This window comes from Pygocentrus nattereri, chromosome 6 (genome assembly GCF_015220715.1).
Source record: "Pygocentrus nattereri isolate fPygNat1 chromosome 6, fPygNat1.pri, whole genome shotgun sequence".
Taxonomy (NCBI): Eukaryota; Metazoa; Chordata; class Actinopteri; order Characiformes; family Serrasalmidae; genus Pygocentrus; species Pygocentrus nattereri.
In genome coordinates this window covers 36396306-36523805 of record NC_051216.1, presented here as the reverse complement: position 1 = coordinate 36523805, position 127500 = coordinate 36396306, and the positions used below count along the sequence as shown (strand labels likewise).

The following is a 127500-nucleotide window of genomic DNA, read 5'->3' as shown; positions in this document are numbered from 1 at the left end:
CCTAATGTAAATACTAAACAAGTCACTTATAAATAACACAAAAATGTTAGCACAATAAAATGATTTAGATGTAAACAAAATCATTCAGTGTAAGCGAAAGGCTCAAAGTCAAAATTGTTCACAGTGATGGTGATAGAAACCAGACATCCACCTCTAAAAGCTCCCGCACAAATTAATTTCACCAAATGGTTACGAATTCACTGCCTGACATCTGCCACTTTGGTGTACAATAGTTTTAAGAATATTCTGGCCTTAAAATCAATTCAAGATGGAGAGATACATGCACAGCGTTGGGAAGCAAAAAAGTGCCCAAAGAAAACGTTTCAGATTTTCAACTATTTTACAATCATCAACATCCCATACAAGAACTCCATAGACACATCTAGGTTCACTGATTGGTCTGAATATTAAAATAAACTGCTTTATTTGTGTTGTGGACATGGTGGCCCTTAGACCCTCTACAGCCACTGCACACCAAATCACTCTCAATAAATGCTTACATTTCAATATTTGAATTATGCACAGAAATCTGTTGAATTCATCTTTAATATCAGCCGATATGAACATAGAATGTGAAGTCTGATAAGATTGATAGGTATCACAATGACAATATGAGGACCATTAGCCCAAGCACAGACAGAGCTATATGGCTGCTGACTGTGCCCCCTTGTGGAGCATATGTATCCTATGAAACATGAGTTTCATGAGGTGCTTCAGGCAGTCAAGAAAGTAAACCTTAAAAGAAAATTCATTTGTTCAATCACACTTTAAATGTCTTACCTTCACTTAAGTCGCTGAATCTTCCATTTAAAACACAGACACACACACACACACAGAGAGACAGAGAGAGAGAGAGAGAGAGAGAGAGACCCATGTCAATGATAGGTAGCATATTTCCTTTTTCTGAAGTTAGATGAGATGTAACAGACCAAATTGCAATATTAATGATGTTTAAATAAATTACAGCATTTATTATTTTAATCTTTTACATATAGTTCACTATTATATCTAATTAAAAGGGACAAATTGTGCTGAGTCCACAGCTGGTCAGTATTCTAGAAACACTGATCACACACAATATGCTCAGAAAAGCACATTGTGACATCAACTAAAGTTAGCACTCACATTTTCACTAGCCTGTACATTTTGGCTCGATTGAGGTTTGGTGTATTCGTGTGACTGCCCAGCTCAAAAAGTCGATCGGCTAGAGCGCTGTAGTCAAACTGCAACAGGAGAATAAAACCATGCATTAATTTATGTTTACAGAAGCCTATCAAAACAGCCAAACAAACGTTAAACCGTCTTCATTTTCCCTTACATTTGCTCATTCAGCTCCACCCACCTGCAAAACAGGTCCAATGTCATCATCACTCAGCTTTTCCTTAGGATCTATATTATCCAAATCCAGAAGTTCATCTTCACTGCCCTCACTCTCCTCTGCATCTGAGACATCTGTAGAGCATTTGATATGCATAATTTCTCATTTGGAGCTCACTGAAACAAACAAAATTATGTCCAATTCCCAAGACTCAAATCACATGTGTACATGATGCAAAGTGTAAACTGAACATAAATGTAATTCATTATGTACTAAGGATGTTCCTACTTGTCACTTAATAGAACTGACATGCCACCCGAAGCATGAATGTAACTGAATTTAACACAGTGGGAAAACACCTGTGCGTTCTCCCCATCCCCCGTCCCCCAGAATATAGTACATATAAGTCCATGAGTAACAAGTGTGCACTAGAATATGGAAAAAAATGTCATTTAAGAGTGTTCACTGTAGAGGATAATCTTTTTTCACTTAGAAAATCAACTAAACTGGGATGTTTTATCCTAAAACTATCAAAAAAAAATAATAATCACTGAAGAATATTGACATAAGTGGTAGTTAAATCATCAGGGAAATAAATAAAATGTGATCACAATAAGATAAACATGCTATAAAATGGTATTAATATTAGTAAATTAGCACATCTTATCAAGTTGTGTGGTTTTATTTAAAAAAAAAAAAAAAAAAAAAAAAAAAGGATCAGTACTGTATCAATATCAGCTGATACTAAGCACTCAAGTACTCCGATTGGACTAGGTGAAAAACTGGATTGGGATGCATTTATATTATGTAATTTTGCTGATGTAATGTATATTTTTGGTCAATTTAAAACTAAATAAGCAAACTTCAGATACCAATCCCTTTCAGAATCAACTATATCTGGAACTAAAAAAAAAATTGTAATTATGATTTTTCATAAACCATCCCTTTATCAGGACTTTAGACTGTGTCAATGTCTCTTTTTGATTTGATCAGACACTGCTTTATGTGATTTTTAATTGAACACTCAAAGCTCAATAGTAACAGAAGAAATTAATTATCACCTGTCTAAAGAAGACTGAAAGGCCATCAATATGACCAACTCTACAAATAGTCCTTATTAATGTTGCTGTTATTACTATTACTAAATCAGTTTTCCATGACATTTTCCCTTTAAAGCCAACTTATCACGCCTTGACCTACCATCGACTTTTTTCCCTTTAGCTTTCTTGAACACACTGCTATTTGGTTCATCTTCTACACTTTCCTCTTCATCCTCAGAAGCCTGGCCAGAGTCTGTATCTTCTCCACAATTCAACTCCTTTATCAGGTCCTCCACAGCATAGGAAGCATGGTCCACAATGGTGGAGAAGATGTTTTTGGAGATGGAAGTCAAGACTGAGCGACTAAAAGTGGGAAAACAGACAGAAAGGTGAGCAGGTTTCATCTCAGAAACACAGTTAGCCTCTAAATTAACCTATCTGAGACACTTACTCTTTGGTTTTGGCCATGGTCTTGCAGAAAGGGCCAATGAAAGTCAAGTTCTGTTCTGCTGTTAGCTGAAGGAGAAAGAAAGCACATGCCCAGTAAATCTACTCACATCCACCAAAAAAAAAAAAAAAAAAAAAAAGTTCACCAAAACATCAAAATGTACACAATATTCTGCATTTAGCTTGAATGTCATCAATCAAGAAATGTCTGACGTCTGAAGTTTGCTGAACTGCTCCTGGACCTGCTGAAACAGTGCGTTCCCATCAATCAACTTAAAGAGAAATTTTTATTGCCTTTTTCTACCATACTATCTTTTACATGAGGGATGAAATTCTACTTTATATTGGTTTGCTGCTGTAAGTAGCACTTACCTGTTAGCACCCTGGCTGTGTTTTTGTAGAGCTGCAATTGTCCATTTTATCAGCTGCACTTAGTAGTTCTATAGTTACAGACTATAGTCCATCTGTTTCTCTGCATATTTTGTTAGCCCCCTTTTACCCTGTTCTTCAGTGGTCAAGACCCCCATGGACCCTCACAGAGCAGGCACTACTTGGGCGGTGGATCATTCTCAGCACTACAGAATATCATACATTATCGTTCTGATGGCTAATCAACTACATCTGGTGTAAGAGGACAACTACATGTTGGATATTTACAAAGGTCCGTCAGGTAAAGCAGTCTGACTGTTCTTGCTACAGATTGACGTTAAGACAAAAACAAACTGCATAACATCAGCTTACCTCTGCAGCACCAACCCAAGCTAATTCGGTCATGTACAGCTCGAGGACATGAAACATCAGGCCATCTGGAACATGTCCAGTGCTTTGTAAAAGCTGCACTGTAAACACCTCTAAAAACCGATTTACCAGACTGTACAGAAGACAGAATAAGTGAGAAAAACAAAACAATTAAAAACAAAAATCAATCCTGTTACAGCCTATTTGTAAGAGCCAAAGACATTAATTCTGGAGCTGCACAATATATCATTAGGCTTATTCAGATTGGATTACCTCAACCCAGGAAGGGCTTGTTAATTAGGGCATTAGCCAGATCAGGTGTGAGGGCAAACCCTAAAATGTGCAGGTGGTCCTTCAGGACCAGAGTTGGGAACCACTACCATTGACCAAGTAAATAAGTGAAAGACTCTTTTAACGCATCCATTGTTTCACAATTTATGATGTTTTTAAATACGTATGCACTCTAGGGGTATGCATAAAATAGTATGACTATTTTATTGTTATCATAAATTATTTTATAATAAGCTTTATCAAAGATTTTGGAAAAGGCTGTGGCAAAACAATTTGCATAGAAATCACATACATGAACAATTTCAGTCTGGATTTAAGTCTCATCATAGCATAGAACAATAAACAGTTACTCTTAAAAGAACTGTGTGCATTTCTTTGCTGAGCTGAACAACTGTGCGTCCTATGCGGTCTAAAGCTGTTCGTTCATCTGAGGAAGATGGGTTCCACCTTTGAGTCTTGGTTACTTTCAAGGTCTTAGAGCTTTTCTATGCCACTGTCACTACTAGCTTGCTCATGGGGGCAGATTTCTGTAAAGCTGCTTTGTATTGATGCCTGTTGTAAAAAGTGCTATATGAATAAACTGACATTAATTGAGTTAGGCCTGCTCAATTGGATTTAGTCCAGCACCATTTGTTAAACATTGTAAATAAGTCAATGTAAATATACACATATTTTTATTATTACTACAGTATTTTTATGTACAGGTTATTTTGTCTGTTTTATCTTATTAAATTTCAGAAAAACTAAACATATGAAATGTATAAACTACATATATGAAACACTACATACGATATGTGCATTTACAAAGCAAACCCCCCCCCCCTAACTGATCACACGGTGTATAGTGATGTCTTCAAGTATCATATTTTTTTGCCATATTTGCAAAAATATTTTTTGCCTAACAAACATGCCAAGAGACTAAATACTGACATGGCCAACCTGGATGTAAATACTATCAAATAGCTCATGTTAAATAAAAGATCAACCCAGGAGCCCACACCAATGCAGTCCTGTCTAAATCAGGCTCATGGTAATAGCCGTCATAATACTGACCTTTACTATCCCACTACTATTACTATTTACTGTCTATACAGACCAATTCACAAAAAGAAACTAAAACTAAATCCTTCCAGTCAAAACAACACAGGCTGATTTCTAACCATGTCACAATGTTTACTCACCAATATGATCTTAACTTATTGCAGTCAGAGCCCTAATTTATATTACTGTAAACATTACCTGGTGTCCCATGCTCTCCTCTTGAGAACTTCAAAGGCCTTTCTGAACACAAAACGGACCAGCTTTTTGGGAAATAGAAGAGGAAAATGTACAATTACACTAGGAAAATATACACTGCAAATCATTTTCAATACTGAAAGAAGCATTAGACTGAAAGAAGTTCACTCAATTGTCCATGTACCTTTTCGCAACACATTTGCACGTTGCTAGCTTTTTAAAACACTTAAAAAAAAAAAAAAAAAAAAAAAAAAAAAAAGTCAGCACATTCTGGAGTGAAAATCCAAAAAAAAAAAATCCCAGTAAAACTGACCCAGAAACTTACTTGCATGACAACTACTATAATTACTGTGAGGGTTCAAGTGAACAAAATCAAATACACTACCAGGAAATATGGTGACACCTAGATTAAAACAGTCAATCTTTTTTCCAGTTTAGCACACAGACTTTTGCAAGTAACCACAATGCAAATGTTATTTTGTATTATTCGAGAGAGAAACAGTAAAAACCAACTATGAATGTGCACATGAAAAAGTGACGTGAAATGGCCAGGAAAGTGAAACGTTGTGTAATACTCTTAATATGACCGTTAAATTCTCAATTTCTGAAAAAGCAAAAAGTTGTAGTGTAGTGTATTTTTATACATTTCAGAACTAAAGGAGTTGTTATTCATTCAATCTGAGGTTGTCACATCTTGATTACCAGGCTTTCATGGCCAGTATGAGGTTGTGCATCCTGATAAAACACTTTTGTTTCATGAGTGAAATATGAGCAGCGAAAGAACCGCATATGCCCCAGAATGAGTGAGAATTTTAGGACCGACCTGGTAGAACTTATCCATGCGAAGTCTATCAATGCCATTCCACTCCCTCTTCAGAGTCTGAAGAAAGGTTTCAAAGTACAGCAGCTCTGGAAAAAAGTTGATGGTTGATGAATCGTATCAGCTACCACAGGGGGAAAACTACAAAAATGACAGCAATACCACTATTTATTTGGAGTAGCTTCTAACATGAGAACAGAAATTGGATGTTAGTATCTGTGCCTTTCCTATACCATCAGTTCAGACAACGGCACACTACACGATTTTAATCTACATCTTTCAGTTGCAGATAACACACAGTTTAGCAACAAGCTCTGCAACAAACCATTGTGCACACCCATGACAGCTGCTCATATGGTGTGAAAGGCTTGAAGAGCTGCTGTCTGATATTATCAAGCATGTATGAAATTCTCTGCAAATCATGATTTAATCTTTTCTCACACTCTCATTGGCTACAGCTCCTATTGCTTATTGCATAGGTGCTCATGCTACAAGACTAATCAAACTAAAACAGACATGCTTTGTCTGATTTCATAAAGTTCAGAATGCAGCAGTCATCTACACAACGCAAGAAAGTTAGCCCATTCAATCTCACTAGTTACACTGTTAAAAATAAAGGTACTGTGCTGGTATGTTTTTCGTTCATCAAAGTACAAGGTATCAAGGTAAAAATAACCACTGCATCCCTCTCTACCTTCAGAGAAAGTCTGATATAAATTTCCATATGGATGTGTACCAAAGACAGAAAGAGATACCTACGGTGGTCAGCTGTGTGGAAGCAATGGATCAGGCCAGATATTCTTTGTGAAAGTTCCTCCTGAGATCAAACATACAAATTATTACCGTATTATTACCTCATTTATAATCAACCCAAAATCAAGATCGACTTTTTTAATAGAGGTGGGCAATACGGCAAAAAAATGTAATATGATGCTTCAGCAAGTTTTTGCGATACAAAATTTACAATGTTATTTTTTTCTGATATGATGAGAGAACAAAGTAGTACCACATTTTTTAAAAATGCAAATAAAACCTAAGAAAACAGTTATTTGTTTTCAAATTTTTATATACTGAGCTGCTTAAATCCAATTACACAGGACTAATTTGCTTTATTTTTTTGTGAAATATGCAGTTGGGAATATATATATATATATATATATATATATATACACACACACACACACACACACACACACACACATATATATATATATATATATATATATTTATTTATATATATATATATATATATATATATATATATATATATATATATATATATATATATATATATATTTTTTTTTTTTTTTTTTTTTTTTTTTTTTTTTTTTTATAAATACCATACCCAAAACATACTCATAAAAGCATATGCAGACAGATATTGTAGAGGAGGGTGTCACACAAGTACAGAAAGAAAGTTAGCTATGATTTACAATTCACAATTATTTTATTATTAATCAATATAAAGAGGTTGTAAAGCTGTTTAGTAAGGTGTACACTAAAAAGATGTGCCTAAATGTAGTTTGATGGTCATGAGGAAAAAAAACCAAAAAACAAAAACAAATTCTTGACCTTATTTTCCATGTGGTGGTAACAGGAACCAGCAGTTGCCATGTGTAGGTGTGCATGTATGTACAATCCCAATTCCAATGAAGTTGGGACGTTGTGTAAAACATTAACAAAAATGCTGCTGGCTTCTCTGGGCCCGAGCTTATCTGAGATGGACTGACGCAAAGTGGAAAAGTGTCCTGTGGTCTGACGAGTCCACATTTCAAATTGTTTTTGGAAATCATGGACGTCGTGTCCTCCGGGCCAAAGAGGAAAAGGACTGTCCAGATTGTTACCAGCGCCAAGTTCAAAAGCCAGCATCTCTGATGGTATGGGGGTGTGTTGGTGCCCATGGCAGGGATAATTTGCACATCTGTGAAGGCACCATTAATGCTGAAAGGTACATACAGGTTTTGGAGCAACATATGCTGCCATCCAAGCAATGTCTTTTTCAGGGACGTCCCTGCTTATTTCAGCAAGACAATGCCAAACCACATTCTGCACGTGTTACAATAGTGTGGCTTCATAGTAAAAGAGTGCAGGTACTAGACTGGCCTGCCTCCAGACACTAGAAAATCAGAAACGGTCAACTTTTTTTCAGGACTATTTTGCCTCACAATGCCCTGTATGTATTCCTCTACCATGAACGGATTTTGAGTCCAAAATCTTCTCAAAATGATCATATAAAACAACATCTCAGTCATAATTTTCACTCAGGCAGAATTTTAAAGGTGGACATTGATTCAGATCAGCACCACTGTAAACAAGCCTGACTCTAGAATGGAGCATTTCAAGCCAAACCAATCGAAATGAATTTTTATCTTAAGTGTTTAATTATGCGAAAAAAACGTAGCTATTAACTTACCTGCAGAAGTGGTTTGTCTTGCATCCACAAGCAGTAGAAAAGTCCTTTCCATATTTTCATTAAATCTTCACATGTGAAACCACCTTAGAGTGAAAAATAACCAAACAGAGTTATTAACTAAAAAGAGGCGCGGACAAGTTAAATTAACTTGGTTACTGCAGCTACACACTCAAAACGGTGGGTCTTCATGGGATCTTTAAGGGAGGAAATGAGTTCTATACAGAAACATTTCCACCCTTAAGTTGTTCTTTGCACGGTGAAATGGTTTTTCAGGATTGTTTGTAGAATGTAGCTTAGTGCATTATGTCCTGCATAGCACCTTCCTAAAATGGTTCTATAGAGCAATAAAACCATTCTTCTATTGCTTTAAGCTTGACATCGTAACAAAAGTAATGCGCTTTTAGGTGCCAAATGAAAACTAAAAGCTTTCTTAAAGGTTCTATATAGAACTTATGGTTCTTATCGAACTATTGCCTTTACTCTAGAACCCATGAAAAACATTTTTAAAGGCGTAGGTTAGCTTGCTGACTTTGCTTGTATTATCCACAAACATAGTAAATATTAGCTTAGAGTCTACAGACTAAAAACAAATGATGCATTACTGTTTTAAGGTGGATAGACTGTGTGCTATCGCGTTAGCACGAAACTAACCCCGCACGTGTCATGAGGCTGAAGTCAGCTTCTTATTAGAATTTTCCTGTTCTACTTTAAATGGCGAAGCTACTACACCCTGGCGCTTGTGTAACTTCTGTGACTAGCATTTAAGGTGGAACGGGAAAATTCTTATAAGAAGCTCGCAAATAGGAGACCAACTTCAGCCTCGTCCACGTTTCCCACTGTAGTTAACACTAGCACTGTTAGCACAGTCGGCTAATCTTACCTCCTTCTTTCTGAGAACGCAAATTAATGTACTTCCTTAGAGTCTTTAAGGCTTTAGTCCTAACAGACTTCTCGTTGGCGGCGAGTCGCTGAGCAAGCGCAGTTTCTGGCCCCTGAGTTACTGTTCTTGCTGCTGCCATGTTTCTATTTCTGCTCTTCTCCAGTGAATCTTCGTCCACAAACTCGCTCCTCGTGCTTCTTCCGCGCAGCTCGATGACGCATTGGTCTCTGGCTTTCACCATGTTTCATCGCTAGATGGCGAAATTACATCAGAGAAGCGATTTTTCTACTCTGGCCGCCTCCCCCGCGTGAGGGAGTCCTCAATGAAGGAAGTAAATAGCGCTCAATGGCTAAAAACGACACGTTAAAATAGTTTCTAATCACTCGCCTAGAACGTTTCTTTCATTTTAGAAACTCGAATGATGTATTTCACTGAAAAACAAACAAACAAACAAATCTCACCTAAAAGGAAATATTTCATTTTTTCTACAGCAAACAGGTTTTGGGCAGCAGGAGGGGGGCAATTACTGCTAGAGACTGCTGATTGATTGGCTCATTGGCTGTTCGCGCTCAATGACGTCATGGACCTACACGAGGTGCCGTTTTAAACTCCTATAACTCGAGTTTAAAAATCTTTTAAAATATAACAGCGGTGTTAAAATGTTTTATGCTGTTCAATGTTCAGGGAATTAATGTATTTCTACATTAAAATGTTTAAGCATTTATAAACTATGGTTTTGCTCAAATGCCCCATATCAAACCATTTATTTTGGACTCCCTCGCGTTTGAGAAAACCGGAAGACATTGCAGAGCCGGTGTTACGGTCAGTTCAGTTCCCCCTGTTCCCCTCTTACGGTCAGTTCAGTTCCCGCTGTACCCCTCATACGGTTAGTTCAGTTCCTCTTGTCCCCCTCTTACAGTCAGTTCAGATCCCCCTGTTCCCCTCTTACGATCATTTCAGTTTCTGCTGTTCCCCTCTTACGGTCAGTTCAGATCCCCCTGTTCCCCGCTTACGATCAGTTCAGTTCCCGCTGTACCCCTCTTACGGTCAGTTCAGTTCCTCTTGTTCCCCTCTTATGGTCAGTTCAGTTCCCCCTGTTCCCTGCTTACGGTCAGTTCAGCTCCCCCTGTTCCCCTCTTACGGTCAGTTCAGTTCCCGCTGTTCCCCTCTTAAGGTCAGTTCAGTTCCTCTTGTTCCCCTCTTACGGTCAGTTCAGTTCCCGCTGTACCCCTCTTATGGTCAGTTCAGTTCCTCTTGTTCCCCTTGTTTCCCCTCATTGCAGATGACGAAATCATAACGTCTTCAGCTGACGCTGCTATGCAGGGCTTAATTCACTCATGTTTGTACCGTTATTTTGTTCTATTCTTCATGTAAGCAAATTTTCAACTTTGTAAAATGGTTTGCAGGGAAACACATGTTTTAAAGTATAAAATGTGTTCTTAGCAGAGGCTTTAATGCTCAAACAGTAGGCAGGTAAACTTGCTAATGCTAGCTGTCACTCCGTTTTTGGCTACTCTACGTAACATAGATGTAATGCGCCGTTTCTAATTTAATTGCCGTAAACATAGAGTCATTCTGTTGTTCGGACTCCAGTGACTTTTTAAGATGTGTTGTGGCTGTCTCAGAGCCTCGTCAGTCTCACTAAGTTGAGTAAATAGATTTGAAACATTTTAAAGTTGTGTTGCTGATATAAATAAACTGCATTACATGGCACTGTTGTTAGTCTGTGTTACTACTTTAGTTTTCTTATAGAAGTGCACATAGAAGGTAGGTTTCTCTACAGTCTGTTGAAGCTGAAGTCCAGTTACATCTTACTGTTATGGTAGTAATGTGTCTTTTATTTGTAGTTTCCATTAATACAATTGTTTTGCACCGGAATACAGAGGGAACAGTTACTGATGAAAAAATGTTTCTCCCATGTATTGCAATATAGCACAAATGAAAGTGAATTAAAATGCAACAATAGTGGTAGTGAGCATCTGTTCCAAGTGGTCTGTTCAAGTGGTTTCACCTTGGAGATACAGCTGGAGTGGATTTAAAGTACAATAATGATGCTGAAAATGAATCTGTGTATGATCTTTTCACTCATTAATTTTTAGTCATATTATACAACCGTTACACTGAGAATGCAGGGGGGAATATCTTTAACTGGATCCTGAGGAAAGTGATTTCCCCTTATATATTACATCTGGAGTGTATATAAAGTGTAATAATGATGCTGAAAATCTATCTGTGCACAATCTTTTCACTCAATGACTATTTGTCAAACTGTATCACCTTTACACTAAGAAATAGAGGGAAACAGATTTAATCCAGAGCCTGAGAAAAGTGGTTTCCCCTTGTATATTACAACTGGAGTGGATTTAAAATACACTACTGATGCCTTATCTCTATCTGTGCATTCCAATTTAACACAGTAGCTTTTAGTCAAACTGTACCACCTTCTTCCTGAGAGCTACACTAATCAGGCATAACATTATGATCCCCCTTGGTGATAATGTGTCTGAACACAAGGGAAAAGCATCATTGAGGCAACTGAATGAGCCAATATGATAAGTTTCACATTGTGAAATAAAATAACTAATATCAGCATGTGACTGAACACACCTAACTGCAGAGAAATATGCAGAATTGGTTATAATGAATTGCTTAAAAATTTGGAATAGATTATATTTATATATATACACACACACACACACACACACACACACACACACAGTGGGGAAGAAAAGTATTTAGTCAGTCACCAATTGTGCAAGTTCTCCCACTTAAAAAGATGAGAGAGGCCTGTAATGAGAGACCAAATGAGGAAAAAAAAATCAGAAAATCACATTGTCTGATTTTTAAAGAATTTATTTGCAAATAATGGTGGAAAATAAATATTTGGTCAATAACAAAAGTTCATCTCAATACTTTGTTATATATCATTTGTTGGCAATGACAGAGGTCAAACGTTTTCTGTAAGTCTTTACAAGGTTGGCACACACCGTTGCTGGTATGTTGGCCCATTCCTCCATGCAGATCTCCTCTAGAGCAGTGATGTTTTGGGGCTGTTGGCAGGCAACACGGACTTTCAACTCCCTCCAAAGGTTTTCTATGGGGTTGAGATCTGGAGACTGGCTAGGCCACTCCAGGACCTTGAAGTGCTTCTTACAAAGCCACTCCTTTGTTGCCCTGGCAGTGTGCTTGGGATCATTGTCATGCTGAAAGACCCAGCCACGTTTCATCTTCAATGCCCTTGCTGATGGAAGGAGGTTTGCACTCAAAATCTCACAATACATGGCCCCATTCATTCTTTCATGTACACGGACCAGTCGTCCTGGTCCCTTTGCAGAGAAACAGCCCCAAAGCATGATGTTGCCACCCCCATGCTTCACAGTTGATATGGTGTTCTTTGGATGCAACTCAGCATTCACTCTCCTCCAAACACGACAAGTTGTGTTTGTACCAAACAGTTCTACTTTGGTTTCATCTGACCATATGACATTCTCCCAGTACACTTCTGGAACATGCAAATGCTCTCTAGCAAACTTCAGACGCGCCCGGATATGTACTGGCTTAAGCAGGGGGACACGTCTGCAAGATGTGAGTCCCTGGCGGCGTAGTGTGTTACTGACAGTAGCCTTTGTAACGTTGGTCCCAGCTTTCTGCAGGTCATTCACTAGGTCCCCCCGTGTGGTTCTGGGATTTCTGCCCACTGTTCTTGTGATCATTTTGACCCCCACGGGCTGAGATCTTGCGTGGAGCCCCTGATCGAGGGAGATTAGCAGTGGTTTTGTAGGTCTTCCATTTTCTGACTATTGCTCCCACAGTAGATTTCTTCACACCAAGCTGGCTGCTTGCATATTGCAGATTTAGTCTTCCAGGCCTGGTTCAGGTCTACAATCTTGTTTCTGGTGTCCTTCCACAGCTCTTTGGTCTTCACCATAGTGGAGTTTGGAGTGTGACTGAGGTTGTGGACAGGTGACACTTATACAATTAACGAGGTCAAACAGGTGCCATTAATACAGGTAATGAGTGGAGGACAGAGGAGCCTCTTACAGAAGAAGTTACAGGTCTGTGACAGCCAGAAATCTTGCTTGTTTGTAGGTGACCAAATACTTATTTTCCACCATTATTTGCAAATAAATTATTTAAAAATCAGACAACGTGATTTTCTGAAAATATTATCCCCATTTTGTCTCTCATAGTTGAGGTCTACCTATGATGTCAATTAAAGGCCTCTGTCATCTATTTAAGTGGGAGAACTTGCACAATTGTTGACTGACTAAATACTTTTTGTCCCCACTGTGTGTGTGTGTGTGTGTGTGTGTGTGTGTGTGTGTGTGTGTAATATATATATATATATATATATATATATATATATATATATATATATATATATATATATACACATATATACATACATACATACACATATACATATACATATATATATACACATACATACACATATATACATATACATATATATATATACATATATATATATATATATATATATATATACACATACACATATATACATATACATATATATACATACATACATACATACATACATATACACATACATATACAAACCGGATTCCAAAAAAGTTGGGACACTAAACAAATTGTGAATAAAAACTGAATGCAATGATGTGGAGATGGCAAATGTCAATATTTTATTCGTAATAGAACATAGATGAAAGATCAAATGTTTAATCTGAGTAAATGTAACATTTTAAAGGAAAAATATGTTGAATCAAAATTTCACAGTGTCAACAAATCCCAAAAAAGTTGGGACAAGTAGCAATAAGTGGCTGGAAAAAGGAAATTGAGCATATAACGAACAGCTGGAAGACCAATTAACACTAATTAGCTCAATTGACAAAATGATTGGGTACAAAAAGAGCTTCTCAGAGTGTCAGTGTCTCTCAGAAGCCAAGATGGTAAGAGGATCACCAATTCCACCATTGTTGCGCAGAAAGATAGTGCAGCAATACCAGAATGGTGTCACCCAGCGTAAAATAGCAAAGACTTTTAAGTTATCATTATCAACCGTGCATAACATCAAAAGATTCAGAGAATCTGGAACAATCGTTGTGCCTAAGGGTCAAGGCCGTTAAACTCTACTGGATGCTCGTGATCTCCGGGCCCTTAAACGTCACTGCACCTCAAACAGGAATGCCACTGTCAAGGAAATAACAGAATGGGCTCAGGAATACTTCCAGAAAGCATTGTCAGTGAACACAATCCACCGTGCCATCCGCCATTGCCAGCTGAAACTCTACAGTGCAAAGAGAAAGCCATTTCTAAGCAAGCTCCACAAGCTCAGACGTTTGCACTGGGCCAGGGGTCATTTAAAATGGAGTGTGGCAAAATGGAAGACTGTTCTGTGGTCAGATGAGTCACGATTTGAAGTTCTTTATGGAACACTGGGACGCCATGTCATCCGGACCAGAGAGGACAAGGATAACCCAAGTTGTTATCAACGCTCCGTACAGAATCCTGCATCACTGATGGTATGGGGTTGCATGAGTGCTTGTGACATGGGCAGCTTGCATGTCTGGAAAGGCACCATTAATGCAGAGAACTATGTTCAGGTTCTAGAACAACATATGCTCCCATCTAGACGTCATCTCTTTCAGGGAAGACCCTGCATTTTTCAACAAGATAATGCCAGACCACATTCTGCAGCAATCACAACATCATGGCTACGTAGGAGAAGGATCCGGGTACTGAAATGGCCAGCCTGCAGTCCAGATCTTTCACCTAAAGAGAACATTTGGCGCATCATAAAGAGGAAGGTGCGACAAAGAAGGCCCAAGACGATTGAACAGTTAGAGGCCTGTATTAGACTTGAATGGGAGAGCATTCCTATTTCTAAACTTGAGAAACTGGTCTCCTCTGTCCCCAGACGTCTGTTGAGTGTTGTAAGAAGAAGGGGGATGCCACACAGTGGTGAAAATGGCCTTGTCCCAACTTTTTTCTGATATGTCAATCAGTTTTGCTTCCTAAGTGGACAGTTTGATTTCACAGAAGTTTGATTTACTTGGAGTTATATTGTGTTGTTTAAGTGTTCTCTTTTTTTCCATTTTTTTGAGCAGTGTACATACATACATACATACATACATACATACATACATACACACACATTCAGTTGGTAGTTGGATGTAAAACTACGTCCCCCATGTGGATGTGACCATCTCTATAGTGAGTCATCATGTATTAGCCCTGCCCCTGTGTGCATATAAATGGTTGTCATAAGCAGGAGTCCAATCTAGTGAGAAAGTTGGGGAGCCTGTCATCTTTTAAGAATCAAACCCATGTTTCTTGAGGATAATGGCAAGATCATAACCTTCAGATACAACCTTGAAAAAAAAGGTCTTCTGTAATGCTGGCTATTCCTAGTGCTGTTTGCATTCTATTCATTAGTCATGGCACACATAGGAGCGCGAACATCACACACTAAAACATGGACCACCTGCTGAGAAATGCAAGTACTCTACTGTTTTACCTTTTCAGAAATTAGATTGTCATTTAAAAAAAAAAAGCACCCACATAAGAAGGATATTATGGGATTTCACTATGGGAGAGTTGCTCTATACAGTGCTACATTTCATCTTGTTTTGATTGTCTTAATACTTCTGTTTTATAAAATGACAACTTTTGCATCTCTCAAATAACTGCTTAAAGAATTGCCTTTGATAAAGCATGAACTCAATTAATTGTGCCTTTAATATGCTGCTCATTTCAATTCATCTACAACTCTTAATGCTCAAACACTAAATTCTCCAAAACCATCAGAACACCTTTATTTGGACATATTTCTAACTGCCATTTTGCTAAATAGTAGGTGGAATTTTCTCAGTTCACAAAGCTCAGCTATGGCAGTAAAGTCCTATACCATGCAGTTTTCTTTCATGCTACTGTTCAGTTTAGTCCAGCCTACACTGCTCAACAATGTACCACAGTGTTCAATGGAGATCAGAGGTATAGTACCAATGCCTAGATTTTACACACAATGTTAAAATTAATATGATTTAACAATTATTTTTCAGATCAGAACATTGATGCCTTGTGGTATAAAAGCAGAGGAATTCGGCCAGTTGGACGATTTGAACGACGGATGGTGAAAACTGGAGGTGGTGAATCAAATTATGGCAAAAAAAAAAAAAAAAGGTTATGCTCTCCTTGCTGTGTCCTAAGAAATTCACAGGTTGACAGCATTTGTTCAATAAAACACTTTATGCCTTGTGGATATTTTTATTTCTGCATTAAATGTATTGCAGTGCAATTTTCAAGGCCACATTTTACAAATGTATTATGGATTAATTGTCAACACGTAATCTTCAAATAAACTACTGTCTGCCAGCCGTAGCATTAAATCGTTTCTATTCTCCAAGCTTTGAACACACTAAATGTTAACTTCTTAATAAATTTCTGAAATAACTGTTCCCCCCGAAAAGTCATTCAAAGAAAACATATGCCAAGTTCATAGTATTTAAAAAAAAAAAAAAAAAAGCAAAATTAGAAGAAATGTCCAAGCTAATTAAAGATCTCAAACCTGTATGAAAAGTGTTTGAGGATACATAGTGTGTTTAGATTGAGGTACCTAAAATGAAAACAATGGCCCACTGTACTGGTATTCCAGAAAAGCAGTCACAATGAAGATAGGAATCACAGTCCTCTGTCAAAAGGCATGTTCTGCACTAGATACACAAGTCTGTCACCAAATATCACTAAGGATTCAATTATCTTAACCGTGTCTTCAAAAATATCATTCAAACACAGACAGAGGTATTATAGAATTTCAGTGGTGCTGGAAAACATTAAGAAAAAGAAAAACATCCAAATGAAAAAATAAAACAACAGTTAGCGGTCCAGAAATCGTTTCTGGATGGCCTCAATAACAACATCTTTGAGGAGAGCAATTACGGATCGAGGATCATCACTGCCCACTACAGCACTCCCTGATACAATCATGTTTGCCCCTACCTGAGAGACATAAAACAGAAAAGTCAGATCAAATTGCACTTGCAGGTTTATATAAAGTGGTACATACTTATTTTCTATGATATGAAATCAAAATCAAATGAAAAAAAATTCAGGATCAAATAACGAAAAATAAACAAACACAGTGGGGACAAAAAGTATTTAGTCAGTCAACAATTGTGCAAGTTCTCCCACTTAAAAAGATGACAGAGGCCTGTAATTGACATCATAGGTAGACCTCAACTATGAGAGACAAAATGAGGAAAAGAAATTCAGAAAATCACGTTGTCTGATTTTTAAATAATTTATTTGCAAATAATGGTGGAAAATAAGTATTTGGTCACCTACAAACAAGCAAGATTTCTGGCTGTCACAGACTTGTAACTTCTTCTGTAAGAGGCTCCTCTGTCCTCCACTCATTACCTGTATTAATGGCACCTGTTTGACCTCGTTAATTGTATAAAAGTCACCTGTCCACAACCTCAAACAGTCACACTCCAAACTCCACTATGGTGAAGACCAAAGAGCTGTGGAAGGACACCAGAAACAAGATTGTAGACCTGAACAGGGCTGGGAAGACTAAATCTGCCATAGGCAAGCAGCTTGGTGTGAAGAAATCTACTGTGGGAGCAATAGTCAGAAAATGGAAGACCTACAAGACCACTGCTAATCTCCCTCGATCAGGGGCTCCACGCAAGATCTCAGCCCGTGGGGGTCAAAATGATCACAAGAACGGTGAGCAGAAATCCCAGAACCACACGGGGGGACCTAGTGAATGACCTGCAGAAAGCTGGGACCAACATTACAAAGGCTACTGTCAGTAACACACTACGCCGCCAGGGACTCACATCTTGCAGACGTGTCCCCCTGCTTAAGCCAGTACATATCCGGGCGCGTCTGAAGTTTGCTAGAGAGCATTTGCATGTTCCGGAAGAGTATTGGGAGAATGTCATATGGTCAGATGAAACCAAAGTAGAACTGTTTGGTACAAACACAACTTGTCGTGTTTGGAGGAGAGTGAATGCTGAGTTGCATCCAAAGAACACCATATCAACTGTGAAGCATGGGGGTGGCAACATCATGCTTTGGGGCTGTTTCTCTGCAAAGGGACCAGGACGACTGGTCCGTGTACATGAAAGAATGAATGGGGCCATGTATTGTGAGGTTTTGAGTGCAAACCTCCTTCCATCAGCAAGGGCATTGAAGATGAAACGTGGCTGGGTCTTTCAGCATGACAATGATCATCTTTTTAAGTGGGAGAACTTGCACAATTGGTGACTGACTAAATAAATTTTTTTTCCCCCCACTGTAAGTTACTAAAACTTAACTCAGTTGCACACTGAAAATATGTAATCTTCAATTGAAGTAACTTTAGTTGAAGAAAATACAATCATGCGTCATAATTATCAGCACCCCTAGAAATTCTTACCAACTTCTTGAAGAAAAAAATTTAATTAATTTACTTTTTTTTAATTAATAAATTGGAGAAAAAAAAATGTAGTCATTCCTCAACATAAAGAAAATTATAGAATACAAAAATGTAATGAGATAAGTGTTGACCGTAACACCTGAAAATACCCATATAATTGTTAGAGCAATTATTAAGAAACGTAAAACAACTAGAATTGTAATGAACCTGTCTGGAAGAAAATGTACAATCATATGCAAAAGTTTGAATACCCCTGATTATACATGTTTGGTGACTTTACGTGAAAATAAGTGTATATATGACATATTTCTTTTGCCAAATTTTTGATTTGTTTAACATATTGTAAAAATAAAAGATATAGTATATTGTATGCCATAACCTTTTTTGTTATATTGTAATTTTTGTAATTGTTGATTTCTTAAACGAAAGACAAAAACAGGAGATCTCAGTTAATGTGCAGAAGACCACATTACCAAAATAAAAGACTATTTTCAGAAGAATCATTAAACCACTTTTTGCCGCCATTAAAGCTAGTGTCAGTGCCACTACAGCGAGTGAGATAGCAGCCAACCAACACTGCAATAGATAGCCAACATATTTTCACACAAAACAAACAGTAATGACACAGTTCAGCACATCAACCAACAAATGTGTGCCCTGTGAAACTTGTCGGGGATTTTTTTTTTTTCCTTCTCCCTGACTTCTGAGGCATCTTGGAATATGGTCTAGGAATAAAACTTAAATGGACATATGCAAAAAGGATCTTTAAATGTCAGCACAGAGAAACAGCACAGTACATGCACCTGATAAAATTATATACACACACACACACACACACACACACACACACACACACACACACACCTGACCACTGTACAAAAAAAAAAAAAAACACTAAGGTGCCCAAACATTTGCATATGACTGCTGTAATTCCACACCACCCCTCCAAATCTGGGGTGTAAAATAAAGACATTCACATAAAGAATCACATGAGACACTTACCATTTAATTCAGTACCATTTGTATTTTGTGCTATCATTTTACACCACATAACTTACCTGGTATGTGGGAGGTGTTTCTTTTTTTTAAATATACTTAAAAATTTAATTTACTGCTTACACATATGTTATTACATCAACATTAATGGTGTGTTTGTACCTACCACCTTGTTACTTCAAATATTTTTCACTGTTGCTGTTATGTTAGTAAAGGGAGGTTGCACAAAGCATCAAATGAAGGAGTGCCAATAACTGTCACGCATGGTTTTGTTTATTTTATTAAAAAAAAAAAAAAAAAAAGGTTGTTTGACAATTTACTAAAGGTATTTTACTAAAGATTCTCAGTCTCAGTTAGAGATCAAGATAAATAACCACAGACATTTTTATGGCCTTTCCCTCCTCTTCATCAAATGTGCTAATAATTATGGAGCTAACTGTAGGTGCTGTATATGGTGCAGTATTCATCACTTATACCTCTGCACATTTGTGAATTGTGTCTGGTCCAACTCCTCCATCTACCTCAATGTCTAGGGAAGGAAACTGACTCCTTAACCAGCTGACCTGTGAAGAATTAATAAAAGTATTCAGCACATTTGACAAAAATACATGAATCTACAGTTGTTTCAGCTAGGCAACGATGTTTAACCTCTTTTAATTATATATTTGCTGATCATTTATTCATGGACTACAGAAATAAATAACATCCCTGTTGATTCTAATTCTAATTGTTACATAGTAAAAAAGTACAGCCACTTCCGACAGATGAAAGTAATATATTGTGGCGTCAGTGTAGGAAAAGATGAAGCCGGAAACATGGTGCTTACAACAAGTGCCTTTTATTAACAGTGCGACAAGGTTTTTGCTTGAGAAACTGGAGTGAACAGATTTTTGTGAGTGAAGCTCAGGGGTTTGAGGCAACCGGACTAAGATAAAACAGCTCTGCGTAAATGTTTTATATAGCAAATATGAAGAAATACATTTTGAAATTTGTTCATTAGCTTTTTTTTTTTATAAAGGCATTTAGATTTAATTGTTTTTTTTTTATTTTAAAAGCATTTAGATTTACTTAAATATAAAAATTAACAATTTTAAATTTTACCACAGCCATCTTAAGTTCCTGCTTGTATGCATGTAAAATGTGTGTGTTTGTCAAGTAATTGTTGGGAATTGTTTTATTTAGTTTTTTTTTGTTTGTTTGTTTTATTTCTAGTTTTTTTTGTTTCATTTGTTTTAGTTTTTAGTTTGTTTTATTTATTGTTAAACAGAATACTGAAGTGTTCTTTTTTGGAATGGCCACTTATTTGATGACATGGGTATAAGAATTGTGTGTCTAAGTTTCTGTTTCAGAAACTTTAATTGTTTATTTTAATTGTATTTATTTATTTTAGCCTACTGGACTGTTTAAAGACATGGCCCCACTCAGCTCTCCAGCTGGTTGTAATAGCTGTCTGTGGCTGAGCCAGAAGGTCTTGGAACTCGAGGGAAGAATCTCTATGCTTCACCAGATTAAAGACGATGAGGATTTCCTTGACTGCATGATGGCAACATCTTAAGCGATCAGCGCGGTGTTAGACGGCAGTCTACCTCGAGCGGCTGCTTCGGCTGTGGGGGATGAGGAGCACTGGCCTCGGCTCGGAGCTAAGCCCAAGACCGCAAAGGTGTACTGCTCCACACCGCGCCAGGCTGAGCCATGGTCCGTTGCAGGTGGAGGTTCACGGGGTGTTAGACGCTCCACCCGCCACCCGATAACTCGGAAGACCTGTCTAAACAACAGGTTCTCCGTACTGGAAGAGCTGAATGATGCCACTCCAACAAAAACCATCAGAGTGAGCTCTCAAGCCATAAACTTCACCCCCGCTCCATCCACAAACCCCACTGGGCAGTCGGCCGCTCCTGGCCTGCAGAAGCATGGCTTAGCTCCGAGGGATGAGGAGCACTGGCCTCGGCTCGGAGCTAAGCCCAAGACCACAAAGGTGTACTGCTCCACACCGTGCCAGGCTGAGCCATGGTCCGTTGCAGGTGGAGGTTCACGGGGTGTTAGACGCTCCACCCGCCACCCGATAACTCGGAAGACCTGTCTAAACAACAGGTTGTCCGTACTGGAAGAGCTGAATGATGCCACTCCAACAAAAACCATCAGAGTGAGCTCTCAAGCCATAAACTTCACCCCCGCTCCATCCACAAACCCCACTGGGCAGTCGGCCGCTCCTGGCCTGCAGAAGCATGGCTTAGCTCCGAGGGACATCCCCGCCTCCAGAAGATCATCCGGCCAAGCTCGCTCACAGACTCACACCCTGAACGATCAGCCTGAACGTTATAAACGTTTATAAACTACTGTTTTATGTGCAGTATCTAAAGAAAAATGTTATGAGTTCTCAGCCCTTGAGGTTTCACTCAGAAAAAACAACTCTTGTTTTAATTGCAGGGGTGATAGTGGGAAAAATTCCTGAGCCTGAACTTTTTTTCTCTGCTCGGGAGGTGAGCAGGGTGGGGGTGCTATGTATGCGACACACTTAACACATAACTTGTTGGACCCTGGGCGCATATATATACACGTCTATGTATAACCCTGATCTTCATTACTGTCAAAGAATTTCTGCTTTTGAATTAGTCCCTTCAATGATAGATTGTGTTGAATTTTGTTGAAATACATGAACAACATTCAGACATGAGATAAACAAACCCAATATAAGCCTATATTTCAGAAGCTTGTGCAGATTACCAGAACTCTTGGGACTAGCAGGCCTGTTCAGGAATCCATACCTGTTTTTAACTAGTCACATACCTTATTGCTTCTATAGCATAGGAGACTACAGATACTACAGCCATGCCAAGAACGGTCAGCAGGAGGCAATAACAATACTCCAAAGTAAACTAGGAATTGATTAGTTGCCTAACCATTGACTAAATGACATGAACAAGGACACATTCATTTCTTTTAAAAATATAATAGCAAACTATGTACCATTTATTTAAAATATTTTGAAACAGTTACAGTGCAACAAACTCATAAATAATACTACAGCCCTAAAATTACTATTCAGTTCCATTTTCCCCTTAATATAGGCTTAATATAGTTGTGTTCCATGATCAGAACTTCAGCAGTTGCTTCTTGTTGGAGCCGAGCGTCTCACCAGCAGTGATTTCTGAGAATCTGGGGAAAAACAACACGCTCTACCTTTTTCCTCCTCTTTCCTGGCTGAGTTTATACGTTTCGCATTGACACTTGAAAAAAAATTTGCACGTGTATTTCCCGGGATTTCCTACTGAATCTATCAATTTGTTTGGTCAAAGCAAGTCCCGCCCGCCCTGTTTCTGACTGGCTTAATGGCTAGTAGGCTCGGCCTTGGTGTTGGTTACAGTGAAACCTGCGGATGTCAGATCAAGAGAAGTGTCAGATCCTATGGTCAGATCACGAGGCCAGGGGTCGGCAACCCGCGGCTTTGATCCCTCTGATGCGGCTCAGCTTTTGAAAATAATTAATTTAATTAACGTATATTATTTTTGAGACTTACAGTAGTGCTCAAAATAATAGCAGTGCCCCAACAGCAGCAAGATAAATCAATGTTTTTGTTAAAATTTCAACCTCTACACCACAAGTAAGTTTTTGGAGGGTATAATAAGGGTATAGAAAACCAACAAACCCAACAGGCCACCCATGCATACTGCAGATTCTGTGAAATTGAATGATTAACTGAAAAGGGTGTGTTCAAATAAATAGCAGTGGTGAGTTCAATTAGGGAGGCCGTCACTTAGGGAGGGCATTCTGGGAAAAAAGGGTGTAAACAGGTGATCCTTATTTAAGGAGCAAGGCAACTGACATGCTGGCTGTGCATTTGTCCTGAAAAAACAAGAAAAATGGGTCGTTCAAGACACTGTTCTAAAGATGAGCGTTTTTAATAAAGAAACTAATAAAAGAGGGGAAAACCTATAAAGAAGTACAGAAAGTGATTGGCTGTTCAGCTAAAATGATCTCCAATGCTTTGAAATGGGAAGAAAAACCAGAAAAACGTGGAAGAAAAAGAAAAACAACTCCTCGAATGGATAGGAGAATAGCCAAACTGGTAAAGGCTCAGCCAATGATCGGCTCCAAGAGGATCAAGGAAGACCTTCAGTTGACTGTGAGTACTGGTACAATCAGAAGACGTCTTGTTGAAATCAACCTACCAGCAAGAAGCCCCCGCAAAGTCCCACTGTTAAATAAAAGACATGTGCAGAAGCGGTTAGAATTTGCCAAAGAACACATTGAGTGGCCTGAGAAGAAATGGCGTAACATTTTGTGGACTGATGAAAGCAAGGTTCTTCTTTTTGGGTCCAAGGGTCACAGACAGTACGTCAGACGTCCTGCAAGCACAGAATACAAGCCACAGTACTCAGTGAAGACGGTTAAGCATGGTGGTGGAAGCATCATGATATGGGGATGTTTCTCCTACTACGGTGTTGGTCCTATTTATCGCATACCAGGGATCATGGATCAATTTGAGTACATCAGGATATTGGAAGAAGTCATGCTTCCATATGCTGAAGAGGAAATGCCTTTGAGGTGGACCTTTCAACAAGATAATGACCCAAAACATACCAGCAAGCGAGCAAAAGCATGGTTCCAAACGAACATGATTCAACTGATGGAGTGGCCAGCACAATCCCCGGACCTTAATCCCACAGAAAACTTGTGGGCTGACATAAAAAATGCAGTGCATGAGGCAAAACCAAGAAACGCAGGGGAATTGTGGAATATAGTACAATTGGCCTGGGCTGCAATACCTGTTGACCGTTGCCAGAAATTGGTTGACTCCATGCACCACAGATGTGAAGCAGTTATCAGAAACCGTGGTTTTGCAACAAAATATTAGTTTAGGATACTCAACCAAGTTGACTTATCAAGAATTTCTTAGTTTGTGCAGTACATTTTTGAGTTTCCAAGAAAAGATGTCAACGCTGCTATTTTTTTGAACATTACGTTTCTGACTTTCTGTGAAATATCATTATTATTATTTGAGTTTTAATTACTTTTCCCAATTGTCCTGCTTTGGAACAGAATGTGCTGTGTCCCCAATGCATTTGTGTTCATTAAAGTACAATTTGTTAGAAGAATTTTGACATATACTCATTTTTTAAAAGACACTGCTATTATTTTGAGCACAACTGTAAACAAATGTTTGGGCGGAATATCACAAACGTCCGCTATTTAGTTTCGGTTCGCTTGACTGACATGTCAGCGTCGTCACCCCCCCGTTCACTAGAGTGAGATGTCGTCGTCGTTTTAATATATTATGTGGCTCTCACTGAAATAAATTTCCAATTATTTTGCTTTTATGGCTCTGAGTCAAAAAGGTTGCCGACCCCTGCACTAGGCGAACCTTTTTTTCTCGCAGACACGTCAGTATGCCGCAATTCCGGCGTGGCACCTGAAAACTATCAGGCCTGTAATTGGGATATACAGGCCTCCTTCTGCCCCACACTCTGCAGTCAAGGAATTAGCTGATCTTTTATCCAAATTTAGTGCTTCTGAATTGCTGATCCTAGGTGATTTTAACCTCAACTGGCTTTCTAATGCATCCGATCACTTACGAGAAATATGTGGCAATCTTTCCCTAACACAGTTAATCAATGAACCAACTCACCCAAATCTGAAAGAACCCACCAAGTCAACCCTGACAGATCTAATACTGTCCAATAAAGCTGACAAAATTACTGCCTCAGGAGTTTTTGAACTTGGCATAAGTGATCATTGTCCCATCGGATGCATTAGAAACAGTTGTACAAACAAAACAGGCTCTCGGGTGGTCAGAAGAGAGACCATTGGCTTACCTTTAGACAGTTGAGAAATAAATGTAGCTCTGCTGTTAGAAAAGCTAAATCAGAATGCTACCTCAGCTTAATCACCAGCACTAGAAACCCTCAAAACTTCTGGAAAATAGTAAATTCCCTGAAAAAAGTAATTTCCCTCCTTTTCTAACCAGTGTTTTAGTTGATGATCACAGCTGATTTCTGCCCAGAAGGAAATATGTCAAGCTTTTAACTCACATTTTGCTGCGGCTGGCCACATCTTTGATAGAAATAGCACAAACCTTTTCAATAATCTCAATTATCTCAACTCTACTGTTTCTAAAACGCATGGTCTCTTCTCACTCTAGTCATTTTCTCCATACTTAGTTACAAATGAATCCACGAAAAGCCACTGGAGAAGATGGGCTGGACCCCTTTATATTGCGTCTTGCAGCCCCAATTATTTTAGAATACATTTTATCATTTTTAATTTTTCAGTTTTATCTTGCAGAATTCCCAGGGTCTAGAAAACAGCTCATGCAATTCCTCTGCGTAAAGGTGGTGAGACAACAGATCTGAATAATTATAGGCCAATATCAAAACGGTTGTGTTAGCAAAAATTTTAGAATCTCTAGTAAACCAGCAACTGAAATAATTTCTTCACGAAAATTCTGTTTTATCTAAATATCAGTCTGGTTTCAGAGAAGGTCACAGCACTATCTCTGCTATGACACTGGTTTTAAATTATCTTTATTCAGACATAGACAAGAAGAAACATTGTGCAGCTGTTTTTATTGACTTAACAAAAGCATTTGACAGTTGATCACACTTCTTTTACGGAATTTAGAAAAGATTGGCTTTGATGCAACTGCTCTGGAATGGACCCAAAACTACCTCACTGACAGAAATCAATGCATGGCATTGAATAATTATAAATCAGATTTGGTATTGTGACATTGAATGCATGTGTACTATATTTTACTGTACATGGGACTTTCATAACGGATTGCCAGTGGAAAAGAGGGCGATTCCAGTTCTCTCTTATGAAACCACGTACCCTGTGGGCGGAGGATGAGATGGGCCAGTCAACCAATCGGAGAGGACAGGAGAATCCAAAACAAGGGTGAGGAAGATGGCGGGAGAGAAAGAACTCGGGCATGGTGATTGAGCGTGGGCAGTTTCGCCTTGGATCTATTTTCTCTGTTTTTTGATGCTCATTCTTTGCAGTTGTGCGCACAACTTTTGCTGTTGGTGGCTTTATTTTTCATGGGAAGACAGAGTCGAAGGAAGGAGTAACCCAGGACTCAACCGCTGGTAAAACCAATGAGTGGCGAGCAACCTTAATTGGAACTTTGTGACCACACATTCTCTCTCTCTGCCATGCAACTTTCACTCATGGGGAACTGCATACGGGATGGCTGAATACCTCTATTGATTTCCGAGCAGCGAACACTTTGTACATATTGTATCTGTGTGTTTATGTATGTATGTATGTATGTATGTGTATATATATATATATATATATATATATATATATATATATATATATATATATATATATATATATATATATATGTGTGTGTGTGTGTGTGTGTGTGTGTGTGTGTGTGTGTGTGTGTGTGTGTGCGCGCGTATGTGTGCGTGCGTGCGTGCGTGCGTATTCATGTTATTGGGGGAAGGATTTGGGTTTGGGGAAAGTCTGCACTAGTAGATAGATCATTCAAAACCACGGCTGCTGTAGGAAAGAGTTGTTTGCGTGGAACCCTATAAAGTTAAAGTAAACCAAAGTACAGGGTAAGAACACAAGGTGTTTTTTACAGTATCTGTATCTAAAGGCGTACCACAAGGTTCCATTTTGGGTCCAGTTTTATTTAATATATACATAAATGATATTGCTGCCTCTGCTTCTACCTCAGACGGCAAAATTCACCTTTATGCAGATGACACAATTTTATATTGCTCAGCTGATTCAATTCATGCTGAACACAGAAAATTACAGAGCTATATTTTATTGTATTAATCTCTTATCTTCTTCTGATCTTAATCTCTTATCAATTAAACCTTGTTTTATTTTTAGTATTGATCTATTTTTCAGTTATTTTTTAATTTACTTTTAATTTAAAATGATTAAATATAGATATTACTTTCTTTGTCATGTCAATCCCTGTTTTTGTAAATGCTCGGCCACATTGAAAATGAGGGATGCCCTCAATGTACTTCCAAGTCAAAATAAAGCTTGATTGATTGATTGATTGATGTACAAGTACACAGTGGAGTGAAATTACGTTCCTCCAGGAACAACAGTGCAACAAGGAACAAAAAGAACAAAGTGCCAATGTGCAGACAGTGTGCAAACAAAAAATTAAACTAGAAACAATAAATACGATAAATTAAACAGACATTAGACACAGTAAACAGATAGGACAGTGCAGCACCGACACAGCACTGATTCTGGACATGAGGTAGTGAGAATAAGGTGCAGAGATATTCTATAACTCATTAATTCTGAGAATCCCAGTCTCGTTAATCTCCTCCATGGCAAGATCAAAGATTTAGTAGTTGATTCTTTTGAGGCTTCTTGTAGGATCTGTGCTGTTAAAAAAGGCTCTTAAAAATGCTCCTGTACTCTTCAGAATTTGTCCTGGGACTTCTTTCAACAATCAAATTAAGTGATTAAGTGATACTTTTTTATCCCACAAACGGGGAAATTCCATCTCCGCATTTAACCCATCCGTGAAGTGAAACACCACATACACACACTAGTGAACACACACACACACACTAGGAGGCAGTGAGCACACTTGCCCGGAGCGGTGGGCAGCCCTAACCACGGCGCCCGGGGAGCAGTTGGGGTTTAGGTGTCTTGCTCAAGGACACCTCAGTCAGGGACTGTCGGCACTGGGGATCGAACCGGCAACCTTCCAGGCACAGGGCCAGATCCCTAACCTCCAGCCCACGACTGCCCCCAAATCATCAATGAAGTATTTTCATTTTAGTATTAGTGCATTCCAAAGCAACGAAAGTGAAAGAAAGAGCATTGCACTGATATAAATGAAACTAAACTGATGATGCTGTGTATGTGGCACTGGAGAATGGGAGAATGATAACCTCCCAGGCTAGCTGGTTTTATCAGCTGGGTAACTTGAAGCAGCACTCTCACTCGCACAGCACTGCAAATTGATATTACTGTAGATCAAACAAGACAAAAAACAGTTTTCAGTTTAAATGTACCTAAAAAGGAGGACTCTGTCTGGTGCAAGAGGTTAACACTGCATGCTTTTACACAGCGAGTGTCAGATATATTGTGGTACTTCCATTCCTCTAGCTACTATGATAGAATAGAAAAACCTGAAACTGCATCTACAGACATGGACAAACAAATCACAGAACTCGAAACAGCTTGCAAATCACAGAGTTCTGATAAATGGCTCAGTGAGAAGATGGATGACTTAAGCTACATTCACGTTACAAGCCTCATTACTCAAATCCCATTTTTTGCTCAAATCCGATCTGTATGACATGACAGTCTGTCATTAATGTGAACATACTGGTGTCCTGAAATGACCCGTATGTGCACATCCTACTCAGTAACATCACGTGAATGAATCATGTGCATCACATGCATCATCAGCAAACAAACTAACGGTAAGAACGAGCCTTCACCACAAAGATAATTAGCTCTAATCTGCTCTCAGCTGTTCATTATTAGTGTGAGACGAAGGCAAAAAAGGTGAGATGTGTTGCTTTTTCACCATTTACAGGCTTTAACTTTTGTTCGGTGCTGCTGCCATGGTAACACAATGATGGTGCACGCGCAGTGGGAAAAAAGTACACAAACTGCGATACGAATGTTCACATTAAGGTCACATGGCCATGAATTGGATACATGTCCGATCTTTGGATTAAGCTTCTGTATACGTCCCCCTTAGCCTCGGTGTGAACCAATGGACTCTGTTCTAGTTTTTTCCCTCTTTTTCGTGGGACATGTCAGGGTGATACCCTTTCACCTTTGATCTTCACCATCACGATAGAACCTTTAGCAATCGCTGTTTGTATAGATCCTGGGATTCAGGGGATTAGGCATGGAGGACTTGAACATAAAATTTCCCTTTATGCAGACAATGCGGTTTTATTTATGACTGAACCTGAGGTCTCTTTGCCACATGTTCTTCAGGTCATTAATATCTACAGTTAATTCTCAGGTTATAAATTAACACTGCCTTGTTCTTTCATATGATATCGCACAGTTTCAAATATCTTGGTGTTATCCTGACCCGTAAATATTACAAACTTTTTAAATGTAACTTTCTATCACTATTGTGTCAGGTCAAGGAAGATCTATCCCGCTGGTCCCCCCTTCCCCAGTCTTTAATTGGCAGAGTAAATTCAGTTAAAATGAATATACTCCCCAAATTCTTCTCTTTTTCAACGAATTCCCTTTTTTATTTTGGTGTGAAGGCCACTATAGGTTGAGTGACTGCATTCCTGCATGGACAGTGATAAAGACACTGCAAGATCTTATTACGTGCTCCCCTGGCATCTAGCTTTAATTGATCTTTTGTTAACCCAATTTTAAATGCTTCAGTACGTATTTTGGTCTTCAATTCCCATCTATACACATGCCAGTTCCAGCCAATCCCTTATTTCTGCCTTCAATGATATATTCTGCGTTTCTTACCTGGCACAGAGCTGGTATTAAAAATATGAAAGATATATATGGTGATGACACATTCTGTACTTTCTCACAGCTTGGTAATCGATTTCCTCTTAAATCTAATTTTTGAGATTCTAGCAAATTCAGCATTATGTTAAACGCTTTAAAGAATTCCCTAGTGCTCCCTCAAAAATCACCTCTTAATGACAGATGCTTATGAAATGGATGCTAATGCCAGAAGCATATTCTCTTTAGCCCCTACCCCTGGTACTATTATTGAACAACAGTGGGAAAAAAAAGAACTACAGTTCACTTTTGAGGAAGATGATTGGGACAAGATAATTTGCCATATCCATAGCTATTAAATCTGTGCCAAACAGTCTTCTTCAGTTCAAGTTGGATTACTGAACTTACTAGATAAAGGTTAAACTCGCTAAACTTAACCTAGATCTAATCTTTGTGATCGATGTTCCCAAGCTCCAGCTACCTTGTTTCATGTTTTGGTTTTGTCCTGCTGTAAAATCCTTTTGGCAGTCTGTGTTTGGCTGTTTCTCTTTTATTCTTGATCAAAAAATTTAACCTTGTCCCCTAGTCACTCTGTTTTATTTATCGCGCAAAGATTCTACTATGGTTAAGTTTGGGAAATTTGTGATGAAATTAAATCTATGGATGTCTCCTATTTCAGATTTGTAGGTCTTTTCCTTCCTCCTTACCCAATATACAATGTCCAAAAAAAATTAAAAATTACATTTATGCCTATGAATCTTTTATAAATAAGACCCCAGGTATATTTGAGCAGTAAAATAGACCAAATGTGCTGGACTCTGGCCCTGCCAGACTGGAAATTGCCACACCTGCTCTAGAATATAACTGGATGCCAGAGCATTAAGAATTCCCTTCACTTGAAGGGGCACTGTTTAAACCATGCAAAAACAGCCCCAGACAAGAATTCCTCCCAACACAGGTAGCGTTTATTGTTCTTCTGGCCTCTGGAAAAATCCAGATTCAGAGAAATTAAAGTTTATGCTGGGTTTTTTCAAGTTTGTTTACAGAAAGACTTATTTTGAAGGGCAATAATATGGGTGGAGGGGTGGATGGAGGAAAGCTAGACATGATTTTTAGCTTCTAGATCAGGGAGGCTGTGTTTTTAGCTTAGCAAGCTAACCATTTGGTCATTGGGAGTCAACAGTGAGCATGTGCCTTTTCTTTTGGTTTTGCTGTGTTCTCTGGCGAATTCTTCAGTAAAGCCAAGTTATGAACCATAAACTAGTCATTTGAGTTTTTCCTGAGAACCCTCATTGTCACAATATTAATACATTCACTGAAAATTGCGGATCTTTCACTGAAAGCTCTCTCTCATGCCCTTTCCTCGTCATAGTCCAACTTAAGTTGTGTTTTTGTGGCTGGAGCAGAACACAGAAAAATAAAGCATCGTGTTGAATATGTTCACAACTGTAACAATAATGTGAGCTGCAGGTCTTGTTTTATTTGTTCAACATCAGTTTTTTTATGCCCCTTTTTATTTACCCCAAATAACTGCCTTCTTCATCTCTCACCCTCTGTTTAAAACACCTGAAACAGCCTCACAGCTGATTGGGGGTCAGGATTTACGAAGCCGCTACAGTTATGAATCATGATGGGCTGGATCATTTGGTAGAGGAAGGCTTCTACACAGACCACTGCTGCTGAGGACGCAAGAAACGTCATTTTAAATTAACCTACTTGGTATCTGACATCTTGCACTGTAAAACGTAACAGCATGTCTTAAGGAAAGAATAAAGTTAACAGAAATGTTACAGAAAGTCAGAGTAACAATCTGAATTGAATCTGAAAATTCAAATTAACTTAATTATTTGTTGAGATTGAAACTCAGCCATTTGGGTTAAGTTTTTCTTTAGCATTTGGAGTTAAGATAATGTCATTTAAATATACTATATTCGCTATTTTTATTCAAATTGTCATTACACATAAATACAAACAGGCCAATCATTTAAGACTGCTGAAAATTTAGGGTGACTGGATTATTTCCCCCTCTTCTAACTATATATGCACACTTACAATGAATGACAGACTGTTTACTCCTAGTTTTAGCACATGGAATAGTCTTGTCTGCCCATCAGTAGTAGCTGGTTCTCTCATGTGCAATATGTTCTGATGTTTTAGCTAAAACATCAGTTGATTCAGCGGTTGAGCTGCTGGAGTTTCTGTATCTGTGAATTTATGTGAATATAAACTTTTACATTTTAATGATTTGGAGTTGAATCAGCATATCAGCTTTACTTGATAAATGTTTGGTCAATGCAACCTTCTTGTGTAAATCCCGCATCATTCCTATTGGCTCTTCATACCATATGTTTGCATATTGGGCATGTCTTTCCACTTTCTGTACCCTACTGACTGTTGTCATTCTCCCCAGTGTACCTTCCTATGTTTTTTTTTTTTTTTTTTTTTTTTTAAATATTTGTAACTTAGTCCCCTCAACACCCATTGAGACTGTTACTAAGTTGATGCTTGCTGGATGCAGTGCGGTAGTGGCAAAACACTTCTGAAGCTACATCTACGCTATGAGCAGAACTGTTTGTTGGCAAGATGGTCAAAAGCAACTGGAGAATGGACAATTGAGTTGGAAAGAACATTAAACGATAGTCATTGTTAAAGATAAACAAAATGCAGGTTGTTCAGTTTACCTGGTTTACTTAACATGTTTTGTTCATACTCAGAGAATTATTTATAGTTAAATGGTTTAAGTTATTTAACTTAAACCATTTAAGGCAATCTGTTTCCTCATAACATTTGAGTTGGCTTAACTCATCAGGTTTTACAGTGTGGCACTCTTTTATCCAGATGTGCTAAGAGGGACAATTTTAAATAGTAATTTATCATTTCTTATATAACTGTGATATCCAACAGCTTTATCAAACATAGCACTTTCTGACCATGTTGTGCAGCTCTAATTGTTATCTTCGGTTGCTCTGTTGCCATGATCGTGATGGAAACCCAACCCATGAAGTTCCCACTGAAGAGTTATTTTATTGTTGCTTCCAGAGGTAATTTGGAACTAGGTATTGCTACCAATTCACGGCTGAGCTGTTGTTGCTCCTAGATATTATAATCTCAATAAGAGCAACAACAACTTACTGTTGACTGGACTGGGGCTGCTCTAGCAGGACAGAAAATTGAAGAACTGACTTGTTGGAAAGGCATCCTTGGACAGTGCCACTCTTCAGTGTGATCCATTATACTGCTAATGGTTTTCTTTGGAGACTGCATTACTATATTCTTGATTTTGTGCACCTATTAACAATGACTGTGGCTAAAATAACCAAATAGACCAATTACACAGGGCGCTCCCATAATCTTGGTTGCGTAGTCTCCAGCTTTTAATTCGACAAAATAGTGATTTCTTGGCATTTTAGGAGAAAATATTTTACATTTTGAAGAGAATAGCAAACGTTTGACACTGTGACCACAGAAACAATTTTATTCTCAAAGACACGTGTTACAGTTCTAATATACACTCATACAACAGATTCATTTTTAAAATGTTTATCTTTTTTATATTTTAGGGATCATAGCAGAGCTAGACCTAGTGTGGTTTGGGTCAGTCTCGTTGATTTACATGCTATGACCTAGATGGATGACGTTGCCATTTGGTGTTCCCCTTTTGCTGTAAAATGAAAGCTCTTTTTTTTTTTTTACAATACAATAATTGAGCAGACTATATGAGGGTTATGAAGCACCAGGATGGTAGTAGACTAACCACGGGGTTTTCAAAAAGAATGCTTTTGGACAAGCAAATTATTGACCTTCACAAAATTGAAAAGCTGAAACTGACATAATAAACATAGAAGAAAGCAAAAAAAAAAACATAAAAACACCCAAACCATTAAGCATCCTACGCCAAAGCATACTGCAACCGTGGATGCAGAAAATGATTTCTTGATCATTTATGTCCCTCCTTAACCACATCGCTACCAACAAGGATGATGCAACTTTGCTTCTAAAGATCTTTGAGACACACCTTTTCAATATTCCCCTAATGTCTCTGGCTCATAAAACCCATAAGATGATCCGGGCCTGGCTACAGGCTAAAAAAGGTTATGACAGCAATGCAAAGGGTACACATATGCAAGTACATCAATATTTACTTAGCAGAGAATATTTTTATTTATTTGCAATGTAAATCCCTATAGACAATTATACTACATGCTCAAGCTATTAAAAGTCTTGCTCCCCAACCCTACTGTTGTCAAGTGACATTTTGTGGTTACAGATGCCATTGTACATTTTTTCAAATTTTTTTGTGGACCTCCATAAAACGAGCAACATTTGCTTAAAAGTTTGGACTTTTAGTTAACTGAAAGGCAGAATGTAAAACTGTAACTTGGCTCAAAACTGAAGCGGAGGAAAACTGTAAAAGATTGTTGACTGTGTTGCCATAATCATTCAATGAAAAAAATGTTAATGTGTTGTAAAGTGGCATTTTACTGGTGCCTGTCATGACCAGTATGAATGGTTTAACTCTGACTGAACTTTTTCTAATGAGATAGATACTAAATATCCAATTAACTGCTAAAATAATTTCTAAGATTAAGATTTTAAATTTAGGAAGGTTTGAAGTAGGTCCAAAATTACAGTGGTACAAGTACACTGAGATGCATGTTACTCCTTTTTACCTTTTTTTTTTAGTATGGGCTTCACCAAGACAGTTGTAAAAATATCTAGGAAACTACCAGTGGACGGAATAGTTTACAATATTTAATACATTGTTTTGTATACAGTCAAGAATCATCTTACAAAAGTCATGTAGAAACAGGGTCCAAATCACATGAAATAGAGCATAGTCTGTTCATGAAAGTTCCTGACAGCGGATAACAGAAAAAATTGTCATAACTAATATAGGTGAACTGTTTTGTTTAAAATCATAGCTGTTTTATCTTAAAAGTGGATTCCTAATTATTGACATACATGTCCCTCTCTATTATCTAGAAAAAAAAAACACAGCCAAAGAAACAGGCTTCACAAAATCAGTGAAGAAGAAGAAAAAAAAAAAAAAAAAAAAAAAAAAAAAAAAAAAAAAAAAAAAAAAAAAACACCCTGTTGAGCACAAGTCTAGTCCGCCTAATTTTAAGTAACATTACTAATTAGCTTACTAATTTTACTGCAAAATTGATATTTTAGGTGTGATCTAGTAGTCAGAATAATGTTGGAAAATCAAAGCAGCTTAATGATGCAGTTTTATCACATTCGACTGCATGAATCTGCTTGGGATCCTATTTTGGCACTTCAGGTTTAGGGTTAAGGTTAGGGAGTTTATACTTAAAGAGTGGTTGGGAAATACAATATTCAACAAGCTCTTCATTACAATAAATGTTATTCAGGACACAATTCTTTAAGAAACGTCTCTATTTTCATTCAGAATGTTACCTTTGGACCACATATTTTGAATCAGAACTAAAAAATAGTATTTGAGAATTTGGCAATAATGCCTACATTCAAACAAGTACTGCTGAAAGATACCATTTAGAGCTGACACTATTATTATAGTCTTTAGGAAAATACAGGTCTTTGAAACAGTGGCACCAATTTTTTTAATGTAATTAAATCATTTAACTATTTATGTACACATTTCTTTTCAGCAAAAAAAAATACATGCTAAGACAAAGTATAGTTTCATGGTGATTTTATTTCTTTTACCTTGCTTTCTGTTGTGCTCTCTCTCTCTCTCTCTCTCTCTCCCTCTCTGGGCTTGTCTCTTTCTCTCTTGCTTTTCAAGATTTCACTGATTACTGAAAAAGGATACATTAAAAGATGCATTAAAAATGTGCATGTGTACTTCGTTGTAAGCATGCAGGTGCAAATCTGCATGCCACTTTACATTGGTTTGTTGCTCCTTTAGTATTCTTTGCATGTTTGTTTTGATGGCTCCCTGCTGACTGAGAAGTTTACCATTGTATCCACAGAGATAGCAGCCAAAACTGATTTTCGAACTGTGGCTCAGAGGACTCTTGGGGTAGCCATTATACAAGGTGAAAGCAGTGTTCCCAACTCCTCCATAAGAAAAGTAGCTATTGGCTATCCTAAAAGTCATCGCCTAATTTGCATAATTGCCCATTAGCGTGTATTTGAACCTGTAGAATAAGGAATAATGTTGTGGGAGAGAAAAAGTGAGTAAAAAAACTCTAAATATGTTGGAACTACAAATAAAGTCAGAATAAATGAACTACTTCTGTTGATTCTTTTTTTTTTAATTGCCTTTGAAATAGGCAGTCACTTCTCAAAATAACTTCAATGCTTTGTCTAGACCCACATTACATAAATCATTTTTACACAAATAAGTTTTGTCCTGTGTTGTTAAATGTTAGCATATCAAATTTAATCAAAAGACTTATGTGGGGTGGAACTGCTACTCTACGCTCAACCCTCCTCCTTTATCCGGGCTTGGGACCGGCAAAGTGACCTTAAAAGAGACACTTTGACAGAGTTTTTTTTTATTTTTTTGTTTTCTGTTTTCAATTTTTATATATATATATATATATATATATATATATATATATATATATATATATATATATATATATATATATATATATATATACACATACATACATACATACACACACACAAACCAATGGAGGCCTGGATTTGGAGTCACACAAAACTAAAGTGGAAAAACACTACAGGCTGCTCCAACTTTGATGTAATGTCCTTAAAACAAGTCAAAATGAGGCTCAGTATTGTGTGTGGCCTCCACGTGCCTGTATGACCTCCCTACAACACCTGGGCATGCTCCTGATGAGGTGACTCCTGGACAGTCTGTGGTGCAACGTGGCGTTGGTGGATGGAGCGAGACATGATGTCCCAGATGTGCTCAATCGGATTCAGGTCTGGGGAATGGGCGGGCCAATCCATAGCTTCAATGCCTTCATCTTGCAGGAACTGCTGACACACTCCAGCCACATGAGGTTTAGCATTGTCCTGCATTGGGAGGAACCCAGGGCCAAGTGCACCAGCATATGGTCTCACCAGGGGTCTGAGGATCTCATCTCGGTACCTAATGGCAGTCAGGCTACCTCTGGCTGTGCAGCCCTCCAAAGAAATGCCACCCCACACCATTACTGACCCACTGCCAAACCGGTCATGCTGAAGGATGTTGCAGGCAGCAGATCGCTCTCCATGCATCTCCAGACTCTGTCACGTCTGTCACGTGCTCAGTGTGAACCTGCTTTCATCTGAGAAGAGCACAGGGCGCCAGTGGCAAATTTGCCAATCCTGCTGTTCTCTGGCAAATGCCAAGCGTCCTGCACGGTGTTGGGCTGTGAGCACAACCCCATCTGTGGACGTCGGGCCCTCATACCATCCTCATGGAGTCGGTTTCTAACCGTTTGTGAAGACACATGCACATTTGTGGCCTGCTGGAGGTCATTTTGCAGGGCTCTGGCAGTGCTCCTGCTGTTCCTCCTTGCACAAAGGCAGAGGTAGCGGTCCTGCTGCTGGGTTGTTGCCCTCCTACGGCCTCCTCCACGTCTCCTGGTAGCGCCTCCAGCCTCTGGACACTATGCTGACAGACACAGCAAACCTTCTTGCCACAGCTCGCACTGATGTGCCATCCTGGATGAGCTGCACTACCTGAGCCACTTGTGTGGGTTGTAGAGTCCGTCTCATGCTACCACGACTGTGGAAGCACCACCAACATTCAAAAGTGACCAAAACATCAGCCAGAAAGCATAGGTCAGTGGTGGCTTTGAGCATGCGCAGTTCATTTGCGGTGTGGATATGGAGCGGTGTGGTCTGCTCTGACTGTGAGACCGAGCACTGCGAGTGCTGTGCACTCACTGAAGAACATGTGTGTTCACCTCAGAGTCTCCAAAAACACCAGAAAAACTCGCTAGATTTGTCGAGTATTTTTTTATTTTTTTTTCGGCAACACTGGGTGAAAGGGTGACGTTACTTCACAGCTACAAGGCTGCCTGGACCGGTGAACTAATTGGTGCTATATCATAACTACATGCCTGGGTTAACTGCTTGTTTTTTTTTTCTTTCAGGAAATGGTGCTAATGAGCATTAGACAGTATAGGCTGTAAAAAAAATAAATAAATAGTACCTTAAAACATTAAAAGCTCTCTTTGAACAGATAAAAATAAACAGATGTTTAATACTCAATGATGTAAGAAAAGAAGCTAAATGAAAAAAAATAACATAAATATACACTATATTATGACATCCCAGTTTAAACCCATAGACATTAATGTGGAGTTTTGCAGCCTTTGCTGCTATAACAGCTTCTGTCTCTTCTAGGAAGTTTTCTACAAGTTTTTGGAGTGTGTCTGTGAGAATTTTTGTCTATTTACCCAGAAAAGCATTCGTGAGATGAGATCAGACAGTGATGTTGGATGAGAGGGCCTGGCTTGCAATGTCTGGTCTCGTTCTTACCAAAGGCAATGGGGTTGAGGACCGGGCTCTGTGTGAGCCAATTATATTCTCCCACATAAAACTCACGCAAAAATGCCTTTATAGACCTTGCTTTGTGTACTGGGGCACAAAGTGCCTTCCCCAAACTGTTTCCACAAAGTTGGAAATATACAATTGTCCAAAATGTCCTAGTATGCTAAAGCATTAAGATTTCCCTTCACTGAAACTAAGTGGTCTAGGCCAACCCCTGAAAAACAACCCCATAACATTATCCCTCCTTCACCAAACTTTACACCAGGCACAATGCAGTCAGGCAGGTAATGTTCTCCTGGAGTTTGCCAAACCCAGACTCGTTCAGAGTCCAGTGGCAGCTTGCATTGTAATTGGTGATGTAAGCCTTGCATGCAGCTGCTCAGCCATGGATATCCATGCAACAAAGCTCCCGTTGTTTTTGTGCAGATGTTAATGCGAGGGGAGGTTTGGAACTCTGCAGTTATTGAGTCAGCAGAGCTTTGGTGACTTGTGCACTATACCTCTTTTATGCCTCTCCACTCGGTGACCTCACTATGTTACTTAACGTGAGCTCTCACTCTTGCATAATGGTTTGTACAGGCAGAATGCATGGCTAGGTGCTTGATTTTATACACCTGTGGCACTGGGACTAAATGAAATACCTGAATACATACAATACAAGATTAAGAGATGTGTCACAATACTTTTGCCCATATGGTTTATCAAATGTACATAATTCTTACATAAAAACAAATATGTAGTAAGAGTCACTGACAGTGTTGAAAGGGGTGAAGCCTGCCTTTTCACTACATGGGTGCAAAATAAAAAGCCTAGATACAGGCAAATAAAAAAAAGTGAGCAATCATACAAAAAATTGTCAATAATTTGTAAAAAGCAACAATGAGGGTATATGAATGTTGACAAGCTTATTTCATTTTGTTGTTCAACCAAAAATGTATTTTGCAGTGTCCCAACTTTTTTGAAAATGGAGTTGTATACCAAATTAAGTATTTCAGTGTAATTTAGTAAGTATACTTCCATACAGTGTTCCAAACCAGCCATTAGGGGTGTACTTTGTGTACTTCTGCTGCCGGTCCCAAGCCCGGATAAATGGTGAGGGTTGCGACCGCCTCCGGTGCTGTTGACCAGCAGGGTGCCAGTGGAAATTGGACTACTGTAGGTCGAAGACCATCAAAGAGGAGAGGAGGAAGACGGGTTAGAAGGCAGTGAGAGAGAAGGAAAGGCAGGAGTGTGGAGGTTAGGGTAGGGACTCTGAACATAGGGACAATGACTGGTAAAAGCAGAGATCGTGCAGACATGATGGAGAGAAGGAAGGTAGATATTCTGTGTGTCCAGGAGACCAGATGGAAAGGAAGCAAGGCCAGGAACATTGGAGGTGGATTCAAACTGTTCTATCATGGTGTAGAGAGCAAGAGAAATGGAGTAGGGAAAATCCTAAAGGAGCAGCTTGGGAAAAGTGTTCTGGATGTAAAGAGGGTGTCAGACAGGATCATGAGCTTGAAGTTGGAGGTTGATGGTGTGATTTTGAATGTGGTCAGTTCATATGCACCATAGGTTGGTTGTCAGTTAGAGGAGAAAGAGGAATTTTGGAGTAAGATGGATGAAGTGGTAGATGGTGTCCCTAGAGAGGAGAGATTGGTGATTGGTGCAGACTTCAGTGGACATGTTGGTGAAGGGAACAGAGGGGATGAAGAGGTGCTGGGTATGTATGGTGTGAAAGACAGAAATGCGGAAGGTCAGATGGTTGTAGATTTGCAAAGAGAATGGAAATGGCTGTGGTGAACACGTATTTTCAGAAGAGTGAAGAACACAGGGTGACATACAAGAGTGGAGGGAGGTGCACACAGGTGGATTATATCCTTAGCAGGAGATGCCACCTAAAGGAGAATGGAGATTGTAAAGTGGTACCAGGGGAAAGTGTAGCAAGGCAGCATAGGGTGGTTGTCTGTAGAATGAGATTAGAAACAAAGAAGAGGAAGAGAGTGAAGACAGAGCCAAAGATTAGATGGTGCAAGCTGAAGGAGGAGGATGGTTGCAGACAGTTCAGGGAAAAATTGCAACAGGCCCTTGGGGGCAATGAGGAGCTACCTGAGGACTGGGAAAATACAGCTAAGGTGGTGAGAGAAACTGGCAAGAATGTGTTGGGTGTTTCGTCTGGTCAGAGGAAAGAAGACAAGGAAAGTTGGTGGTGGAATGAGGAAGTTCAGGAGAGTATTCAGAAGAAGAAAGCAGCTAAGAAAAAGTGGGATAACCAGAAAGATGAAGGAAGTAGGCAGGAGTACTGTGAGGCTAGCCACATACCAAAAAGAATGGTGGCAAAGGCAAAGGCTCAGGCCTATGATGAGCTGTATGAAAGGCTGGACAGTAAAGAAGGAGTAAAGGACTTGTATCGTTTGGCTAAACAGAGATAGAGCTGGAAAGGATGTACAGCAGGTTAGGCAGATAAAGGACAGAGACAGAAATGTACTAGTGAGTGAACAGAGTGTTGAGTAGATGGAAGGAGTACTTTGAAGAACTAATGAATGAGGAAAATGAGAGAGAGGAGGACAACGTGGGGAGAGATAGTGGATCAGGAAGTGCAAAGAATTAGTAAGGTGGAAGTGAGGGCAGCTTTAAAAAGGATGAAGAATGGAAAGGCAGTTGGTCCAGATTACATACCTGTGGAGGTATGGAGATGTTTAGGAGAGAAGGCAGTGGACTTTTTAACCTGGTTGTTTAACAAAATCCTGGAGAGTGAGAGGATGCCTGATGAGTGGAGAAGCAATGTATTGGTCCCCATTTTTAAGAACAAGGGTGATGTGCAGAGCTGCAGTAACTACAGAGGTATAAAGTTGATGAGCCACACCATGAAGGTATGGGAAAGAGTTGTTGAAGCAAGGTTAAGGCGAGAGGTTCAGATCAGTGAGCAGCAGTTTGGTTTCATGCCCAGAAAGTGTACCACAGATGCAATTTTTGCATTGAGAGTGTTGGTAGAGAAGTACAGAGAAGGTCAGAAGGAGCTACATTGTGTCTTTGTGGATCTAGAGAAGGCATATGATAGGGTGCCAAGACAGGAACTGTAGTACTGTATGAGGAAGTCAGGTGTAGCTGAAAAGTATGTTAGGGTGGTGCAGGACATGTATGAGGATAGTGAGACAGTGGTGAGGTGTGCAGTTGGAGTGACAAATGGTTTCAAGGTGAAGGTAGGGTTACATCAGGGATCAGCTTTGAGCCCCGTCTTGTTTGCAATGGTGATGGACAGGTTGACAGATGAGGTCAGGCAGGAGGCTCCATGGACCATGATGTTTGCAGATGACATTATAATCTGTGGTGAGAGTAGAGCGCTGATGGAAGAGAATCTGGAGAGGTGGAGGTTTGCACTGGAGAGGAGAGGAATGAAGGTCAGTAGAGACAAGACGGAATACATGTGTGTGAATGAGAGGGAGGCAGGTGGAAAGGTGAAGATGCAAGGCGTAGAGGTCGTAAAGGTGGATGACTTCACATATCTTGGGTCAACCATCCAGAGCAATGGACAGTGCAAAAAAAGAGGTGAGGAAGAGGGTGCAGGCAAGATGGAGTGGGTGGAGACGGATGTCAGGGTAGAAGCCGGGTAGAAGGAGAAGAGGTAGACCTCAGAGAAGGTTTATGGATGTAGTGAAGGTGGACATGGAGATGGTTGGTGTGAAAGTAGAGGAGGCAATGGATAGGGCAAGATGGAGGCAGATGATCCGCTGTGGCGACCCCTAAATGGAGCAGCCAAAAGAAGAAGACTTCCATACAGTGTTCCAGACACAATTTGTAACATCAAGAAGTGGAAAGTGAGTTAGTCTCATATTGTATGTATGTATGTATGTATGTATGTATGTATGTATGTATGTATGTATGTATGTATGTATGTATGTATGTATGTATGTATGTATGTATGTATGTATGTATGTATGTATGTATGTATGTATGCAGAGGGTCCAGGGCGAAGGAGGCAGCTGGGTCTTGACGAGCCTCATTATGAGCCTCTCAAAGCACTTAATGATGGGTGTGAGTGCGACAGGATGATGATCACTGAGGTAAGACAATGGAGACAGCACGGGGGCAATGGTGGTGGCCTTGAAGAATGCTTGAACAGCAGTGCTGCTTAGTGAGATATTGAAGATGTCTGTAAGAACATCCGCTAGCTGGTGTGCACACTCCCTGAGCACTCGCCCAGGAACATTGTCTGGTTCAGCAGTGTTCTGTGGGTTTTGCAGTTTTCCCCTCACATCAGCAGTCAGGCACAGTACCTGGTCACTTGGTAGAGGGGTGATATTTCTTGCTGCCACGTTATTCTGCACTTCAAACCGTGCGTAGAATTTATTTAGTGCATATGGAAGGGAGGCATCACTGTCACAGTGTAGTCTGAATGCCCTGCCACATGCGACACATTCACATCTCTGATCGCTCTGCTACAGGCAAATATATTCTGGATGCATTCAAACCACTAAAATAAGCAGTGTGGGTCTGTACACTGTGTTCGTTTCCAAACACAGAAACCTCACTCTCACCAAACAAATGTTATGTTTCAGACAGGGCTTAAGCTGCACCCATGAGTGTCATTTGTTTGACTAGAGTGGCTGAAATTATATGAACGACTGCATTGTGCTTCTTGCCAGCAGCACTGTTCAATCTACTTCACACTGTGGGAACACTGCTAATGTATCTCAAACCAGTCTGACACAGATGTCATATCTTTCAACGTTACCCCTACCCATGTTTTGTGCTGGATTATGGCTGGGCATTCTTGTCTGTTGAAGCGCCGTTCCAAATAACAGAGCATTCGCCTATATGAGCGATGCATCATCTTCTATGCATCTTCTACACTGAAGCCAGTGGTGTCAGAAACCAGATGGCACCTCCATGTGAGAACTCATGAGGTGCTTCAACAAACTCAAATCCAGATGATGAAGACAACAGAACCCAAGGGAAGACTGAGAAGAAAACAGAATGGCGAGGCTTGGCAGTTGAGCTCAGCTGGAGACTTGTGAGAAGGAACAACTCTGGTGAACACTCTGAACAGCTGCAAGTGGCCACCCAGTATCATGCTTGGCCAGTGGCCGTCACAGTGATAAAGCTGTGCCTGGCCCTGGAGGGGAAAATGCTACAGGTGCTAGTGGACCTGCTGCCGGAGCAACCTAGCAGCATTGAACACAGACCCCCAAACAATGCTTCGGGCAGCGCCAAGCAGTGTGGTTGGCCAAGCGGTTGCCTCGGACAGGCGGAGTCTAAAGGAAGTGCACATAAACATGCTGGCGGCAAAGCTCACCACAATGATTTGACAGGTATACCCGACGTTTGACAAGTCAGGAGTTGGTGCCGCAGCACTTCTTGAACACGCTGAAGCAGCACTTGCAGCTTGATGGGACCAGCCAGCCTTTAAGCTGCTGTGAGGTGCTTAGGAGGTGTGGCAATGCACTGGTGTTTTGGGCGGAAAATGCTCCGCCATTTTAATGCAGGCTTAGATTGGAAGCTTTAATTGAGCAAATTTCAAAGCCAAAACCATCAACACAACTCAAAAATCTAAAACAGTGAGGCTAACCAAAGGCTCTAGAAAGGGAGGGGAGGAGGAACAATTTTTTTTTCCATTATTTATTTTTTTCTTCACTTTTTTATAGTTAATTTATATATTTTTAAAAAATACTTTTATACTGTGGTCAAATGTGACTCACATGCAAAGCTTAGAGTCACCAGGAGAAAACTCAGAGATTCAAGAGCAAGCACTCAAACAGCAGCTTATTGAAGAAGCACGTGCACGCAGCATGCAAACTCATGACAAACAAAAAACAAAACAAAGGATCTGACCACAGGATGGGTGACAGGGCTCCTGCCTGTAGAGGACAGAGACTGACCGGTCACAAAGAAAAAAGGGAAATGGTGCCTCTCTTCTTTGCAATTACATTTTCTCACACAATGTGCTCAACTCTGTGGTGAAACGATTTTGAAAATGCCTTTGACATTTTCAATCACCCCATCAGGGCAGGGCCAACAGTATACTCAACATCACATACCTAGAGTTTTATCGGAACTGGGAAAATCTGCTTTTAGCTACAGTGCAGCTGGAATTCAACACAGGAGTCTCTAGAACTCCGTTTGCATCACTTTGAGAGACCCTGTTTAAGATGAGTTCCTTTTTCCCTTTTTCTACTTTAATATTTTTATTTTTTCAGATCATTTTGTTTTACTTTATTTTATTTGGCTACTTAAAATCTTAATTTCTTTAAAGTGTGGCCAAACTGTAGGACAGATATGCTCACATTTGCCATAAAAAACAACTACACTCAAAGAATCACAAAAGTATTAATTCAGTGGCATGTATACCATCCTGTTCATCATCATCATCATCATCATCATCATCATCATCATCATCATCATCATCAGTGAATTACCTCAGCACAATATAAATAAATGAATTAATAATTCAAATGATCTTCCCCCAAAGACCAAAGTGCCCAATTATTATTTTTTCTGCAAATAATTACCACAAAAAGGAAATTATCACCCAAATAAATACATTGAAAACAATGTGCTGCTTTGTTTGGAACTTCACTCACGTTTTTATTGTGAAATTGCTAAATGCAGAGGAGAACGACTTGTGCTACAATGTGCTTCAAGTACTTTACACTAAAATGCTATGCACAAATACAGCCTCCAACACAAAAAGATACCTGTAAATATGGAAGGCCACAAAAATGTGCATTTTCATTGTCAGTGTATTAGTAATGTCTGCAGTGCTCTATGGCAGAGTGCAATCTTAACTGTAAATACTCCTGTATGATAATGATATACAACCACATTTAACTCGAATCCCAGCTACTGCACAAATCATGGTCTGCCAGTCAGGTTGTATATGATACAGGTGTTCATCTACCTACACCACTTGACACTTCCCCCACCAACCAGGTTATATGGTGCTAAATGCACTGGAGAAGTCAAAGAACACAATCCTCGCTCACCAATGTTCAGCAGGTTGATGACCACATCATTAAGTTCTACGTATAGCAGTTTAGTCATTTGGACTCACGAGTCAAATTCAACTTTTTTTTTTTTTTTTTTTTTTTAAAACAATCATTACCTATAAGCGATCCATAAAAACAAATACATGTTGGCATTCTTTGCAGATAATAAAGCTGAAATGAGTTACTGCAGCATTTTAGAGTACCTAAAATGATGCAGAGCTACAGAGAATGTGGGGACTTAAGCATCTGATATTGAGCCTCACACGGTCATTGATTTTAAATTCAGCAGACCGGCCAAATCTTAGTGGAGTAATCCATGTAAATATTCCAAAAATTATATTTTATAAACACTTAAATTGTACTGTATCACAAGTACTGTATACTTGTGAGCAGTGAAAGGTGACCGCTCCATAGAGAAAAACTGGAGTGATTTTAACAGAAAAATTTTACATTTTGGTACACTGATATTAAACAGTCTGAGACTAAGACTGCAGAATTATCTAGTTCACCGAGTTCTACACTATGCATCTGGCTAATTCTTTCCAAAAGGAAAAACCACACAACTCAAATCTACACAAGTCATTTGACATATGTATCTTTCAAATCAGTGAATTTAAGCTTAAGTAGATGGGTTTGCATGTATGTGGTTTGAGTGTAATCCTGCTGGTAATCACCCATATTTCTATAATGTTCATGTAATCTGATTAGTCCTTTTACTGTAACTGTAATGGAACAGTTACCTTTTTTGTATTCTGATTACACACTGCTGTTACATGTATGCCATTACAACCCAACCCTGCATTCAATACAATTATAAAAAACAAATTACCAATAATTAGTCAAAAAAAAAAAAAAGGAAGAAAAAAAAAGTAGCTCAAAGTAGAGGCCTGTGTGGGACTTCCACAGAAAATTAGAATAAATTGTCCCTCTCCCACCAGCAACTGAAATGTTTTTGCCCGTTCCCACCAGCAACTGAAGTGTTTTGGCCCGTTCCTGCCACGCAGTTCCAGCAAGGCAAACTGCCATCCAATATCTGACAGTCTATTCACAAATACACTATCCTCTGCTGAAATAACAGCAATCATGATCAGGCTTACTGTAAAGTAACTTCACCACACATACACCATAAACACAAAGCAGGAATTAAACCACAATGTTTTTTGGGGTATTTTGCTGGGCTCTGCTTTTAGTGCAGCATGCTACACTGCATTAATAAAGTACTACCTCGACATACTTACAAATTCAGCTTCAAACTCCTTCAAATTCTGGAAGGCACTTAATTTTCTTAAAAACAAAATCAATGCATATTCCAATCCATATTGTAATTCATAGGCAACAGCTTACTGATCAGAGAGAAACCTGCCATGCATTTAATACTCACTTTACAGGTGCTGGACATTTATTTCATAATTGTAATATGGAAGCGCCTCACAATGAAATAGATACACCCCCTGCTGTAAGCCATTGTGTCTTTACAATATATCCTCTCTCTCTCCCCTTGCTTTACTACTACTACTACTACTACTACTACTACTACTACTACTACTACTACTACTACTACTACTACTACTACTACTACTACTACTACTACTACTACTAGAAAACACCACATATAATTCCACTTCACAAAGGAGATGATGTCTCAGACCTCAATAACTAAAGACCCATCTCAAAATTGTCATGCTTAGCCAAAATCTTAAAGTGAATTCTCAACTCAAGACATTTTTCCATAGAAATTCAGTCTTGTCTACCTAGCAGTACTAGCATAGCTCTACTGCTAGTCTAATTTTAGACAATTTTTTCAGTGCTATCAACAGAAAGAAACAATGTGCTGTTATTTTTACTGAACGCTCTAAAGCCTTTGCTACATTTGATCATTCCCTACTTTTTAAAAGTCTACAGTTTGGTTTTGTTAAATATTATTTTACTTTATTTGCTTTTAGTAACTTAAAACTTCTGTTTTCACCTGCCATTTGGGTTAATCTTATTTGCATTTTGTATGTCTTTTCTTGGTTGATGTGTGGGGGCTGTGGAGAATGGTCCTTTGTCAGGCTAACCAATGCGGGTCGTTACATATCTTAACATCTGGTTATATATACCTGCAAATCTAGCAACTGGGGAGACTAAATTCCTGTGTGGAACTCAACACCTCTATTTTAATTACAAAGGTAGAGGCAGCCGGCCATCAAGTGGGGGGGCCTTTTGGGGTCGTTGAGACAAAGAGACAAGTAGTGGGCATGTTTCTGCCTGCCAGCAGAAGTCAACAGTTTTGACCACATAGCCACAAACTGGTTTTGAAATTATCTGTCCAACAGACAGCAATGTGTAAGTAAATCAGAGGTACTACCAATTAAACTAAGGGAGTCTCAAGGTTTAATCCTGAAACCAGTACTATTTAATATTTATATTAATGGCAATGCCACCTCAATTGTTGATTGCAAGGAACATTTATATGTTGATTACACCATCTTGTACTGCTCGGCTGACTATAGTGGCACTGCAGTGAATAAACTGTAGCTTTCTTTTAATGTCTTACGATCAGCTTTTTACAATCATGAACTAGTCTTAAATGGTGAGAAAACTAAGTTTATGCTGTTTTCCAGAGCTTCTAACATCAATCTTAATGTTTTTAAAATCACAACCCTGAAGGGATCGGACATTGAAAGAGTTAGCGAGTACAAATACCTTGGCATATGACTAGACGACAAAACGCACTTTTAAACACCATATTAACATGCTCTTGTGTAAACTGAGACTAAAACCTGGCTTCATGTAGCAAAACAAAGCATTTTCAAAGTGCACACAAGGAAAACACTGGATTACGGTGATGTGATACACAGAGGTGCCTCTGCAACTACTCTAAAATCTCTAAACTCTGTATACCACTCTGCTTTAAGATTCATTACTGGTGATCCATACAACACCCATCACTGTGTACTGTATGAATAGGTTGGCTTTGTAGATCACAGAAATGCTCCATGTAAATAATACATCTTACCAGACTCATTCTAGTGATTGTATTGCCCTTGTATTTCTCTTTCAGGTGCTGAGAGCTTTTACTGAACTGGGAAAATCTGCTATTAGCTTACAGCACCAGTGAGCTGGAATTCATTTCAAGAAAATTTAAAACCTCGCCCTCTGGCGTCACATGAACATTTTAAACTTTAAAAATTTTAAACACCTCCCATCAGCCTGCAACTTTTTAACTTGAAGTTTTAAAGTGATGTTTGGTATGTTTTTAGTTAATTTTTATTATTGTGTTCTTATTTATTTTAATCACACCGAGCTATCGTTTTACATCTTTTATTTTTTAAATTTATTTTCTTAATTGGGGCAGTCGTCGGCTGGAGATTAGGGAACCAGCCCTGTGACTGGAAGGTCCATGAGCGAAGTGCCCTTGAGCAAGGCACCTAACCCCCCCCATTGCTCCCCGGGCACCACTGCTCCGGGTAAGTGTGCTCACTGCCCCCTAGTGCGTGTGTTCACTAGTGTGCATGTATGTGGGTGTTTCACTGCACAGATGGGTTAAATGCAGAGGTCTAATTTCACAGCGTGCAAACACAGTGACAAATGGTTCTAAATTCTAATTCTATTCTAATTACATTTTTGTATTTATCATTTGTATCATTTATTAAGCTAGTATATTGTTGTAATTTTGTTGTCTTTTTTTATTTACTATCATTATTATTATTTTTTAGCATTTGTTGTTTTTACTGTTAAACTACTTAATCCCTGATTTCTTTGTTGCATTATAAATGCAGGTCTCCCTCGGTGCCCTCTGTGTTTAAATAAAGGGTGACTGACTGACTGATTGATTGATTAAAAGTAACTGTCCAAAACCCAAAATCATAATATTACTCAATCTAGACAAATCTTAACTTGGGCATGCTTACAAATCAATGTGTGGACCTTTGAATTGCTGCTTGCAGCTACATAGTGTTTGTATTTGTCATGAATGACTCATTTGGTCACTGCCTACTGTGGTCTTATTACTTAACAACTTGGTTTTTTTTTTCTTCAGGCTCACTATGGCCTGGTTTTGATCTTTTTTTTTTTAAAAATTTTGTTATGAGACATCAGCCAAAGACTACATATAAATGCCATATGTAGCTTTAACTCGCATCTAGAATTTTGTTAACTCTCACCTTTGGCAACATGCCCTCCATAAACTTCTGCCCTCCAAAGCCAGGCTCCACCGTCATAACAAGAGCCATATCAATCTGTCCAGCCCATGGGGCCAAGTCTTCAACTGTGGTTCCAGGCTTAATAGCCAGGCCAACCTACAAAACCAAGAATGAATCTGTTTTCACTTACTCATTCCAGGAACACAGGTAAATTCATGAACTGAGAAGATGCTTGAACAGACAAACCAGATATCGACAGGGGTGTAAAAATGACTGTTCAATTTTACCTTCAAACAATAAAACACGAACAAAATTTTTCATCATCCCCCAGGCCCTTACTCTGAGTTTATTAAAGAGTTTGCAGAGTTTCTTACAAGTATAGCTCTCTCTGTGGACAAAGTTTTGATAAGAGATTTTAAAATTTAGTTGGAGAATACTCAAGACCCTTTAAAGATAGCTTTTGAAACACTTCTTGATGCTACAGGCTATACTCAAAATGTGTTATCAAACATTCCTGTTTTGTTCTTTGATGATTTTGAAGAAAAAAAACAAAAAATACTGAACTTCTGCAATCCACACTTCAGTCATCACTTGATAATGTGGCACCGCTTTAGAGTTAGAAAGAAAAAAAAAAAACCCTTGCACCATGGTACAACAACCATACAGGTACACTGAAACAAAAAGCTCTTAGTGTGGAATGTAAATGGTGTATATCAAAACTATATTGTTTCCGAATTGAACAGAAATACAGCATCATAGAATATAAGCGTACCCTAAATGCAGCCAAAGAATCCTATTTTTCCATCATTAATTGAGAATAACAAAAATAATCCTAAGATCCTGTTAATGACTATATCCAAACTAACTGGTAACATGAAACAGTTTGAAGACAATATTCAAAAACATACAGCTACAATGATTTTAGCAGATTCTTCAAATGATAAAAATGAAAAATATTAGACTACAAATACAAATCTGCCTATAGATCTAATATCACAACATGATGAGTGTCCTGCCAGCCAAAAGTCCATTTGTTATCTTTTAGTCCTATCCAATCAAATGAATGTCACACTAATGTCACACATTAGCTCATCCAAATCAACATGCATTCTTGACTCAGTACCTACAAAACTGCTCAAACAGAATGTCCCGTGTTGTTAAACCTCTGCAGTCTATAATAAATTCATCTCTCAGGCATTAAAACTCAGTTGTTAAACCCCTACTTAAAAAGAAAGATCTTGATCCCAATGAACCTGCCAACTACAGACCAATTTCCAATCTCCCTTTCATTGCTAAGATGTTCGAAAAAGTGGTCTCATCAACTGTGCTCCTAGACTATACTGCCAAAAGTATCTGGTTGACTGCTGTCACACGCATATGAACCGGGGTGACATTCCATTCTTAATCCATAGGGTTTAATATGATGTCAGCACACTCTTTGTAGCTATAACAGCTTCAACTCTTCTGGGAAGGCTTTCCACACGGTTTAGAAGTGTGTTTGTGGGAATTTTTGACCATTCTTCCAGACACGCATTTGTGAGGTCAGAGTGATGTTCGATGAGAAGGCCTGGCTCGCAGTCTCTGCTGTAATTCATCCCAAAGGTTCTCTGTCAGGCTGTGGGCAGGACTCTGTGCAGGCCAGTCAAGTTCTTACACACCAAACTTGCTCATCCAGGTCTTTATGGACCTTGCTTTGTGCACTGGTGAGCAACCATATTAGAACAGGAAGGGGCCATCCCAAAACTTCCCACAAAGTTGGGAGCATTAAATTGTCAAAAATCTCATGATCTGCTGAAGCACTAAGAGTACTTTTTCACTGGAACTAAGTGGCCGAACCCAACTCCTGAAAAATAACTTCATACCATAATCCCCCTCCACCAAACTCTACACTTGGCACAATGCAGTCAGACAAGTACCATTCTCCTGGCAACCACCAAACCCAGACTCATCAGACTTTACATCACTGCATTTGACGCTTTGCATCGCACTTGATGATGTAAGGCCTGGATGCAGCTGCTCGGCCATGGAAACCCATTCCCATTCTTGAACTAATCTGAAGGCCACATGAAGTTTGGAGGTCTGTAGTGATTGACTGTGCTGAAAAGGTGACCTCTGTGCACCATGCGCCTCAACATTCGCTTAGCCCCTTATGTGATTTTACATGGTCGACCACTTTGTGGCTGAGTTTGTCGTTCCCAATCTTATAATACCACTGACAGTTGACTGAGGTTTGAGGTTGACTGATTTAGTAGTGAGGAAATTTCACGACTGGACTTTTTGCACAGGTGTCATCCTATCAAGGTACCACACTGGGATTCACTGAGCTCCTGAGAGCAACCTACTCTTTCACAAATGTTTGTAGAAGCAGTCTGCATACCTAGGTGCTTGGTTTTATACTCCTGTGGCCATGGAAGTGATTGGAACACCTGAATTCAATTTGGATGGGTGAGTGAATACTTTTGGCAACAGGGTTTATCTACAAGAAAACGGTCTCCATGAGATGTTTCAGTCTGGCTTTAGACCTTTTCACAGTACTGAAACAGCATTAACTAAAGTAGTAAATGACCTCCTTGACCACGACACTCAACTTTACATATCTGCTAAAGCAAATGAGGCTCTTAATCTAAATAATCTTGAATGTGTTAAAAATATCAAAAGCTGGATAGTCAACAATTTTCCTTCTTCTTAACCCTAAAAAAACTGATGTTCTACTACTTGGACCCAAAGCAGAGATCTCAAATCTCCAAATTGAACTAAATATAGATGGCCGTACGGTCATTCCAAGCACTACTATAAACAATCTAGGTGTCAGCTTCGATTTGAGTTTCTCTTTTGATACATGTTTGCAACATCTTTAGAACCGCATACTATCACTTGCGTAACATCGCTAAACTATGCGATATTCTACCCTAAACGATGTAGAAAAGCTGGTGCAGGCCTTTAAAACCTCCAGGCTGGAAAACTGTAACACCATTTTGGCTGGATGTTCCAACACTTTACTAAATAAGCTCCAACTGCAGCTGCTAGAGTCCTTAAAAGAACCAAAAAAATTTGACCACATCTCTGTCAAATGACCTGTCGTTATTAAACTGGTGACCTGTTGTAAAAAGCGCTATAAAAATAAACTAATTACCAAAGACTTGACTAAACAAGTGGGTCTTTAGCCTAAACTAAAAGATTCAGGATGTGTCCGAGTCCTGAACACTGACTGGAAGATTATTCCAAAGATGGGTGGCTTTGTATGAGAAGGCTCCATCCTCTGATGTAACTCTATTAATTCTAGGTCGTAAAAGTCAGCACCTTGTGATCCAAGTAGGCGTGATGTTTTATAGTAAGAGAGAAATTAGGTACTGAGGGACCTTTTACAGCTTTGTGTGTCAGTAAAAGAATTTTGTAATCAAAGCAAATTTAACTAGTGTAGGGTTGATAAAACTGGAATGATATGGTCAAACCTTCTGGCTCTTGTGAGCACTCGGCTGCAGTGTTCTGGACTAACTGAAGGCTTTTGCTAGAACATCCAGACAGCAGGGCATTATGTTAATCCAGCCTTAAGATAATAAATGCATGAACTAGCTTTTCTGAATCCTGACACCAAGGTTTTTGTTTACTTTGTTTTACAGATGTAACCAATTCAACTCAAATTAGACCAATAAGAACCACCTGAGCTCTATCAGAGAAAGTTACCCAACAGACAGTTTTTTTTTTTTTTTGTTTTTTTTTTATACAGTCTTCCATCTTGTTAAGTTGAAGTTTGTCATCTGATTTGGTTGATATACACTGCTCAAAAAATAAAGGGAACACAAACAACACAATATAACTCCAAGTAAATCAAACTTCTGTGAAATCAAACTGTCCACTTAGGAAGCAACACTGATTGACAATCAATTTCACATGCTGTTGTGCAAATGGAATAGACAAAAGGTGGAAATTATTGGCGATTAGCAAGACACACTCAATAAAGGAGTGGTTCTGCAGGTGGGCACCACAGACCACTTCTCAGTACCTATGCTTTCTGGCTGATGTTTTGGTCACTTTTGAATGTTGGTGGTGCTTTCACACTCGTGGATGCATGAGACAGACTCTACAACCCACACAAGTAGCTCAGGTAGTGCACACGATTCCTCGTTTACATTTACAAGCTAATAGTGATCAGTCAGGTAAGATCTGAAGCAGGAACGAGCTATGCCTGTTTCTCCTACAAGGTTTTCTAGTCCATCTAGAAAGATAGACAACTATATCAAATACTGCACTAAGATCAAAGAGGACTAGCAAAAATATAATCCTCTGATGAAGGAAATGTAAGAGATCATTTACAATTTTCACTAGTGCTCTATCTGAACTGTGATGAGGTCTAATATCAAAATCATGTATATGATTCCTATGCAATTAAGAACTTAATTGTTTTGCTACAACTTTACTTGCATCCAAGACCTTCGATATAAAGAGAAGATTTGAGACTGAAGTTGAAGAAATTCATAAAATCATTGTTGCTGCAGGCTGTTGGCTTCTGTTCTTAGAACCTCCAATTTAGAAATGGTGCTAAATAATAATCTAGGATTATTCTTATTATTTAACAAAGAGAGAGCAGAGATAGGTTGATCATGCTGCAGTAATTGCTCTTCTATAAGGCTATCCTTCCATGTGGAATGGAACACTTTTTAGTTTAGTCTCTCTAGTTGTCTGACAGTATTTTAAAAGCTCAAGTCTGATCATTGCACCAAGCTTTTTCTGCCTTATTATTTTACTTTTTAAACTGAGCCACATTTTCTAAAACGGAATAAAAAGTATCCTCAGCTGCTTAAACAAGATCTGTGCGCATAGCTGTAGACTAGGGTGAAACTAGGGTGGTTTCATTAAGACAAAAGTATACATCAGGTCTAATCCACATTTTTGTGAGGCACAGAGCATCGAAATCATGATCGGTAATAATTTAATCTACGACAGCCTTAGATGCTAGAGATCTTACGTTAAGCAATCCTAGCTTCAGAGCAAAGGTGTTGTTACAGCAAACTGCTATAACCATTCTGATATTAATCAAATTACTAGAACAAACTTTAAGGATTTTTGATGCTTTCTTTTATTGGGGAACATACAAGGTCTAAACCGGGTGGAGCCCATGTGGCATCTCAAGGCAGCTAGCAGACAGTCAGTTTAGCCTGTTTGTCAGCTTCCTGGCCTTGGCCCTGGTTTGTCCTACACTGACAGCTATCTGAGAGACTACAAGCTCATTTCATGTAGCATAGAGCCGCATCCTCCCGTAAGGGGTGGATACTGTCCCAACTCAAAAGATCACGCTTACCACCAAAAGCAGACCAATTATCTACAAAGCACACATTGTTTTCTGAGCACCACATGTCGAACTGGGATAGGGCCAGAGCATATTACAGCATCGGACATCGTCTGGGCTAATTTACACACCTCTTAAATGTTATCTGTAATTATTAATAATTGACTGCTGCAGATGAACGTCATTAGTAGCTACATGAATGACTATCCTTGAATATCTATGGCTAGCTAGCAGCATCGGGTTTCCTCTAATGTCTGGCGCGCTGGCTGCCAGTATACAGTTAACTACTACTGTCCAAGTGAATGGGGCAAATCTGTTGAACATGTGAATGGGACATATGTTGTGCTCAGGTGGGGTAGCTTTAGCTTTACAACTATGCTGCAAGCCGCCCTGCTATGAAGGCTTTGCTGCCGGAGTCTGAACCCTGCTGACTAGCCTTGCTCTTTTCTTTTCTTTCCGGATGAACACCTCTAAGTGTATCTTCTCCGTCAAGCACAAAACTAACTGACACTTTTCACAAACTAAGCTACTAACACTGATGTCACTAGTGACAGAGAAAAAAGAATTGTTGCACTCAGAGCAAAGCAACAGCTCACGGGCTGCCATACTGATACGTTGTTTTGCTGGCTGAATTGAATTGAATTTCCAGGTGTCATGCGAATCATGACAGAAGAAGTGACTTCCAAAGGTTGGTGGTTGTAAATAATTGCAAGTAATACACAACAGCGAAGTGAAAACGTAAAAAGCCATAAGACACTCGCAAGATACAGCAGAGAAAGCAGCAAACACTCCCTCCAGCATCTCTGAAAAACAGGAACTCATAAGTATAACAATGGAATATTTGTTTTTTTCTAAACTAATTTAAATTATACATTGGGCACAAGAATAAAAATAGCTGTACAATAATCTACAGTGGTTTTTGACTATGCTTCCTCAGGAGTACACAAGTGACACAAACAGAAGCCTCCACTGGTCTGGCTAACAAAACTTTTGATACTGATGGTTCCATATTAGATGATCTGCCATTAGATGGTCGTAGGAAGCAATTCTAGACAGAGTTGTGTTCTGTACTATAACAACTGAGAACATTTTCGCTGTGAAAAATAAATAAATAAAAAGGTAACACTGTATAAATCATTCTTAAAATTATTCACTGCACTCTTACAGTCCACATTTCTGCTCTACCCTAGCTGCCAACACACCTGAACCAAGACATGAACAACACGGAATATGGTACAGGTGAGCTGGGTAAGAGCAAAAACATGAACTGTCTACAGGGGTGCAAGAACTGATTTGAGAACTAAAAATCCTAATTGTCTAATACTGCCCAGTACTACCACAATAATGACAGGGACTGAATTTCATTCTCTTTGACATCCAAATAGTGCCATAAATGCCCAAGAGATATGTTAGGATTCCGCTACAGGTTGTACATTTCCCTATTAAACATTTAGTGCACTTTTTGACTGTAAAAGCCATTACTTTTATATTCCATGTAGTGCTGAATATAAGCAGTAGGGAGTCACTTGGGACATGATTTAATCAAACCCATAGTGAAAAGTTAGCTTAGCAGTGTTTCTGATTCTGGAGGCATACTGCCATGCTCATGACCAACCCTTCTCTAAGTTGAACTGTGTGTGTTACAGCAGGCGAAGCACTAAAAAGTGCAGGGCAGTTTCTCCGGTAGCAGGATTGCAAAACACTGAGCTAAAGTGTTCTCCAATCAGTCCCCAGATTGTCCATAATTCAGCTCCAATGCAGCATACATTAACTGATACAGATGTTCTAGGATCTGAATCAGAGCCAAAACAAAGTACCTAAAATCCCTGCTGACAGGTTTTTGGAACTAAAAGCTAGCTAATAATAAAGCTTTAACTCCCCTTGTATAAATACATGTCATTATCTGATCCAGCAAATTGTTGCAAACCAAAGCATTGCTTGATTGAGATCCTGTATTTTAGACTTTAGTACTTCAAGTTCTTCAATTACCTTGTTTTTCATAATACAAAGATGCAAGGCTGTGAGCTTAGTTGTCTCAGCAGTATGTTCATTAGCTCTGTTGCTAAAATGTTATCCAAAGAAGTAGATCGTCTGTCTTTTCTCTCCTACACAGTGAGTCACAATTTTGTTGGCTATGCTGGTTCCACTCAAAAATGGTTGGTTTTGTGCTGTTTTTAAGATGTCTTTGGCTGGTCCCCATAACAAAGTCACTCTCCACAAATTGACTGTTTCACACTTTCATGTGCTTCGTAACAGTACACTTTTCCCATCGTATCTTGCCATGAGCCATTTTTTCGGAAGTGTCCAACAACCAAGTTTATCTTAAAAACACTAGAGTGTCACGCGCTCTAAAGCACCCTTCATGCTTCTGGGAAAAAAAAAAAAAAAAAAAAAAAAAAAAGCACATGGATATTCATTCCCAGTGCTTCCCAGATATTTAACACAGCAGCTAAAAATGGAGGCATGAAGTAGAAGTGCTGGTATAACGCAAAGTGGAAATACATAACTGCTTCTCATGCAGACAGTGAATTGACCCAGCCAGATCCATTCGACTGTTGCCTTCAGAAGTCGATTTCAGAAGTTGACTTGATTAATTAAATGAGGTATATTTGGGCTGGTAGTAAAACCTGAAGAATGGTAAAGCTGCACGAAAAGGGCTGGTAACCACTGCACTGTCACATCACTGACCATTGTGTTCATTTTCACACAATGGTCTATCTGTATATTGGTACAGTCTAATACATGTGATGTTGCAATAACAAAAAAGGTGCAAAATAGATTGTGTGCTGACAGATGTGTAAATGTTGTAATGTCCTGAAGAATGTATTTCATTCCCTCATCTGCCATGCATTTTCTGAACCTACACTGCTAATGTTTTTTTATGTTGTTGAAGTTATTGAAGTTATATTTTCTGGCTGGGAAATATAGTATGTGTCTTGCACAGACCTTCATCCCATTCTCTTTGATTTCCTTGATGAGATTTCCAGGATTGGTGGTGGCCTCCAAATGGAACGTGTACTGGTTGGCTCCTGCTGCTGCCATGGGCTTCACCCACTGCTCAGGTCTAGACACCATCATGTGCATATCTGAAACAAAATGGACGATTCTACTAGAACTGAATGGTTTCACATGTTCAGTTTCAAATGTTTCATTTGTTTAATACAAAAATGAACAGCCTTTAGATTTAAACTGCATTTTTTAGGCTTGTTTTTTTCCCCCACTTGCACCATATTTACATATTTGCAGCAAAGTAATGTGTGTGTCTTGTATGCCTTTTAACCTTCTAATACCTGTGCTCAAACTCTAACTGCCAGTATGGCAAAGTGAATGTACCCTACCACTTGCTTGGCAATAACAACATTTCAAATTCCACTGAGGCACTATTGGAACACTGTCAGCATTGAAGTGCAGGGCTGACATTTGTTCATGAATATATGACAAAAAAAGTTTCAATTGAAAGGAATGTTCCAGACTCTTGCATTGGTGCAGATGATTTTAATGCACTAGGATCTTTATAGTCTGTATGACCTTTATTCTATTCCAAACAACTACAGGAGGAGTCATTGTAGCATACCACGGTTCTCAAACACTCAGATACAACAGCCACATCTTAGTTTTTATTATTCTGTGTATTAGTTATTATTGTGTGTAGTGTGGGACAGTCATGCTGTTGATGTGATACACACAGTTAAGGTCATCAAGGGCTAACTTTTGCATAGAGTTAACCAAGCTAGCTAAAGGCCACTGCTAACACTAGCTATATTTCCAGGACAGCCCTTATTTTTTCTTATCAGCTGGCTAACTTCAAGCTGCTCCATCACACAGAGTAGGGAAATTTGATTTTATATGTTTTTGTTTGAGACATGCAAAACTCTGACATAAGAAACAGCATACCTTCTTACAAACATCCCATATAGAAAAAGGACTACAGAAACCCCCACCGATAAACACTACCATATATGCTTAGTATAGTGTTTCTTTATGTAAAACATTACAGTACACTTGTTTCAACAGGGTAGTTTGTTGATGTGGCTGGGAGAACAAAGCTTTTTGCAAATCAGGTTTTTATTCAGGTTAATGTTCTGCATCTCTGGCCAGAAACTAGGGCAAAGGATGAGCGTATTAGGTGTTTGGGGTATTGTATTATTCCTATACTTGATTGACTGAAGTCTTTTGTCTGTGGGTACAGAAAATGGGCTGGGTGGGAGGGATCATTTAGAATTGTTGTCCTACCCTCCAAATACAAGTAGTATACATTTCTTAGACAGTCACAAGAAGTTTACAAGCTGTGTACAGACCAAACTTCAACTGCCTAATAAAGGACTAATATTGCCTCCTAACTTAAGAGAAGCCCCTAAACTTAGTTATTTACCCGCTACCTGCTCCTATTTATTAATAGTAGTAAATGCTTCTTTTTGGCCCTTCTAACGTCTGCATGTACCTCTTTAGTTTTACTGATATTCAGTGGCAAGCTGTAATCTGGGCCCTGAAAGTTCAGTCATTCACTGCAGCAGACTCGTACCATGGGACCCACAGCTGTACATTTATTTATTTATTTATTTATTTATTTATTTACAAAACAAACAAACAAAAAAAAAGAAACGGGGTAAAAATAGACAAAGTTCTCAAATCTTTGCTCATCTGCTACAAATTGTTGATTAACTTGAACAATGGAGGAATGTGGAATCCGAGACATACACATTGAGGATGGGCACTTGGAGGAACGCTGAAGAACAAAATGTTAGCTGTCTGGTGACAAGGGCTAGGTTATGCCATTAAAAATGGTAAACAACAGTGCTAAACTGTTTAGTTACTCAACAATGTCAGCTTAGCACGAACAGCAAACATTAGCTGGCTCAGTACTTGATGGATCTCACCACCTTACTGCCATCACTCCTACCACATCCATGTCAGAGCATATCACAGTATTCAAACATCAGCTAGCAGATGACTGGATTTCTCTATTCTGTCACAGTAGTTTGAAGGGTGAACCACAATATCTGACACTCGCTTTGTAAAAGCATTAACTGCAGTGTGAATCTCTAACACAAGATGAACAACGCCCCCCTTTAAACCAAAGTCAGTTTAAACCGAAATCAGGGTTTGTGTGTCTTGTTTGATCTACAGCAATATCAATTTGAGCAAATAACAGTGCTGCTTCAAGTTATCCAGCTGCTAAAAACAGCTGGCCTGCAAAGATAGCATTATCCCACTCTCCAATACTTCACAGCTTCCTCAGTTTACTTTTGTTTAAATAAGGGCTGTCACTCTTCTCTTTCACTTTCATTGCATGTGAATGCACGAATACACAAATATGACTGTTTGATGCTGTAACAGCGCTGTAGTTGTGTGAAGCAGACGTGATTTAACATTGCTAAAGCTTTTCAGGATGTTAGGAATGTTCACTCTAAGCCGGTACAGTTATGCCACTGATCTCTCACGTCACTCGCACTTGGTCACAGGAAATAAGAACGCCGAATACTCCACTCAGGGGATGCTCCAAACATGGAATGTGTAACTCCATGTTGCTAAAGTATATTTACTCATTTTACACCCCTACCTCTCCAATCATGTCAAAAAACCCAGGAGCGTGCCCTCTTCTGGCGGCAGCAGAGAAGTGTCGCTTTCCTTGCAGCAGAAAACGCCATCAGGGCCATCAGTCGCCAGAACATGAAAGTGTGAGAATGGTGTATTATATCGAAAAATTATCAGACGTCTTATAGTTCTATCAAGTATCCTTATCGTTTTATCACCCAGCCCTATTCCAATATATTTATTTATTTGTATTTATTTTTTCCAGTGCCTAGCAATTGTATTGATTATTGCGCAACAATTCCCATCCCCCGGGCCCTGAAAATGGCTGCGAGAGCCAGCAAGAAGGTGTGGCCCAAAGCATGAGTGAGAGCAAAACCCTGCAAAGCTGGCAGGGACAGAAGGAGAACCTCAAGGGAGTGGTGGACGGCACGCTAGTCCTGAACATTGCTAGACTACACCTCATATTGGTTATGGTCTCAGTGGGGAGAGTGGGGATGGGGTGTTGCAGAGTCAGTAAAATATCTTTGAGATGGTACGCTGCATCTTGGCACCGCAGTTGGATTCCTGGCACATTAAATCTACAACAAGAGACTGTCAAACACTTAATAGTTGCAAAGATGAATTCAGCTTCTCTTTCAAATTCTCCCATTCCACCTGTGCAGCCGTATTTATGTTCTGGTGCCTCAGGTAAAATTTAAGGTGAAACAAGAAAATGTGAACAAGAAGCTTGAAAATAAGAAGCTGACTTGAGCCTCGTAGAACAGTCAAATGCTGAGAGACATTTTATAAGAAGCTGCTCTACAGTATCTGAAGTTCGCATGAGGTGAAGTGAAAACGCAGGAGATGGTTAGCTAGGTAAATAAACACTATATATAGCTAAAACTGGTAAGACACTGAACCTCATGATGCACATGCATCATCTTGGTCTATTACTTCACATACATACATGCATACATACATTCATACACACACACACACACACACACACACACACACACACACACACACACACACAGCTCAAAAAAATAAAGGGAACACTCAAATATCACTTCCTAGATCTGAATGAATGAAATATTCTCATTGAATACTTTGTTCTGTACAAAGTTGAATGTGCTGACAACAAAATCACACAAAAATCATCAATGGAAATCAAATTTATTAACCAATGGAGGCCTGGATTTGGAGTCACACACAAAATTAAAGTGGAAAAACACACTACAGGCTGATCCAACTTTGATGTAACGTCCTTAAAACAAGTCAAAATGAGGCTCAGTATTGTGTGTGGCCTCCACGTGCCTGTATGACCTCCCTACAATGCCTGGGGTGGCGGATGGTCTCCTGAGGGATCTCCTCCCAGACCTGGACTAAAGCATCCGCCAACTCCTGGACAGTCTGTGGTGCAACGTGGCATTGGTGGATGGAGCGAGACATGATGTCCCAGATGTGCTCAATCGGATTCATGTCTGGGGAACGGGCGGGCCAGTCCATAGCTTCAATGCCTTCATCTTGCAGGAACTGCTGACACACTGCAGCCACATGAGGTCTAGCATTGTCCTGCATTAGGAGGAACCCAGGGCCAACCGCACCAGCATATGGTCTCACAAGGGGTCTGAGGATCCCGCCAAATAAATGCCACCCCACACCATTACTGAACCACTGTCAAACCAGTCATGCTGAAGGATGTTGCAGGCAGCAGATCGCTCTCCACGGCATCTCCAGACTCTCACGTCTGTCACATGTGCTCAGTGTGAACCTGCTTTCATCTGTGAAGAGCGCAAGGGCGCCAGTGGCGAATTTGCCAATACTGCTGTTCTCTGGCAAATGCCAAGCGTCCTGCACGGTGTTGGGCTGTGAGCACAACCCCCATCTGTGGACATCAGGCCCTCATACCATCCTCATGGAGTCGGTTTCTAACCGTTTGTGCAGACACATGCACATTTGTGTGGGCTCTGGCAGTGCTCCTCCTGTTCCTCCTTGCACAAAGGCGGAGGTAGCGGTCCTGCTGCTGGGTTGTTGCCCTCCTACGGCCTTCTGCACGTCTCCTGGTGTACTGGCCTGTCTCCTGGTAGTGCCTCCAGCCTCTGGACACTACGCTGACAGACACCGCAAACCTTCTTGCCACAGCTCGCATTGATGTGCCATCCTGGATGAGCTGCACTACCTGAGCCACTTGTGTGGGTTGTAGAGTCCATCTCATGCTACCACGAGTGTGAAAGCATCACCAACATTCAAAAGTGACCAAAACATCAGCCAGAAAGCATAGGTACTGAGAAGTGGTCTGAGGTCCCCACCTGCAGAACCACTCCTTTATTGAGTGTGTCTTGCTAATCGCCAATAATTTCCACCTGTTGTCTATTCCATTTGCACAACAGCATGTGAAATTGATTGTCAATCAGTGTTGCTTCCTAAGTGGACAGTTTGATTTCACAGAAGTTTGATTTACTTGGAGTTATATTGTGTTGTTTAAGTGTTCCCTTTATTTTTTTGAGCAATGTAGATAGATCGATAAAAAGATATAAAGAAAAACAGACAAACCAAATTGTAGACAGAAAGAGACAGAGAGACAGAGTACAAGTTTAAAATGCAAGATTGAGGTTCTGCCTGTTGTAAAAAAAAAAAAGAAAAAAAAGTGATTGGCCTAAGTGAACACAATATCCAACTCCGTCAATACATAGACACTACAGGTCAACAGATAACGAATAACGTATTTCTTGCTGCTGTTGTTGTGCTTCTGCAGATGATGATAATGCATTATTTTTGTTTGGTGAAAGGGAAAAAGCTACAGGTCTTGTCTTGAAGGCTCAAACTGAACACTTGCGATCAAGTTTTGATTCACAATGTTATACTCCTATAAGAATGCATTATGTAAACTTGAAACTTACCAAAGAAAGGAATTGGACCGACAGCATTCCGTAGACATTCCACCATGGGATGGCCAAATGTGATGTTTGGAACAAAATGCCTTCAGATAAACACAGAGCAGAGTGTTTGATAAATTACTTGTTTGTGATTTGTTATGAGACCATTCTACTGACATTTGGCAGTGCTGCTAACCCTCCAATTCTAGAATGCCATCCTTGGGGACCAGTTTTCTGTTTAACACTACATGTATGACATGTTACAACACGGAATTTTACATGAATTGTAACAAGATTCATTATTTCAGTTACCTGTACTTACAGTGCATTCAAAAAATTCAAATTCTTTTGAAAATAATACATTTTTTTAGAGATTTTTTACAATCTTTTTTTAAAATACATTTTCCAGCTGTTATTTCTGTAAAGTCATGTTCCAACACAGTTTCAATCAGAGCAAAAAAGGATTAAAAAAAAAAAAAAAAAGATAAAAGGTGAAAGACTGTGTACTTGACCAGTTTAATGTCAAAAGGAACTTTATATCTCACAAGACACGGAGAACGGTTTCAATCAATCATGTTCATTCCTTTTTCCGCCAACTTTTGGAAATGTGTTTTTATTCTTTTGTGTTTTTGTGGACATTGCTGTTTTATTATACACTATATTTCCAAAAGTATTCAGTCATCTGTCTTCACATGCACATGAACTTGAGTGACATCCTATTCTTAATCCAAAGGGTTTAATATGATGTTGGCCCACTCTTTGCAGCTATAACAGCTTCAACTCTTCTGGGAAGAGCTCTGTCACTGCTCTAGAGTCCAGTGGCGGCGCTTCACACCACTGCATTCCACGCTTTGCGTTGCACTTGATGATGTAAGGCTTGGATGCAGCTGCTCAGCCACGGAAAGCCATTCCATGACGCTCTCCATGCTGTTCTTGAGCTAATCTGAAGGCCACATGTAGTTGGAGATCTGTAGCGACCTATGCACATTATGCGTCTCAGCATCCACTGACACCACTCGGTCATTTTACGTGGCCTACCACTTCGTGGCTGAGTTGCTGTTATTACCAATCGCTTCCACTTTGTTATAATACCACTGACAGTTGACTGTGGAATATTTAGTAGTGAGGAAATTTCACGACTGGACTAGAGCATGCTGGAATTCACTGAGCTCCTGAGAGCGACCCATTCTTTCACAAATGTTTGTAGAAGCAGCCTGCATGCTTAGGTGCTTGGTTTTATAAACCTGTGGCCATGCAAGAAATTGGAACATCCGAATGATTTGGATGGGTGAGTGAATACTTTTGGCAATATAGTACATATCACGCACATATAATGTTTGCATTTTATCATTCTAGTTTTAACGCTCCATTTAATTTATCTTTGTTATCACATGTTAGCCGTTATGGTATAGAAAACCTTACAAAGAATTTGTTTCTCTCTATAAGAATTCTATTAATTCTGATATGACCCATCTTTTTTTTTTTTTTTTTTTAAACTTATTAAAGTGGCAACAAAGGACAAATATACTTCCTAAAAGGGAACTTGAAGGGTGGAGAAAGTTTGATGCGGCATTAGGATATATATCAAACCAGTGTTTGAATCCCCATGGTAACAACTACACCTTGATTGGTGGAGATTGTTCTATAATCTATGGGTAATGTACTTCTTTATGAGGAATAGGATAATAAAGCAGAAATTTTTGGAAATTAAGCTGAAAGCAACTAACTCATGTCCCTCTGCTAGTTCATGGTAAGTCTATATTTGCTCAATAAAATTTAATTTATTATGATTATGAATGGGATTTTTACTTCAATAACCTGACTATTTAGCTCTGTTGTGCAGTGGCATCATCTGTCCACTGGTTGATGCTGTATGTTTTTGGCTTTCAGCACTTGAGTGCATGTCAATAGAATCAGCAATGTTCTAAAGGAGGAGACATGTTACAGGTTAAAAATGAATGGGGAAGCTTAATGCTCAACATGTGTCTATTTAGGGACAAAGTCCCACCCTACAACAAATCTTGCTGATTATGCCTCAACCTGGAAAAGTCCCCCTCAGTTGCAGATATCGGCTCAAGTACAGTAGCCGGCACAGCATAAAACCTGACTTTGCTGTGCGTTATGGAGCGCACAACAAACTGATTTTCATTCGATTTTATCACTTATTTCAAATATGTTTCTTAAATGGTCATTTGAGTCACAGTCTCATGTTTTTACATCCCTCACATTCAAACAGAAAGGAGACTTGTCTTGTACGATTGGAAACAAAGCCATTACAGGAAAGGTCCTTACAGGCTGCTGCACAAACTAAAACGATCTAATTAACCAATGCTCTGCCTGTTTTCCCCATTTTGTTCTGTAATATTTCATAATTATGCTTTTCGCAATCTGATGTTGACCTGAGGAAGTTGGGTTGCCCTTTTGTCATAGTTCCTCTCAAGGTTTCTTCCTCTTGCTCTTAGGGAGTTTTTCCTTGCCGCTATTGCCATTGGCTTACTCATGTGGACTTGGAATTTTCTGTAAAGCTGCTTTTTGACAAGACCTGTTGTAAAAAGCAATATATAAATAAATAAGCTTTCACTTTGACTTGGTCTGTCCACTCAGTGGTCATCTTTGCAATAAGACCAGGCAATTATTTATAGTTATTCAAGACCAGGCTCCTATTGACTAGGATGAGACCAAACTCCTTTAAAGGTCAAATTACTGTTTCTGTTTCAAATAAATGATAAAATCTGTCAAAAACCTCAAGGTTTGAAGCATTTGGTTCAGTAATGCACTTCTGAAGAAAGTTTTTCAGACAGTTCTTTCTACTGCACTTCTACGGATCTCTGCCATAAGGGGGCTTTTCAGGCTTGCAACATTAACAGCAAGCTGAATGGCCCTTTTACATGAAAGGTGGGCCTTTCTCTGCAACCAGACAGTGTTGAGCGCTAAGAGCCTTCTTATTCATATTTCAACCAATGACCAGTCTCCTCCTTTATAATATCTTTAAGAAATAAGACTTTCCTATAGACTTTCCTAGAATGTGTCTTTGGAAGTATTCAATAATCCATATTTAGAAATCAGGGGCAGTTGAGGGCTGGAGGTTACAGAACCAGCCTTTCAACCAGAAGGTCAATCTGCTGATGGGTTAGACTGCAGAGGTGAAGGCCCAATCCCATTTCCCCCTTTTTAACCCTACCTCTTGTTTTCAAGCGCCAACCTAACCCCTTGGAACTAAGTTACAAGGGGCAGTGGTTTAAATCTTGCCCCATGAAACGGAACCCTCAAAAAAATAAAAACATGGCTTAATTAACAGCTACTATCGGTGCTCTGTGGGCGACCCAGTCTGTCTTCAGTGACAGCAGAGAAGGGAAAAATTCAGCAACCTCAATGCTGGGCTTTAGTTACATTTAAGGGCATCATATGCTTTCAAAGAGGGGCATAAGACACTTATTTATCATCAACCACTCCTAATTCCTTGGTGATATGAAGCTGGAGTCAGCTATTCGCCAGCTTCTTGTTCGCATTTTCCCATTCCACTTTAATTATTGCAGCAGTTACATTCTGGAGCTTCAGGCGTTAATCCTGCCAGACTATTTAAGGTGGAGCGGAAAAGTTAGCTAGATAGCTCCCGAGACATTAGCATGATATTAGCGACTTTTTGTGCTTGTTATGAAAATGGCCATAATACATTGAAACGCCATTAAAGTAGAATAATACAGGGATTATCGTACATACAGTGATTTTTCGATCCCTCATAACACTCCTTTTGGAGTGAGCCTCTGAAAAACCCCTGTTTGGACGGTCATGTAGCCCTTAAACATTTCACCCTACCCCTCTCTCTTAACAAAAATTGGGACACCCTTACCCTAGACGTGAACGCGCAAAAGGGAGCTATGTGAGAAATGGGACCGGGCCGAAATTTCCCCGGTGTGGGACTCAAAGTGCTGAAAGGTTACTTTGTTAATTTTTACTAATGACTGAAAAATGCAATGTATTAACGTATCCCTGGTATTAGAAATTTCACCCTAATTAAACACTACAGCCACAACAATTTACAATGTGTTAAAATGTAAACCTTCACAGTTCTGCAAGTTGTCCACTTTTTAGACGCTCCCTACAAGAGTAAAGACTCAGTGTTTGTTCCGAGCTCTTATGTTCAGTAAAATTTACTAGAAGTACATTTTTAAACTATATTTGGTTGTACTTAGAAAATGTCGGTGTGATCATTTGTTATGCACCTTTATTCCATTAGAAATTGAAAAATAAAACCAGCTTTGCCGGGCTTTGGCATTTTTCACTTGTACCTTCACTGTCACCGTTAGCACTGTTAGATCACAAGCTAATTGAACTGGCAAGACATAACCCTACAAACGTCATCACTTACCCATCCATAACGTCAAGGTGCAGAAAGTCAGCACCACACTCCATCATTCGCTTGCATTCTGCTCCGAGCTGTGAAAGGTCGCTGCTTAAAATAGAGGGTCCGATCTTTGCGGAATATGCCATGCTCACTCCGTCCCGTCCTGGAAGCGTCCAACTTGAGTGTTTTTCTTATTCCTTATAGTCTGCCGGAAGTTGGTTTAAAAAAGCATTATCGCCACCTACAGGCCTGGATGAGAAGGGTATCTCCGTTCTCTCTACAGATAAACACAACTAGATGTCGCGTTGGGTCCAGTCAAGCACGTCAACGGCGTCGCCAATTCGGAGCTCAACATCGCTGATGGACTGCATTCCGTTCCCTTACAGAGCGGCAGTTTAATAATGATACTGTACAAAATGTTACTATTTCAAGAATATTGCACCCAGAAAGCGGGATAGGATTATATAACGGAGGGAATACAGCAATTCACGCTCATGTTTGTGTGATGCCTATTGTTTGTATGATGTATAGATATGGCCATGTGGTTGGTGCACAAAGAACCTGTTGGTGTGATTGTTTTTCCTCGGGTTTCATATTAAGTTTATTTTATTTAATAGCCGGGGGATCTTACCTTTATGTTGTGTGGACGAAACCAGTCCTGCGTGTTCGTTGATGCAAAAAATGAGACAAGTAGATCAGACTGAAGTGAAACAAACGAAGTTTTATTACAGAATTCTGGAGAGGTTACAAACAGAGAACATGCATCATGTATCTCCCAAGTAAGCTCTGACCCCTTCTCATCTGACTCCCTTTTTTATAGTCGCATGACAGCTCCTCCCTTACCCAAGATATCCGTAGGTTCCATCAAGCCTCCAATGTGTGCGTTAGCACATCTCACCAATCTATACCATAAAAGTTTAAGCATGTGCCCGAGACGTGAGCGTGTCTGCAAGGTCAGCTCAAGGTATTCCCTGTGTTTATCAACTCCCCCCGCTTTCCAGACAATGGCTCTGTTTATCTGACAAGATGAAACACATGTGTAGTGTGCTAATATCAGTGTCTACTACTATCAGCTTCGAGGTATTCCCTGTTATCTGACGTCCTTGTGCATTCCATCGTTAGTCAGCACACAGCCTTATGTGCTTACTCTTAGCTCTTATCTATTCCAGCCTTATAGTTGAACAATATGACCATTAAGCTTTCAATGCTAAATATAAGCTTTCTTTAATAAATCTTAAAATAGTAATATGAACAATAATAAGGCTAATAATTCCGCAGTAGTTGTTTATTTACAGTGATGGCTAATGCTTTGTAGCTAAGGTAGCTAGGTGAGTCACAGCATTCACAATCCGTGTATAATCATATTAGATACACGTAGCACCTCATACGAACCTGCAACTTAGCTTCTTGTTCGAATTTTCCTGTTCCACCTTAAATGGTGCAGCTTCAGGCACTAAAGTGACCGCACTTTAAGGTGGAACCGGAAATTTCGAATAAGGAGTTGGCTCATTGGAAGGCAACTATAGTTTCGTTCTTCTTACTTTGTTTTGGGTTTGTTTGTTTTTTTATATATATGTGTTAAGATTAGAAGTGATTCACATGTGTCAGACTGTGTTTCTAGCGTACCTCGCGCTAAACTCGGTATTTAATGTCAGGTGCAGAGTGAATACTCCTCTGCTGATCCAGACGCTAATTAACTGCGTCTTCTTACTTCTTTATGAAAGAAACAAACGCTACTGAGAGTAAAGAGATTAATCTACGTCTGAGGTTTACAACAAAAGACATTTGTTGAAAGTCAGTTGAATAATAAGGAGGCTGTGAGCGATTTAATCCTGAGAACTCATCTCTCGATATTGTTCACAAGCTTGTCCTCTCAAGTATGGCGGACGTACAGTATCGCTTCAGAAAGAGAACAGACAACGCGGCATATGTCTACTTTATTTACAAACAGCATTTGACCAGTAAAGGACAGACAATAGTTGATCTTAAAAAAACTGTGGAGGAGGGGAAAAAAGGAAAATCCCTCCACCATTAAACAATAAAAATACATTTAAGGCCAAAACTTTCTCAATATTGTCATAAAACAATGTGTCAGAGGCGTCATGCAGCATATTCACAATTTCATGTAATAACTATGATCATGCAGAACTTTTGAATTCCTTTTGAAGGTGATGGGCAGTTTTTCTTTCCATATTGCACCAGACACAGCAGTATCAGTGTCTGCAAGAAAAATCCCAGATAGCAAGTATATATATATCGGACCCCTGACTTGATAAGGTCGGTACTCCGCTGTTTGCCACTGCTTTTCCACCCTCGGACCCCCCAGATTACTGTCCTGCATACAAGCTCTAAAGTATGGGAGGCAAATCCAGGCAAAAAGGAAATGAAAATGAAAACAATAAAATGTAAATGCAAACCTCTTTTTACCATTTCTTTTTCCAAACATCTGCGCAAATATCCTGCCACAATTGAAAATGAAATGAAATGCCTTCATTTGCAATTTCATTTTTCACATGAGCACCAGCCGTTTGTGACAAAAATAAAAATTAATTGAAAACGCCTATTTGTCATTTCATTTCTGTTTTTTCATGGCCAAATCTAAAATTAACACTAACAGAAAAAAGGAAACACAAACTTCACTTTGGCTTTGGCTTTTCTTCATGACACGCAGAATACGTGGCAAAACTAAAATCAAAATGCTAAGTTTACTTTCTTATTTCTTTTTCTTGTTAGGGCAGTCATGGGCTGGAGGTTAGGGAACCAGCCTCATGACCGAAAAGTTGCCGGTTCGATCCCCAGAGCCGACAGCAAATGACTGAAGTGTCCTTGAGCAAGACACCTAACCCCCAACTGCTCCCTGGGTGCTGCGGATTGGGCTGCCCACTGCTCCGGGCAAGTGTGCTCACTGCCCCCTAGAGTGTATGTGGTGTTTCACTTCATGGATGGGTTAAATGCGGAGGTGAAATTTCCCCATTGTGGGACTAATAAGGGTCAATTAATTAATTCATAGCAATCGGCTGCAAATCTGGCAAAATGGATAAAGTGACAGTTCCTAATTCCGCTTTAACTGTCAGAATGAAAATGAGCATCAGCACATGCTGGAGATTCACTTTTCATTTTCCAGTTTTTTATTTCTTTTTCCCCTGCATGGACTGGGGACCTGTCCAGGGTATATCCTGCCTTCTGCCTGATGATCGCTGGGATAGGCTCCAGCACCTCCCCGCGACCCTGAGGGAGAAGCAGCTTAGAAAATGTGTGTGTGTGTGTGTTTCTTTTTCTAACTAAACAGCATGCAAATATATGTTAATTAGCACTAGGTGGAGCTACAGGGTACATTTTGGGACATCCTCAGCCGTCTGCATCAGAATCGTCATCATTCCATCCATCCATCCATCCATCATCGTTGACCGCTAGTCCAAACAGGGTCGCGGTAGCAGTTGGGAAAGCAAAGAATCCCAGATGACCCTGTCCCCCGCAACTTCCTCCAGCTTATTCCCGGGGACCCCAAGCCGCTCCCAGGCCAACCTGGAGACATAATCCCTCCAGCGCGTCCTAGGGCGACCCCGGGGTCTTGTAGGCCGTGCCTGGAACACCCCCACCGGGAGCCGTCCAGGAGCCATCCGGATCAGATGCACGAACCACCTCAGCTGGCTCCTCTCAATGCGGAGGAGTAGCGGCTCTACTCTGAGCTCCTTCCGGATGACCGAGCTCCTCACTCTATCACAGAGCGTGTAGCCCGCCACCCGACGAAGAAAGCTCATTTCCACCGCTTGTATTCACGATCTCGTTCTTTCGGTCATTACCCACAGCTCATGACCATAGGTGAGGGTTGGGATGTAGATTGACCGGTAAACAGAGAGCTTCGCCTTTTGGCTCAACTCCCTCTTCACCACTACAGTCCGGTACAGTGACCACATTACTGCTGCCGCCTGTCCCAGCCTACGGCCGATCTCACGATCCCTCTTCCCATCACTCGTGAACAAGACCCCAAGATACTTAAACTCCTCCACCTGGGGCAGGTCCTTTCCCCTTACCTGGAGTGGGCATGCCATCCTTTTCTGGGCCAAGACCATGGACTCAGACTTGGAGGTGCTGATCCGCATACCAACCGCTTCACACTCAGCTGCAAACCGCTCCAGGGAGCGTTGGAGGCATCCATGTGATTCCGCCAAAAGAACAACATCATCTGCAAATAGCAGAGACGCCACCCTCCAGCCTCCACACATGCCCTCCTGACCCCGGCTAAGCCCTGAGATTGGATAGCCCAGAGTAGTAGCCCCGGCACCCCATACTCCCGGAGGACCTCCCACAAGATATCTCGAGGAACACGGTCATAAGCCGTCTCCAAGTCCACAAAACACATGTAGACTGGGTTGGCAAACTCCCATGCCCCCTCAACAATCTGTGAGAGGGTGAAAAGCTGATCCATTGTTCCATGGCCGGGACGGAATCCACATTGTTCCTCCTCAATCTGAGGTTCAACTATCGGTCGGAGTCTCCTTTCCAGCACCTTTGCATAGACTTTCCCAGGGAGGCTGAGCAGTGTGACTCCCCGATAATTGGCACACACCCTCCGGTCCCCGTTTTTAAAAATAGGGACCACCACCCCTGTCTGCCAGTCCAAGCATTTCTGGACGAATCTCATCCACCCCCGGTGTCTTACCACTGAGGAGCTTACCAACTACCTCAGTGACCTCCACCAGGGAAATGGAACTTGACACCCCAGAAGCCTCTGGCCCTGACTCCCGTGAGGGAGGCACGTCTCCTGGATTAAGAAGTTCCTCAAAGTGCTCCTTCCACCAACCGACAATATCCTCATTCGAAGTCAGAGTTTCTCCACCCTTGCTGAATACAGCGTAGCCACCCCGACCCCTCCTGAGTTGCCGGACAGTTGTCCAGAACCTCTTTGAGGCAGAACGAAAGTCTTTTTCCAAGGCCTTGATGTAAATTAAAGATTCTCAAAATTAAAATGCCATGTATTATGCAGGATAGATCATAAATAAGGCCTAAGCACATTGGAGTAAGTGCCCTAAAACAACCTCAGTAGGGCGTAAGAGAGAAGACAGATACTTTATAAGGAGCGAATGAACTCATGAACCTTTCAAGGCCAAAAAGCCGAGATGGAAAAGTACCAGCATGTGCTTGGCACAATGTTTTTTTTAAAAAAGGATTCAAACTAGACTTGGAGATAATGGTCCACACAAGACTCTATTTGATAGACATATGAAGGTCAATTTGGATATAATGGTGGTTTTGTGAAATCAGGAGATGACAAAAAGGAGGTGGGGCGATGTCACCCCACCTTCACTGAGGGTATAAAACATGTGTACAAATTCTGTATATTTGGGTGTGTCGTCCAACGGCCTTTGGAAAACATTCTCCATGCTCAAGAAATAAAGGACCTGCACTTCTGAATTCTGAAGAGTCTTCTCGTATTTCTTAGTTCGTTCGATTCTTTCAACAAACAAATTGAATTCGTTTTATTTTACAAACCATAGATAGAACTTAGGCTTGGTGGTTAAACAAGTGTCGAGCTATGACAGCCTCACCAAACTTCTCCCATGCCTTGGATTTTGCTTCTGCCACCGTTGCAGCTGCCACCTTTTTTGCCTGTCAGTACCTATCTGCTGAATCGGAGTCCTTCGGGCCAACCAGTCCCTAAAGGCCTCTTTCTTCAGCTTGACGGCCTCCCTCACCACCGGTGTCCACCAGGAGGTTCTTGGGTTACCGCCCCGACAGGCACCCACAAGCTTTTGGCCACAGCTACGCCTGACAGCTTCCACAATGGAGGTTTTGAACAGGGTCCATTCAGACTCCATGTCCCCTACCTCCTCCGGAATGTGAGAAAAGCTCTCCTGGAGGTGGGAGTTGAAATCATTCCGAACAGGGGCCTCTGAAAGTCGTTCCCAGCACACCCTCACTATTCGCTTGGCCCGGATCTGACCATCAGTCTTCCCTGCCATCTGATCCAACTCACCACCAGATGGTGATAAGTTGACAGCTCAGCACCTCTCTTCACCCTAGTGTCCAGAACATATGGTCCCAAGTCAGATGAAACGACAACAAAGTCGATCATTGACCTTTGACTTTGGAGCTCTGGTACCATGTACACTTATGAACATCCATGTGTTCGAACTTGGTGTTCGTTATGGACAATCCATGCCTGGCACAGAAGTCCAATAACAATTCACCATTCGGGTTTAGATCGGGCAGGCCGTTCTTCCCAATCACGCCTCTCCAGGTCTCCCGGTCATTACCAATGTGAGCATTGAAGTCTCCCAGTAGGACTATGGAGTCTGTAGGCAGTACCTTTCCAGAACCCCGCCCACTCGCTCCAGGAAGGCCGAATACTCTGACCAGTTGTTTGGTGCATACGCACAGACAACAGTCAAAGTTTTCCTCTCTGCGATTTTAATTCGCATTGAGGTGACCCTCTCGTCCACTGGGACAAACTCCAACTGCCTGGTCACCAGCCGGGGACTTGTGAGTATCCCCACACCCACCCGGCGCCTCTCAGCCTGTGCAACCCGTGAGTAGGAGAGAGACCAACCCCTATCCAGGAGTTTGGTTCCAGAGCCAACACTGTGGGTGGAGGTGAGCCCAACTATATCTAGTTATCTACTATATATATACTATATCTAGTAGCAATTTTTTATGTATGATATGCATGGAGATAAACTTTGGATCGTGTTAGTCTGGGTCTTCACTCCAGACCTGTTCGCCCTGGGAGACCCTACCAGGAGCATATTGCTCCCGACGACTTAGCTCTGAAGATCCCTAGACCACACAAGCCCTTCCGCCACGACAAGGCCCCGATCCAGGAAGGGGCCATCATTCCTCAAGATAAAAGACTTTGAGTTTCCAGAAAAAACACTGTCATGACTCAGATCTGGTGAAACATCAGACCAAATGCTGTCAGACCAAACGGCCTCAGAGAAAAGGTATCAGACCAAACGGCCTCAGAGAAAAGTTATCAGACCAAACACAAGCCTGGTCAAACATAGACTGGTTCATATGACTTAGAAAACTATGGTGTATCTCGTTATAAATACCAGTGTAACATTTTCACAGTTTTTTCTGAGGCCATTTGGTCTGATACCTTGTCTCTGGGGCCATTTGGTCACCAGATCTGAGACATGACATGTTTTTCCTCGGACGGCTGGGGCTGTCCTAAAATGTACCCCGTAGCCCCGCCTAGTGCTAATTAACATATATTTGCATCATGGTCAGTTAGAAAAAGAAATAGAAAACTGGAAAATGAAAAGTGAATCTCCAGCATGTGCTGATGCTTGTTTTCATTTTCCTTTTCATTCTGACAGTTAAATCGCGTCCACGACTAAAGCGGAATCATGAACGGTCACTTTGCTGTTGATTTATCCATTTTGCATTTTCATTTTAATTTTGTCAGATTTGCAACCAATTGCTATGAAAAAGAAATAAGAAAGTAAACTTAGCATTTTGATGTTATTATTATTTTTTTATTTTGATTTTTTCATTTTAGATTTGGCCGTGAAAAGTCAAAATAACGACTAAAATGAAATGACAAATAGGCGTTTTCAATTTATTTTTATTTTTGTCACAAATGGCTCATGTCCCTGTGCAAAATGAAATTGCATATGAAGGCATTTCATTTCATTTTCAATTTTGGCAGGATATTTGCACAGATGTTTGGAAAAAGAAATGGTAAAAAGAGGTTTGCATTTACATTTTATTGTTTTCATTTTCATTTCCTTTTTGGCAGGATTTGCATCCAATACTAACTAGTTCTTAATCTCCTCAAACTGATTTTTAAATACACAGACTTTTATTGTGAAAAATAAACTATAATAAACAAATATTACAAACAACTGAGACAGAAAAAAAGAATGACTACACCTGATATAAAATGATTTTATAGAAAATGTTGTTGCTGATATTGTACTGTAGTTCTTGATGCTATACCAAAACAAATGCTACAGCTTCTTAAGGGTTCAGCAAATAGTCATATGGATGTTTTAGGTAATGGTCTTTTTATTGGGGACACTGATATCCTTATTTATAAATGTACAAACAAATAAATTAGGAAATCAATATCTAATGAAAGAATTTATAAACAGCCATATTGGTCTTTTGCATTTGGGAACATACAGTAAATTGGAATAAAACATGGAAAATTTGTGCTAAATATGGTATGATAATATAAAGGTGATATAGTGACATTTTTAAATTTTACACAACATATACCCTGTTAAAATGTTTTAGAGAGATGTAAAATTATTAATGAATACTCCTGTACCTTTTGTGGTCTGAAAAGGAAACAATTATTCATCTGTTTTACCAATGTACTAATGTTTTGGATTCATGTAAAAAAATGTTGAATTTTTTTTTTTTTTTTTTGACAATACTTAATTATTATGGGTAAATATCATTTGCATAAGAAGACATTTCCTCAGTGAGTTTAAGGAATATGGCACTCCTTTAAAGATTATAAAAAAAAAAAACAAGAAAGTAAAAAGGACTTTGGAATTATATGCTGATTATGATTTATTTAAAACGTAAGCACAAGACTGGCTGTTGGTTGTTGTACGTTATGTATTTTATGTTTTATTGTATGAATCCTTTAATAAAATAATTTTTAAAAAGGTCTGCTCTGTGGCAGATTTCCTGTTTGCGTCACACCATCACTGTTCCCGTCTTTACCAATACCTTTCAAACATGGTTGCAATTATTACATAATCATTTATTGACCTTAATTGGTGGTGATTTTTACATTTCACACCTGTCAACCAAAGAAGACATCTGTCTAATTCTATATAAATAAAATTCGCTACTATTTAAGGATTACACACATCATTACTTGCCTCCTTGACATGTTAGGTTAACAATGTCATGTTTACAAAGCCTGTTGCCGCTTTGAATTTTTAGTATTTTAGGTGTTATGTTCTTAAACTAGTATGGTAGTTAAGATCAGTAATATCCTATTGTTTGTTGATATATTTAGACATCTAACATGAACATAACTTTAATTCATGGTGGTTTCAGTAATCCCAGGGCCCAACCACTTCATGACTGAGTGTAAACTATGACTTTCAGAAAGGACAGAAGGATAAGGAGCCAAAGAAATTTCTGTTTGGCTTGCATGCACAGAAATCTGCTATTTAAAAGGGTACATTAAAACACATCACATCCAGACAGGATAGGACATATTACAACACATCTATTTATATTTGTTTGCACACATAGAAACATATTTTATGTACCTTGTTTTTTTACTATGCACTTATTTACTTATTACTGGAATTCATCAAATAAAGCTATAAAACAAACTCAAACATGAACAGCATGTCAAGCAGTTTGTCTATGTTCTTTTCTCAGTGTTGTCCTAGCATATAGTACCCAGTGTGGTTTGCTCTGCTGCATGGAGATGCTTTAATCGCTAGGAGAAAGCATTAAGAATGTATGGTTTCCTTACTTAAACAGAGAGTAGAAAACAATTGCTGGCTCAGATCAGCAGGAGGAATTACTAAATTACTTACCATTACTAAAGATTACAACAACAACAAAAATGTGACATTGCATTTGCACGTTTCTCACAAGACCACACCATTGGAATGCTTAATGTTTTGTTCATTAAAAATAAGAAACAGATAAAGAATTGAAAAACAAGGAAATTGAGACTCAGGGTGCATAGTTAGAGTACTGTATTATTGTAGGAGTCTTTAGGCTCAGATAAAACCCCTGTGGCTCTTGAAATCAATCCAAAATCAACTAAATGGCAACATAACATGGACGGGCAATAGTCAACAGCCCACAAACACTCAGTTCATACGTAATATATTTGTTTACTCTTTAAAGTCTCCTGTATGCACTATAAATCCACATCAGTAGTGATGCATCATGAAAATAGCTCTTTCTTTTTATTGTGTGTGACACAACAGACTCAGAAACTGAAGAAGGATCCATATGCAGATTTAATAGAAGGGGCAATCCAAAACTCGTGGTCAAAAGTTATAGAAAAAAGGTCAAAACAAGTAAGTCCGTCCAAAAACCAAACATCCAACACAAAGGGGCAAAAGGCAAAAATACAAAAGCCCAGGGAGAGTCAAAAACATAAGACAGGTAGATATTCCAAAACGCAAGTACGCAGACACGTGTGAACTGGCAATCAGGCTTCGTCGTGCAAAGTCTGATTGGGAGTCTACGGTCGAATCCTGCGACCCCATTGGGAGTCTACGGTCAGAGTCTACGGTGACTGTAGACAGTCGCGCACTCTGATTGGGAGTCTACGGTCAGAGTCTGCGGTGACTCTGGACCAATCGCCTTCAGGTTCGCTACCACAGTGTGCAAGTCTAGACTAATCGCGTGTCGGATACTCGATCGTTGCCGCTGTGTGCAAGGCTAGATCAGTCTCGTGTCGGATACTCGATCGCTACCGTTGTGGGCATGTTTAGCGTTTCTATGTGACAGAAGTGACCCGTTGGTGATCGAGCATTGAGGTAAGACGCGAGAAACCATATTAACTAGAAGAACAGTTATTTTTCGGAGTTCAACTCAAACACGATGTTTAAATGAAAGCGGTAAGTGGGGTAACAGTCAGATAAGTGGGGTAATATGGTGGGTAAGTGGGGTAATATAGTGGGTAAGTGGGGTAACAGTCAGATAAGTGGGGTAATATGGCAGGTAAGTGGGGTAACAGTCAGATAAGTGGGGTAATATGGCAGGTAAGTGGGGTAACATGGCAGGTGAGTAAGATGCTAGAATAAACACTGGTTTGAGCAGCAGATCCAGAGGATGGAATTGTACTTGATACTATATACCAGTATATGTAGAAATGCAGTTGAATCTGGAATATTGTTGTTGTGTAATATTTCAACTGTTCAAAAGAGTGATGGCTTCTGGGAAGAAGCTCCTTTGTAGCCTAGTTTTATGTCAGTGACAATAAAAAAAAAAAATATTGTTCTTGTATAACTTTTAACCCCTCAGATTTCTGTGGTATTTCTGCATATAAAACACAGTAGTTGAACCCAGCTCCACCTCCAGCATCTCCAACAGCTCTAACATGCTGCTTAATCATGCCTCAATATGAATCATTTAATGATGTCATATATGATCATATATCAATCAGAGGAACCATAGCAGTACATTCTGTACATATTTTTGATGCAGGACTTTTACTTGTAATGGAGTGTTTTAACATTGCTGTGAATCTGAATACTTTTTCCAAAATGCTGCTATTGTTGTGGGCTTAGTGTATCCAATTGTTTTTATCTAGAACTGAAAATGGCAACCCCAGTTATCCTTGTCATCAACCCAGATGCCCCTGCAAAACGTCAACAGGCTGTACTGGTGGTGACTAAAGAGGCCTGTTGCTTTCGGGAGAAAATAATGGTCTTCCCCAGACCTCCACAGGAGCTGCTGAACAAGGCCACTGCCCTGACCCATGCAGAGAATCTCCTTTGAGCAGATGGCATCCCTGACCATCGCATCAGCTGTGCTTGGGAAAGCTGGTGGTGCTATACGGCCAGTATGAGAATGCCCCGTTCTGCTGGCTTATGTCAAACACTGTGGGCTACATGAAATAGTAAGCATATTGTATTTTCAATGCTATTGTAGGTTATACATTCAAAAACCATTTGATGGCATGCTTAAAAAATAACATACATATCTGTTTGCACAAACCTATGGCTATAATTAGTGTTTATTAAAAGCCTTTGCAAAGTTTCTTTACTCATTACGATAATCACAGTGATATTAACGATGACAGTACTAAGTTGATGTATATGATTCCAGCATAATTGATAAGCACAGGTCAGAGGTAACAAACCCGCATAGGAAGGCAGAGATACTGAATGAGTGGGTGAAAGACTTCCTCACAGAATATACAGAGGGCTTCCCACCTGGCCATTGAGAAGCTGAAAGGTCACGCTGGACTGGACGAGAATGGAGTGAGCCTCTTCAAAACACCTGGTAGAAAAGATCTCATACAAAAAATTATTACTGCATTAACACAGAGTGCAGCATGTAAAGCGAACCTAACACACTGTGTGTGTGTGTGCTTGTGCATGTGTGTGCACATGTATGTGTATTTACAGAGGCCATTGATGAGACGTGGGCAGCCCAGCAGCGACACCTGGAGTGCATTCAGGATCCACCAGATATGAACATGTATAGGGTGGCACGTACCACAACCTTCAACAATGTGGACATGCCCTACTATAAATGTTCACGGCCCTATCAGGTTTATCTGATAAGTGGCATTGCACGGTGGAACTCAGACAGGACCTTGGATGCTGGGTTTGATGGCGAAGGATGGCATCACAGGATTTATTCTGCACCACTGATTGACCACCTCAACACCTGCTGTCGGCACCTGTTCGGAGAGACTGTGGAGGAGAACGTCTGGGCCCCTGCTGATGTCCCTCCCAAGAGCCGCTTGGGTTAGAGTACCTGTTCAGCCAGAGTACGGTCAAAACCTTCTCTCTCCAGGACATTGTCAAAGATGGACCCAGTCCAGAGGAGGAGATGGTTCATCCTGAGCAGCCCGATCCAGGTGAAGCTGACGAGGCGTACTACAGCGACGTGGAGGCAAATGGTGATGCACTGGATGCAGACTTGCTTCACATCACGCTCACTAGTGACGAAACCTCCACTGTTCACTCTCCAGCCTTTGTGAGTAGCTGTGTGTCTTGCTAAAATTTTACACAGTGCAATCACTACTGCAAAAAAAAATATATGTATGCATTTGTACTTACCACATCCGTATGGCGTTTTTTTTAACAGGAGGAGGCCTGCAGTCCAAACCCTCTTCCTGGCTTTCAAAAGCTGGAAATGTTCTGCTCTTTGCTATTGGAGATTGGCCTGAGAGGACAAGCTGTCACTTACAACTGAGCAGAGGAACAGGGTCCTTGAAGCCTGGAATGCAGTGGAAGAGTATGACAAGCAGGCACCATGTTTTAACCAGTTGTACAGAACACACTGGAGCAATAACCTCTATTGCCGCAGGAAAAGGGATGATCTTGTTGATGCTGCTGTGATACAGAGGGTGAAGATGGCCAAGTGTTACACACCAGGACAACAGGACATCAGTGCTCAGAACAACAGGCTGATGTACATGCTGGTGAAACTGTTGTGGTTATGATCACCTCAAGGGTTTCGCACCAGCCCTGAAAAGAGAGCCACCCTGAAGGTGTACGAGCGAATCCAGCAACAGATATTGGTGGAGGATCCAGTCCTGCGCAAGGCCTCTACCAAAAATTAACATCAAGACTGTGTGGGACTTCATACGTCGCCAAGAGAGGGTCCTCAACCTGCATGCCACAAAACAGCCAGCCACAATCACAAATGAGTTGTAAATATGCTGTAATGTCTTTGTAAATATGTGAATGTATGGTTACATGGTACATACAGTAAATATTTTTCATTTTTATGACCTTTCATTCTAAGTCATGTTCAGTGATACCTTTCAAATTGTCTAAACCAAGGGTATCAGACTCAACCAGTAAATCTCATCACATCTGTGAGCCAGAGAAATTTTTTTATCTTTTTTTTTTAATTAGTGTTGTGCTATAACCCGAACTGGCCATTGTTTATTCAAAATATGCAAAATATCAGACGCTTGCAAGTAAACCTTGAAATATTCCAAATTTAAATGTCCTTAGGAGCTCTGTCTTTTAAACCTACCTATCTGCTTGGTCTAGACACCTAGCATCCTTTGCTGCAAGGTCATTAAATTACATTACTTTTGTGGGCCAGATACATTTGTGTGGTGGGCCTTGCGTTTGACATATAGGGTCTAAACTATACTGCTATGGTGTGTTGTCAGTAGTTTATTTAATAAGACGATCTGGAGGAAAAAGAAATCATTATCTGTGAATAAGTGCATCTCATTGGACCAATTGTAAATATTTTAATGACACTTTATAGTCTAAGTGCAAGAAACATTTTTGGTTACAAGTGTCAACAAAACTTAATTTTTCATTAAAGTTAAAAAGTGCAATTGTGCATACGGCACATGTAACATACAGATGATATAATGGATATGCAGTGCAACTTAGGTAAGGTTATATTTCACTGAATCCTACACATACACAGGTATATGTTGTTTAAATAGACATTCATACAGATTAATATAATATATAATACAGATTCAGTGAACTATAACCTTACCTAAGTTGCACTGCACATCCATTATATCATCTGTATGTTACATGAGCTGTATGCACAATTGCACTTTTTAATGAACTTTAATGAAAAACTAAGTTTTGTTGACACTTGCAACTAAAATGTTTCTTGCACTTGGTAAATAAAGATTCTGAATCTGATTTTGATTGTGTGTGAACATTAAAAGTACAGCTAAAGAAATAAAGGTTTTGCTCAAATTAGTTACATTAAGTAAGAACACTATATTTAAGTTGTAACAAAAGCATTGTTAATGTCACAAAGTGATCTAAAAAGAATATGCATATGCTTGGTATTACTGTTTCTGATATCTTTATTTCTAAAACAAAACACTGAAAATATTTTAAAAACACATTTAATTACAAATTAAAAGAATTAGCATAGTCAAGGAAGTATCCTAATGGCAATAGACATGGAAAATGGGGGGGGGGAGACAATTTATTTAAAAAAAAAAAATGATGAGCTAGACACAGGTGCTTCTTTGGAACAACTGGCAGAAAATGTTAGTGTACAGCATATTTACAACTCATTTCTCCAATATGTCAGCAACAGAGGTGAAGTGTTCATAGCTGTCATAGACTATGCTGTCCAGACCTTTTGATGATGACATAATTTTTACATGGCTTTTTTATTTTACATAATTTTTTATGTCCCTGGGTTGTTTGGTCACAGATTTTACAGACAGGGAGATTTTGCACCCGTGACAATTGGGCTCCTACCTCTGAGGGGCGTTCCTTTAGCTTGCACTTGTATTGAGTAGCTCTTGCCCAGAATGAAGGACTTCCAGTACTGTGCGATGTGCTAATGGTCTGAGTAGCAGGCATTATAGGCATATTTGCAAGGACTGATATATTTGGACCAGCAATCCCACAGGTTGCCTGAATGGCAGGTATTAAGGGACATGTAGAGGGGCCAGCAATCACAGGTGTCTCCTGACCAACAGGCGTTATGGGCCATGTGGAAGGGCGAGCACTTGCGCTGGTTGTTGTAGATGCAGATGTAGCCATAGATCTGGTGACGGTAGAGGTGGTGGAATTTTTTCTCACTGGCAGTGGCAGGCGCACAGGTGGTAGTGGTGGCCGAGGCTGAGAGAGTGTCATGGTTATGTCTGTTCTTCACTTTAACACCTTTGTCCCTGCCCTCCTGGGTGTGGGCAGATATTCCATCAGGGGGTAATCTGGTGGAGGGAGGACTGCTGGCTGGTGTGGTGCTGGAGGTAGATCAGCATATGAGATGGAGGTGGTATTTGTGATTGTGGCTGGCTGTTTTGTGGCATGCAGGTTGAGGAGCCTCTCTTGGCGAAATACACACACATATATATTTTTTGCAGTAGTGATTGCACTGTGTAAAATTTTAGCAAGACACACAGCTACAGGCCCGTAGCCAGCATTGTGATGGGGGGGATCTTTTTCCCCCAAAAGTGGACGTCATTTGGCTCTCTACTCCAATGCCCCCTAAATACACGAGCACACTTCAAACCTTTTAATTTAGAAATATTTTATTCATTATAAGTTTGTTGTGAGTCTGTTGTTGCTGTCCTTATTTGTTCGTCTGTTGCTCCCCACTGTTAACATAAATTTGATATAAATGTAAGTGTTACTCAAACTTCCTACATCTGTGATGTGACTTCATTGTCTGTCTCTGTTGCTCACCTCAGTTGTCTGTTGCTTTGTTCCATTGTCTCTGTTGCTGCCCTCCATTGTCTGTCTCTGATGTTGCTGTCCTTTATTGCCTATCTCTCTACTGTTGACATAAATAGATAAGAATTACTTCATGAGGTACACTATCGGTATGGTCATTAAAACTTAAACATGAATTAATAATGATATAAATTGAAGTGTTCCATCTTATTCAAATCTTCCTACAACTGTGCTGGGACTTCATTGTCTCTCTCTGTTGCTCACCTAGGTCTGTTGTTGCTCTCCCTCCTCTGTATCTCTGTTGCTGTCTGTCTCTGTTGCTTTTCTTCATTGTCTGTCTATTTTTCCTCTCCATCTTTTGTATCTCGCCTTCTTTTTCTCTATTTTTTAATTGGGTCTTGCCTTCACTGTCTGTCTGTTTTTCCTCTCCTTTAGGGTCATTTTATGGGAAATCGGACACTTTGGAACTCAAGCTTTGTGTGCCTTTTTAGTGGCAATGTAGAACCCCAGAACTGCATTTGCATGAATCTGCCACTAATATAAAGGGAGAAATGGACTAAGAATGTTTTAAGTAGGGCGGCATGGTGGTGTGGTGGGTAGCGCTATCGCCTCACAGCGAGGAGGGCCTGGGTTCGATTCCCCGGGCGGGCGGCCAGGGTCCTCTCTGTGTGGAGTTTGCATGTTCTCCCCGTGTCTGCGTGGGTTTCCTCCCACAGTCCAAAGACATGCAGTCAGGCCAATTGGACATGCTACATTGCCTCTAGGTGTGAGTGTGTGAGTGTGTGAGTGACTGTCTGTGTCTGTCTGTCTGCCCTGCGATGGACTGGCGACCTGTCCAGGATGTATCCTTCCTTCCGCCCGAAGACTGCTGGGATAGGCTCCAGCATCCCCCCGCGACCCTGACGGAGAAGCGGCTTAGAAAATGGATGGATGTTTTAAGTAAGAGGGTAGGGCACTACACATTCAACCTTGATTATGTCAATTTAAATTACAAACAGATGGTTTTGATGCTGTTTGAAAGCTCTTTTCTGGCTCTACTGTGTACGTACTGTGTACGGGGGGGAGGGGGCGAGAGGGCGAGGGGGGGGTTTCGAACGAACCCTTCGATCCCCCCTGGCTACGGGCCTGAGCTACTCACAAAGGCCGGGGCGTGAACAGTGGAGGTTTCGTCACTACTGAGCGTGATGTGAGGCAAGTCGGCATCCAGTGCATCACCATGTGAATGTGATAAACCTGATAGGGCCGTGCTGCACAGTGGGGACCTAAACATCACAATAAAAGGTATTAGAATAAAGACAGGGTCAAGTGTCGAATCTGTTACTAGTTTACAGATTACACTTATGTACCTAGAATCATGTTTGGTAGAGTTTTGTGGAATCCTTCCAGGCTGTTGTTTCCACGCAAACATTTATAGTAGGGCACGTCCACGTTGTTGATGGTTGTGGTACGTGCCACCCTATACATGTTCATATCTGGTGAATCCTGAATGCACTCCAGGTGTTGCTGCTGGGCTGCCCACATCTCATCAATGGCCTCACACACACACACACACACACACACACACACACACACACACACACACAGTGTGTTAGGTTCGCTTTACATGCTGCACTCTGTGTTAATGCAGTAATAAAAATTTTTTGTATGAGATCTTTTTTTTTACCAGGTGTTTTGAAGAGGCTCACTCCATTCTCGTCCAGTCCAGTGGGACCTTTCAGCTCCTCAATGGCCAGGGGGACGAGCCAGAATGTTTCCTGAGCCCCGAGCGTAACCCTCCGAACATGGTGTTTCAGCTGCTCCCTGGAAATATAGTCAAAATATAGACAAAGGCTGATTGGCCAGCCGAAACCTGTTCATCACTCCACGGCACATCGGCTGCAGCTTTTCAACGGACTCCTCACAGGTCAGCACAAAGGAAACTATTTGTGAGTGCTCGTTTCCAATGCTGGTGAGCCTGCACCCTCCCCAGACAGCTTCTTCACCACCTAAAAAATATTTTTGCATAATGTGATAGCCACTGTTAGGCTCTATAATTGATTTTTAAAAATAATTTTGCAACTGTGTTTAGTGTCGTACAGCATGGCAATATGTTTTAATATACAAACTTTCTTTGTGGAATCCATTTTGAGCACAGTGCCAAAAGTGGAGAGGATCTGGCTCCTGTAATCCTGGACATTGTTGGCCTCTGCCAGCAGGAAGGCGTGTCGCAGGAGCCATGCAGAGGGAAGCTCTCTTGGAGAAGGTGGAGCTTGAAAAGTGTGCCCTAATGAGGAGACTATTCCTCCAGGTTTCAAAACAGTCATGAGGAGTGTGGTGTACAGGTCCTTACGTTGAAGGTACTCCTCAACATGATTCTCCTGTATCTGCCACCACACCTTGACCATAGTGTTGCCTTCGGTCCGGTCCCTCAGAAGGCACACAACATTCCTATCCACACCATGCCTGTAAGTGGAGTCACAATCAATATGTTGAGGTTGATTTGAGCGACTACTTTAAAGTCAGTTTATTGCACATGTTACTTATGGTATACTCACCTCCTGGTGAGGATGGCAGGGAACATCACTTCATGAGCCTCACTAAGCTGTGATAAAATAGCAGGATCCCACGCAAGCCACCGACCTATTGTTCCACCTTCTCCACACTTAGCCGTCTTTGTACAGGGTCCACAGCACAATACCTCAGTGAGCATTGTGTACCAGCTGGACACATCACAGATGTGACGTACCTGATGTACATATAATAATAAAAATCATTAGCAGCATATGACTTTCTGCACTCCTATTTTTGCATATTTACATACACACTAAAAAATATTCAACTGTAATATAATTAAACTCAAACACAGGAGAAATGAGTTATACCCGGGGGAGGTAGACAGACTTGTAGAGGTGCACATTCTGTCCTCTACCCACACATTCATCACCTCACGGACACTTCAGGGAGTACCTCCACACTCCAACAGGGCGCCACACAATGACTCGGCTCCGAAAAAATGGCTGAGGAATTGGCAGACCACCTCTGATGTAGCAGGGAGGTTCCGGTGTAAAACTACATGCGGTCGGATTTCATCACCCGTCGCCTCTTGAACAGACCAGTGTTGTAGACCTGTAGATTTGAACTGGAGTGAACAACCCTCTTTCGGTGTCCTCTTTGAGCCAGGAAATGTTGGCAGATGGGATGCCACTGGAGTCTTCCCACAGACATACCCAACCCTCTAGCTCCACCTGCATCACAAACAACATACACAAGGGATTTGGTTATTATTGTGTACAAAATAATACTAAAACAAATTGTTTTGATTTATGCTGTTTGTACATAATGTGAATAGCACTTGCAGGGCTGTCAGTGCAAAGTGATTCCACAGGATAATCATGGCCCTGGGTCGTGGACGGGGCCTCTGTGTGCTGGCTAGTGGATGCGTTCTGTTTGGGCTGGACAGATGGCTCAGGCTGTTCTAGAGGGACAGTGGACTTGGGCTGCTGGAGGCAGGCAGCAGGCCTAGGCTTTCTTGGCCAGACAACTGACTGTGGTTTCTTCGGCTGGATAGCCTCCTCAGGCTTTTTTGGCTGGACAACTGACTGTGGCTTCTTCTTGGGCTTTTTTGGCCGGACAACTGACTGTGGTTTCTTCGCAGGCTTTTTTGGCCGGACAACTGACTGTGATTTCTTCTCAGGCTGTTTTGGCCAGACAGTGAACTTAGGTGGCTTGATCTTGGCCATGGGCCGAGAACCCTGGGACTGGGCCTTAAGCGAGTCTAAGAATTTACCAAACAAAGTAGTCTGTATTATAATTTTTTTTTTAGAACCATGTTTACGTCCATTAACTCTGTATCTTACTTACCTTCCAGAGACTGGCTTGCAGCTAACAGTTCAGTGTCATCACCTGGCCATGATGTAGGATTACACTTAGTGTTGCTTGTCTGCGGGTGCTGGAAAACAAATGCATTGTAACTACCTAGATTTTATGACAAACCAGTTTTTTATTTACACATTCAGCCAACATGATTAAAATAACACCTATTGGACAATTTTCATTTATTAAGCTATTATATTAATGCACAATGCTATTCTGCTCTCTTCCTGTTTAATAACACTTAATCTGTCCTTGTCATTAATATACTTCCTGAACCTCTTCATCTGCATGCTTATGATGTGTGTCACTGGTGTGTGCAAGAACCTCCTCACAAAACTGTACGCCTTCTGTATTCTTTCCCTCTGCTCATCGCTGAACTGCTCTGGCCTGTCTTTTTGGGTAGGGTACTGACTGTAGAGCTCCCACATCTCTTGAAAGGTGTGATCCTTAAACCCTCTCTGACCGTAGATACACCTGTCAATGTTGGCCTCAAGGACAGTGGAGACTTGTGGAAAGCTCTCTGCATATTCTGCAAGGAAGTCTTTCACCCATTCGTTCAGTATCTCTGCCTTCCTATGTGGGTTTGTTACCTCTGACCTGTGCTTGTCAATTATGCTGGAATCATATGCATCAACTTAGTACTGTCATCATTAATATCACTGTGATTATCATAATGAGTAAACAAACTTTGCAAGGGCTTTTAATAAACACTAATAACAGCCATAGTTTTATGCAAACATATGTAGGTGATTTCTTTTAAGCATGACATCAAATAGTTTTTAAATGCATAGCCTACAATACCATTAAAAATATAATATGCTTATAGAAAGCTTAATTGCTTTCTGTGGTAGCGATTTTGAAGGCGTTTGGTCCAGAGTCACCATAGACTCGAGTGACCGTAGACTCCCAATCAGAACGCGCGACTGTCTACAGCCGTGACGGTAGACACGAAGCCTGGGGTGCTCCCCCCCTCTATACCCAGTCACTGCTTTTAACTGCAGCAAAATCACACGGAAGCACTGTAGAGCTCCAAAACACAGCAGGATTTATTAGTGGTTTCATGCACTGACTTCTTCTTCTTTCGGCTGCTCCCTTTAGGGGTCGCCACAGCGGATCATCTACTTCCATCTTGCCCTATCCATTGCCTCCTCTACTTTCACACCAACCATCTCCATGTCCACCTTCACTACATCCATAAACCTTCTCTGAGGTCTACCTCTTCTCCTTCTACCCGGCAGCTCCATCTCCAACATTCTTTGCCCAATATATCCACTATTCCTCCTCAACACATGTCCAAACCATCTCAACCTGGCCTCTCTCGCTTTATCTCCAAACTGCTCCACCTTCACTGTCCCTCTGATCTGCTCATTTCTAATCTTGTCCATCCTTGTCACTCCCAACAAAAATCTCTGCATCTTCATCTCCGCCACCTCCAGCTCAGCCTCCTGTCTTTTAGACAGAGCCACAGTCTCCAAACCATACATCATAGCAGGACGCACTACTGTCTTGTAAACCTTCCCTTTCACTCTTGCTGGTATCCTTCTGTCACACATCAGCCCTGACATCCGTCTCACACACATGTATTCCATCTTATCTCTACTGATCTTCATTCCTCTCCTCTCCAGTGCAAACCTCCACCTCTCCAGATTCTCTTCCACCTGCTCTCTATTCTCACCACAGATTACAATGTCATCTGCAAACATCATGGTCCATGGAGCCTCCTGCCTGACCTCATCTGTCAACCTTTCCATGACCATTGCAAAAAGAAGGGGCTCAAAGCTGATCCCTGATGTAACCCTACCTTCACCTTGAAACCATTTGTCACTCCAACTGCACACCTCACCACTGTCTCACTATCCTCATACATGTCCTGCACCACCCTAACATACTTTTCAGCTACACCTGACTTCCTCATACAGTACCACTGTTCCTCTCTTGGCACCCTATCATATGCCTTCTCTAGATCCACAAAGACACAATGTAGCTCCTTCTGTACTTCTCTGTACTTCTCCACCAACACTCTCAACGCAAAAATTGCATCTGTGGTACTCTTTCTTGGCATGAAACCAAACTGCTGCTCACTGATCTGGACCTCTCGCCTTAGCCTTGCTTCAACAACTCTTTCCCATACCTTCATGGTGTGGCTCATCAACTTTATACCTCTGTAGTTACTGCAGCTCTGCACATCTTGTTCTTAAAAATGGGGACCAATACATTGCTTCTCCACTCATCAGGCATCCTCTCACTTTCCAGGATTTTGTTAAACAACCTGGTTAAAAAGTCCACTGCCTTCTCTCCTAAACATCTCCATACCTCCACAGGTATGTAATCTGGACCAACTGCCTTTCCATTCTTCATCCTTTTTAAAGTTGCCCTCACTTCCACCTTACTAATTCTCTGCACTTCCTGATCCACTATCTCTCCCCTGTTGTCCTCCTCTCTCTCTCGTTTTCCTCATTCATTAGTTATTCAAAGTACTATTTCCATCTACTCAACACTCTCTGTTCACTCACTAGTACATTTCCCTCTCTATCCTTTATCAGCCTAACCTGCTGTATATCCTTTCCAGCTCTATCTCTCTGTTTAGCCAAACAATACAAGTCCTTTACTCCTTTACTGTCCAGCCTCTCATACAGCTCATCATAGGCTTGAGCCTTTGCCTTTGCCACCATTCTTTTCGCTATGCGACTAGCCTCACAGTACTCCTGACTACTTCCTTCATCTCTCTGGTTATCCCACTTTTTCTTAGCTGACTTCTTCTTCTTCTGAATACTCTCCTGGACTTCCTCATTCCACCACCAACTTTCCTTGTCTTCTTTCCTCTGACCAGACGAAACACCCAACACATTCTTGCCAGTTTCTCTCACCACCTTAGCTGTAGTTTCCCAGTCCTCAGGTAGATCTGCCCCCAAGGGCCTGTTGCAAATTTTCCCTCAACTGCCTGCAACCATCCTCCTCCTTCAGCTTGCACCATCTAATCTTTGGCTCTGTCTTCACTCTCTTCCTCCTCTTTGTTTCTAATCTCATTCTACAGACAACCACCCTATGCTGCCTTGCTACACTTTCCCCTGGCACCATTTTACAATCTCCAGTCTCCTTTAGGTGGCATCTCCTGCTAAGGATATAATCCACCTGTGTGCACCTCCCTCCACTCTTGTATGTCACCCTGTGTTCTTTCCTCTTCTGAAAATACATGTTCACCACAGCCATTTCCATTCTCTTTGCAAAATCTACAACCATCTGACCTTCTGCATTTCTGTCTTTCACACCATACATACCCAGCACCTCTTCATCCCCTCTGTACCCTTCACCAACATGTCCACTGAAGTCTGCACCAATCACCAATCTCTCCTCTCTAGGGACACCATCTACCACTTCATCCATCTTATTCCAAAATTCCTCTTTCTCCTCTAACTAACAACCAACCTGTGGTGCATATGAACTGACCACATTCCAAATTACACCATCACACTATCTCTGCCTTTACCAGTCATTGTCCCTATGTTCAGAGTCCCTACTCTAACCTCCACACTCCTGCCTTTCCTTCTCTCTCGCTGCCTTCTAACCCACCTTCTTTCTCTCCTCTTTGATGGTCTTCGACCTACAGTAGTCCAATTTCCACCGGCACCCTGCTGGTCAACAGCACCCAAGGCGTTCGTTGTTAACCCAGGCCTCGACCGATCCGGTATGGCAATCAAATTTGTGATCCGCATGATAGTTTTGGCACAAGTTTTAAGCCAGGTGCCCTTCCTGACGCAACCCTCACCATTTATCCGGGCTTGGGACCGGCACCAGAAGTACACAATGTACACCCCTAATGGCTGGTTTGGTTTCATGCACTGACACTTTATATAAAATAAGCAGAACTGGGGGAGAAAGTAAGATTTTCCTTTTAATTCATTCTCATTCTCTCTCTCTCTCTCTCTCTCTCTCTCTCTCTCTCTCTCTCTCTGGAAAAATGGGGCACCTTCACAATTCTTAAAGGCATATGGACCCTACTTTTCCCCCCAAACGTTTGACATTACAGCCTCAAATACAACAATATTTTACCGTTATTGACCATATTTTGTTTCAGTCTGTACTGTTTGTATTTTCTGCCACTTAAAATGAGCTGCTGGCTGGATGCGTTATCTACCAGGTATGGCCAATGTTTATGTTTACAAAGAGTTTAATGTAAGTTTTTAACAATGGGAATGAGTAATTTAAACTTAATGTCATCAATGTCAACAATTTACTTTGTTTTTTACTATCAATAGTTAACTCAATATAATGTAACCTAACCAAAAAGTTACATTGAAAAATAAAAAATAGGGACAATGCGATTAGAGTACCTGAAAATTAGCTTGACTTATCGGTCCTTTGCACAAATTCAGGAAAGGCTTGTTAGCAGCCATATAATGTGTTTTGAATGTAAGCAGAGTTCATGAGGTAAATGAACATTTGGTTTATCCAATTGTGAGGGCACCTACATAGCACAACGAGACATTTTGTACTCCCCGCAGTTTCACTCATTTAGAGACACCCGTTACATATTTTATCCACTAGAGGGCAATGGTGCCTTCAAGAGGTGCAGGTTGGGAGGTTCACAGCCACACTTAACCATTCACTAGCTCCCTCAAAGGCCCCCTGGCAAACCACCCTACCCTCTCACTCCTACTTTCACATTTGCCCTGGCAGAACACCTGGCCAACTTCTCCGACCCTCAACCCCCTGCTCTGTCCCAAGTTTACACTTTTGCATCACAAATACCTCTCATCTGTCAAACTATGCCTTTAAGGGGAGAGGTGTTTGTCTGTTGTTGATCAGCAGAACAACATCCCAACTTCTCAACATCCACCTCCCACCTCCTCCACTCACACGGTTTCAACCACCTTGATGAAACTCCATGCCACCCCATTAGAGGAGCACCTAACTGGGCACTTATCATGTTTTCTTACCTTTATGAGTAGCCTAAACAGCATTTCATTGCATTTTCTCTACTGGAAAGGACACCCTTTGGTATGCTGTAATGTATGGGCACCACAGAGGGCATTTCATAATTTATCCATTGGAAGAGCATCTTATAGGGCATCACACTTTCCCCACTAGCCTCCACTAGGGCACACATTAAGACACATTTTCTTGCTTTAGAGGACACATCTTCATAATTTATTGCATGAAGGGCTAAACTAGCAGACACTCAATAATTTATTTTCAATGGGAAGGGCAGCCAATAGGGCACTTCCTTTCATTTTTGCCCAGAGAGCACTTTCACGATGCTTTTTCTGCCATCAGGGAATGCCCCACCTTGACTTAATTTAATAAGTGAAATGATCTAATACTTTAACAATCGCAATTTGAGAAATATCAGATATATCAACTTGATTTAACTTTTTTTGAAGTGCACACTCTGAGAGCGTGAGACTAACTTAAAATGTGCATCAGAGGGGTCCCAGAGTCTCTAATCACCCCTAATAGCATGGGTACAATAACAAATAATTTTTCAAAATAAATGATAATCAAGAAAATTATATTTCAACAAGTTTGTAATAGCTGCCAATATGCAGCAATGATATTCTACAAATGTAATCATACATAAGTGGACTAAAGCCATGGTACAGTATTAAACAATAAATGAACTTTTTAACACATTAAAGGTTGTAGTAAACAGTAGTACACATTTAAAAAGATGGCTAAAATGAATCTTTTTAAAGGGAATTGTACTTAGAACCATGATTTCTATACTGAGCCATTTTGTGCTTTAATTTCCTTTGCATAGTGAAATGTTTCTTCAGAATGTGTTGTATACAGTCCTCTATAGAACCTTTTTGAAAATCAGGCTCTTCTATTGTGACATTGTCAAGCATATAACAATAGAGCAACCCTTTTTGGTGCTATATAGAACCATATAACATATAACACATAAATTCTAAATATCTGGCAACACAGGTGAGTACACCTCACAGTGAACATGTCCAAATTGTGCTCAAAGTGTCAATATTTTGTGTGACCACCATTATTATCTAGTACTGCCTTAACCCTCTTGGGCATGGAATTCACAAGAGCCACACAGGTTGGTACTGGAATCCTCTTCCACTCCTCCATGATGACAGACTTCATGTACAGCTCAACAAACTGCCATCTACAGAAGTTCTCTGATGACTCAGCAATCATCGGACTCATTACAGATGAGGATGACAGTGAGCACAGAGAACTGACCCAGGACTTTGTGGATTGGTGTCTGAGGAACCATCTCCTCATCAGCATGGGAAAAACCAAAAAGATGGTGGCAGACTTCCGCAGACACAGTCACCTCCCTCCACCAGTGAACATTCAGGCAAGGGACATTGAGATGGTAGACTCTTAAGTACCTGGGTTTTCATCTTAATAGACTGGACTGGTCAGAAGACACAAATGCACTTTATAGGAAAGACCAGAGCAGACTCTACCTGCTCAGAAGACTGAGATCATTTGGAGAGTAAGGCGCACTCCTGAGGACCTTCTTTGACACCATTGTGGCATCAGCCATGTTCTTTGGAGTGGTCTGCTGGGGCAGCAGCATCTCAACTGCAGACAGCAAGAGACTTGACAGACTCATTTAGAGGGCCAGCCCTGTCCTGGGTAGCCCCATAGACCCATTGAAGACGGTGGGAGTCAGGAGGATATTAGCCAGACTAGCAACCATGCTAGAGAATAGGTCTCTCCCCATGTATGAGACTGGGCAGCTCCTTCAGCGGCATTGTGCTTCACCCCAAGTGTGTAAAGGAGTGCTTTCAAAGGTCCTTCCTTCCTGCTGCTTTTAGACTGTACAACCCGCACTGCTCCCAGTACAATCCCCTCCACCCCCCACTAGACCTCACACACCTACAGAACATAGTGTTTTATCACCTTTTCCTGTGTTCAGGATAAATCAACACTATGTGCATATATTTTTAAAATATCTTCATAGTGTAAATACTCTTGAGCTTTCTATTTGAAATTGTTTATATTGTTAAGTCATCACCATTCCATGTGTAATATGAAACAGTACCTCATGTGAATTTCAGGCAAAATATCCTTACAATGTAAATATCGTATTTTAAAAATTTATTTATGATTCTTATTTAGTTATTTTTTGTGAAGGATGGAGTTTATTTTTTTAATCTTATTTTTTATGTTTAGTTACACACACACACACTATATATATATATATATATGTATATATATATATATATATATATATATATATATATATATATATATATATATATAAACAGTAAAACACCTTGTTAAGTACTTAAAGTAAATTATTTGCTTGTTAGTTCTCTTTTTGTTACTGCTCTTTTTCTTGAGTATGTTGCTGTCACTTTGCTGCTGTAACACTGAGAATTTCCCCATTGTGGGAATTATCTTATATGACATCATGGAGCTGGTGGATGCTAGACACCTTGCGCTCCTCCTCCTTCTGTTTGAGGATGTCCCACAGGTGCTCAATTGGGTTTACATACTTGGCCAGTCCATCACCTTTATCTCCAGCAAGGCAGTTGTCATCCTGGAGGTGTGTTTGGGGTTGTTATCGAGTTGGAAAAATGCCATGAGGCGCAGTTTCTAAAGGGACAGGATCATGCTCTGCTTCAGAAAGTCAACTCATTCAGCTCCAGACCATGATGCTAACACCACCATCATGCTTGACTGTAGGCAAGACAGTTGTCTTGGTACTCCTCACCAGGGCACCGCCACTCATGCTGGACACCATTTGAGCCAAACAAATTTATCTCAGTCTCATTAGACCACAGGACATGGTTCCAGTAATCCATATTCTTGGACAACTTGTCTTCAGCAAACGGTTTCTGGGCTTTCTTGTGCGTCAGCTTCAGAAGAGGCTTCCTTCTGTGTTGATGGCCATGCAGACTGAGTTGATGAATTGTGCGGCGTATGGTCTGAGTACTGACAGGCTGACCTCCCACTTCTTCAACCCCTAGGTTCTTCAAAGTAGACACCTTTTGCTTTGATTACTGCTTCGCACACTCTTGGCATTCTCTTGATGAGCTTCAAGAGGTAGTCACCTGAAATGGTTTTCACTTCACAGGTGTGCCCTGTCAGGTTTAATAAGTGGGATTTCTTGCCTTATAAATGGGGTTGGGACCATCAGTTGTGTTGTGCAGAAGTCAGGTGGATACATAGCTGAACATCCTACTGAACAGACTGTTAGAATTTGTATTATGGCAAGAAAAAGCAGCTAAGTAAAGAAAAATGAGTGGCCATCCTTACTTTAAGAAATGAAGGTCAGTCAGTCCAAAAAATTGGGAAAACTTTGAAAGTATCCCCAAGTGCAGTCGAAAAAACCATCAAGTGCTACAAAGAAACTGGCGCACATGAGGACCGCCCCAGGAAAGGAAGACCAAGAGTCACCTCTGCTGCGGAGGATAAGTTGTTTGGGCTAAAGAACACAAGGAATGGACATTAGACCAGTGGAAATCTGTGCTTTGGTCTGATGAGTCCAAATTTGAGATCTTTGGTTCCAACCACCGTATCTTTGTGCAACGCAGAAAAGGTGAACGGATGGACTCTACGTGCCTGGTTCCCACCGTGAAGCATGGAGGAGGTGTGATGGTGTGGGGGTGCTTTGCTGGTGACACTGTTGGGGATTTATTCAAAATTGAAGGCATACTAAGCATGGCTACCACAGCCATGCTATTCCATTCGGTTGGTGTTTAGTTGTACCATCATTTATTTTTCAACAGTACAATGACCCCAAACACACCTCCAGGCTGTGTAAGGGCTATTTCACCAAGAAGGAGAGTGATGTTGTGCTGCGCCAGATGACCTGGCCTCCACAGTCACCGGACCTGAACACGATCGAGATGGTTTGGGGTGAGCTGGACGCAAAAGCAAGTGAAAGCAAAAGGGTCAACAAGTGCTAAGCATCTCTAGGAACTCCTTCAAGACTGTTGGAAGACCATTTCAGGTGACTACCTCTTGAAGCTCAAGAGTGTGCGAAGCAGTAATCAAAGCAAAAGGTGGCTACTTTGAAGAACCTAGAATATAAGACATATTTTCAGTTTCACACTTATTTGTTAAGTATATAATTCCACGTGTTAATTCATAGTTTTGATGCCTTCAGTGTGACTCCACAATTTTCATAGTCATGAAAATAAAGAACTCTTTGAATGAGAAGGTGTGTCCCAACTTTTGGTCTGTACTGTGTGTGTGTGTGTGTGTGTGTATATTATAAATAACCAGCCCTTAGGGGTGTACTTCTGGCGCCGGTCCCAAGCCCGGATAAATGGTGAGGGTTGTGTCAGGAAGGGCATCCGGCGTAAAACTTGTGCCAAAACTATGATGCAGATCACAAATATGATTGCCATACCGGATCGGTCGAGGCCCGGTGCTGTTGACCAGCAGGGTGCCGGTGGAAATTGGACTACTGTAGGTCGAAGACCATCAAAGAGCACTCACAGAAATATTTAACGTTTAAGATTTATGTAATTTTATTACACCAAATTCCCATTTACTTTTAGATAATTTTAACAAGCCTATCAAATAGACGTTACATGATTCATATTCATTTGTGTAATAAAGCCTATTTATTTTAAATGCATAATCGCATTAAAAGTTTATGTATTCAGTATTAATAAAGTATACTCTAAATTAATGAGTGTATTTAAAATACAAAGAATATTGTTTGAATTGCATAATCAGGTTCCCTCTACAAAATAGCATATTTATTTGAATTACATGTCATTTATGCTTATAATAAGCATATGTAATAAACCAAATTAATAAAAATGCATCACATTTATGCAATTCCTTTCCATTCAGTACAATTTTAATGATGCCAAACAATCAGACCACCTTGTTGATTCAACAGCTTTATTAGCATTTAAGCCTCACAAAAATATTAAAAGCATGAAATTATGTCTGACATGAAAATGTAATGGACTGAGCACCTGCTGTTTCTAACTTGATGTGTGTTCTATATATGTGACCCAGAAGTTTCTTCCAGCTTGTGAATATGCAAGGACAGTCTAGATTTCAAATCAAATCAAATTTATTTATATAGCGCTTTTTACAACTGATGGATGCACATGGATATTGCCCTGTCGGGCTATGGTGGAAATGTCTTAGCCTAAAATGTTTTAACAACAACAACAACTCATACCTAGTAGATAACAAACTGTCACACAATTTGCAAGGCCACATTCACACAGCACCTGTGAATGAAGACAAAGAACAACAAATCAATTAGGTTATCTGTAAAATGAGCTGAAAATACATCCAACCTTGTCTGAGATCAGACTGTGTAAGCCTAATTAGTTTTGTTGTATCGTAAAATCAAATAATTTATACTTTGAACATGCTTACTCTAAACATTTCAGCTAGATATTGTAAACATTTTTAATATCACATGAACTATATATTAATATGTACTACATGTTGATGTGTATAGCTTTTAATATATACTTACTAAATCTATGTTGCCACATGTATGTGAGAAAACAGGACAGGAGACGGAGAAAAAAACTAGGCACCTGAAAGAAAAAAAAAAAGAATATCAGTGAGAAGAAAAGCAGCATCTATAATCCACGCCAGCATTTAAATATAGTACTCTAAAATGCAGTCACCCACCTAACACTAGCTAGCTAATATATTAGAGTCCCGATTCTAATTAAGGCAGCATGGCAAAAAAACAACAAAAAAAAAAAACAACATGAGACCACAACAGCGACGTTTAACGTGCAAGGAAGCACGCATCACGAAAAAAAAGCCGGGAAAGAGGCTTAGGAATTCTCAAGCTAACCTTTAAGCAAACAGAGCCTAACCTTTTACAAAATGAATAGGATAAATGTTGTGGACAAAGGGAATGCTATCAGGCTTACTTAATGTTACCAGTAGTTATTTTATGACTATAATCAAGCTACATTACTAAGTTAGCCAAGATGCTATGTAGCGAATAGCTAGCTTGTTAGCTGTGTTGCTAACGTGGGCTAGCACTGTCCAGTACAACAACGCGACCAAGATAAACTGCTAAAAAATAATCACAAACTACATAAATATATTGATATCGGTGTGGTGTGATATAAACTGCACGATTAGAACACATTTGGGAGTAAAAGAACACAGGATGTCTCGGATTGCTTACCATCTCACATAGACTGATGTTGCACCCACACCAGTAGAAGTGCATCCCATAATATTTTTCTTCTTCAAGTTTTACGGCAGTTGGCGACCAACTTAAAAGGGCATTACCGCCACCTACTGGCGCAAAACATCGTTCCATTGACTTCTCTTAAATTCTATGAAAACTAATCACATACATTTTAAATAACAGAATCTTGTTTGTTTTACAGCTTTTTTTAATTTAAAATATGTTAGTATGTATTAACTATCAATATCTTTTGGAACTGATTAAATTATGTAGATAATAATTAATTTTAATGCATACATATAAAGAGTTTTTAAATAAAATCAAATAGATATAAATGCATAAAAACTAACTCTGCCCCTCCTCTCCTGAATTGCTCAAACAGTGATTAGACTTACAGGCAAAATTTGACCTAATAGCAACTGGAGAAGCTGAGCGCCTCTTACTACATAGTCGTGGTACATACTACGAATATGGGGACAAAGCGTCTCGCCTACTTGCCCACCAATTGTGACGGCAAGCTACTTTACGTCTAATACCTAGTATTAAAAACGCACAAGATAGTATTACTACAGACCCCCAAGAAATTAATGCTATTTTAAAAAATTTTTATGCAGCATTATATAAATCTGAGTCTTTGGCAGATAAAACTAAATTAAATACTTTTTTTCATGATTTACCAAATCCTGTCATCGATGTGGACACTGTTAAACAATTGGAGATCCCACTCTCTCTACTAGAAGTATCAAATGCAATTAAGGCCATGCAGTCTAGGAAAGCCCCAGGCCCGGACGGGTTCCCGATGGAGTTTTATAAGACTTTCATTCACAAGTTGGCTCCATTGTTATTATCTGTTTACAATGAGTCTCTAGACAGGGGCTCACTCCCTCCAACTTTAACACAAGCCACAATAGCACTTGTTCTAAAAAAAGACAAAGACCCAAACCAATGTAGCTCATATAGACCAATATCTCTACTCAATGCTGACGTAAAGGTGTTAGCCAAAGCCATTGCATCCCGCCTGGAAAATGTGCTTCCCCATATTATTTCAGACGAGCAAAACGGGTTCATAAAGGAACGCCAGCTGTTTTTTAATACTCGTACTCTTTTTAATGTTATTTATTCAAAACAAGTGGCTGAACTCCCTGAGCTGGTGATCTCACTGGATGCTGAAAAGGCATTTGATAGAGTTGAGTGGGAATACCTTTTCATGGCACTGAAAAAATTTGGACTCGGACCAAAACTAATTTCATGGATTCAACTCCTTTATTTAACTCCAAAAGCCAGTGTCCACACCAATGATACTCACTCTGAATTTTTCCCTCTCGGAAGAGGGGAGCGTCAGGGCTGTCCACTGTCGCCTTTGCTTTTTGCCATCGCTATTGAACCGCTGTCCATAGCGCTTAGATCCTCCCCTCTAATTAAAGGAATCATACGAAATGGTATTGAGTACAAGGTGTCATTATATGCGGATGATTTGTTGCTATACATTACTGATCCTGAGCGTACTTTACCAGCTGTCTTGAGTATTTTGGAGGATTTTGGGTCCTTTTCAGGCTACAAACTGAATTTGGGAAAAAGTGAGTGTTTTCCGGTTAATGCAGCAGCCTGTGATCTGCAGCAATCAGATTTACCCTTTCAGTTTAGCCCTTCTGGGTTCAAGTGTCTAGGCGTTAACGTGACTCGTACGTTGGCTGGCCTCTCGTCCGCTAACTTCACCCCCCTTGTCCGAAAGGTGACGTCTGATTTCCAGAGATGGGGTAATTTACCTCTTTCACTAATTGGCAAAATGAATGTGGTCAAAATGTCTATTTTACCCAAATTTCTATTTCTATTCCGGTTGATTCCTCTTTTCCTCCCAGCGCATTTCTTTAACTCGTTGGACAGTATAATTGGGTCTTTTATCTGGGGAGAGAAACCACCAAGGGTTAGTAAAACTTTACTGAAGAGATGCAGGCTTAGCGGCGGGCTAGCGTTGCCAAATTTACGTTTCTACTACTGGGCTACACACATACACAACCTTTGTTATCTGTTGGATTCACCCCAATATATATGGAGCAAAATGGAGCTAGCATCGTGTAAGAGAACCTCTTTGCCTGCTCTGCTGTTTTCGTCTTTGCCAGCAAGACCTTCTCTGTACACTGATAACCCAGTGTTGCTAAACACTCTTAAGATATGGTACCAATTTAGACGCTATTTTAAATTCACAACTGCATCTCTCTCGTTACCAGTAAAAAATAACCATCTATTTCCCCCATCACTCACGGACCCAATATTCACAGTATGGTTCGATAAGGGGATTACACAATTTAGACATCTTTATGCAGACGGGGTCTTTAGTAATTTCATTAACCTATCAGCCCGGTTTGACCTTCCCAGCTCTCATTTGTTTTGTTATTTTCAAGCTCGTAATTTTGCTTCCAAAAGTTTCCTCAATTTTCCCGACTTGCCAGAAAAACAATGCTGGGAACATATGCTATCAGACTCTCCTCACCATAGGGGATCTATCTCAAGGATGTATAATATCATCTTAGCTTCTGGTAAATATTCAAATACTAAGATTAAGTCTGAATGGGAAACAGAATTAGGAATACGGATCGCGGAGAGTTCTTGGGATCAAGCTATTGAGAGGATAAGGTCCACTACCTCCTGTGCTCGCCTTGGACTTATTCAGTTTAAGGTTGTGCACAGAGTACATTTTTCTAAAACTAGATTGGCTTCAATATACCCTGAGGTGGAAGATAGGTGTGATAGGTGCCATGGCTCCCCCTGCCATCTCAGTCATATGTTCTATCTGTGTCCAGATTTAAAAAATTTTTGGACTCAGTATTTTTCAATTATTTCCACGGTACTGGGAGTGAATCTTCAACCTTGTCCACTGAATAGCATATTTGGAATCTCTGATCCCTCACTCACTCTTAGTTCCACACAAAAAGATGTCATAGCTTTCACATCCTTACTAGCTAGACGCTCCCTGCTACTCCAATGGAAGTCTAGTAAATGTCCTCCCATCTCCCGCTGGCTAATGGATGTTATGTCTTTTTTAAAATTGGAAAAAATTAAATATACGATAAGAGGCTGTACAGCGAAGTTCTTCAATAAATGGCAACCCTTCATTTCTTACTTCAACGAATTAGAGACTTTACCTAACTGAGTGTGTGCTCTCTTGTTTCTTACTTTCAACTTGTTTTTTTTCTGTCTATTGGGCCATGTCTGTGGCGTGGTGGTTGGCAGTGTTAGCCGGTCGCGGTGGGCTGAGTGAGGATGGGGTGGGGTGGGAGGGTAAAAATTAAAAAATAAATAAATAAAAGGGGCAAATACACAACAAAGTAACTAAAGGAAAACTGTTTCTTTTCTTTTTTTTTTCTGTTGGTTTCATGTTAAGCTGAAAACAGCTGGTTCATGAGATGTTATTTTGCATGCTGGGGATGTTACAGAACTGGAAGCAACAGTTCTTGTACTTTGAAAACGATTACAGGGGTTCTGAGTGGGACATAATACCCTGCTGTAAATTTTTGTGACCATGTGTATATGTATAGGTTAGTCACTCTTCTTAAAAAGTGCCTATTTGTGACTGATGGTTTTGTTGATACTCTTAACTGTAAGGCTACTTACCGGCAAAACTGTACCAGCCTCTCATGTTGCCATTTTGACTGTTAACTCATTGTTATAGTCCATGGTTATGTTTCAGATATATTTAATCAGATTTACCCTTTCAGTTTAGCCCTTCTGGGTTCAAGTGTCTAGGCGTTAACGTGACTCGTACGTTGGCTGGCCTCTCGTCCGCTAACTTCACCCCCCTTGTCCGAAAGGTGACGTCTGATTTCCAGAGATGGGGTAATTTACCTCTTTCACTAATTGGCAAAATGAATGTGGTCAAAATGTCTATTTTACCCAAATTTCTATTTCTATTCCGGTTGATTCCTCTTTTCCTCCCAGCGCATTTCTTTAACTCGTTGGACAGTATAATTGGGTCTTTTATCTGGGGAGAGAAACCACCAAGGGTTAGTAAAACTTTACTGAAGAGATGCAGGCTTAGCGGCAGGCTAGCGTTGCCAAATTTACGTTTCTACTACTGGGCTACACACATACACAACCTTTGTTATCTGTTGGATTCACCCCAATATATATGGAGCAAAATGGAGCTAGCATCGTGTAAGAGAACCTCTTTGCCTGCTCTGCTGTTTTCGTCTTTGCCAGCAAGACCTTCTCTGTACACTGATAACCCAGTGTTGCTAAACACTCTTAAGATATGGTACCAATTTAGACGCTATTTTAAATTCACAACTGCATCTCTCTCGTTACCAGTAAAAAATAACCATCTATTTCCCCCATCACTCACGTGATACCATAATACCCTGCTGTAAATTTTTGTGACCATGTGTATATGTATAGGTTAGTCACTCTTCTTAAAAAGTGCCTATTTGTGACTGATGGTTTTGTTGATACTCTTAACTGTAAGGCTACTTACCGGCAAAACTGTACCAGCCTCTCATGTTGCCATTTTGACTGTTAACTCATTGTTATAGTCCATGGTTATGTTTCAGATATATTTGCAGTGCTTCTTTTAATAAAAAGATTAAAAAAAAAAAAAAAAAAAAAACTAACTCTGCCGTGAATCATTTCTGTGAGTGAGGAGAGGAGGAAGGCAGGTTAGAAGGCAGCGAGAGAGAAAGAAAGGCAGGAGTGTGGAGGTTAGAGTAGGGACTCTGAACATTGGGACAATGACTGGTAAAGGCACAGAGCTTGCAGACATGATGGAGAGAAGGAAGGTAGATATTCTGTGTGTCCAGGAGACCAGATGGAAAGGAAGCAAGGCCAGGAACATTGGAGGTGGATTCAAACTGTTCTATCATGGTGTAGAGAGGAAGAGAAATGGAGTAGGGATAATCCTAAAGGAACATCTTGGGAAAAGTGTTCTGGATGTAAAGAGAGTGTCAGACAGGATCATAAGCCTGAAGTTGGAGGTTGATGGTGTGAAATTGAATGTGGTCAGTTCATATGCACCACAGATTAGTTGTTAGTTAGAGGAGAAAGAGGAATTTTGGAGTAAGATGAATGAAGTGGTAGATGGTGTCCCTGGAGAGGAGAGATTGGTGATTGGTGCAGACTTCAATGGACATGTTGGTGAAGGGAACAGAGGGGATGAAGAGGTGCTGGGTATGTATGGTGTGAAAGACAGAAATGCGGAAGGTCAGATGGTTGTAGATTTTGCAAAGAGAATGGAAATGGCTGTGGTGAACACGCATTTTCAGAAGAGGGAAGAACACAGGGTGACATTCAAGAGTGGAGGGAGGTGCACACAGGTGGATTATATCCTTAGCAGGAGATGCCACCTAAAGGAGATTGGAGAGTGTAAAGTGGTGCCAGGGGAAAGTGTAGCAAGGCAGCATAGGGTGGTTGTCTGTAGAATGAGATTAGAAACAAAGAAGAGGAAGAGAGTGAAGACAGAGCCAAAGATTAGATGGTGCAAGCTGAAGGAGGAGGATGGTTGCAGGCAGTTGAGGGAAAAATTGCAACAGGCCCTTGGGGGCAGAGCTACCTGAGGACTGGGAAACTACAGCTAAGGTGGTGAGAGAAACTGGCAAGAATGTGTTGGGTGTTTCGTCTGGTCAGAGGAAAGAAGACAAGGAAAGTTGGTGGTGGAATGAGGAAGTCCAGGAGAGTATTCAGAAGAAGAAGGCAGCTAAGAAAAAGTGGGATAACCAGAGAGATGAAGGAAGTAGTCAGGAGTACTGTGAGGCTAGTCGCATAGCGAAAAGAATGGTGGCAAAGGCAAAGGCTCAGGCCTATGATGAGCTGTATGAGAGGCTGGACAGTAAAGGAGTAAAGGACTTGTATTGTTTGGCTAAACAGAGAGATAGAGCTGGAAAGGATGTACAGCAGGTTAGGCTGATAAAGGATAGAGAGGGAAATGTACTAGTGAGTGAACAGAGAGTGTTGAGTAGATGGAAGGAGTACTTTGAAGAACTAATGAATGAGGAAAACGAGAGAGAGGAGGACAACGGCGGGAGAGATAGTGGATCAGGAAGTGCAGAGAATTAGTAAGGTGGACGTGAGGGCAGCTGGTTAGTGTAGTGGGTAACGCCTTTGCCTTCTATGCTGTAGACTGGGGTTCAATCCCCGGCCTGGGTAAACACCCTACACTATACCAATAAGAGTCCTTGGGCAAGACAGAGAAGTACAGAGAAGGTCAGAAGGAGCTACATTGTGTCTTTGTGGATCTAGAGAAGGCATATGATAGGGTGCCAAGAGAGGAACTGTGGTACTGTATGAGGAAGTCAGGTGTAGCTGAAAAGTATGTTAGGGTTGTGCAGGACATGTATGAGGATAGTGAGACAGTGGTGAGGTGTGCAGTTGGAGTGACAAATGGTTTCAAGGTGAAGGTAGGGTTACATCAGGGATCAGCTTTGCACCCCTTCTTGTTTGCAATGGTCATGGAAAGGGTGACAGATGAGGTCAGGCAGGAGGCTCCATGGACCATGATGTTTGCAGATGACATTGTAATCTGTGGTGAGAGTAGAGAGCAGGTGGAAGAGAATCTGGAGAGGTGGAGGTTTGCACTGAAGAGGAGAGGAATGAAGGTCAGTAGAGACAAGACGGAATACATGTGTGTGAATGAGAGGGAGGGAGGTGGAAAGGTGAAGATGCAAGGAGTGAGGTCGTAAAGGTGGATGACTTCACATATCTTGGGTCAACCATCCAGAGCAATGTGTAGAAAAGAGGTGAAGAAGAGGGTGCAGGCAGGATGGAGTGGGTGGAGACGGGTGTGAGGGCTGATGTATGACAGAAGGATAGCAGCAAGAGTGAAAGTCAAGGTTTACAAGACAGTAGTGCGTCCTGTTATGATGTATGGTTTGGAGACTGTGGCTCTATCTAAAAGACAGGAGGCTGAGATGAAGATGCTGAGATTTTCGTTGGGAAGAAGAAGAAGAAGAAGAAGATATAAGTCGGCGATCTTTATCTTTAATAGTGATTTTGTCTGTTTTGGCATGAAGTTTTTAAGCGAAAAAAAATCGTTGCACGTTGCACTTTTTAGACGGTCCCTAAATGGCTAGGGGTCGGTTGTCTGCGTTTCAGAAGTTTCATTTACAGTTTAACGAAATTTAACAAAGGACATTTTAGAAATATATCTGGCTGTAGGTTGTTCTCTATCTGCCCAACACTGGTCTTTGCATGAGAAATCAAGGAGAGAAAGGTCTATTACCTTGCCAAAGTAACGTTACAGTACAAAACCAACTTTACCGAGCCGAAGCAGCTTTAATGTTACCATTTAATTGCATATATAGTGGCCCGTGTTTACTACGTGTAGTTAAAATGCTGTTATTGTATTTAACACCATGCATGTGACTTTAAGGAGTGCACGTTAGTGTCTCTGTTTTTAGCATCAAGCTCCCAACATCAAAAATAGTGAAGAGGGTGGAGAGTGCAGGATGACCCACCCCTCACCGGCTGACACGGCTTGTCTTAGTTTAGCTCGACATGATTTCAGATCAAACCTTAGTGGAACAGCTTTAACAGCGTTTAAACAATGCAAACTTGGTAAAAAGAAGGAATAAGGAACAGCATTTTGAGAAGAATTACACGCGTGGAGAAATAAGCTACACTAAGAGAATCTGCATACGGAGCATTTGATATCTTTTTCTTTTTTAGAACTAAGGTAAACAGGTGTGCAGTAAGTATATGAGAGGGGTTACTCGATAACTCGGCGATTTTTTCCGTCATTGCCTTTGGCGTTTTCGAAAGACGACTACAACTCAGGAAGCAAAGCCAAGACGGATGTCGCTGCCACAACGAAACAACGTGAACTACACCACGTTGTGCGACGCTTACCAGCAAACCGCTCCTCACTCTTGAAAACTCTAACTCATTCTGTGGCGTCGTTAGTTCAGTTTTTCTTAAATATTACAAAGAAGCGACTTTAAAGAGAGGACGTTCAATGAAAGATCTCCCTGTTCACCCGTAAATCGTCTGGATAATAAACAAGACCGCCAGCCAGATGGGATCTCAAGGGCCAGGACGCAAAAGAACTCCTAACAAAAATGGGTTGACCGCCGAAGAGGATGCGCTGAATATAATAGCAAGAGAGGTATTTTTCATTCCTCAGTCCATCCATCCACTTGATTGTAGTCTACATTTGGTTAACGTACTCTTATTAAATGTCCATCTAGTAATAGTAAAAAGTCAAATCCTAAAGCAAATTGGTGTAGAGTTTGGAGCAAGGCAAGTTGTTTCTGTTACCCGACACAATTCTCGTAGTTCCAGCTTCTTTTTAACCTTTAGTTCATTTGGGTTATTTATTTACTGACTGTGACGGCGTCTTGCTAAATTGTGGTAGAATGTGCTCAATGATACTAGTGCTAACCTGTGAAGATCACGAGGCGGAATTCAGCAGTGTGCTGACATCCCCCTCCAGATGTACAGTGACAGGTGGTAGAGGCCATGTTGTGCCTGTTGTGTACAGCACATGCTAGAATTTTGGCCCAGGGTTCAGTGTAGTTTATTGCAGTTTCATGATAGTTTAGTCATTCAGGTGTTACTGTGATGGCTCAAGTGATAAATGCTTACTGTAGATGTTTATTTGCACCATATTGAACAAGAGGTAACACATTTTAATTATATAATTTTCTAGTTCTGGAATCATTTCATTTCAGAACTTCTGCGTATGTTGGATTCTGTTCATAATTGTGTCATTTGTGTTAAACTTTAAAGCTCTGTGCAGTTTTGAGTCAGGGCTGAATTTTGAGAATTTGAATTACAGGAAATCAATTGAAATAAAATTAGTTTTCCTTTTGAAATGAGTGGGATACACTGACCCAAATAAAGATAGAAATGTATTTAATATTTCAATGTTTTGGCCCATTATATCTTTGCAATAGTAAGTAAGTTAACCTAATGTAACAGACTAGTGAAGGTTGCTTTAGATCATAAGCAATGTGGTATGGCAACACAATGTTTTGGAAGTGCAGTGGACAGTTTACACAGAATGAGAGAAATTCTGGCTAAATGCATCAGTCATTTTAGTAGGCATGGCAAGTTCACTCACAGGATGCAATTTGTACGCTTCTATTGTGTGCTCACGAGCATGGATGACCTAATTTGAAATAAATAATGGATTCAGGTACATTAGGAGCTTCAAAGGGATCAGATCTGCAATAGATGAAGTAAAACGGCTATGAGTGACTTTCTGAAGACCATAAACTAATTTCTTAGTAAGAGTTGAAACTGACCTTCTAAAGACTGAACTAAGGGACAGAATTTCCTTGTCTTGAGCTAAGGCCAATGGGAAGGGCAAGATAAGTCATACACCAGAAGACCTTGCTTAATCCTGATAGTGCCTTTGAATTTACTGAATTGTTTAGTATATATAGATTGTCTAGAAAATGATCAGCAAGTGACCCACAGGATATACACCTGGAAACTCAAATTCATCAGGCTCATGTATAGTGAACCATATATATTGGACTCTGGCTCTTTAAATGTTAGATGAATAAATTAAAATGCACGTATTCTCATGCATGCACTGAGACACGCACTCTTGATCTTGGTGAACATTATCGCTTCTATGCTGATCATCATTAAGATGCCCTGGTGTGCGTCCTCAAAATTTTATTCTGCTGTAACTGCTTTGTTTTGTTTGTTTGAAGAAGGGACTGAACTGAACTGTTTTCAATACGGTGTGTAATACCGTGCTCAATATGGAGTGGGAAAGCTAAGCAGGAAGTTGCAGCAACAGCTGCAGCAATCACACTTCCTTAATGTTCTTTTGTCTGCTATTTGCTCATGAAGTGTTGGCATTAAAGTCGATGGCCTGACTCATTTCTGTTTAACCTTAAAGACATTTGAATAAAACTTTGTGTAAGAAGGTTGTCTTGCTTTTAGGCTCTGCATCACAGCTGTGTTTGCAGTAGTTTAAACAGTTTACGAAAAGCTTTGCCTTTAAGTGTTATGGGAATGCACAGTTTCACACTGAATGTACTCTGACAGACTGGTATGTTGGCCTTGATAAGTTAGCTGATTCTGTTGCAAGAACTTTATAAATAGAAGGCCCTTAAAGATCAGCTGTTTGCGCTGCCAGCTGTGAGGCCAGAGTGTTTTTTTAGGTGTGGAGGAGCTGCAGGATTGCATTGGCAGCTTTTTTTCTTTTTGGGATGTGTACGTGTGTGGGGGTGGTCTTTAACACACACAAGGGAACTGTAGGTATGTTAGTGTGCAGGAGAGATAATTGGTGTCATATTACAATATAAAACAGTTTCAGTCAATAACTGCAGCACCTGTTATATGAGGGAATGCAGCAAGATTCATGATTCAAGTGTTTTCTAAATAATTATAAAAGAGCACAGCAAAACTAAAGATGATCAGCACTTGTTGCTTGTCTGGAAACAAGCAACATGTTATCACGTACATTCCGTGGTTGAATGAAGGCAATTTAATGGGAATACACATGGTAACAATGTCATTTTTACTTAGCCGAACAAAATTGCTGTATTCTCTATTCATAACCCCCACCCCTCCATCTGATCCTGAACCCTCTGAACACTACTTAACGTTTTTACAGAGCATTGATTCACATCAATGACACGGTGTGTCCTTTTTCTCATTTGAATTCAAAGCTTCAAATATCTTCAGTTTCAGTTTTTTTGTTCAGTAGTTGTCTCCTAGTTATGGTTACTGCTTTCTTGTGTTAAATTAATTTATTTTGTTAAATTAACACCCAAAGTCCTCTTTATATTAATACACAGTTGGAGGTTGTGTCCATGGCTATAGGTTTGTTGGTTTACTGTTAATAACCAGCTCATAACGGTTGGTCATCAGTCAAAAGATTTTACGAAAATGTGTTTCCTTATTATTTATTTATTTTTTGGAATCTTAGTCCTTTGTTAATCTTTTACACCCCAACATAATTCTACAAACACCAGGCCTATAAAAGTTGGAGTGCTTCGTGAAGTGAAAGCAGTGATTTGTAAATTCACTTTTCACCTGTATTTAAATGAAAACAGTACATTTCATAAGGGCAGAATATTGTCCAAAGACTTAATTATTATGAAGTGCAAAATACCGGTGATGCACACCCCATATAATTGCCCATTAAAGGCATTTACAACAGATGAATAGCAAATAAATTCTGGTTTCTAAACTAGATCAATTTGTGCGTTTATTGATTAAGTGTTGTTAAAATGAAACCTTGGTAAACCACCACTGTATTGTTTTGTACTGTGCTGTTCAATTATACAGGTCAAAAATAATTTATTTATCTCTGCTTTATGTTTTTTATTAGCATTTCACATACTGTCCCAAGTTTTTGTAATTGAGATTTGTCAAATGCTTTTTTGGATTCCTGACCATGGGGCAGCCGTGGGCTGGAGGTTAGGGATCCAACTTTGTGACCGGAAGGTCGCCGGTTCGATCCCCAGAGCCGACACCACATGACTGAGGTGTCCTTGAGGAAGACACATAACCCCCAACTGCTCCCCGGGCCCTGCGGATTGGGCTGCCCACCGCTCCGGGCAAGTGTGCTCACTGCCCCCTAGTGTGTGTGTGCTCACTAGTGTGTATGTGGTGTTTCACTTCACGGATGGGTTAAATGCGGAGGTGAAATTTCCTCGTTGTGGGACTAATAAGGGTCTCTTAATCTTAATCTTAAAAGAGTTAGAGACTTATTAAATCACTGTTTTAACCAAAACGGTTTCATAAAACCAGCAAAATATGCAATAACCTAATAATGGATTAGACTATAATGGTGTTAGACTATAAAACAATCTTGTCATCCTTAAGCAGTATTAGCTATGAGTTGAACCCAGCCACACTTCTTCTTAATATTCTTGGCTCAGAAATACTTACCCAAGATATGTTAGTGTCTGAGTTCTTCAGTGCAATTTTTAATGGGCACAGCAGAGTGCATAAAATTGACCTCTGAAATATAATATAATTAGTTTTTTTTTGTATAGTGCTCCCTAACCACTGTTTTAGGAGTTACACTTTATATGGTGTGATCTCAGACATCACAGATAGCTCTAACTGACTATTGCAAACCATAAGCTACCTTGTATTGCATGTTCATGAACTGTGAGATCAACTGACTCTTCCATACTACACATGCTCCGCATCGTTGTACTTGACCTAATGTTATAGCTACTAGGTACTCATTTACAAATGCTCAGTGTTCAGATGCAAGAGGCAGAATGGTCACTCTCTACATTTTCGAGTTACTAATTTGCAGGTAACAGTTTGAGGTTGACTGCTTCCTTTTTGCTGTTTGAATTTTCTCCTCTTCTACCTTAAATAGCGCTGCATTTAAGCTGGAATGGTGCATTTAAGGTAGAACGGAAAAGGGTGGAAGGGGAAGATTCAAACAAGAAGCTATGACGTAAGAAGCATTTTAACTACACTGCTCAAAAAAATAAAGGGAACACTCAAATAACACATCCTAGATCTGAATGAATGAAATATTCTCATTGAATACTTTGCTCTGTACAAAGTTGAATGCACTGACAATAAAATCACACAAAAATCATCAATGGAAATCAAATTTATTAACCAATGGAGGCCTGGATTTGGAGTCACACACAAAATTAAAATGGAAAAACACACTACAGGCTGATCCAACTTTGATGTAACGTCCTTAAAACAAGTCAAAATGAGGCTCAGTATTGTGTGTGTGGCCTCCACGTGCCTGTATGACCTCCCTACAATGCCTGGGCATGCTCCTGATGAGGTGGCGGATGGTCTCCTGAGGGATCTCCTCCCAGACCTGGACTAAAGCATCCGCCAACTCCTGGACAGTCTGTGGTGCAACGTGACGTTGGTGGATGGAGCGAGACATGATGTCCCAGATGTGCTCAATCAGATTCAGGTCTGGGGAACGGGTGGGCCAGTCCATACCTTCATTTTGCAGGAATTGCTGACACACTCCAGCCACATGAGGTCTAGCATTGTCCTGCATTAGGAGGAACCCAGGGCCAACTGCACCAGCATATATTCTCACAAGGGGTCTGAGGATCTCATCTCGGTACCTAATGGCAGTCAGGCTACCTTTGGCGAGCACATGGAGGGCTGTGCGGCCCTCCAAAGAAATGCCACACCACACCATTACTGACCCACTGCCAAACCGGTAATGCTGAAGGATGTTGCAGGCAGCAGATCGCTCTCCACGGCGTCTCCAGACTCTGTCACGTCTGTCACATGTGCTCAGTGTGAACCTGCTTTCATCTGTGAAGAGCACAGGGTGCCATGGGCGAATTTTCTTGCTAATTGCCAATAATTTCCACCTGTTGTCTATTCCATTTGCACAACAGCTGTGAAATTGATCATCAATCAGTGTTGCTTTCTAAGTGGGCAGTTTGATTTCACAGAAGTTTGATTTACTTGGAGTTATATTGTGTTGTTTAAGTGTTCCCTTTATTTTTTTGAGCAGTGTATATAGTTGAAATGCAAAACCTTCAGTTAGCTGGCTAACAAACAGAAATCTGGCTGTAAACTGTACCACTCACAAGCTGCTATGGTGCTGTGAAAAAGAACCTTCAATTTCTTCTATTTTTGCATATTTGTCACACTTGAATGTTTCCGATCATCAAGCTAATTTAATATTAGACAAGTAAACACAAAATGCTCTTTTAAATGATTATTTCATTTATTGAAGGAAAAATGCTGTTCAGCCCTAAGCTGTTCACCAAATTCAGATGACTATTAGTTAAAATAGAACCTGTCTGGCAATGTTAAGCAGTTTAGAAGGTCTCAGAAGCAGCACACAATGCCACGTTTTAAAGAAATTCAAATACATATGCAAAACAAGTAATTGACTGGTCTCGAAAGGGTTACTGGACCATTGCTTAGGCTCTGGGATTCCAGAGAACCACAGAGAGCCATTATCCACAAATGGAGAAGACAGTGGTGAACCTTCCTAGAGTGGTCAGCCTACCAAAATTTCACCAAGAGTGCATTGAGGTCATAAAAAGCTTCTCTTGCCTCAGTTAAGGTCAATGTACATGATTTCACAATAAGAAAAGCACTGGGCAAAAATGTCCATGGCAGAGTTGCAAGGGGTAAACCACTGCTGACCAAAAAGAACTCAAAGGCTTGTCTCACATTTGCCAAAAAACATTGAGATGAGCACCAAGACTTCTGGGATGATATTATGTGGACTGATGAGTCAAGGTGGAACTTTTTGGAGCACATGGGACCTGTTACATCTGGCGTAAAGCTAACGCTGCATTTTATCATAAGAACATAAGATCCTTGCTACTGCAGGATCCTGGGCAATTTGTCATAACTGATTAAACCATGATATCTTCTCCCTATCAGAAAAATCTAAAGGAGAATGTCTACCCATCAGTTCTTTGTTAATGCTTAAGTGCTCCTTGGTTATGCAACAGGACCATGATTTTGAAGCGTACAAGCAAGTCTACTTCTGAATGGATTGGAAATTACGTTTTTCGTATGAGTGATATGGATTTTTTATTTTGATCGTCAATATATGAAATGATAATTTAACGCAATACAAAGCGTTGAATGCAGTGGGGTAAAGCGCTGACACTGGACGCTAGAGCAGTGGAGACGTGTTCTCTGGAGTGACATATCACGCTTCTCCATCTGGCAATCCGATGGATGACTCTGGGTTTGGCGATTGCCAGGAGAAATGGTACTTGTCTGACTGCATTGTGCCAAATGTAAAGTTTGGTGGAGGGGGGGGTTATGGTATGGGCTTGTTTTTCAGGAGTTGAGCTTGGCCCCTTAGTTCCAGTTAAAGGAACTCCTAATGCTTCAGCAGACCAAAAGATTTTGTACAATTTCAGGCTTCCAACTTTGTGGCAAGGCAAAGCATGCAAAGACATGGATGAGCGCGTTTGGTGTGGAAGAACTTGTCAGGACTGTGCAGGCCAATCCTCAACTTAATAGAACACCTTTGGAATGAATTAAAGTAGAGACTGTGAGCCAGGCCTTCTCGTCCAACATCAGTGTCTGACCTCACAAATGCGCTTCTGGAAGACTGGTCAAAAATTTCCTTAAACACACTCCTAAACCTTGTGGAAAGCCTTCCTAGAAGAGTTGAAGCTCTTATAGCTGCAAAGGGTGGGCCGACATCATATTTAAAAATGGATTAAGAATGTGATGTCACTCAATTTCATATGTGTGTGAAGGCAGAGCGAATACTTTTGGCTATATAGTATAGGTGTCTGACTTTCACAGAGGGAGGTACTTTGTGATAAGCACTATGTCCAGAGTGACACTTTTGAGGAAAAATGTTTTGTAATTGCTGTATAGTGTTGCCATATTTCCTACAAAATAATAATGGTGAAAGCTCTCTTGTTTCACTGAACATACAGTCAGGCCTATAAATATTTGGAGATAAACAGTCATTGTTATTTTAGAGGGCTACCATAGCATAATATAGTACAGTAAGTAATGAGTATGATTTTTATTTGAATTTGTTGTTGTGTGTGTGTGTGTGTGTGTGTGTGTGTGTGTGTGTGTGTGTGTGTGTGTGTGTGTTTTTTTTTTTTTTTTTTTTTTTTTGTTATTTAAAAACACTCCAAGAACAACCAGGAATTGTAGACAGAAGGCCATGCAGAGAAACACCAGAGGAGAAATCAAGTGTTTGTGGAATATCCAAATATTTATGGACCTGACTGTATGAACGACAAACAATATAAGGATGGAAGTGCTAGATAGATTGTGTTTTCCTCTTGCTGACATCACAGAGGGTTCTTGGAGACACGGAGTACTTTTTACAAATAGTTTACTGTTTGTTCCGTTCTGCTGGGTGAAGATATTTCTATGCATTCCCTCCAGAAACTACAGTGAATACTTACGTGTAAGTTTCTGTGGTCAGTTGAGCAATTGTGTTATCTGCTGTTTCTCAAGTGAAAGAATTACAGTGCAAAGAGGAACTTAAAATTGCAGTAGGAACTGATGTCAGTAACCTCTTTCTTTTTCTTTCCCTCTTTTTTTTCCATATTTACAGTTCAGTGGTGTTTACAGTGCTAGCTCATTGTCCACATTCATTGTCTATTAGTAGTACTTTTCAATCTTTTTTTAAAATTCATTCCTTCTCTACATCCTATGTACCACATTGGTGGAATCCATTCTTCCATCTGCCTGAACATTGTTTCCTCTACCAGCACAAAGCATAATATATAAATCTCTACACCACCACAAAGCATAACAGAGCCCACCCCATGCTTCACAGTTGTCAAGATGTTATTTATTTTTATATTTATTTATTTTACCAAATACTGCTAATGTTTCTTTGTAAACACTTCTTTAGTGATTGTGGCCAAATAATTCTATTCTATATTTGATTTGTGGTCAACTAACTAAAAATATTATGAATATAATATATAATACCAATAATAACAGAAGTAGATGTATTTTTTTTACAACCACATTGGTAAAAACAAACGCTGCATGACTGGTGTTCCATTTAAAGACATCTAACACTATGCTGTTGTTTGAGACTTCTAACCACTGCTCAAAAAGTAAAGACATAAAAAAGAAACACAGGAGTGCAGAAGCCTTTTCATATAGTGCAGTTTTTTTATGATAATAATCACACCATCTACCATCTTTTAAGAAAGCTGTTTTGTTTCACTTTTCTTTCTTTCAGGTCTCATAATTTTAATACTTTTTAAACTTTGGTCAGTAAAGGGAGCAGTCACTGCTTGACTTCAAACTTCATCTATGAGCGCAGCCATTGGCTTGCAAACTGCTGAATGCTGTCATTTTCTTGGCTCTATAACAAAACATCTGCATAAATTAGTGTGTGCTTCATGTAAATGATATGTAAATAACTTACTAGTGGGCTGGCACTTGATTTTGATGTGGTTTCCACATCATACAAATGATTTTGGCAATGTAGTGTATGTATACTGTATAGTGGCATTGCCAGCCAGTGAACCAGAAAAGTCCATGTGCTGCTAGTACTACATTGAGAAATGGAATGACAGTCACTTTTCCAGAAATACAGCAAATGGATCATTATTGAAATACAATTACTTAACATTGATAACTTCCATTAGCATCTTAATGCCTAGGCCTTATTGTGCTGTATATAGAGAATGACTAGGTCAGTCTGTTCCCATACTTCCTAATATGGCATTGTGCAATGTTTGGCCTACAAATAGCATGGGAGAACAAGAGTCCAGGGCGTCTTGGCATACTGGTATGCAGCATTCTAATGTGTGATAACATCGAAGATCTCTGGAACACATCTGAAACTTACAACTTTGAAACAAAGCACTGGTCTTTTCTTTCTGCCTTAAAAGGCCATCATGTGAAATATTTTAACTTTTTTCAAGTTCATAGCTTCAAAAGATACAAACAGTAAGGGCTGTAGAACTATAGTACAAAGACTGTTGAGGTACTGTGCACATGGAGCTCTACAGTATTAACAGAATTCAAATTTATTGTGCAGTGTTCTGCATAGTATTTTTATGCTGCACACAGCCTCCTTCATCAGCTCTCATTTACTTTAAATAATTTTGTTGGTTGAATTAGCTGATGTGTACTAGCTATAGCTTCAGCTTCAAGGTTCACCAGAACATCATATATAAATAAGAATAAAAATGTAAAATGTAAACCAAATTATATTAATTTTATAAAATGCAATGTATAATTGTGTTTGTTTGATGATTTGCTGTTATGGGTCCAATCAAGCTTTGTCTTCTAGCATATACAGCTGTCTGTGTGTGTGTGTGTATATGCAAGTTTGAACTGAGCAGTGACTGGGGTCTTTGTACTCTAAGAGATTTTCCTAAGAATAGTACAGGAAGGGTGTGATCTATATCTGGTGGTAAATGACTCAGCTGCCTTACTTCCTGCCATGGTAAAATGCAAGTGGACAAAGTTTTCAGTTACGTATATTCATGGTAATGTATGTGGTGTTTTAAACTTTTTTTCCAGTATGTTTTTATCCTTTTGTAACTACCCTCTTATAACCACTCTTTTCCATGATTATTGATATCAGTTTTATGTAATCACCATAGTTACATTGACTCAAATCTAATAGGAGCTGAATCTAATAGATTCTCAAATCTAATAGATTTGATTTGACTAAAGCCAGATCAAGCATGTGAACAAGTATAGATTGTTGCCATTGAACCCCACTCATGTCTACTTCCTCCAGATTAAAAGTGCATTAGTCAGTTTATTTATTTTATTGCTAGTGATGATAACCTGAAAAATGTGTAAAATATGCTTTAAAATGTTTTAGCAATGGCATCAGCACAAGTATATTATGTGCCTGGGAAACCCCATTTGGGAAACTGCAGGGCAGTGTAGAGGGCTTGTCTATGTTTACACTGACCTCCTGTCAGTCATTTTATAAGACCTTCCCCTACACATATTACTCTACCCCATCTACATCTGCTCAGTTTAGAACACATGGAAAAAGTCCAGTTAGTAACCTGCTCTGGCAGGTAGAAGAAACATGTAATAACATAATGACAAGAAACATGCTAAAACAAGATTCAGCATTAGAAACTTTTTAAAGATACAACAATTACATGCAAAAGGGATAAAACTGAATGCAGAGTAGTATAGGAAACAACATTCCACCTGAATAGCTACATAAACCCAAATGTATAAAGCGTTGAACTGTTTGAATTGCCGACTTAACCGATGTAATATATGTGTTACCGATGTAACACATTGAATAGATAAATCGTTACTCCCTCAGTGGACCATCTTCATTGAGATTTAAGTAATTCTTATCAGCTGCATTAAATTCCAGTCAAAGTAGTGAAGTTAACGACATGAGGCTGAAGTTGGCTTCTCATTCAAACTTCCACCTTAAATGCTGCTGTAGAGGCAGTATTTTGCCTGGTAGTTAAGGTACACTGAAAACTTGTTGGAGCTCATTATGAGACAAAACAGAACAGCAAATGCACTCCACTATTCTCAAGCAGCAAATACATATGAACTGATTACCAAATATTTATAGGCTTGTAAAGTCACAATCCCCCATACAAAAGAGACAGAGGAGTGCCCGCCTGGCCTGAGTATTTGAAAAGCATGATTAGATAAAATGTCTCTCTGAATTAAATATAATGCTATGATATCTTAATTTGCTTAGTGTAGTACATTGATTCTTTAATGGGGGAAAGCAGTATCTCTTGATGCTTATTTATTTTAACTAGGTTCCTGAAAACAAGCACAACCACCCTGAGAGAAATTGGCATGTTGTTAGCATCTTGCTAAAACAACAATTTTACAATGAAATACTGCACTCAATTGTGTGCTTTATTGAGATATAGGCTATAAAGGATATTGATCTCTCAAGGAATTTTAGCATAATGTCATACTTGTATCATGTATAACCGAATAATACAGTAAGGGAATATCCTTAATAAACAGCCTACCTTATCACTAGAAATGTATGACAATGCTTGGTAATGCTGGCAAATGCTAGCTGAACTTTCCGCTAGAGTCAATGGAGAAACATTCCAATATAGTAGTTATTAGATTTAGCCATGACAGGCTATTTGTAACATAAGTTGAGAAGATAAATTTAAATATCGACAGTAATAAAGTACAACCCAATTCCAAACAATTTGTGACGCTGTGTAAAATGTAAATAATTGTAAACAAAGACAGAATGCAACAATTTTTAATAATTTTATTTACAATAGAACATAGAACACAGCAGATGTTGAAAGTGACATTTTATCATTTCATGAAAAAACTAACTCATTTAGAACTTGATGGCAGCAACGTATCTCAAAAGTTGGCATAGGGCCAACAAAAGGCTGGAAAAGTAAATGGTACTAATAAACAGCTGGACGAGAAATTTACAACTAACTTACATGACTGAGTATAAAAAGAGAATTTTAGAGAGTCTCTCAGAAGCAAAGATGGGCACAGGTTCACCAATCTGTGAAAAGCTGTATCTAAAAATTGTGGAACAATTTCAGAAAAATGTTCCTCAAAGTAAAAATGTGAAGACTTGGGATATCCCACAATCTACAGTACATATCATCAAAACATTCAGAGAATTTAGAGAAATCCCTGTGCGCAAGGCTGTCGGTCAATATTGGATGCTTGTGATCTTCAGGCCATCAGACAGCACTGCACTGAAAACAGGTATGATTCTGTACTGGAAATTACTGCATGGGCTAAGGAACACTTCCAGAAATCATTATCTTTGAACACAGTTTGCTGTGCAATCCACAATTGGATCTATATCATGCACAGAAGACGTCATATGTCAACACGATTCAGAAATCCCACTGTCTTCTCTGGGCTGAAGCTCATTTAAAATGGACGGGCAAAATGGAAAACTGTTCTGTGGTTAGATGATTCAAAATGTGAAATTCTTTTGGAAACCACAGATGCAAGAGGCGATGGACCATCCAGGTTGTTATCAGCACACAGTTCAAAAGCCTGTATCTCTGGTCTTCTTCTTTCAGCTGCTCCCTTTAGGGGTCGCCACAGCGGATCATCTGCCTCCATCTTGCCCTATCCACTGCCTCCTCTACTTTCACACCAACCATCTCCTTGTCCACCTTCACTACATCCATAAACCTTCTCTGAGGTCTACCTCTTCTCCTTCTACCCGGCAGCTCCATCTCCAACATTCTTTGCCCAATATATCTATTATATAACTATTCCTCCTCAACACATGTCCAAACCATCTCAATCTGGCTTCTCTGGCTTTATATCCAAACTGCTCCACCTTCACTGTCCCTCTGATCTGCTCATTTCTAATCTTGTCCATCCTTGTCACTCCCAATGAAAATCTCAGCATGGTATGGGGTTGGATTAGAGCCTGGCATGGGCCGCATCTGGAAAGGCTCCATCAATGATGAACAGTATACAGTATAGAGGTTTTAGAATGACACATGCTCTCATCCAGAAAACGTTTCTTTCAGGGAAGGACTTGCATATTCCAGCAAGAGAATGCTAAACCACATACTGCATCCAACACAACAGAATGGCTTTGCAGGAGAAGAGTCTGGGTGCTGAACCGGCCAATCTGCAATCCAGACCTTTCATCAATTAAAAAAAACATTGAATTGCATATCATGAAACAAAAAATCCAGGAAAGGAGACTAAAGACTGTTAAGCAGCTAGAATCCTACATCAGACAAGAATGGGACAACATTCCTCTCTGAAAACTCCAGCAATTGCTCTCCTCACTTCACAGACATTTACAGACTATTATTAAAAGAAGAGGGGATGCCACACAATGGTAGACACGGCCCTGTCCTAACTTTTTTACGTGTTGCTGCCCTCAAGTTCTAATTGAGTTAATGTTTTTCATGAAATGGTAGTGTCTCACTATCAACAACTGATATGTTCTATGTTCTATTATGAATAATATATGGGTCTTTGAGATTTGATAATCATTGCATTCTGTTTTTATTTTATGTTTATTTACATTTTACACAGGATCCCAACTTCTTTGGAATTGAGGTTGTAAAACAATATGCCTGTCAAGAAACTGATTAATTAGAAATGACCAACCATATAACAATTAATGCTAAAGCATATGAATTGTGCGAACAGCACCTTTTTCTGATGCATTTATTTTAATAAAAAATAAACCATAAATTCTATTTTGGTATGCCATTTCAGATGCAGCCATTGTCTTTTTAATGTAACCTATATTTGACATCAGATTAAACAGATTGCTGTACTGAACTGATCCACATGTTCTAAAGATCACCAGTCCATCTGGCACACTCATCCAACAAACACAACTGTCTTCTGTATTTCCTTAGGATTAATAGGACTCCTGGGAATTGCTGTATTTAAACTTGTAGGTCAAACAACAGACACTAAAAAATAGAGATTGTGTGCTTGTTATCATTGTGACAGCAGATCAAACAGAGAAGCTTGGGTTCTTTTATTTACCTGTTGGTAAGAAGAATACTAGAAAAGTTGCATTAATTCTGATCTGACTGCTAAACCAGGGGCTGTACTGCTGTATATCAGATGTGTATCGGATTTTTAGTACCGCATGACAATCCGAGATAGAATTTGGATTTCGTGTACTTGTGGAAAATATTGGATTTGAACCACTTTTACCTGAAGTGTCAACTCACTCAAAATGTAAGTCAAAGATGTTTGGTGTACAAAGTTTGCATTTTTAGTTTTGTACTGGAAACAATTGCACCACACAGACTACATGTCTAAATCATCACACACTTGCCTTAAACTGCTGCAGCTGTGTATGTGTAATCTCAATAAGACTTTATTGTGTGATTTCTGACACTGAATGGCACACTGATTTCCACAAAAAAAAAAAAAAAAAAAAAAAAAAAAATATATATATATATATATATATATATATATATATATATATATATATATATATATATATATATATATATATTCATCATTCAAAAAGGCTTCTAACTGTTGTTTCAGGCTGAGAAATGTACTCTGTACATTTTATAGCTAGTGTGCAACGATTTCTGCATGCAGTTTGAATGATGCTAATAGGTTTCAGTACTTGTTAGCCTGAAATATGCAGACTTCAAACACCACACATCTTGGTTTAGGGGACGCTGTGGAAAATGTACGTGGAATTTTTAGAAACAATGGGGAAACAAAGATTTAACTGAATGTGGGATTAACATATGGTTTGGTAGTTTCTTGCAACAGTTTGCTGCTGTCACTGACAGGAAGGAAGTTGCGCTCCACCCCCCTCCCCCCCCTCTCTTTCTCTCTCTCTCATATATAACATGCTCTTGTTTTCACACGTGGCCTTTGTTGAACCACATATCCCCTCCCTCTCCATTATAGACAGAGAGCTTTTCCCTTAAAAGGACTAAAGGACTTGTTTGTGACGTACTGAACCATGCTCAACACTTACATGAGAGAAAAATGTAAATAATTATATGGTAGAATTTCAGTACAAAGAACAAGAAATAATCCAAGTAGCAAATTACCCAAGTGAGGCCAGGGAGGGTTGTGACAAGCTTAATAATCTTTAAAAAAAAAAAAAAAAAAACTAGCAATGTCATGATTTACCTGGATGGGGTAGATTCTATGTACTCTTTTTGCCTGACCTTTTTATTGTAGTTGATTTAAAAAAAAAAAAAAAAAAAAAGTCCAGCAACAGCAAATTTTGGGTTATCAGTGCAAATCATAAATTACTTTACTAATTTACAACTGTGATTCCAAAAAAGGTTCAACAGTATATGAAATGGCTAAAAACACCAATTGTTTCACTTTAGAAACTGGAATTTATTTCCAATTCTTCTGTTATTCAGGTTGTTAGTTGTGCAACAGTACAGGGTCTTTGTTGTTGTATTTTGAGCAAAATAAGACACATTTTCAATGGGAGACAGATCTGGACTTCAAGCATGCCTGTCTAGAACCTGCATTCTCTGATTATGGAGCCATGCTGTTGTAAAATGTGCAGAATGTGGCTTGCTGTTGTCGTTTTGAAAGATTGAGATCCTTGAAAAAGTTGCTCCAAAATGTGTTCAGCAATAAAGACACAACACTATTATTCCCACAAACAATTTGAATAGTTGACTTGTCAGACCACAGTACACATTTCGACAGGGTGTCAATCCATTTCAGGTGTGTCATTGTGGAATGCTGTGTTAGCTTTATGCCAGATATATAGGGACTTCATCTTTAAAAAAAGTTCCATTTTGGACTCATCAGTCCACAGAAAATTGTTTTTGGGAAATATAAGATGAACCTCCATATTCCTCTTGGTTAGTGGTGGTTTACTTCTTACAGCACTTCCATGGGTACAATTGTTGCGCATTGACTTTCTAATGCTGGACTCTGACCTTATCTGACTCTAACTGCAGTTTCTAAAACATTTGTCTAGGTTCTTTTATGACTTCCTGGATGCATTGTCACTTTGCTTTTGAAGGTGTAAGTGTAATCTCACATAGACTTCCTTATGTAGTTTCTGACACTGAGTGACATTCTGATGTCTATAAACATTGTAAAAATTAATGCTTCAAAATGGTACCTACTATAATTTTAGCCTGAGAAATGTACTTTGTCCATATTATATCTAGTGTGTGTGATTATCTCTGCATGCAGTTTGAATGATGCTAATTAGTTCCAATGCTTGTTGGCTACAAAAGCCTGAAAGAAGCAAATCTCAGACACCACACATCTTGGCTTATCTACATTTGGTTGTAAGGATGAAATTGTGGAATGCGAAAACTTGAGAAACAATGGGTAGATTTCTTTCACTGAAAATAGGATTAACACTCAGTTTGTTGGCAGTTTGCTGTGGTCATTGACAGGAAGGAAGTTCTTTCTCACTCTTACGTCACCCCTTGCTCTTGCTCTCTCTCTGTCTGTGGTGTGTGGTAGGTCAGCCACTTATGGGAAGGTCCAACAGTGTTCTAAGTTTTCCCCCATTTGGAGATAATGGCTCTTACTGAGGTTCGCTGCAGTTGCAGAACTAAATGATATTGTAACCCTTTCCATTGTGAGATATCTATCAGTAAATTCTCACCTCTTCTGGAATTTTTGATCACAGCATAGTGAGGTGCTTGTTAATACGCTTTAGCTTACTTCAAATTGCTGGAAAGGTTCTGTTTAAGTGATGTTAATTAGCAGGGCTAGCAGTAATCAAGCCTGTGTGTGTCTAAATAATTGATTCCAATTTAGAGCTACATTTGGTTAATTGGTTGACTGCGTTGACTGAGACTGACTAGTCTTGAATAACTTTTTTTAAGTGGTCATTTGAAAGATACATATTTTATGTTTAAATAGGTTATTTGACTTTGTGTGGTTTGAAGATACAAAGCAATTGTATCAAAAAGAAATGGGGGGGAAAAATCTTTTTTAGTTTGACAATGGATACATTATGTTAAAACAGGTTATTGTAGTTACCCCATAAGCTATCTAGGCTTTATTCCATGGATAAAGATACCCAAGTTTCCTAATCCTGAGCAATGGCTTGAATAACTTTTAGCTGAATAATGCAGTGTACCTGGAATTCATTAAGTCTCACTGTGCTATGGCGACCCCAATATTCTAGATCTGCCTTTGTTCCAAATACATTTGACTCACTTCCTTACCTAATCTACAAGATAATTGCTTTACCCCTCTGTGCCATCTATCGTATTTTGATTCCAAGCATGTAGTAAATCTTTCCACATGCTTTGATGAGGATTTAGAAGCATGACTTGATAACTGGACAAATATGGCCAACATCAGCCAGTCAGATTTGACCAGGACAAGTTTAGCACTGCCATGAAACTTGATTGACATGTTCATGTATTGTTTCTCCACTAGCCCCTGACATTTAACATTTAGTTGGCCACAAGGAGGTGCTATTTGCCTTTTTAAGATTATAAGCAAGTAAATCTTGCTGTTTGCTTATAAACTTTATGTTGAGTTCAAATTATGCCATTCTGTGAGCTCAAAACAATTCCAATCACAAGTCAGTAAAAATGCACCAGATATTTAGGTTCATTAATAGGTAGTGTTTTACTAAATTCCACATCCTACCAGCTACAGTATCTCACAAAAATTCCAGTAGCAACCTATGCAGCTCTGGTGAATTCCATGTCCAAGAGGGTCAAGGCAGTGCTAGATAATAATGGTGGTCACACAAAATATAGACGCTTTGAGCACGATTTGGACATGTTCACTGTGAGGTGTACTCACTTGTGTTGCCAGCTATTTGGACATTAATGGCTGTGTTGAGTTATTTTCAGAGGTCAGTAAATCTGTACTGTTATACAAACTGTACACTGACTACTGTGTTATATCCAAGTTTCATTTCTATAGTGTTGTCCCATGAAAAGATATAGTAAAATATTTGCAGAAATGTGAGGGGTGTACTCATTTTTGTGAGACACTGTATGTTAATTTAGCCTCAGCTCTACAAAACAGTGAAAACATTATTCTGTTGTCAGCAGTATTAAAATATATGCTTACAGCATCATATTCAAATATACAGCATCATATATCATATAACCTACTAATATTTTCATGGAGGGAAAAGGGGACATTATGTCAGTAATACCTGTTTGGGGCAACTTGTACATTTGCACCTTGCAAATTAGCGTTTGCACCCCTGAATTGCTGTTTGCGGCTATATGGTTACTGTTAAATGTATGGTTTCATTGTGTATAAATTGTGTATTCATTGTGTTTCTCCTTCAGGCTGAAAATCGACTGGCAGCTAAGAGAGCAGCCAGAGCAGAAGCCCGTGAAATCCGCATGAGGGAGCTGGAGAGGCAGCAGAAAGAGGTAATATCACCTTAATAGGCTCACAGTCACACTGCAAGCCCTGTAATGCCAAGTGCACTTGTCCATTTCAAAATCAGGGCCAATTTAAGTGTTTAATTTTTTCACAACTGACAAACAATGGATCTATCCATGCTCTGCCCTAAGTATATTATTGTTTTTAGCAACTGTGAGCTTATTTACACCTTACATTAACATGTGTTTCATGTTGGATCATATCTGAATATACTCTGGCTGGATTCCATTTACATTTTTACAAAAATATGTCAAAAATGTGAGCTGATGAGAATTTTACTTTACCACATAAAAAGCACATCAACACATGTTATTTCAGGTCTACATTCAGAAGCCTATGGTACGTTTTTTTCGCCTGTACGTACCAGGGTGTAATACACTGTTAACTGGACAAAACATCTGTATTGGCAGAAGAGAAGGCTTTATCTTGCAGCTGCCAGAATTACTTTTGTAACTGACACATTTCTGCTTATGTAATTGTATGTAGATATAGAAAACACATTCCTTTTACACTTATGTTAAAAGTGGATGAGATCTGTCTCTGACCACCTCAGAGTGATCTGATTGTAATCCAGTCAGAGGTGGCAGAAGTACACAAGTTCCTCACTTAAGTAAAAGTACCAGTAAACTAGTAAAAAAAATACTTCAAGTGAAAGTTGAAGTAGGATTTACATTTTTTACTCAAGTAGAAGTACATACTTTGAAATGCTAGTTCATTTTTTAAAAAAAGGATATATTGTTATTAAGGGGTCAGAGGCGTCTTCTACAAAAATCCACTTGTCTAGACCAACCAAACACATTTACGTTAGAGCTCCTTTACAAAAATTTAAGATGGACATTGTTGGAATGTTATCAATGAAAAAACTGTGGCCACACATTTGATTAAAAGCTTTCTCAATGGGTCATATATAAAGACAGTAAGTGAATGTGCATATGCACATTATGTGATATATAATACATATGTTTATGCAATACACATGTGAATGTATTGCTGTGCTTCACCTCATCTATAATCGTAAGAATAGCTATAAACTCTTTGGCTGCAATGTGTTCAGATAACACATCTGAGTTTTCCACTGAGGGTACTGTTGGTGCTGCCCTGATGGAATAATTGACAAGTTGGGAACTTTATGAAAATGCAAATGCAATCAGGTTCAAATGTGTTTTCAAAGTCATTTTGCCAAGAATGAGCGCAGTAGATGAAAATGTTACAGCAAAGCAGAGATAGTTTCCCTTTTAACGTTTGAATTTTGCCATCTTTTAGGCGCAGTGGTTAACAGTGGTTAGTTAACTATGATTAATATTTCTCTATTGCTATGCTTTGGACTGTTAATTCACAACACTTGCTCACTGATCATTTATAATATAGTACATCTACTATACTGTGTTCTGTAGTTTAGTATTAATGTACATTTCATAATCATGATCAAGATGCATAGATTGCTCTGAAAAAATGTATATGGCTTTTTATTGCAGATACAGGTTTTTATGGCACTGTTTTGGATTTGGATCGCCAGTACATTACAGCACTCAATAATGTCATGAAGGAGCCAAGTATTTGGATTTACCATTTAAGTGTGAGGTCATGCTGTGATGATTCTCAGATTTTTAGGTAACCTTTCAAAGATTAATGTTAGTCATTGATTTTTACTGGAAAATCTTGTTTCTTTAGTCTTATTTTTATTCTTATTGTTTTGCTATCCAGTGGATGAATTCCTCTCAAATTTCTTCCTCTTGTTCTTAAGGTGTTTTGCCTTGCTATTGTCACCCTTGACTTAGTTACTATGGACTTGGACCTTGATTTCTTTAAGGCTGCTTTGTGATGGCACAAGCATTGCTCAAAGAACTTTATTTATTTTTCTCAGGTGCTGTGAATACATTTTACTAGGTTTTAAGTGACGGCATAGCAAACACATCTATATGTTAGACCTATGTGAGAACTGCTACCACTCTGTCTATTTCTTTGGGTTTACATCTCTAAGCTATCCTGGATTGCTGTTTTAGGTGTCTATAATCCTGAAGAGTCAGAGTTCAGTGTCCAGGGGGGGGCGAGGCGAGGCGAGGCGAGGGCGAGTAATTGACCCTTTAAAAATACTAATTATTTATGATAAATATGATGAGCACCAATAATTGCAGTCCCCATAGATTATAATAATGGATATCAGCTTTTCAGATTGTTGTGGAGTATCTGAACCCGTATATCTCTGCAAAACTATTTAATTTAGGCATATTGGTAGGTTTTTGAGCATGAACTGGTTTATTAATGCCACACCATCATTATTGGTTTAAGTGTGAACTTTGGCAAGGGCACTCCGAATTATACATTTTGTTTTTTTATTTCAGCCCTTCATACAAGCTTTTCTGTATTAGATCGCTGTCTCACTGCATAACCCGATTAAATTAAAAATAAATCCATCCATCCATCCATCCATCCATCCATCCATCCATCCATCCATCCATCCATCCATCCTCAACCGCTTATCTGAGTCCAGGTCGTGGGGGCAGCAGCCTAAGCAAAGAGGCCCAGACCTCCCTCTCCCCCGCCACCTCCTCCAGCTCTTCTGGAGGGATACTGAGGCGTTCCCAAGACAGTCAAGAGAAATAATCACTCCAACGTGATCTGGGTCTTCCCCAGGGTCTCCTCCCCATCGGCCATGTCTGGAACACCTCCAGAGGCCATCCTTACAATATGCCTGAACCACCTCAACTGGCTTTTCTCAACGTGGAAGAGCAGTGGCTCTACACCGAGCTTCTCACCCTATCTCTAAGGGAGAGCCCGGCAACCCTGCAGAGAAAGCTCATTTCGGCCGCTCGTATCTGCGATCTTGTTCTTTTGGTCACTGCCCAAAGCTTGTGACCATAGGTGAGAGTCGGAATGTAGATTGACTGGTAAATTGACAGCTTTGCCTTCTGGCTCAGCTCTCTCTTCACCATGATGGACCGGTATACGGTCCGCATTACTGCAGACGCCACACTAATCCCC

At 40.0% G+C, this 127500-nt stretch overlaps 3 protein-coding genes and 3 long non-coding RNA genes across 22 annotated transcripts in view; 3 read left to right on the top strand and 3 right to left on the bottom strand.

The window, feature by feature from the left end:
* LOC108432634 (ribosomal RNA processing protein 1 homolog B-like) overlaps positions 1–9470 on the bottom strand; it is a 24439-nt gene extending 14969 nt beyond the window's left edge. For 2 of the 3 annotated variants that reach the window (XM_017706620.2, XM_037539444.1), the window contains exons 1-11: positions 9184–9470; positions 8304–8386; positions 6650–6707; positions 5894–5979; positions 5074–5135; positions 3547–3676; positions 2810–2874; positions 2519–2721; positions 1343–1452; positions 1126–1223; positions 781–800 (exon numbers count right to left, since the gene is read on the bottom strand). In XM_017706620.2, coding sequence (XP_017562109.2) covers positions 781–800; positions 1126–1223; positions 1343–1452; positions 2519–2721; positions 2810–2874; positions 3547–3676; positions 5074–5135; positions 5894–5979; positions 6650–6707; positions 8304–8386; positions 9184–9424 — 1156 coding nt within the window. In that variant the 5' untranslated portion in view covers positions 9425–9470. The remainder of the gene's footprint in view (positions 1–780; positions 801–1125; positions 1224–1342; positions 1453–2518; positions 2722–2809; positions 2875–3546; positions 3677–5073; positions 5136–5893; positions 5980–6649; positions 6708–8303; positions 8387–9183) is intronic. The other variant, XM_017706619.2, reaches the window with a different exon arrangement.
* A 6950-nt stretch (positions 9471–16420) lies between these two features.
* rpe (ribulose-5-phosphate-3-epimerase) lies at positions 16421–67758 on the bottom strand. 2 transcript variants are annotated; one of them, XM_017706622.2, is made up of 6 exons: positions 67597–67758; positions 63252–63331; positions 57781–57920; positions 49569–49703; positions 20065–20151; positions 16421–17166 (listed from the first exon to the last, which is right to left on the bottom strand). In XM_017706622.2, the coding sequence occupies exons 1-6, from the start codon at positions 67716–67718 to the stop codon at positions 17044–17046; spliced, it is 687 nt and encodes a 228-aa protein (XP_017562111.1). In that variant the 5' UTR covers positions 67719–67758; the 3' UTR covers positions 16421–17043. The 2 variants fall into 2 exon arrangements, with proteins under 2 accessions (XP_017562111.1, XP_017562112.1); XM_017706623.2 differs by lacking the exon at positions 49569–49703.
* Positions 67759–77926: 10168 nt separating this feature from the next.
* Positions 77927–83960, top strand: LOC108432579. Of its 2 annotated transcripts, XR_005130399.1 has the most exons (6): positions 77927–78047; positions 78824–79132; positions 79342–79518; positions 79644–80220; positions 80332–80899; positions 83805–83960. It is a non-coding gene; the product is annotated as an uncharacterized LOC108432579 (long non-coding RNA). The 2 variants fall into 2 exon arrangements; XR_001858235.2 differs by lacking the exon at positions 83805–83960 and having other exon boundaries at positions 80332–81494.
* Positions 83961–84462: 502 nt separating this feature from the next.
* LOC108432578 lies at positions 84463–87946 on the top strand. The gene is made up of 2 exons (XR_001858234.2): positions 84463–85272; positions 85504–87946. It is a non-coding gene; the product is annotated as an uncharacterized LOC108432578 (long non-coding RNA).
* Positions 87947–97247: 9301 nt separating this feature from the next.
* On the bottom strand, positions 97248–98368 carry LOC119263630. Its single transcript, XR_005130402.1, has 3 exons — positions 98323–98368; positions 97648–97711; positions 97248–97393 (listed from the first exon to the last, which is right to left on the bottom strand). It is a non-coding gene; the product is annotated as an uncharacterized LOC119263630 (long non-coding RNA).
* Positions 98369–105768: 7400 nt separating this feature from the next.
* The window catches only part of lrrfip1a (leucine rich repeat (in FLII) interacting protein 1a), a 73382-nt gene continuing 51650 nt past the window's right edge, over positions 105769–127500 (top strand). For all 13 annotated transcript variants that reach the window (XM_037539443.1, XM_017706617.2, XM_017706616.2 and 10 more), the window contains exons 1-2: positions 105769–106414; positions 124419–124505. In XM_037539443.1, the coding sequence (XP_037395340.1) occupies positions 106325–106414; positions 124419–124505 (177 nt within the window). In that variant the 5' untranslated portion in view covers positions 105769–106324. The remainder of the gene's footprint in view (positions 106415–124418; positions 124506–127500) is intronic.

Excerpts from the sequence above, each read along its gene's own strand:
- rpe (XM_017706622.2), bottom strand. The coding sequence starts at position 67,718 with ATGGCATATTCCGCAAAGATCGGACCCTCTATTTTAAGCAGCGACCTT. Across the intron at positions 63,332-67,596 it reads CACCTTGACGTTATGGATGG|GCATTTTGTTCCAAACATCA; the intron begins GTAAGTGATGAC and ends GTTTATCTGAAG. Across the intron at positions 17,167-20,064 it reads CAATTCACAAATGTGCAGAG|GTAGGGGCAAACATGATTGT; the intron begins GTATAAGTGATG and ends TATGTCTCTCAG.